Raw genomic sequence first — 117,758 nt, 5'->3', positions numbered from 1 at the left:
GACAAGTTTAGATTTCATTATAACAGCAGCACGGAGCATGCACTGATTCATGTGTCAAACAGAAATCAATCCGGCATTTTTGCTGTCATTCTTTTTTTGAATGGCGGGCGGGTAAACATATGAATAAAAATAATGAATCTTAACCGACACCTCCTTTGTCAGTCCTCCTCTCGTATTCTCCGTTTGCACTAACAAGACGGCCAAGACATTTCCATCCCTCTGACAAACTGAGAGATTGATTTTTTCGTGTTGGCATTAAATGCATCGCAGTTACCAGGGCTGATAAAATGATAACAAACACACTGTTGGTGCTTCCTTATAGGGCCGTGGGGGCTTGTACCGACTGCTGCTTTCCTGTGGTGTGAGCCTTGAGCAGCTTCTTCTGGTATTTATCACAACTGTCATCATTCATACTGGAGTCGTTCAGAAATTCTCTTTAATAAATCACCGGGCATTTAAATCAAAGAAATGCCAGTGACGGCAACATGTGCCCCAGTGTGAATAACTGATGGCACGTGGCGACTAATTCAGTCGGAGTCAGCGTGCATCTGTTTGGTTTGCAGATGTTCTGCTGCCAAGGTCGATGTGAATCAAGCACCACCGAGGTAACAGAAGCAGCAGGAAGTCAGTGAGAAGTCGCCATTGTGAACTGACCTGGGCGAGACAAGGGAGAAGAGCAGCGGTTAAAGCTGGTTCAACACTGTCTGTCTCCGGCTCCACTCTATCTGATTTGGGTATAGTGACAGAGCTGCCGCGGAGAAGAGGCCTCTCAGCTGAGGGATGAGAGCACCGGAAAAATATCAGCCGCTCCCCGAAACATTCACTCACTGCTATCTCAGAGCAGGACAACAAATGTGGCTCGGCAGCAGCTATCAGGGAGCTCGATCAGCCATAGGGGCCATGCAAGCCTCTAATCAGCCAATACATCGGCCGCTGGCACTTGAGGCCTTTCCCCCGCACAGCCCCGGCCGGCTGCCCATCAGCGTTCTGCCTCCAAAATGTTATCCTGAAAGGTAGCGAGGGAGAAATGTCATGGTGAGTTTGACTCTAGCCACAGTGCAAACTTGTTGGTACACAGTGTGTGTAACATCGTCAGACTTGGCAGCGTCTGCACCTCGTTCGCAGCTCATCTGCTCAGTTTCACTTGCATCTAATTATCGTCTTTGTCACTTCTTATTTTTAGATATTACCGCATATATCTCTAGCTTCATCTCAACCCTGCAGAAAGCTTTATTTTGCCCTTTCAGGCAACTGGAGTATTGATTTTTTTTCTGCACGTATGAGTATATTCATATATTTATATATATGAAACTCTGGGGTGCACATTTAATATAGATGTGATCTTTTTTTCACTGTACTTAAGCCTTCATATAGTCAACGATAGCTCAAAAGAACGTGAACGGAAAATAAATTAATTTCAGTTGCCGCCGCTGCCACGGTGAACTACAGTATTTGTCTGCGTACCCAAACCTCACAGCTACACATATTCAGACACATCCATCAAACAAACAGAGCGCAGCTGAAATGTGCTGTTTTCTTTACTTTACTTCTGCACATGTGGCCAGCTGTGCAGTGTCACCCGGACACCAGCGTCCCCACTGGAGTGAGATAATTGTTCACAAATTATTCTCCGGTCCCCGGCGTGTGTACGTCTGACAGCTCTTACGCACCGTCTGAGCAATTTATTCAAGCCGTAATGTCACATTTGACGTCTGTTTCTCCCGACGTGACTAAGATAGCCCCTGTTTGCTGTAGAGAGCTGATGTCTTCATTAGCAGTGGCTTATGTGCACCCCACTACACACACACATACACACACACACACACACACACACATACACACACACACTTTTTTTGTCTTCATTCACCAGTGACAACGCTCTGCTGCGCCCATCAGCTCCCATCAGCTTTTCTCTGCATGTGAGGCGCTCCCCAAACTGCTGCTGCTCTAATTCATGTTGCTAATTAGCTGACAAACACCGTCGACTTCGACCAAGGAGATTGCACATTTACAACACTCCTGTTTGTATAACACATCAACACACACACACAGTAACATGCACTTCCAGCTGACACACACGTGCACAGCGGCGTCCTTGTCATAAAAGTTAAACACTTCTATATACGGCAAACATTTCCACTCATTGTGTCATATCTTTTACACAGTGAACACAAATTAAGTTGGAACATTAATCAAAATGTACTTTATATTGGACTGCAACTTGAAATAATCAATTCATGTTGTAATCATTTACGATCTCTCCTCTAATAAAATACTCACTGCAGCATACACGGTATAGATTGTGAATGTGTACATCATCATTCCAACTCAAATAGAGGATCTGATTACCATCCCCCTTTCATATCACACATACTAACGTGGCTACCATGGTAACGGACTCCTTGAGAACATTATCTGATTATCTGAACAGTAAATCTTTCTCTAATGTTAATGAAGCACTTATGACTGACATTAATCTGTATTGTATTGAACTGATGATCCCTCTTAGTGCGTTTTCTGTGAATCTTGTATCTGTTTCGGTCACATCAGGTGAGTACACAGAGAGATATGAAGCTTAAAGACTCACTCCGGGCTCTCTCTTCCTCTGCAGCTTCTCTCGTTCTCCCTCTTTTCCGTAGAAGCTGGTTGATGTGACACTGAGGCAGGCAGGCCTGTCACAAATCATCAGGGTCTCACACTGTGACACCGAGGGCCTTTAAGGCAGAGAGATGGTCTGGTCTTCGTTCCACACATACGTATATCATTTTTGTTTTACTTCTAGTCCAGGGCACAGCTAGACTGAAAGTCATAATGGAAGTAAAGAGACATCCCATGATACTTTTATAACACGTTTTCTTTTATTCATCCTCTGCCACTATCTGCCTAATTACACATGGTGCAGACGTAGGCATCACAGACGCTCTTTAATTATTTGTATTTCATTTATAGCATGCAACCTTGGATTAGAAAATGACCCCTGCAGGCACAAGCACAATATGCACGATATATTTGGTGCTGCAGCCTTTGAGCTACAAATGCAGTCCTGGCAGAGTGGCTGTTACACTTTCTAGCAAACGCAGAAAGTGTGGAAATAAAACCTTTTTCCTTTATTTTGCTTTCAAAGGAAAAATCGACACCGATTAAACTAGGGCAGAAAATTGATGGTGCTGGTAAAGTTGGAATCACTTTGCACCTCGAGCTACGCTGCAATCAGAGATGTGAAAGCATGTGATTTTCCTTTTTCTGTTCTTTTCAGCAGCCGAATGAAAACACCACTGATTAGGGTGTGGTCCGCGAAGCTGTACAGTTTCACCCATGTGGAGCAATTCTCGGCTGTAATTCAGGGTCTGCCCACCTTTGGAGTTTTATTCATCAGATCACAAAGGAAGCGTGCTCAGACATTTTCCTACTAAACTCATCATCTTTCACATCTTTTACATTCACGTCGTGGGGCGTCTGTGGCTCAGGCGGTAGAGCGGGTTCTCCTCTAAGCAGAGGAGACAATCCCATTCTCCCTCAATTCCCGTGCCAAAATGCCCTTGGGCAAGATACTGAGCACAAAACGGCCCCTGACGAAAGAAGGGTAATAGGACCTGATATGTTTTTACTTCTACCTACTTCTTTTTAGACGCTTGTTTTTAACTTGTTTGCTGTGTCTCTTTCTTAATTGCTTATATATATTATTTTTATTTTATACATGTACAAAGCACACAGATGCACTGCATGAATGGGTGTGAATGGTTGAATGGCAAAAACTATACTTTGAGTGCTTTGACTGGTCATAGACAGTAGAGAAGCCTGTAAAATGATATAAACACACACCATGTCTTGAGGATTCCCAGGTTCAAATCCCGGTTTGGTGTCTTTCCGTGTTGAGTTGACATCTTCTCCTCGGGGCTTTGGTGTTCTCCAGATTCCTTCCACATTCCAAAGGGTTACAGGTTGGGTTTAGGTTGATTGAAGACTCCAAATTGTGAATGTTTGTGTATGTCGGGCCCTGCCATATTCTCGCCACCTATCCAGGGTGTTCCCCGCCTCTCGCCCAACATCAGCTGTGATTGGCTCCAGCATACGGATGGGTGTATTTACAAGTCACAACTCACTTGAGAAGCTTCTGTTTTTTTATTTACGCTTTTACTGACGCAAGTATATTCTTAGCGTTTAATAATCTCTTTACAACTAAATCTGCCGCCAACATGAAAGGCTACCCTCTGGCCAACCTCAAGTGTGCACCCCCGACAGCGTGTTTGTCATGCTCAGCCTCGCTCTTCTCTTCGACGGTCTACCGGGCGAGGGAGCTCCTGTGCGTTTGGATTTACGGTCACTTAAAAGCAGTTGTTGTCCTTTCAATGAACCACGTTCGGTGGAGTCTGTTCAGCACTGTAGGTGAGATGAAAACATTAGGTCATTCAGATTGGACAGGTAGGAGGAATAAAACAAGCTGCCGGTGTCTGAGGCCGGTTTGTCCTGTAAGAGAATGCACACGTTTTTTTTATCCTAAGCATCTCTATGCCACAGCAGGTCCATTAGGCGTTGTGATGCATTGTGCAGTAATTGGCGTTTCTGCTGGTATGCGGCTTCTTTATCCCGGAGCCTGTGCTGGAGACTGTCTGATATCTGAGCTGCCGAGAACACATGACTGAACCTGTGCACATCACTCGAGTAAACACCTCCAAGGACGAGCAAACTCCAAAACTGTACAGAGAGAATGCAGCCGTACGTCTTGCGGGGGGGGCTTCGGTTTGTTCTGAGCTGCAGTGAATAAATGTTTCCCTTCTACCTCTGTGGATAAGACATACGTTTAATAAGAATCCCTCCCCCAGAGGTATGCACATCCTGAGCATGTGCAATAAGATGACCCTGATACAGCTGAAGGCAAGCTCATATTATTAACATTTATTTTAAATTGCCCTCTGTCATCAAAACAGGCAGCTCCATTTACACAAATGGCAAAGGCTGGTTTGCCACTTTGATGTGGTAATAAGCTGTTTTGATTTCTGTGTGTCAAGCATGTTTTAATGGCGAGAGGCCTCCCCAACAGCTGCCTCTTCGAAATCAATTAAAACCTTTTTGCTAACAGCCCTGCCTGGTTCAGACGGAGTGAAAACTCATTTTCTCAGCCTCTCGCTCAAACGCAGTCAGTGGAAAAATGTGGTCCAAGCAGCGCCGAGATACGAGGTCCTGTGGGGGATTCAGAGTGTAAGTCCTGGATTCAGATAGATTCATAGCTCGACTGCAGCGTTATCTTCTCTGCATGTGTGCTGCTCACAGCGATGCATGCATGTACAGCAAGGACCAGCAGGGACCCTTTCTATTTCCCCAAGTTATACAGAATGCTTTTTTAACAGAATCCCCTTATCCACTGGTAAAGAAACCCACTAACACCAGCCAACATCTGTCTTTTGTCTGCAATGGGAATGGATACAATCGGCATTCTATCCCGGTTTGATCCGGCTTCGATTGCTTGGAAACCTGAATGCTCTATTTGGCGAGATAGCAAGATGAGAGGTTCCCAGTATTTTATGCAGTTTCGACAAAATAACGCAACAGGGCAGAAGACGGAAACTTGTCAAGTGGCAATGGGAAAAGAGTCAATCACCTTTTATAGCTGTTTACCCACATTTAAACAACCTGCACCTACCCGCACATTTTTTGCACAGTATATCTGCAATGTTGAGAATTGAATAGAAGAGTCTACGTCAGCTAGATTGGCAAAGGGATAAATGCCAATCTACAATATCATCCTCTGACAAAAACTCAAATAGTAAATAGATTTTATGAATAAATAGTACAGAGGCACTCAGCTGAGGCACAGTCCCCTCGTGAAAACCACACTTAAATTCACTAGATCCACATTTTTTATTTGGATCTGCACCAAATTGTAAGCTCTCATGAATACCTAAATAAATAAATGTGTATTTTTCAATCAAGATCCATGAATTATTCCCTGAGAAAACAACAAAATGGTTGAAAAATGCTGTATCTCACGATGTTAACAACCCTGATCCGACGCTTTATCCAGCCCACATCCCATCCTACCACCTCGTTTTCTGAAAACCCTTTCTGTTGTTTTTCGTATGAACTTTCTGACACAAACTCAAACCAACAGCAAACAAACATCTGATCCCAAGCAATTAAAACCCTTCATGACAGTAGAAACAACATCACAAACTCTAATTATTTCTTTTCACCAGCTTTTCCCTTGCAAAGGCTGTGCCTGAAAATCGATGTGGGCCCACACAAATTATTTCTGGCTTCACGCTGTAAAAATCAGAGTCAGAACTCACAAACTGCTGCATGTTATGATTCATAGAGTTCCCTGTTGCACAAGAGCTCACAGTTTGAAGGGCTCTGGAATTTTTTTTACCTGAGGTGCGGCAAAGTTTGCTCGGGCAAGATCGGATTTTTGCGCCGTCAACACATGCTTTGCACGAGCCTGTGTATGTGCATGTGCGACTGTCTGCAGGCCCACACATGTCAGCTCCATGTTGGTGTGTAGCCACAGGGAGGAAAGACACAGCAGTGAACCTCTGTTGAAGAACTTTGAAGGACATGTGAATATGAATATGAATGCAGGTGAGATGGAAAAGGTCCAAACAAGCTCAAAGGCACTTTAGACAAGTGTTATGCACGGGACTTCTCACAAGAGTGTTGACATCAGAGACAGTGTTTTTCAATGCAGGTGTGTGTTATTGTGTCCTAAACTGTGCATGCACGTGTGTCTTTAAGTGTATGTGTGTATGGATTTGCGAGTGTGTTTGTTTAAGAGACTAAAGTGCATGACTCAGCCCGAGGTAGGCAGGCGGCTCATGTTTGTTCTGCTTGGCAGACAGCAGAGATGAGATCGGATGAACCCGATCATTCAAGGAGCCCTGGGCTTTACCTCTGTCGGGGAAAAACACACTGAAAAAACTCTGAAAATCTTTATGTGTAACTCTCTACCCCCGTCTGGTTTGATTAAGAATCAAAGCACAGATCACCTTGATTTTAATCATAATAAGAGGATATTCTATCGTCAGTTTAAAGCCGAGCTAAAACCAAACAAGCATAAACAGACGAGGGATATTCTTTCTACGACATCACACCCACACAACTCTCATTACAGGTGAAAGGTAAATGATAATAGCGTTGACGTTGCCATGTCTCCGACAAGCTTACATGCCCTGTACGCCAAATATACTGTGAATTATTGTCAGTGTCATCAATACCTCAAGGTGACCTTTAACAGGATTTGATACTGGTGTCCCGGAGACCGTTGTCCCGTCTCAGATTTCACCATCACAGATGATGTCACAAAGATTCTCAGACACAAGCTCACAAGTGCGTGGCCTTGTCATTTTTTTTGTCTCGTCTGATTTTCAACGGTTTGGGAAATTGCAAGAGGACACTTGGACAGAAGGTCACGCCCAATTACAGAAACAATTACTCATTGCTGGGAACCGTGAGGTGTAACTCACATCCCGCATCGTGGTGTTTAGTTCCCATCATCCTGGTCGTAAATGTGTGTTTGTAGTGTAACTCATTTGATGTCTTCTTTGCATATTTTAAAATGTTGTGTGATTTTATTGAACTGTGGATCAGTCACCTAAAAGGAATTGTTCAACACATTGAGAAAATGTTTGCTAGCTGATAAGAAGAATTCCATCTTCATCTCATTTAACTAAATATTAAGCTAAATATGAATCAGAAGAGGATTAATTAATCTTAGAACAACAACTAGAAGAAGGGAGAAACAGTTGGATTATTAAACCTCACAATTTAGCTTATTTTACATCTTACCTTTGTATAAAGATTAAGCCATTTGTCAATTTGTTATATTCTGAATCACTTCTCTGAACACATCATTTGACAAATGCCTTCATGGTTTTGTTGCAAGCTCGTCTTATTCGTTTATAGTCATTTAGCATTTATTGTTGGGGAGCAGGGGGGGGGGGTATATTAATTATTTTTATTTAAATTGCTCTATTTTATTGAGTCCGTCTGTGTCTATCCCATTCCACATGTCTAAAGCACTTTGTTGGTTTGTTTTGCAAAGTCCCATAAGTACAAATCTTACATTTTTTTTATTATCATTATTATTATCACATGTTGGAAACAATTTTTCTTTTAAATGTCTGTTAGCATAATTCTCCAGCGAAAAAATACAGTAGGTCGTTATAGGTCCCACTGATACTACCCATATGGAGCATCTCCTGAAATAGCATTCTTGGGATTGTTGGTGTATCATCATGGTTATAGTCATAAACATGTGGTGAAACTTATGGAACGGTCCTAGTTTTCATAGATTTGGGTAAAGATGAAGGTTGAGTCCAAAATAAGCACCTTCATCCTCACGGTTACAGCAATCAACACTCATTCAAGATTGTGAAGAAGAGACAGAGTCACGGAAGGGACAGCGATCGTTGGTTTCAAATGAGAAAGGATGGTTGCGTCCTTTGCTAAAGTCAAACAGAGAGAAGACCCTCAGTGTTTTGTCGACTCATCCATCCATCACAACCCCTCTCCCAACCTAAGGCAGACTTTGTCTATCAAAGTCATCCTCCCCTTGCCCCTGTCGTAATTACTCCAGGCACTAGAGGGGGCTTGGAAATAAAAGGTAAGTGTGGATCATAATGAGACGCTGCACAGACGACCTCCGGGATCAAGAGCAATCTTGACAATCTCATCACATTAGCACCTGGAATCGGCTCCATCTCTTTATTTGGCTGGAAAGTCAAACGCCAAGTACACAGGGCCTATGTTTGCAAACCAGAGGAGTAAGATTTAATTTAGCCTTGATTGCTGTGATTCTGCAGTGGTTATTCAACAAGAGCAGCTGGTAGGAATAAAATGAGATGATTTCACTTGTATTTATTTATTCATTTACTTTTGTCTTGTGCAATTTTCTTTTGCCGAACAACCTATAATGACATTTGAGAAAGCAGCCGCACCAAACTCATCACTCGAGGTGGAGGTAATCCCATAATAAACACGTTCGGCAATCCTATAATTATTCTTCAATGCCTCTCGCACAGAGCCGAGCAGTGTCAGCCCAGCGCTCGACACTGGTCGGGTCAAGAGCAGGAACCCCGTGTTGGGTGATTCATGTTGTGTGGTTGAATTGTGTTGGTCTGACAAGGGACAAGCATTATACACACAACCACCCTGTGATTTATCCAGACGTCACCTCAGTACAATGAATTTGTTATGTGCAAAAAAAACACAATACTCCTCTGTTTATTCAATGAATCTTTTGAACTATGTAACAAACTTTTACATAGAAAGAAAACCAGTAGGTGAATACAGTACTGTGTTGGATCCATCTTGTGATACCAGCTTGGAGAATGTCATGATTCAGTAATCTGCTGGCGTGTTAACTGCACCTCCAAAAGCCCACGTACTTCCTCTTCCAGCCATGAGTCATATCAGATTTACATGGGTGTGTGGCCAGAGCGAGTTACCTTGTTCTGCATCAACAGAACCTAAGCTCCTTTTAAGTGTGACCATGAAAAAGCAAATGTTGTCTCACAGCCTGGAGTTGATAGATAGCATCTGCTTTGTTGTTGTTACCTAACAGCAAAAAGGACAAGCCTGTACCTGCCAGGGAAGATGATGAAATGTGTATGTGTGTGTGTTGTGTTATGTGGTTGGTGTTTTGGGGGCATAAAGTGGAAAATTTCCACAGGAGCTCATCTTGATGCCCTTGCCTTCATTCGTTGAGAATATAATATGTGTGTCCGTGCATGAATGCGCGTGTGTGTTCCCGCGTGCGTGTCAAGTAAACTACGAATGAATAATGGATGGCAATCAGCTGTGTAGGCACGTTGGGCAACACCCACATAATCAAGATGAGACCGAAAGAGTGAGAGAAAGACGGGATGAATGCCAAGTGAACACATGAACTTTTCGGGGGGGGGGGGAGAGAGAATGATATTGAATAAAAATCCCAGAAAAGAGAAAAAGGAAGAACAAGTGTTCACAGCTGTACTTTGTCGAGACAGCGGCGATTTTTCTCAATCCACGCTGCTGCCAGGAATTGTCATAACTGTGGCCGACGCTTTTGTGTTGGGAGCAGTCATGTGGCTCTGCTGCTGACAATGTGTGTACATGGACACCTGGTGTAACACAGTGTAATGATATATAGTGAAACCTCCCCTGGCAGGCTGAGGAATCTATTGTTACTCAGATGTTCAAGTATTTGTTCTCCTCATTCAAAATCCTTTAATTGGCACATACAGCCAGGGTAATCATTTGCACTAAAGCTAATTCAGGATGTTTCCCGCAACCACCTGTCAGATAATGATTATAAAATTACATGTGGTGATTTTACCTCATTTCATCATCAGCTCCGCTGTAATTTGAAGGTTAAGGGGATTGAGATAAACATATATTAATGTCGCGATAACCACCTGCAACTGAGGAAAGACGACTGCGTTTCACTTAAAGTCTTTGTTCAACGCTCAGTGTGCATGTGAACTGATGCAAAGTAGCATCTTCACAACTCTTAACAATGGGGAAAGAAATACAGGCATGGATGTAGAAAAAAGAACATGCACCCAGACACACAAAAGCACTGGTGTCAGCGAGTGTTATCAAGTAGATGTGGTAATCAGAGTTTTCAAGTAGGGCTGAAAAGAGAAAAAAAAAGAAAAAGAAAAATGACATGAAGTCCAGAGTAGCACGTTGGACAGAAATGGAAAAAGTGAGGGATGTGAAAAGGGCCATCAGAGCTCCGGGATGGAGCAGATAGGAGGTGAAAAAAAAATATGGTGGCTTGACAGTCATCTCATATTAATACTCCACATTAAGAGCTCCTGTGATGAATAATTGATCTGCTGGGAAATGTAGTGACTTGTGCTCCTGGCAGCTTAATGCATTGTAGAGTAAAGCCCGGTGAATGTTGCTGTGGAACTATACAGTTTGATGTGTGATATTATAAAGTTTGGAGTACGGAGCTTGTTTTTTTTTCTAGCTACCTGCACTGTGCCACGCTGGCTTCATGACATAAAGGTTTAATCACTCTTTTGATTGCACCAGCCTCAGCTGTATGCGTAATCACAGCTTATATGACGATGCGGTGTGTGTAATCATCCGAGCCGATGTGAAGCGAGGTGTCAGTAATGGGACTGTACTGCTTTGACTATGTTCTTTTGACTCAGCCCATATTGACTCTTGTATATGGAAGAGTGGCACTCTTGAATCTGGTTGGTCCCAGCTGGAGTGTTGTCGGCTGCCTGCTGTCTGTCAGTCTGCTGACTGTCGGGGGGGAAAAGATCGCATCATATACTGTCCTGGTGCCTGTCACGATGCATTCAGGGCCCACCAGCGAACACTATATATGATCGGGGGCATTTCACACATGCCTTGATGTTGGTTTTGATAGTTAACGAGCCCATTTCTACTCCTGCCGTTGCACAATGGTTTCTCTCCCGGATAGAAATGCCTGCTCCTCTCTCACCACATAACCTCACTTGTACTGATGTTCCTCTCAGAGAAGCCACATATTGCAGCATCGCTTCTGTTTGAGGAAGAAATCTCACACCCTCTCTGTTTATCCTCCCTTCATCTTCACCCATCTGGATTATTCCCCCGTCCCTCTCCGCCTTGCTCTCTGTCTCCGTCTCTGTTATGTCTCACTCCTCTTAGAGGCGTCTCTCAGAATAAATGTGGCCAGAAGTCGTTTCAAAAAGTTTCTTTCCCTTTGCTTTTTCGACTCCATCAAACACGATGGGCTTTTTGTTGAGTTATTTATCATTGCAGACATCCTTCATGTGACAGGGCTCGTAGATTGAGCAACAATCCTTTTACAGCCTGAGTTTATCAACAAAGCGAGTGCATGTGTGACTCCATGTTTGTGTTGAACATAATGCATGATTCCACATGTAACTTTCTTTAATTTGAAGTGACACTTGCGTCTCCGTGTGCACATTTGTGCTAATGTATCCATCCATGTGGAACTGTTTATATGTTAAATGGATCAACACCCCCCCCCCCACCACCGACATATTAATGTGAGAAAAGAGGGACAAAAGAAATCCAATAAATCATTCACATACTTTTGAATCACACTATGAAAATGTTTGTATGATGAAACCATTGTTCAAATCTGTCTCTTTCTCCACATGGAGATTCTCTCAGCTGACAACATCTCAACACAACACAACGCTGTGGGGACCCTGAATTATTAACATCTTGAATAAAAAGAAAGATGCTCGGCCACGTGCGAGTCTCGTACAGCGCTCAACAGTTATGAAGGACACCCCTAAGAAGGCTCTGGCAATCAAGTCTCATTTCGGAGATGGACCCTGTTATGAAGTGCATTCAATGCAGACTCCTCTGTTTCCATGGAGACCCTGTTGTGATCCCCCAGCATCCACTGCACTTGCAGACATTCCTCTGACACCCTTTGCTCTTTCTCAGAGCAAACGTACCCGAGGACGGATGCCAAAATTGACCCGCGGGGTCAAAGGTGATCTCATCTGTAGTGCTGACGTGATGCTCGGCTCTAACAATGCCACTGCTGCCTTCTCGCCGCCTGCCAGTGGGAACGGTGCCATAACTCGGCCATGCAACGGGGAGCCAGGCAGCGGAGAGCCGGGCTAAATTTAGGCGCAGCAATATGTAGACCAGGTGTAATGCACATGGCCTACCTAGCCAGCTTCGTTCCACTGTGTATTAATTCAGCAGCGTTGGACCTGGAGAAGCTGAGCCAATAGGCCACATACATCACAAGTGTCTAATCCAGTTCTGGTTTGCTTTTTTTATGGCAGGAACTTCTGCTAAACCTTTGTTTTTCCTACATAAACATGCTAAAGCTGTCTCTCTTCCTCCGTTAATACCACAGCACAGTTTTAGACAGAAGGAGGGACAAACAGAGACGATATATATATATATATATTTCTCCTCATTAAAGTGTTTGCTTAACTCTTATTCATATGTGAGGTTGTGATTGATAAACGAACAGTATTCTGTAAACATCTCTCGTGGTGCCTCAGGAACCCGACTCGTTGCAGCCGTTGTTCAGGAAGTTTTTTTTATCTTCGCTGAGATCTATGAACACAGCAAACGGGAGAAAACAAAAATCATTTCTACTGCTTCCAAAAATAAAAACAGTATTCATGTTGCAATCAGAGAGTGTTCGGAACTTGAAATTCCCGGTCGATTAAAAAATAGTATACCAGATGGGTCTATTGCAATTACTTTTTTGTGTGCACATGGCGACGGCCTGCTGATTTATTTATTCATGTATTACACAGGAGAGAGCTCCGGGTGCCTTTAAGTAGGAGCTTCCACATTTCTGTCCTCTCCCAAACGCCGTGCTCCTTTTTCACAGCTTCACACCAAAGCAGTATTATCTCACTGTGCTATTTTCTGTCTCCCAGCAAACTCCCATTCACCCTATGTCTATTTTGAGAGCCACCTAATAAGGCAATGAGAGTCGGGCGAAATCAATAAATCCCGTGCACGTGTCAAAGCGATGCTTATCGGAATCAAAGGGGGGTGAAATTTGCAACTTGCAACCTCTGAGAGGAGAACTTTAACGCATTGTCTCCGATGTCAGTGACAGTTCCCAAAACAGAGTGGCAGCTCATTATGTCGCCTGCCAGAGGTGTGTGTGTGTGTGTGTGTGGAAAGAGGAGCTGGGAGTGATATGAAATATTCTGCGACTGCTGGGTAAATTATGCATGAGAATGAGACTTTTTTTGTGATCAGCATGTGACAAGTAAACATCATTAATAAAAAAGACTTGAGATTTCAAAAGGATTTGTTTCTGTTTCCTCTCAAAAAGAATTACCCTCTCGCAAGACAATATGATTTTGTGCCAGCCACACAAGGTTGCTCAACTTCCCCCCTGCAAAATACGAACTGGTGTGAGCTTGAACGCCTTAATTACCCTCCACTTGACTTAACCCATTCAACGCACATGGCCTAGAATTTAAATCCAGACATGCAGATTTGTCCTCCAGTGGATGGTGTCCCACACTGCCGGCCGGGGCGTGGTCTCCTCTGATAGGAGGGTGGGTGGGGGCAGAAGTGCAGCAGCAGCAGCAGCACGCCGATAAGTTTTTCAAACTACCGGACGTACGGAGGTGGATCTCCGGGCAGGAAACCGGGAAGTAGAGAGAGGCTGGCAGGGATCTGTTATTTCAAAACCACTCATCGGACGGATCACAATTACGCAGCAAGTGTTTGAACGCACGAGTAAAATCTGCTGTTTTGTGTAGGGGGCTCTCGTCTTGGAGTCTTGCGCGTGAATTTAGTCCTTTTTAAATCGGGACACATTGGCTCAAGGGAGTTCAGTGAGAAGTCGGTGTTTTGGGAAGTAAAACGTGTTCATTGATTAATCAGATTTATTGTGTGCGCGCACAAAGCCTTGTCTGTTCATCTGGAGCGCCCGCCCACTGGGCTTTCTGCGGGAGCGATAGCAGGAGACTGATGATCGTCTCCGGGATTCGCCGTGGAGAGAGCTGGAGTCTGCTCGGACTGACGATCTGCTCTCCCATCACCAGCGAAGGAAGCGAGGGCTCGTTCCCAGTCTGACCACCGGGACTTTCGCATTCAGTGCACGGGGCTGCGTTGAATCCCAGCATCTCCCAGTACGCACAGGTTACTCTTTGACTTTTGCCATTGTCCCTTTTTTGGACCGAATCTTCTCCGCAGTCTCGGTGGATGCGTAAACGCGGAGTGGGTTGGGTCGCCCGGGCGCCTGGCGTACGCACACGTCGTCAGCGGTGAAGAAGCGAGATAGGTGAGGGTGAGAGAGGCAGAGAGATAGAGAGAGAGAGAGAGAGGGGGACGCTCCTGCTCCTGGCCAGCTGAGGGTTTTTTTATTTTCAGCAAAAGGAGGACACGGAGAGGTGAGTCGGACACTCGTTGGCAAACCGCCGGTGTCTCCGGCTCTGGGGCTCAGGACAGGCTTTCGTTTCGCCTGGGATTCGCAGAGCTTCCTCCTCTTCCTGATCCAGGGGGACCAGCGGTTGCACCACACTGTCAAACCCCGGCCAGACACCGTCTAAAGGGAATAGCTGCTGGAAGAGAATCTGCGGGGCAACACCACACAATGGCAACCGGTGCGCTCGTGCTGCTCGCCTGTGCGCTGCTCGGTAAGTCACCTGGAGGAGAGAGGAGCTGCTGTCAGATTAATACTCTGTTAGATTAATGAGGGGGGACCTGCGTGTACAGACACACACACACACACACACACACACACACACACACACACACACACGTGTTTGAGACTATCAGTGGGTAAGAGCAACTACCAGTCATCATGAGTCAGGTGGATGTAGTCTACATCGATAATCGCTGCAATAATAACAGATGCCTGTGGACAGCTGTGTGTCTGTGTGTGTGTGTTGAACTAGGTTAATGTCACGTTTGGACTTTAGTCAGATTAACCCTGCACAGTCTGACCTCCTGCGTTGTGAAGTGCTGCTTGTGGTAACCTGATATTGTATGTAATTAACCCACACACATGCATAGGTACACACCAAGATCAAACACACACACACACACACACACACACACACACACACACACACACACACACACACACACACACACACACACACACACACACACTCACACATGCATCATAGACACACCTGGATCACACTCACTAGCAACACCCCCGGGGTATGAAGTCATCCAGTGTGTGTGAAGACACCCAGTGCCGGCTTTGTTGTGCAGTTGGTACAGTTAGTCATGCCTCCAGGTGAAGAACACACACTACGTGTTCCAACGATGACACTCGGTGACGTTCAAACCTTCATACGGCCGTGATGGCTCACACACACACACACACACACACACACACACACACACACACACACACACACATAGATGCATAAGGTACATCCTGTCTGCGAACTGTCCCAAACAAACACCAGATGGCCCTTTCTGTTCCTGGATTGGGAGGCCTGTGGGTGCTGCTGGGGGACGGGGGAGGGAGGCGGGGGTGGGAGTGGAAGTCGGCCCACTGGAGGCCCCCACTTGGCCAAGAGGATTACGGGCCTGCGCCTTGATTCACGTTCCCTTTCCAGAAGTCACTTTCACCGGGTTGGGGTTTAGGGGGCTGGGGGGGCGCAAATGAGATTTACCATGAAGAACGTGAGAGGCATTGTGCGCCGTACAGTAGGGAAGACCACACACACACAATTCAGATCCTATCTACAGTGTGAGCTGAATAACGGAGTGGTTTTTTCCAATTATGTAATAACAATGAATCATATGGTTAAATGAAAAGCAGTTTGAGGCGGTCAGGGACAGCTCAGGTGTTGGATGAGAGCAGGTTTTTGTTCAACGTGAACGTCGGTGTAGATCTTGGCATGAATCACAAGTGGACTCGCGATATTTTTAATAACATTGTAATGTGTTTCCAGCATTATCGTTGACATGAGGCTCACAATTCTGCCAGTTGAGATATGCTGCAATCCTCTTAAACTTGAAAATCTGCAAGAAAACCTGAATCTAAAACCATCACATCATCCTCAGGGGGGGGAAAAAAGACCAGAGATCCCTCTCAAGGAAGAGAATAGAGCCATGCTCCGGTAGTACAGTAATGGAGCCTCAATTAAACTCTCCTAGAGGTATCTACAAACAAACACATCTGTGTTGAGGGAGATATGTGTGTGGGTCAGATTTGTGACACATCTCTTGTGTGTCAGCAGTCGCGCGTTTGCACTCTCATTTGCTTGTTGAAATAACAAAGAGATGGATGAAGGCTGTGTCATACGGCAACTGCACACGTCACTGCTAAACCCAGGGGTGCCACTTAGGCAGATCTTATATCTTGGTTGATTTATGTTGCTGAGTTTGCAACCAGGTGTGAGCGTGCATGCTTATGTGTGGCATATGATATAAGGCATATAAAGGAGTTGCCTGGAGGAGCGAATGTTTATTAGGTTTACAAACAGGATGCCGTCTTGTGCCCCCACAGAGAGTGAGAAAGTCTCGAGTGAGAGTCTTGTTGTGCACATTCTGGGTTTTGCTGCCATTTGTGTGAGAGTGCGCTTGACATAGAGGGAGCCGACGCAAAGTACCCAAGACATCCGGGTTTATATAACTAAATTGAATGTGTTATATGTGTGAGGCTGGCTGGTTTAACTGTGAAATGCCTGAGTGGTTTCCATTTACCGGGGCCTGACATGAGAGTGGCCTGCAGTCGCCCAGGTTGTGATGAGCTGCCACTGGTCCTGTTTATCAGCTGGTCTCAGAGCAGCTCTCGCATTATGCATGGGAAAAAAATCTTAAAGCTTATGTCTGTCAAGATGCACATTCTGCCACTTGCAGGTTACCCATGTGTCTGTCATAACGTGATGTTTTAATATACCTCGGTTAGCGCTGCCCCCTCGATGAGACAGGTGCTGTTTTCACTCTGTTGATACAGTTACTGAATATATTATGGACGGATTTGCACAAATCTACATGAGAGGGTTGGTGGTTGGGGAGAGGAAGAAGAAGGGTTGGATCATATTTGGGTGTGGCAGTGGGTGAGGCCTTTTGTTCAAGCATGCATCACATAACCAACACACATAAAGAAACAGCTGCCTCTTTGTGTCAGTCCTATGCTACCAGCGATTAGCTTGTTTTGCTAATTTGCTACAAACCATTAGCACTCTAAATAGCATGCCCTGCAGTTGCATTAAAAAAAAGTGCATGCTTTATTTTTACTTGCATCCTCTGGTTTCATTTACATATCTAGGAAATGAAAATATTCTTGCAGACTTGCCTCATGTCTGCATTCTTTGTCATGATATATCATTATTTAAAATCAAGGCGCAACAGCAGAGCTTCAGTAAAACTGGAGTTTTGAATTATGCTGCCGACTCGATGTTCCCTGCGATGGAATAAACACAACTCAGGACTCCATAAAGAAGTGCATGAAAAGCAGGGACCACCTTACCTCCTCCCTCATCCACCTCCATTTGATTCTACTCCTTTGCCAGGAAGGCGAATGAATAACCTGTTATCCCGGTTCATTACAGCTCACTATGGATTAACAGAAGTTTTAAGTGGTTGTTGTAACGCTGTCAAACTTTGTGCTTATTGGCAAACAGATTATAAAGTGGAGCTCTGCATAATTACCCCAATCAAACGGCAGAAAGGTACTTAAGAGCTCATTTCCATTTTAGGCATAAATGCTGTGCCAGGTTTTTTATTTTTTTCCCCAAAAAACATTTGCACAAAGTAGGAATGGCAGCACTTATAGCCACTCTGATTTGATTGTACGTGTGGTGCTGTGACAATTGCCACAGATGCTCTAAAGTAGTTTGGATGTAAATCATTTTGTTTTCCATTTTGGACAAACTAATTAAAATGCATCCTCTGAATTATGTGAAACAACTTCCAATATAATTAATGGCGAAATAAATTAATAATCGTGCGTATGGAATGGACTCATTTGGATAATTGTGTGTAGCTTTGACATCTAGTATTTAGATGGAAAATGCTGCCACTAAAGCGCCTGAAATACTTTGTCAGTTTTCCCGCCGATACTTCTGAGGTATTGTGATGTCATCATGTTACATCATTCGCATAAATCTCACTTAGCGGCTAGTCAAAGTAGCATTGTTCCCTGTTTTATGACATAGATATATGAAGGGGAAATAATCTAGATTGAGGTCAATTAGAGATCAAGGCGATGTTAAAAGATTGAAGATACACGAATCATAGTTATTTCTTTTGTCTTTTCAGCCTTCAATGGTCATGGGAATGTTGAGGTCAACTCAGAGGCATTTGTCAGAATTCCGAGTTTGCAGTGCCACTCCCGGATGCACACCCCCCAGCCTCTCCTCTGTCCCAAATAAGAATGACAGCTGAAAAGCCCCCCACCCACCTCAGAATGACATGGAGTTTTTTCTTGTGTGTGTGGTCAAGCCCAATGCGTCTTCCGGCTGCACATCTTGACTCAGCTGTTACCACAGTAGGAATGGTTTCCATGTGTTTGTCGGCCTCAGCTGATACAGGAGAGAGGGCTGTCTAGACAGAGAGGCAAAATGCAATAACTCACCGTCACGCTGTTTGTGTAGCTGTTCCGTGTACATGATGCTGAAAAAAATTTGTCGTGTTCGCGACGGGATTGTCCCAGGTTTTGTTTCTCATTATTTGTGTCTGTTATTGTCACCAGGAACAGGGGACCCGCTTCTTTCTGTTGGGGGGAAATATGGACTCGTGCAGCTGTCTGACATTGCTCCTGTTTGCTCCCCTTGTTATTTTCTGTGCCTGCTATAATCTGAAGTTGTATGCGGGCTTGTTTGCATTAGACCCATGTCGTTGTGTATACCGATGACAAGACGCCCTTTTTTTTGTATTTTGTTTTTTAAAACCATAACAGTTGTCGACTCAACTGACAAAATGACTTAACTGTGTGGTAAGTTTCCAGTAAATAGCCACTCTAGTCGGGAGGGATATTGACAAAGCAGCCAGACGTAGGTCAGTGTTCTATTGGACTGAGACCTCTTGTTAGTCATGATCAATAGGACTGGGTGAGGAGTGGGTCATAGTGCTCACACTGGTGTGTCATGTGCTTGAGCATGAGTCAAATGCTGGTTATCAGTGTGTAATGCCAATAGGCAAAGTAAGTCCCCCAAATACAGACTTCACAGTCTGCTACTGAAAGTCACACCCAACTACCACATCAGCTTTACTACTACTGCCTTCAATTCTCCCTCCTCTCTCTCAGGACAGATGTTCAGACCAGGTCTGAACATCTGTCCTGAGAGATCCGATCACCAGTGGTCAGCACAAAGAGTGTTCACATCATTATGTTAGAAGCCGTCTCTTCTTTCTTTCTTAATGTGATCTGTAACCCGCAGCATCTGTTGCACGTCTGTCCTGTGACCATTTGTGAGTGGATCCTACTTCCCTGCGCAAGATGCAAAAAAATCACGTTCGTTATTTGTGTTCAAGAAGACCAAATAATGTGGTTTTACCCAGTCTGAGTTTACAGGTGTGTCTAATAACCATGTTTGTGCGTGTGAGAATCAGACGGAGCGGAGTCTGGAGGGACTGAATGAATGATTGATTGTGAAGCGGTGAAGAAAGATTTGACCAATTTAAGTAAAAGTATCTGTCATCATTTGGTGATCGGTGGTTGATGCCACAAACAAATCAAAATATAGACTGAGAAATGCAAAGATACATTTACATTGTCATGGATTTGAGACATTCAGCTGAGTAGGGGGTCCTTCATGTGGCCCAGGACGGATTTGCATTCACACACAGAAAAGAATGTGAGCCGATGGAAGTCAGACCACCTCTGAATGTGGTTGACCGCTCAAAACGCTTCTCAGGATCATTTAGGTGCTTTCACTCCTGTACCACTTGTGATCTGATCACTCAGGATGGATGTTAACCGCAGGTCTATACGGGGTCTCCGTCCTCTCGCAGATAAAACATCTTAAAAGGAATAAAAGTGCTTTTCCTCGAGCGGAGCCTTGAAGAGATCAAGGGAGTGTCTGGAAACTATTTGCGATCGAACCGACTGACCTTTATTGGTACTAGAGCAGTAGATCAAAAGTTAGTTGTGGGATAATCTCAGCCGTTCTTCTCCTGCAGTGTCTGTGTGAGTTTTTTTTTAGTTTTAATGACGATCCTCCCCCGTGACCCAGATCAGAGCTGTAGCCTCTCTGCACTTCGCATGTGAAGATGAGTGACTGTGTGAAGTGTAACAAAGTTCTTGAGGGAGACTTCCTGCCTGCCACAGTGAATCAGTGAAGTGGCTGTAGCCGGAGACAGAGCAGAGGCAGCGTCTGCTTTGTGTTAGATTTTTTTCTCCGCAGCAGCACCTCTGGGTTTAACCGTCGGGACTGTCCCACGTCACGATAGCAGCGCCTGATCACCTCCTCACACCCGACACCCTTATCTCATGTTTTGTGATAACAATGCCACAACTGACCTTTAGGTGCTCAGTTTGTAAACCGTTAAGTGTTCTTAAGGTGAGATTTGCATGGATCTCTGCCTCTTCTCACTCTCGCACTCAAAAGGTACTTCAGCTGCCTCCTCCTCCTCCTCCTCCTCCTCCTCCTCTTGTGAATAGCCCCTGACCTCCCTCCCCCCCTCCTTTTCCAAACAATACCAGGCCCAGCTTCCTTTTCAAAGAATACTAATTAAAAACGGCCCTCAAGGGATTCAAGCCAGATATTTTCTCCTCCCGTACAGCGTTGGAGGAAGAATCTGGGTTTTAACGGCCCCATTTACCTTGGACTTTTTTTATGAGCAGCACCTTCCTTGACCAATTAAAAGTCCAAACCAGCCCCCTTCCCTCGGGGGAGTTGGTCTGTTCCTCGCACCTCCTGCGGTTGTGTGATGGGAATGATGATGGCTTACGAGAGGACTGCACTTAACTCCCCCCCCGTCCCCCCCAATAGATACACACACAGAGCTGCTGTCCTTCACCGCAGCCACACGCTCCCCCGTCCCTGCTCGATCCCCAGCCCGAGCAGATCCCACTGACAAGCTCCCCACCTGCACACGGCTGACGATCCATATTTGTGATGGTGTTTATGTTGAAAAATACTTGCATGAGCAAAAGTCTATATTTATGCACCCCCCCCCCCCCCCCCCCCCCCCCCCCCCGGCATTATTTTTAGTTAATGTGATCGTTTCCCACTTTAAACCTAAAACCAGAAAAGGCATGTGTGCATGATGGTTGTGTGCGTCGTTGCTGCTTATACATAAATGCATGAATATACAAGTCTGTGCATTTTACTGCCTGAAAGACAAAATGACTGACAATGGAAGGGGAAAGGTCTATTTGAAGTACAATAATTAATCGTTAATTAGTTTTCTTTCCAATCTGCAGCTTAATGTGCACACGTGGGAAGTGATAGCAAGCTGCCAGTCATACACAAACTAACCACTGTACATGAAGTAGATACAGCTGTCGGGCTTAATTGTGCACAAGCACAAGATGGATAATGACTGAAGATAGTGGAATGTTTTTTATTGCCTCCGTTTCCCTTTTCTTTTCTTTTTAACGACAACTTCCACAAAAATTCAGCAAAGTTTCTTGTCTGGATGAAAGTTCTGTTGGGTTGAGATTCAAGACCACAGCTCTTTGTCATTCAGAGAGAGAGTGTGAGTGGGGGATGTGTCTGGTAGTGGGGGGAGGCCTGGAGGGGGTCAGATAGCTTAGGGCTGGGGGTTGGGGAGATGAGGTTAGTGGGGTAGCAGGTGTCCATATATAGAGTTAATGGATCTGGCGAAGGGCGTGGATGGAGGCGCTTAATGTACTTGAAGTGTGTGTGTTTGTGTGTGTGTGTTTGTGTATGCATGGACAAGCACTCTGTTAATTTTGTCTTTGTTCCTCATTATTCTTACCTTTCTGCCTCACCCACTCTTCTAATAAGCAGAAATAAACAGTCAATGAGATAACGTCCATATTTTCAATTAAAATATTGTTAAGTTTAATCACAAACCTAAGCACTTCAGTTTGGCACAGACAGTCCTGTTAGTATCCATCACACACACACACTAACTGTAACCATCTGTCACTCATGTAATTGTTTACCAATATAGATTTGGCAAAAATCAATTTACTCTTGGCAGAAGCCATTTTGCATATATATATATATATGTGTGTATATACTCTGTAAATAATTATATTTGATATGGTGCTATTGTCCAGATGATGATGAGTGTAGAGGGGTTCAGTGTTGTTTGGAAAATTGGTTCCTTTTTTATTCCAGTGATCTATGAAGCGGAGTTTAAAAGCACGTTGACAGCAGCATTCATGGGGAAATGATGGAGAGTGTAATTACTTCCTATATTCAGCTCGTGGATTTCTTTCTCTTAATTGATTGCTCACATTGTACTACTGGGTTTAGTTCTTGTTTCCCATTAAGAACAATACACACTATTTTTGAATGCGTGATATAGTGCTTCTTTCTTTGTGAGGTCATGTTGAGCATAGACGTTACGGCATGGAGACATTTTGGGGAAAGTGAGGACCGACCAAAATGCCCTCACCTTCCCCAAAATGTTTTTTCAAAGGGTTGTTTGAGGATTGAGTTACTTTTGGTGTTATAATCGGGTTCAGATCGGAGTAAAGGTGATTTATAGTCTGTGTGACGTTAACTTCATCGCCCAACCATGTCCGCAAGGGTACACATGGACCCCTATACGAACCTCTACGTGCAGCTCAAAATGTGTGACTGCCATGACTGTACACATCAACTGCGCATGCTCCAGGTACAATATATCCTGTTGTTTGATACCTTCCAGTCCAGCTGGTGGCGTGCTCTTGATTTGGTTGCAAAAAAGAGGAGAAGATGATGATGATGATGAGGATGAAGAACATACACGCTGGTTTTGAAGAAAGGCTGTGTGAGGAGATCTGCTGGGACTCTCGTTTGTACAAGCCATCTTTGAAGGAGAAGAAGGAGACACAAATAGCAGCTACGCTTGGTCATGATGCAATGGAATGTGGGATCTGGTACACGTGCTTGGAACACCAGGCCGATGCAGACCTAGGTTTGAGAAACGCGGAAAGTATGGCCGACCCTTTAGGGTTTGGATTTTACTTGTTATGGTAGGGGCTTAGTGATCTCATTATATGTCCAACAATGTGTGTGTAGAATGGCCTGTGTGGAAGAATGACAGTGCTACCCAGCCGCAATATTTAGTCTTTACTTAAGATTTATCCGACGATATGTTGCTGCAGCTTTGCCATATGTGATGATGATGGTGTAGTGACTGCACGAGCTCACTTTGTTGACTATAGCTGCAGGCTGGAAAACAAGGGTCATCTAATGATTGTCTAACAAATCTCAAAACTGATCATGATTGCCCTCAAGTCGAGGGGACTGAGCGTTAAAGCAACATGTAGCATTCGAGAACCAGCTTTGCCAGATAAGGAGGAGGAGGAGGAGGAGGAGGAGGAGGAAAACAATTTCTGACATCGGTAATGAGAATTATGATCGAAAAATGTTTGAGGAAAATGTTATTTAAAAGGATGAGGAGAAATCCCTGTTGGGCTGATTATCTCCCCGTTTGAAACGATCACCCAGGATCAAACAATGACAATTCAAAAGCTGTTTCACGTCGCGGTCCAGCAGGAAGAAGCGAAGCAGCTGAGGGCGTAGGAGGGAGTGTGAAGAGGCAGCTGTTCAGCGGGGAAGGATAGATTAATATCTGCTCTTTGCTGTTGACACTCTCAAAAATACTACATGCACCGGAAATGGAATGGAGAAAATATGAATCAGACCGCGCAGACCAATCACATTTGTGCTCAGCATGCACAGCCCCTACACTTGCACGGTAACATTTATAGCTTGGAGGCCACGGACTCCTACTGCGTACTGTATCACACTGGCACAGAAGAATGAATTGGCCTCGGAAACCCCCCACCGCGTCCATCCTGGTCTCACCAGCTGTTATGCGCAACAGCACAGGTGGGGTCATGACTGTTGTAGCCCAGGGGGCCCATAAATTAGAACCAGTTAGCACGGAAGGAGCAGAGGACAACATGGCCCAGGTGTGGCACGGAGCACGAGCCCCTAGAATTGAGACCTCGATTTGAATCAAAAAAATTGGAGGCTTGACTCGGACTTGACTGCTGAGAGACTTGAAAGCAGAAGGAGTCATGTCCTGTGTTTTTAAAGCCGTTGCAAAAATCCTTCTCTTATCATCTGAATCTGGTTATGAGGCCGCAGCGAGCACCCGCTCAGCTTATCATAATCACAAAACTGGAGACAGACGGAACCTGTTCTGTTCAACAGCTTGAAAGCCTATTGAATAAAGTAACTTCTTGAAGTCCTGCTGTGACCCACACACATAACCCTCTGTAAGAACTTGTTGTTTTTATGTGTCAATTTTAGTACGGATTAGACAAACAAGACATCATGTTTTAATGAGTGAGAGACGGAGGTGCTCGTAGGTGGATCTCCTTGCCAACCAGGTTATGCTTTCCTGGAAATAAAGTGAATAAGCCATATCACTTCCCCCCCCGAAATGTAAAAACTATTTCAGCTCTGTCCCAGTTCTGGCAAAAAGAAGAACTACGCAAGATATTTGGTCGTGAACTCTTTGTTCTCTAGCACAAGCTGGAGTGAGCCTCAGAGGAGGGACGATAGTGCAGTATAATCATGCACTATACATGTGTGTGTCTGTTTGTTTATGTGTGGTTCTCTTTCTCTTCCCCCTGGCCGAGTTTCCTGTTTCTGCAACACTCAGAAGTGCGATCGCCTTTCTCACGTCATGTTCGATGTCACAAATATGCAAATGAGAAAAACATGAAGTCTATAAACCGTCATGGCTGTTCATGCTCGCCAATGCTTGGAAGTTCAATGGATGTTGTAACGTTGTGCCAGTGAAGGTGCAGCATCAGTTTATAGACAGAAGAAGAAGAATTCGTGGTCGATTAATAACCTGAGTCGAGTGACTGCCGATTGCCTGCATTCCCATTTCAGACCACAGCCAGATATTGGTGTGTTTTTTTGACCAGTGTGAAAAGGGCTTTAGTGAAATGTTCCCTCTATGTAACATCTCGTAATCTTTGCCTCTTAACCATTAGAATTGCATGATAACACACAGCGTGCCGGCTTCGTCTTCCCACTCTGTGAACACGCCTGCACTCGCTTGTCCTCCCTCTGATTAAAACTGCGTGGGTGTAATGGTCAGTTGCTCTTAGTGTGTGTCAGCTGTTAAAGCAGCCTGCTAGCCTGTCGAACTGGCCCTCTAATGGAAGTGAGAGCACTTTGTCTCTCTTTTATGCTTTATGAAACATAGACTGTGTGTCGCACCTGTTTCCCCCGTTGACTGCCTTCTAGCAGCTAGGTCCTTCTTCCTGTAAACACTGGAAATCATGATTATTATTCTCACAGAGAGAGCTGCATTCATTTGTATGTTGGCATGGATTTCAAGGTGACACGAGGATTCGGTGCCGAGTAAAAAGACATAGAATCCAAATATTCTCTGTGTGTGTGTGAACACTTTTACAGTTTCTCAAACCAGGATATTGTGTTGCTTTCAGACATGTACTGATCTCGGGACATTCTCCTGAGTTTTTCTCACCAGCCCTGTGGTAAAATTTCCATCGAATGTCAGAGTGAGACCATGTGAGAATACAGCAGGTGGGCGTGTTGATGCACACGTCGGACGCAAAACTAAAAAAGAGAAAAAGACCATGAATATTTTAGGATGAAAATAAGGTGCGTGTCAGAAGATGCAGGCAAAGATGAGATTTGAAGGCTTTTGGTGATTTTGAATTGACGCCTGTGTCGATGTCAACGCATTATATCTGCAGCAGAATTTATACGTCTTGTCCTGCCTCCGTGTTTTATCTGGACGCTGCCCCTCGCCTGAAGGCTTTCCTGTTGTTGTAAGAGATGTAACTGGTCTCCTGGATAAACTCCGGCTGAGTTATTCATATGTGAAACTTTGCCTGAAAACAGCTCATGCACAAATTCACATGATGCACAGCGGCGTCCAAACATAATTTGGGCAATTATGATTTTGTAGGCCAAAATATAATTAAACTGGTGGAGGTTTATTTCATTTCAGTAGTCATGGTATCATGACCACATCCTGTTAAATGCCAGTGTCTCCTCTTTCTATCGCTTTCATCTTTCTCCCTCCTCTCTTCCCGCATCTTGCTCTCTCTCTGGTAATGATGTTAACGGGGTCAAATGCTTTTCGGGGCCTAAAGGGAGAAAGGCACCGAGAGATTTTTTGGAGAATGGTTAAACCAGCTTTGAGGAGTGTGCAGAGGAAAACACTGTTCTTCCTTTCTCTCTAGCGTTTAATTCTCTCTGTAATATACTGCGTTTATATGTTGCACACAAGTGAGTGGCACATATATTCACTTAACTCTGAGCATTTTTTTTTTTGGTGTTCGGCACCCCGGAGGCAGCTGTCGTTTTCTCTCTAGCTTCTCCCTCTTCTCTCTCTTTTTCCTCTCTCCGCTCGCCATGCATGCAATCCTTTCCTCGCCTCAGCGCTACCTCGCTGTCTGAGAATCTTCACAAGATTTCAGATCTGTGGGATGAGTCTGAACTTCCCTTGGGGAGCTGGGACATTGACTGGGTCCGAGATGGCTCATAATTAATTCATCTCTCACTGGCTGTAGCTGCTGTCGTTCCACTGCTCTTTAACTTCCCCCTGAAAGTGTGTGCAGAGAAGTTTTGAGTTGAAGGGTTATTGTCCATTCATGCCTTTCTCCAAAAAAGTAAAAACTCCCCAGAATAAACAATATAGAGTTACCGATATCTACCAACCAGTCCAGACCGTGGCTGCTCTGGTTGGGGCCATTCCCATTGCTGAGGGCCCAGTTGGTTACCGATTTGCTGTTGCCACTGGTACAGCGCGCCGGACGCCTGTGTATTCTAATTTTACTAAATGTTTACATTTTTACCGTTTACCAGCTTCTGTGGCATTTCCAGACAGGAATTGCAGAGCAGCTGGACGAACAACTCATTCAATCAGAAGAGCACTTTGGGAGCCAGAGGAGAAATGGATCGTAAACACATAGATGAGGGGAATCAAAGATATATATTCTTCAGCTGGATCGTAGTCAGACACAGATGTGAGAGGAGAAGCATTTGCAAGCGCTGCATTTTAATCTACTGCAGGAATGTATGTGAGCATCAGTTTATTACTGTAAACTCACGTATTGACAGTACCTCATCATATTCCTGCTCAACCTTTCAAGTCAAGTTAAAGGTTATTGATCGATTGCAGGATTCATGGCAGAGCTTGAGGCCCACAGCGTCGAAAATAAAATCTGTAAAATCTATAAATAAATTCACAGTTCAGCTCAATGTTAAAGTACTGAAAAAATACTGTATCAAGTGTCCAAATTTTTCCGAATTGGACACTACAGACCCCTAGGCCCTTAACAATACACATGCCAAGTGTGAGCCCGGTAAAATAAACGTTTCTGGAGAGACGGATATTTCTGGAATTAGCAGATAGATTAGTGGATAGCTGGAAGGGAGAGAGGCTCAGGTGATCATCTTCGCCGTGCTCGCTGATCGCTCTATAAGGTCTGAGTCGGAGGCCTTGCTGCTCCCAAAGCAGACAGAGGCGCAGGTGGTGAGGGTGCTCTCAGTGGTATGTCTGTAGAGCCTGCTGAGGGAGGCTCGTCTGGCTGAGCCCTGCTCACTTAAACCATTTTTAGACTTGACCTGCGGGTCAAGACCGGAGGATTGGGTCTGGAGTTTACCCATTTTGCTTTTCACACATTGGCAACGCAGTGCAGACGTGTTCGCAAACAGCATCAAATCCACAGAATTATTCAGGCGAGAGGTGAAGCGAACTCTCTTGACTCCTTCATCTGTGTCTTTAACGTGTGAAACCGCTTTTTCACCGGTAGATTTTCATTTTCTGTCTTGTTTTTTCATTTTTGCACATGTTGCATGTTAGAAGCATCAATTATATATATCCAGAAATATGAGGGCAAATGTTTGCTCGTGAATATTATTAAGACATGAAAGCAAAGCGTGAGGAAATGATGGACAGCTGGAATTCTTACATTAGCACATTTCAGCACTGCTGGATGCCCTCTGTGTCACGCTCCAGACTTTTTATTATACACCTGCCTAGGTGTGTAATTACCATGTGTCATAGCAGAGTGATGGTGACTCGCAGGAATGGAAGCTTGTGGCCTTGCTGCTGTTTCCTTTGAGAATAAGACACTGGCCACAAATGATTGGATTAGTGTTTAACCCCCCTTCCACTTAGCTTAATCCTCTTTGCAGCTTTTTTCTGTGCGTGTGTTTTTGGTCATACACTCCCATTGCTATGCATGCTCCAGCTGAAGAACACCGAGGTCAGTTCGAGAGCTTCTCCGTGATCGTTCCCCATCATCTGACACTAGACAAATGTTTCCTGCGTCCAGTCAACAAGCTGAGGGAAGCATCCGGCAGCCAAGACGAGTGATGAGACACATGGGAAGGAAAGCTAAACAGAGTGAGCGCAGGAGGAGGAGAAGGGTAGCAAATCATCCACGGTATGCAGAGATGGAGACGAGTGTTAATAATAGAAAAGTCGGAGGCCTTCTTGAGCATATCTGGGAACTCTGGGTGATCGAGGCAGCGCAGCCAGAGGTGAAGAAACGGGGGGGGAGGTTGCGGGGCGCGGGATTATTGCGTAAGGGGGGGCGGAATGGTGCAATCAGTTGAAGGTCTGCAGGGTTTGGTATGTCATTGTCAGCCTTTCTAAACAGCCTGCGGAGCGATGGGCACTTTGAAGTTTCGCAGAGCTGCTTAAATCCTGCCTGAAAAGACGCAGAGAACCGCAAGGCCCCGGAGAACAGACAGGAATATACAGAGAGAGAGAGAGAGGGAGGGAGAGAGACCGGAGGGGCAGGACGGAGGGAAGGATTGATGGTGAGACAGGGTGGATGGCATTGAGACTAATCGGAAGTAAGGAGGCAACTTGTTTCAGAGGGATGACAGCAGGACGGGTCTTAGTTCAGCAATGTATATTTTTTTGAGGGGGTGAGTAATGTGTTTCCAGCAGCTCTAGATGAGTCGCTGCAACATGAGACACGGGAGAAGAAGACTTGGCGCCGCCAGATTAGCACTCTGACATCACAGTGAGGAAAAGCAGGGAACCAGGGGTCTGAGTCAGAATTAGACGGTTGCTCCTCTTACCTAATGCATCTCTTACCGCACTCTGTCCGACTCAGTCAGTACGCCTGTCTGCTGACTCTCGGTCAATCTGTATGTAAACTCACTTTTTAAACGTCCGTGTGATGTTTCACAGGTTGTGACCTCTGGGGATGAAGCAGCTCGATATGCAGGCACAGCCGGGAAGAGATGTGCAAAGTAGCTGCTGATATCATGAACCTCATCACGGCTTAACAGAACCCTGAACAATTCATAATATTAAATTAGAAATCATTGCACGGGGTGAAATTATTTTCAGAAATCCATTCGCTTCTCCTGCAGAAGTTGCATGCAGAAGGTTGGGGTCTCTCATCTCCCTCGTATCAAGATACGATATTGTTGATGTTTCTATTGTGTATTCAGGGTCGTTACACATCCGGCAGAATAACAAATCTACCTCTCCATTTTTACCAACAGAAATCTTAGGGGAAATATGCAGGGCTTTTTTTGTTAAGAACCCCTTACTATTTGGTGTGGATCCTGATCAGGGGGAGTATCCTGAAAGGTTTTCATAAATTTTTTATAACATTTCAGGATATATCTATTTTGGTTGGCATTATACCTGATTACTCAGAGAGTAATTCATGGTTCTTGATGAAAAAAGTATACAATTATTTATTGGACTGAATTGAAGACGACTTTGGCCCTTGGTGGCGGTTCTCGTCCTTAATTTTTTTTATTCATGTCTTTTTCCAAATACAAACAGAAACCCCAGTAAAATGGCCTAACTCTTTTTAATCATAGTTAAAAAGTAGTTACATCTGTGTAAAGGAAGCGTTGGGACATATGTTGCATGATTCAATAGAACTGCATAAAAAATGCATGTGATGTGCATGTTGGAAAATGACATTTACATGTACATTATTAAAAAGCACATTCGCATTATTTTTTCACACTATTTTCCTTTCTTTTTGCTCCTTAGTTACCGAGTTAAATATTTGAATTAGAGGCATTCGTGGGTAAATCTGAGAGAATTTACATCTTGATGAGTTGTGTGGGGGTCTTTTACTGGAGATCAAGCCATAAGGAATGATTAGTTTAATCAGTGTTCATTTATATTATGCCACTGTGACTGAATTCAAATCCCATCTAAGCGAGGGACTGTAAATCAGAGGTTTGTGAAGATTGTATCAGCTCATCAGTGGGATGAGTTTCAAAAGGCAAGCGATAGACAGAAGACCTGATGCTCCGAGCTCAGGAAGGAAACGCAAGACTTGTGATCGACACAGGCAGTATCTCATGTTTGCAAACATGTGCAGTAACTCAAACCAGTTACGCCAGTCTGCAAAGGTGACAACAAGATAACCGTTTATTGTACTACAGACACACACGCCCGTGCATGTTTGTGCACACACGTACAGTACAGGAGTGTAAATGGTCTGGAGCTAATAAAGGTGAATGAAAGGTGGCGGTGTAGTGGAAGTGTGAGGGAAAAGCTACAATGAGAGGAAAGAGGATGTTGAAGTTAAAAAGCTGTTCTGGTGAATTATTAATGATGAGCATTGTGCCCACAGACACAGCCTTTTACAGCCTCCTTTTTTCTCACACTTACACACATGTGCGCACCCCCCACACACACACAAACCCAGCTGCAGTCCCCAGTTGCTTGTGCAGACAGGAAACAGCGTGCTTGTCACTCTGTCTGGATTTGGGGGGTTATGTGTAAGTGCTCTGTTGTACAAACTGGAATACAAGTTTGTACAACAGTGCTCTGTTGTACAAACTGGAATACAAACATCCCCGCTGCAATGAGAGGGATGTTTGTATTTGTTCCCTGAATGGTGAATGTTATGTGTGTGTGGTGTGTTTGTGTCTGTGTGAATGCATGCAAGGGATTGAGGCAGGATTTACATACAATATGTCGCTTGTCATAAATACAGGCTATGAAGCAACAAACAGACTAGTAACAGTCAGCCTTCGTGACAAGTCAATTACTCCCAATAGTCAACACATTATCTCACCAAACTTGTGTTTGTTGTGTTTGAACATTTTTTTTTTAATGAACATTCAACAGCGTTCATAGAAACGTCTTGATAGAACTGAGTGAGAAGATGTTCAAACTGAATTAGTAATTCTGACCTTGAACATAATGAAGCCTTTTCAGGAAGCAGTTTTTTTAAATTGAGGTAATTCCATTTAACCTTCTGGTATTTCATTCAAATGTACAGACCTAGGTTTCCATTTGAACATCTGATTTGTATCATTATATATCTTAACCTCCATTATGTGGCAAGTTGAGCACGACTGACTTATGGCTGATATAAACTGTTCACAAACACATCAGTATATGTTTATATTTATTGATATGCACAGGGGTTTTATTTTACAGAATAAACAAGGAAAACATTTGTTCATGTATCTAAAAGCGTGTGTGTATAGGTGTACATTTATATATATATATATGAATGTGTATGTCGCTATCTGAAAATGTTTACACCCCAAAATGGGTATCTGCATCAGCCCCCAGAAATCTGCATCAGTTGGGCTCTAGTGGTTAGTGACATATTGAGAGTTTAAAATATTGTACTTGTACATAAGCATACTTCTAAGCATTTTTCATTACGATACCTGTAAAGAACTGTGATATTCAATGAGTAGGGGAAAATGACTGTGAAAAATGAGTGTCACACTCTCTGGATGATATGACAACACCTCTTAATGACCAGAACATACCTACTGGATGTTTGGCTCCTCTGTCCTGTTATCTCCTGTCACCTTTGAGCCACCAGAGCAATGAGCAGTGATTATTATTGGCCAATATATTCGCCGGGCTAATTTATCATTTGAGCTCTAATGAGTAGTCCATGCACATCCTGGCTGAGGAATCTCGATGGGCACTAAAAAGTAATGATGCGTCAGGCAAGAAAGTATTTATTATCCATTTCGAAAACACCTGTACTCCGTGCAGCTTGACACACTTAACATGCTCTGCTGGCTTTTTGCTGTTTAACCAGCTCACACTGACCTCTGTCCTAACTCCCAGATGGCTTCCTCACACCTCAGTGTAGTGCAGCTGCAGTGCCGTCCCTGTGGCGAGGGTTTAACATGCGAGTGTGTGAAGCAGCAGTGAGCGTGATTGGATCACGGGTCTTGAAAAGAGTCGTGACTGTGTGAATGTTTCAGGTTGTTGGGGTTCGAAAACCGTGTGTGCTTTGTGTGAATGTGTGTGTATATGAACACCTCCACCTCAGTGTGTGAACATCGTGCTGTCTCTGAAGATGTCAGATGCATAAACTCTGCCAATGGTTTATATTTAAACTACAGTTTGTAACTCATATTTTTCTTATCTCTCTCTCTCTCTCTCTCTCTCTCTCTCCCCACACCATCCTTTGTCTCCCCTCCTTCGTCTGTAGCCGGTGTTGCCGTGGCTCAGAGAGTCGTGACGGTGGAGAGTGGCCCGCTGATACGAACCGAGGGCTCCCACGTGACCATCTGGTGCAACGTGACGGGCTACAAAGACGGGGTGGAGCAGGACTTTGAGTGGTCCATGTACCTGGCAGCGGCACAGGACCGGGAGATCCGCATCGTGAGCACAGCTCAGCCAAACTATGCCTACACTGTGTACGCCCAGAGGGTGAACAGCAAAGAAATCTTTGTGGAGAGGCTGAGCCGCGACTCAGCTGTGCTGCACATCACCAAAGTGCAGGCCGGGGACCAGGGCCTGTTTGAGTGTTACACACCCAACACAGACGGGAGGTACCTTGGATCGTACAGTGCACGCACCAACGTCACGGGTGAGTCTCTAAGAACATACAAATACTCACAAACATGTACAGATAAACCGCAGTTGTAGTTTATCAAACCTTTAGTCATAGTTTGCATCAATCAGTAACCAATCTCTTCACCAGCTAATGACCTCTCCAACTACCTATAATCATCTTTGATGACTGGTGGAGCTTTGGAGCCATGCTTAAATTAAAAGACCCCCACTTTCTTGTATTTTGTGCTCTACTAATGACATTTTGTACCTCGTTATTCAGATGATGTGATACAATTATTCAACTATTTCTCCAATTTTATCTATTGAATTGAAATCCAGTTTCGGTGATGAAAGTTTACTCCTTTATCCTCTTTTAATACACAAAGTGCTAATGGAATGCTAACGTAGCGCGCCCCTCTGTTGTGGCAGTGTAACTGTGATTATTCTTCAGAGATTAAGTTGTGTTGCATTATTTTTCAAGGCTGGATTAACATGTTTTGAGTCCGAGGGCAAAGTTGAGCTGCGAGTCTTTGCTGATCCCTCAGTTTCACACACACATAAAGTGCTCATATATCCTTAAAGGGTAGCTTACAAGTACCCATTACGTATTGTGCACAGGGTCGATAAGCTGTACCATTATAGTTTGTCAAGGGCTCCTAACCCGATATCCTATTCGAGAATATTATCCAGGTTTGCTCCGTTAGTTTGAGGTAATTTTATAAGTATGTATAAAATGTAGGTATACAAATACACAAAAATGCAGGACACACCACTGTGTGCTGTTATCTTGAATTTGATGTGTTGTTGTTTTTACTTTTGGAAGTCCAACTAAATCGGAAACAGGATTTTTGTTGAAATCCGAGCAGCCAGACGGATCACGTATATAAAGTATTAATAAGAAGTAGCCTCGATGTGATGTGTGTATCCTATGGAAGGAGTGCGAGAGGAAGTGTTGCCCTCCAGAGTCACACAGAGTCCCACCTGTTCTGACGGGGGGGAAAAACAATCTCTCCGCCCTCTCTCTCTCTCTGACTCGCTCTCTGTCTCTCTCCACTCATTCACTCTGTTGTTCTCTCTCTCTCTATCTCTATCTCTCCGCCTCACTCATAAACCCTCACTCACAGCTCACGTACTTCCTTCCCACACCTTTTCATTGACCTGAGCCTTTTCAATAACGCACCCGGTGTGTTGGCGTGATGTGAGGATGGTACGAACGGTACACAAGCCTCCTCCTCCCACTCTTTCCTGAGACGCAAGCACCCACAGATCCATCCAATAGGCTCACAGCTGCTGGAGTTGGGCATTCCATTCCCTTCATAACTTCATAACTTCATGCCTTCATGCCCAGGCGTGGCTGACCTTTTTCTCAGGGTCAGATTGCAACCCAAAAGGTTACTGGGTGAAACTTTGGGTTGAACTTTTAAGGGCCTAGTTCAACCATTGTGTGGAACTGAGAGATATTGATATTTATAAAAAAATGTGGTCACTATCGGGTCAGACTGCAAAAACAAAGGCTACTGTGTGCTTAACACATCTATAGGCTTGAATTTTCAGTTGAAGAAGTGTTATTCTATGGACCTCAGCATTTGTATTTTCTAGTATGTAGGGCAGGGCTCATCAAACTGCACTGCTGATGGCTCACAGTATTTATAGATCTGCGTGTGAGTGGGAGCTTGCCATGGTATGCAAGCAGAGGTGTTGAGGGACTTTGTAATCTCTTTCTGTGTCTGTAACCTCTTAACCCAGTTTTGGAGGTCAAGGGTACACGGCAGGTTCTCTCCCGTCTTCCTCTCTGCTTTTCTTTTTGATACCCTCTCTGATCCCTGGCAGCTGCACGCCTCCGTGGGACCTTTGTGTGCAAACACCTCCCCCTCTTCCTCATCCTCCTGTTTTTCCTCCCTCTGTAATCTGTCTGTGTCCATTCATCAGCCGTGGCCTCTTTCTTTTAATTTGCTCTCGCTCTCTTGTTGTGAAAAAAAGGCCTTTGCAGATTCTGCCCTTGCAGAGATGTGTTTCAAGGGTGATGTCAAACGGCAACCACTAGCAGGAGAGTATTACAGAGGAAATATGAGGAGAAGGGATATGACATAGAAGGGCAGACAGGAGCAATGTTTCTGTGTGAGGCTGCGTGTCTGGCGGTGGGGTGGTTGGGTTAATTGTAGGGGTGGAAGGCCACACAGTCATTTGTACCCTGAGTGCTGCATTAAGGATTAGTCCCAGGGCTGCATTTCATCCACTGTCACCCTTCTGTACAAAGAGCAGGTGAGGGGTTTTAACATGGAACTGGTTCCCTGCCGCTGGAGAAAGAAAACCGTCTCAGTGGTGCACCTGGACACCTGCTCTCCCTGATAGGATGACACAGTGTTTTCATGTGTTGTATTGTCTGTCACACAGAATGAGGAACCCCAGCTGTAAATGTGGTTGATTGACTGGAAAACGATCCCTGCTACTCCTTGTTTAAGAAGATGCTTAACTGAGACTTTTCTCCTTTTCTTTAAAGGGAGTGAGCAGTCAGAAAGGTTCCGTCTCATACACTCTGATGCCAGATTGATCAAATGGGAACGGGCCAACATTGCCTCAGGCAGTGTGGGAGTATTACACACATATGTGAGGCTGTGACTCAGGAGGTAGAGCAGGTCGGCTAACCAGAAGATCTGAGGTTCAATCCCTGGCTTCTGTAGTCAGCGTGCGGAAATGTCACTGAAATGTCACTGAACCCTGACTGCCGACGATGTGTGATTGAAAAGTTAAAATAGTAGCACTGTATGTATTTAAGTGGTTGGAGCTAAGAAACGTGCTACATAAATACAGTCCTTTACATTGACCATATGAAAAAAAATAAAAATAATTGGCCATCATGACACAAATCCCTGTTGTGTAGGAAAAAGTTTGAGTGACATTTGGAGTGGGTGGGTAGGTTCATGGATCAATCAGAAATCTCTGTGAAATGAAATATTGGCCTAAATTCTTCAAACACCAATACCATACCTACAGATGAATTGCCTTGTACGTGCAATCTCATTGTGTCAACTTATCTAGATGCTGTTAGCTCCCAGCAGCACTAAACAACATAAACACAGTTGGCAACAAGCTGGTGGACAAACTGGAATATGAAGCTACTGAACGCCTTGTATTTCCTGAAGGAGGTGGTGGAGACCAAAACAAAGTTATAAGTGTAGTAGAGTTGAGTCCATATCCTCTATATATTTAAATACTAATGTGTGAGCCATTTCAACTTTGTAAAGAGTTAAGATGTCAGTGTCTTATACCAAGTTTTGTTGCGTCCAACTGACCAAAAGTAAAGTAAAGCACGATTTTAGAAAAACTCAAATTGGATTCTCTAAACTGCCTTTTCCATTTCTTACATTTTCGATTGCTACAGAGCAACTGTGGTTCAGGTAAACATAGTTATACTTCAAAGATGTGGATCGACAATAAATGGGTCCAATAAATGTCACACAAATGCATTAGTAAAAAGTGGAGTTCTGATGCATCAAGGTTTGAGCTGCACTGTGGTTAGAGACAACATTTCTGTTTTTAAAGTCAATTCTTTCTTGTAATTTCTCTAAAACCCTTATTTATCTTTCGGAGGAGCTGTCTTTTTTTCTTTACCACATAAGTTGTTTCTGCTGCGCTGCCTGTGATTAAGAGTGCGCTGAAGCTCTTTGAGGTCAAAGGCCACGTGTAGTTTCTTCGTACACACCCCCACTCTCTGATCTTTGAGAGATTGACTAAGCTTGGTCCGTTGCATGCGAGAGTGTGTTTCTGTGCTCTTGTGTGTTGGCTGTGCATGTGCGCGTGCTAGGATTTCCTCCTACACATCAGATTGTAGGAGAAACGGACAACAGCCTGACACGGCCGTCGTGGTTGTCCTTATCCTACGCACCAGCCTGTGTGCGAGCGAGTCCAACAGCCAGCAGAACAACAAGCCCTGGCTGGGACGAGTGTCACACTGCTCCTGCTTCTGAAGCTGCCGTATAGCCTCACTGTCATAGACGGCACCATAGGAGTCACTGCGCTGGCTGAGATACAGATTCAAGCCTCCACGTTTGGCAGTCAACCTCCATCCTCAGTCCTGTAGTGATGGAGCTGGAGACCCTAAGCCTTGATACATTAAAAAACAAAAGCCCCCTCGGTGGACAACAGAAAGGAGGAAGACGTCCATCTTCAGATGTGTGATTAGAAAAAAATCCAAGTCTGGCAGTGAGCGGTTCTGAAGAAAAGAAAATGAGATGGACGGCGCAAAAAAAGGCAGCAATGAGGAAATTGGAAAAGAGAGGAATGGAGACAGAAGCGACGTTATTTGAAATGGGTAGCGGGGTGATGCTGAATAGTGTGTGACCAATAAATGATGAGGGTCTTCCACTCCACTCCTATGTGATTGGTTACACCTCCCCGGGGCATTACCCACAATACAACTGGCGCTATAGGGATGCACTTTAAATAGTCTCTGCCTGATGTGACTCCTAGGGTTAATGCAGTCACTAACCGCCAAACCAGTTCTAAACGCAATTAGCCTGCACAAATCGAGGAAGCCGGGAAAGAAAAGGAAAGAAGGGGAAAGGGTCTAGAGATGAGAAGCCGGAATTTCAATTAGGCAGGACGAGAGCTTTTGGGCGACTCATTTTCAGAACAAGCTGCGGTAAAATACCACATTTCTCCCGTCACAGTTTCCATTTTCATTACCGTTATGGCCTACTTTTTTTTTTTTTTTTTTTTTTTCAGTGGAGAAAAAGGATCCTTTCACCTGCTAAAACAGTGGCCCTACAGTAAGCGAGTAATCTGTAAAACGTTTGTGTGTTTCCTGCACACGTGCAACCTTTTAAGCGTTTGCGGAGAGGGCAAAGAACAGAGGTGTTGGTTTCTCTGTGCTTAGCAGAGGCTGTGCGCTGTTAAACACACACGCGGAGTAAAAGTGGCTGAATCATGCTTGTGCTGAGCTCAGCGTTGTGTGTGGTTTGTGTGTGTGTGTGTGCGTGTGTGTATCTGATTTGTATGTCTCCCTTGATTTTTCTTTCCTTTCTCAAGGGAGTCAGCCAAGTTGCACTCCTGTACTTCACTTAATGAGAGACTGCACGGGGAGATGTCGTCTCACATTCTGTCTTCTACCCTGGGAGACACGGAGACACCCCCACCTCCCCTTTCCGCTCGGTTCCATCTTCTCTCCCCCCCCCCATCAATCCGGGAGCTCCAGATTCGATTTAAGTCTGGTCCACGCCTCAGCCCCCCCAGTCGGCGTTGGTCATGCAGGCTTATGGTTACGTCAATACGGCTGTTCGTCGAGCTCCATCACGGGAGAAGGGGCACACGGGTGATTGAAGCACACAGCGTACGATTGCAGAGGGAAGAAGTGATCGAATTAAGATGGAGCTGCAAAAATGGGAAGGGGAAAATATGAAGATAGGAATCTCTTTTAGTGAAGACAAATGGTTGAATGGTACGGACAAAGAAAGTTAGAGTAAGATGTATTGGAGGGAAAGGTGAGCAGTCAGGAGAACGTGCCGATAAATAGACAAGGGAAGTTATATCTCTGTGTCTCTTGGTATTGATTGGGAGCAGAGGCCTGTTTGTGACGGGAGCATTTCATCTCCCTCATCTCTCCTTGCACTGACACTTCTGCCTTTTTTTCGGCTCTCCTCCCCCCCCTTCTCTAGCCTCGCCATCACCTCTCACTTTCATTTACAATTACATTCCCTTCTCTGCGTCTGGCCTGTGTGTGTGTGTGTCGTGTTTATGCACATCCTGGCTCTAAGCTGCGGACCAGGCAGGACTCCAGATGGAAAGAGATTTTATCACTGCGTCTGGCTTGCTATTTTCTCGCACATCTCATCTACTTTAGCGGACAGGGCTCCCCGCTCCATAATATTACCGGCATTCAGACTCACCATAAACACACACACACACACATGTATATATATATATATACAAATACACAGGAAACAAACAGAGTCACAGTCACCCGCTGAAGTGAGCCGTCAGTCAGGACAGATGTCGCACACGTAATTGAGCCTGAGAGGTACGGTGCTGTAGTGCTCCCGACGGAACACATGCTTTCTACTGAACATCGCTGAAGAGGGCTTTAACAACCCGGCGGATCACTGTGGTAGACAATACAACTGCTGAATACAGTAGAACATTGTTGCACCGTGAATAAAACAACGCTGCTACACAGAGCCACTGACAGCTCAGTACTTGTAGGGCAATCTGTGATGCAGCCCGATTATGGTGCTGTGCAAAAAGTTTATCAGCACTTAAGATTACTTTTGATTCTCCTTCACGTAATACCACCAGACGTAGAGCGGGTTTAAAAAATATATATTATTCATAAAGTGTCTAAAAACGATTGGAGCCACGTTTCTTATTTTATTGGCTTGTGTACTAATGTTATCCAAAATGTTTCCAACAATGTTCCAATACAGATTTTAGACAAATTTGTCGAAATGTGTTTCATTTTGTTCGCTTCTAAATGAGTCATACCCTCTTTACGGCCCGTTGGCAGTCCTCACTCAGAGTGGATCACGATTATTCATTGCCATTAGCTACATAACGTTCACAAATAAAACTTGAATACATTACCTCATCCCTGAACTTTAGTCGTGTCAGGTAGACTTTCATCAGCAATGGTAGTGATGACAACAACAACTCCCATGATCCCGAGCTGCCTCATGATATCATCAAACAAGGTCTTCTGTTTTTTATTGAAAGCCCACAAGTGTCTGAAGCTGCATATTGTACGTTTAAAGGAGAAAGATATTCGTAAAGACACTGATTTGATTTTTCCCCCTCTTACTGCGCTGAATGTGAAATTAACTAATAAAGAAACACTGCGGTATTATTTCTGAGAGTGCCCTCGATTTACTTTTAGTGCTAGGAACAGAAGCGTGATTCGGGGACAGCGAGAGAGTGGGTGGCAAAGAATGAAGTTGAATCCAAGTTTGAAATTGTTACACAAATCCCAGGGCATCGTGAAAAGTGCTGCTCTCGAAGCTGGGGCCGAGAATCAAATAAGTAACTGCAATCACATTAGACGGGGAGCAACTGCATTTTAACTTTGTCTTGAGCTTGTTACAAAAAGGGTCCAAATCAAATCTGGCTGCCTGACACGAGATACTCTGATAGTCTGGGGTGGCTCTTAGGTCTTGTCAACTGCCTGTCACTCGCTGTGAGTCAGAAACACTGAATAGAGACAGTTAGGCAGAGGGCTTGTTGGGTAGAGGATAAAGTGGCAGAAGCAAAGTCAAAGAGGACTAGAGCGATACTACGTGTCTTCAAGGGTCCGAAGTTTGAGTCCTGCTCCGACCTGTCAAAAATTGGACATGCATCTTTTAATAAATGGTTCAAGCCCAGTCGCAGAGACGCCGCAGACATTTTGACATGTCATAGCAGGAGAAGCACAGGTGTTACTGAATAACGATGACTCTGTGCGGTCCAAGTATCCCAGTAAAACATGTCAGCATGTCAGGGAGCCAGCGTGCCAAAGAGCAGGACCCTGAAACTGAAACACCTAATTGGAATTGAGCCATCATTCATTTTACACCCGAGCTTTCACACCGTGTCATGTCAAAAAGCTCTGCCGTGAAAAACGCCGGTAATCCCGAGGAGAATTCGACCCGATCCAAAAGCGGTTTATTCCAAATAGAGGAATAAAAAAAATTGTCTGTGAGAGAACGCCGGTGCTGACAGCAGGATGGTGTGCCACTATGATAATTGCACTGTGTTTTCCAGGCATTTCACGCCCTTTGTTATTGAAAACATTCATTTCGAAGATAGCTAGGATTCGCTGGCATTTACACACAGAGACTCAAGACCCATGGTGTCACAGTGGGATCCTGGACTGCTCAGATAGGACCCAGCTACATCCACGTTACCATGTAGTCGGCCCTGTGTTTTCAGTTTGCATTTAAGTCCGAAAGGGCGAAAACATAGATATTACAACCTAGATTGACAATCACTAGCAGGCAGATCTTCATTAAGGCCCATACTGGACTCCTCGCACACATCTGAATATTACATTTGCAGAATTCTCCAAGATTTATCACTTCAATTAAAAAAAATACTTCAAATTCTGTTAGCACATTACTGATCAAAACCGTTGATGCATAACTGAATCCCTATTATGCCAGCTACACATTGGTAGTAGTTGGATGTTTCTAGCCATATGTTTAAGACAGTGCGTGCCCCCCCCCACATTTAAATCAGTTTAATCTGGATTTTTATTCTGATCTGCACCAAATTGTCACACTGACATTTGCCTAATTTCCATGACTCATTCCCTGAGAAAAAGGTTTTATGTTGCATTGTTAACAAAAGTGATCAAAATTCCTGTATCTGCCCATTTTTCTGGATTGGCGCTAAATTTGGACTTCTTGGCCGATGTCTTATCCTTCCATCAAGTTTCGTGGCATTCCTTTTCAAAGTTTTTGTGTAATCTTGCTCACAAACAAATGTACAAATCAACCAAACAAACACATGGAAATCCCTGCTCTTTCTCTCACCATTGGTTTTACAGTTTTTACTGAACACTGTTTTAAAAGGACAACATAGTAGTTCTAGATCTAGCCTCGGCCCAAATCAGGTCCCAGGTCAGCTCTATGACACTATGAAGCCAGCAGACATAGAGACGAGGCTGGATTGTGTTTTAGCACCACATGCCTCTGGCTCTACATATTTGTGCTGAGGAGTGTGGTGGGCCAATTAAGAAGCTTTTGCCATTAAACATGAACCTAAATGCTCTCGTAGCCTACAGACACACTTTCATGCAAATACTCTGCTTTGCAAATTTTGGCTGTTACCCTTATGAACACATAAATGATGTCAGAGATGCTCCTCTGCATTTAGCTTGTCGCCCACATTATAGCTGGGCTAATGAGAAAGGATTTAGTGTGATAATAAATGCTTATGTACGTGTGTGTGTGTGTGTTTTCAGAGTATATGTTTGTTAACGTTTATATAATGGGCTAAAGATGTGCTAGTGTTCCTCTTGTTGATTTGATTAACTTAGCAAAGCGCTAAACCTCAGGGGCCCCGCTGCCTCCTCTCCGGCAGATTAACAGAGCACAGCCCCGGTTTGAATATGAATTCCGCATGAATATGGATGTGAATGGATGTGCTAATGAGTGTTTGTGTTCACGTCGTAAAAAATGTGTGTTAGTAGAGAGGGGAGCTTGCCGTATTGTTGCCTGCAGGACTCGTACGGTTGTAAGTGTGGTCCAGGAAACACTCGGGCCGGCTGCTGCTGCATTGTTTGATGGCGGCAGCTGCTTTGAAGGCTTATCTGAGCACGAGAGGGGCAGGAGGTTTTTCCTGGTTCCAGCGATAACCCTTTTTGACACGGACACGTATGCACACACAGGCATCGGAATCCATTTGCACACATTCGGATGGAATGGAACGTGCACAGATTTGGGCTCTTGCGTCCTCGGGCAGGTTATTCAGTCACTGGCAGACACGGTTAAGATGCTGAGACAGTAATTCTTTTCGGTGATGTATCCTGTGCACGGCGAAGTAGACGAGCGAGGATTATTAGAGAGCAACTGCACTCAGACAAATGATTTTTCCTGCACTACCAACTCTTGGGTGGCGGTGATGTAGATGTTTGTGCAACACAGCTGGCCGTGCTGCAGTCGATTTGGCTGTGCCAGCATGCAGATTGTACAGAGCAGAAAAGGAGAGGGAACCACTATGAAGAGCAGGCGTCACATCAGACAGAGGGCCTGATGTTAAACATCAGTCCACCGGAAATCAAAGATAGGGTTGTAGCTGTATTGGCTTTAGACGGGATTCCACGTCATGAAAATTGATGGTTATCATCCCGTGCACGTTTGCTCACTGCGCATCTCTCCTCCTCAGCTGTCTGTTAGATTTACTCCACAAACACATGCAGAGAAAAAGGCAGAGAGAAGAGAGACTGCCGATATCCCGGGAAAAGAATCCAATGCATCATTTTGGATCCCAAAAATGAACTTGGCTGCAGATTGGCAGTCAAAGGAGGAGACACTTCAAACATGTTTGCCCATCTTGAGGAACACCACCCCTCTGTGCGGATCACAGTATGTGTCCCATTTAGAACTTTAATCCCAAAACGAAAAGACGTGAATATTTAAATGGCAATGAAAGTATTTTCCACATCACTGATCCTGGCCACGCCTTCGTCGTCTATGTGACGATACTTCTCGCTATTTTCACAAACTGAATATTATATCAATGAATGGAGGAATTCAGCAGCACATTCATTCATTATGAAAATAATCATTATTTGCACTTTGATAACCAAAAAGTTTAAACGTGCTCCACCACAAACAACCACAACAGTAAAACCCTGCTTTTGATTATGGTTTAATAGATAATAAGACCATCACATGACTTTTTTTCTGCAGTAAATATTTGAATACTTCATTTACATGTTACAACACTGACCTTTTATTAACATTCTCATTGCAGGAGTTTTATGTGTAGCAGTACTTTTACAGTATTTTAAATGTAAAACTGTGAATAATCAAAATTGAAACTCAAAAACAGCCTTCATTGATTTTAACTTTAATAATAATATTAACTGTGAAATACTATGCAACTTTAGTTTTCTCTGGAAAATGCCACACTAAACTGGAATATAAACAACTTATTCTTTGCACTGGCAAGGATAGGAAACCATTTAGATTCAGCCACAAGCCATGATGACGCATTGAACTGGTGGAGAAAACCAGGCCGATAAAACCACCACCACTGCTGCTGTGATCGTAAGTTGTTTACTTTTCCCTGCATACAAAATCCAGTTTGGAGTAACCATCGGAGAAGTCCCCACCTCCGTGTCCTTTCCTTGGCCTGTGAATAAGCCCTGTTGATACAAGTTTAAAGATTAACATCACATCCACCTCATTAAAATCCTAATCACATGCTTCATTTTTTCTTTCTGCAACGGGAAACTGAGGATTAGTTTAAACATCTTACGCAATGATATTTAAGTGTGGGCCGTGGAGCCGGCTGCAGGCTGTTGTTGCTGTAGTAGAAGTGGAAAAGTGAAAGTGGGAGAAGCCTCGGAGGCCTCAGGCGCATTCTGGTGAAGCGGCACGATGGCGAGCAAGCTGATGACCCTCAAGCTCCGTCTCAGGGACACGCCGCTATCTAGTATCTGCAGTGCAGAGTCGGGTGCTCTCACAAATATCTAAAAGCTTTAGCAAGGACTTTCGACTTTGTGTAAAGACACACAAACACACACACACACACACATTTACACTTGACGGCGAGCTGAACAATAGTCCTTCATGAGTCCATTGTTGCAAACATGCTCCGGCAAATCTCCGTGCCAGAATCCCTTCCCAGCATTCATTCCAAAGTCATATTTGGACCTGTTAACGTGTCCCACGATCAAACACACATGCTTCAAACACAGTCACTCAAATCCAATGAAGGCCCCCTCGTCCCCCCCCCCCTTGTCATGGTGGCTGAGGTGTGTTCTTGGAAAAGTGTCCGTCGATTGTCGCGGGACTTGTGCTCCTGCAGCTGTCAATGTGTTTCCTCAGCGACGCCCTGCCCAGCTTATTGTGGCTCTCAGTAGCTTATACCATTTGTCATTCTTTACAAGCAGCAAAGCCTCTGAGAACACACTCACCACCGGCTATTTTTGTCTTCATCTGATCAATTTGGCTGGTATTTGAGCAGAAGTGAAGGGGTCAAAGGTGGCGTCCTAGGCTTTCACAATAAAATAAATCCTTGCGCCTCACTAGGCTGAATATAAGCTGATTTGGATGTTTAAAAATACAGCGCAATCATTTAAATGTCAGCTTTCTCCAGCCCGACCCGGTGCAGGACTCAGGAGCTGAACCCTCAAACCAAACGTAGCTCTCAAATATCAGTCGTCACCTTACAGAGAACTGCATTTTTGTCCCCACAGTGGTTACAGAGTCCCCGTGGACTCAGTGTGCATTCAGGTTTAAGTCCCCACGGGATGTTTACACGAGCCCACGAGCGCACAGCCAAACTGACAGAGCCACGACCGGTGCCTTCCTCACGATTGACCGCGAGGTAGACAACAGGCATCTGCTGCCACCTGTGCCCTTTTCGCCTTTGTGCAGAATGTTGTAGAGAGATGGGTTTTTGCATGCGTGTATGAGGGGGGTGGTGTGGGGGGGTGGGACTGGCATATGCCTGATTCCCCTCAGCGCTGGCAGCTCAGACAGACAGTTGCTCCCTCATCTGCTGCCCTGCTGGACGTGTGCCTGGCGACTGAGCGCTGCCCACCTCCCCTCGCTGCACTCCACTTGTCTTTTTCTCCCCCCTCTCTCCCTCCCTGGGTCTCGTACGCCAACACAACACATGCAACCCCTCGCTAATACGGTGCACATCTGGCCAGGCGCCACACGCTGCTCCACTCACCCCGTTGCCCCGCCCGCTGGCTGTAACAGTGTAAGCGATCCTCTCGATCTCGTTATTGTGTGTTTATGCACGATTCAAAAGGCTTTAGGTAGGACGGTATTTTTTAGATTCGTGTGCCAACGTACCTTTTTAGTGAAGATGGCTTTGTAGCCTGATTAAAAACACAGTATGTCCTGTGCACACGTTTACATGCACACACACACACTCTCACACTCACACATGGTCAGATGGCTGGGGTTATAACGGACTCTATCCTCGGGGAAGTCTTTAATTGGTCACAGTGCTTCACCATCTGGGGCTGGAGTGACGGAGGGAGGGAGGGATGAAGGGAGATTTTTAGGCGCTCCTGTAAGGGGGTAAGCAGAGATGGAAAGAGGCGGAGAGACTGACTCTAAGTGCAGAACAGGGACGGAGCTTATTAGTTTTAATACTTGCACCTCCAGTAATTCTGGAATGGTAATATACTTCATAGCTGCTTTTTATAGTGCACAAGTGGGAGGGTGCACAAAATGCGATTGATTGCACGTGATGTGTTCATGTGCCCGCAGGTAGACGGGTTATTGCGTGGCATCTGTGTGTTTGTGTTGAGAAGTGGCGATGACTCTGGGGTGTGTGTTTTTGCTGGTGTTGGCAGATGGAGCAATGCCCTGCACATTTGCGAACAACCTCCAGGACAGCATTAAAGGACAAGACAAACAGATACACAGTCGGTAATCGTGGTTATCTCTCTCCTCCCGAGTGTTTGCTGTAATTTACAGTGTTTGGATACACGGGAAGAGGGAAGGGAGGAAGAAGTGCACGGCAGATAAAGCGATGGAGAGAGTGGGTCTGAAGTTGGGAAGTGTGGGGACAGGGAGAGGAGCGTGATGCTGAATTGGGGGAAGGAATATTTCACGTGTTTAGGCATGATGAGTAAATCTTTGATGCTCCAAAGGATTTCAGTCAACGATAGCTTTGCACACAGCTCTCCTCAAACACTCTTAGGAAGATTTGTCTTTCATACTCCCACCTCTCCTCAGACTGCCCCTCCTCTCACGCTTTGCCTTTTAATCTGCCGCTTACTCTCCATCTTCCCAACACACTCACTCAGGCTCATTTCCTGGCTGGGCCTCAGCGAGAGGTATAGTGTCATATGTGTGTCTGTGTGTGTGTGCCTGTGTGTGTTTGCGTCTTAGTTAGTGTTAAATCCCCCTCTACTGTCTTTGTGTGAACAGCGTCTCATATCTGAAAGCTTCTTCTCACCATGGATCCCTCTCTTATCGCCACATTCAGCCTTTTAACTCAACGTCACCATTCTTCTGCTACAATAACAAAGCCCACTAATGCCCATCTCTCTCTCTTCTCTTTTCCTCTCCCACTTTCTCCTTTTGTTGTACGTCTTCCTCTGTGCTTGCGCTGTCACGGGCAGTAAACATGGGGAAGTGTTCACAAGTTCACTAAAACAAACTTGAGCAAATTGAAGGTAAAAGTTCTTCAGATATAGGCCTTTTTCCATAAATTTCATTTCCATTCATTATCATATATTATATTGGTTATGCTTTATTTTAAATGTCTTTTAAGCGACTCTTAAAGAAAGAGCTGGCATGTGGATGTGGCTATTAATTCCTTTGAACATTTCCTGAAAAAAGGCTGTAATATTTATAATCTTCACTTGGTAGAGAGAATAAAACCAGCATTTTATTTTATTATATTAGATTCTATGTCTACCCGGGGAGATTTGTAAACACAACATTAGCAAACAGTTGCCAATTTACACATGCAGTAGACAGCATTTAACAGTTAGCATTCATTTAGAGTGTTTCAAGCTAACTAGATAATTTACGTTCAAAATATTTATATTTGTCTTTTCACTGTAGAATCTATTGTTATTATGAACATATATATATATCGCAGTAGCTGAACATGCTCACTTAAATGTTAATGTTCATCATTGAAGTTGATTCATAATTTTCCAGCCATCATTTCTCTTCTAAGAGAAGTTATAATGTTGGATAATATCCTATAACACTATGTCTGTGGGTCAACTGCTCTCTGTTAAATGAACCAAATGGATGCATCTAATTCTTTTTACTTCAATGTTGAAATGATAAAATAGACTCAACTATTCAGTCATTCTCTCTGCGTCTTAAATCCTCCTCCGCTCTCATTGGAGGTTCAGCCTGCAATGTAATGTAGGGTACACATAATTGAAATGCTATGATGGAATGAGTGGCCTTCTAACTTCATGCATTTTGCACTTTCAGCAAAAGCAAGTAAAAAAACAAAAACATGCTGTGCCAGTAAGTTCTGTTGTTAACTCGCTGTATACTCGTCTTAGAAATAATTTTAATAAGCAGCCCACCCCTGAGGACTGTTTGTAATGCAGTGACCCAGTATGGCTGAGTCACATCTCTGGAGGAAATGTCTGGGTGAACATGGGGGGGGCAACTTCATTCCGTTATCCCGAGCCCCCTCTTTATACAGAGACTCTGACATAAAGCCGTCAGGAAGACCCCCTCATTGTGCCGCCTTGGGTTGTTTACACTGAACCAAACAAACTGCTACATGACGCCCCCCCCCCTGTGTGGTTTTTAGAAAGCATGCCAGTGTTCCAGAATCAGAGGCGTGACATGTAAGACAACAATATCCGGATTTCTCCCACCATGCCGGCGCTCCGTCTTATACTCTGCTGCCGGGATAAAGGTGGAACAGCCATGTCTTCTTCGTCTATGTTTTATACAGAAAGGAGGTGGAAGAAACGCACAATTCCCTCTTTGAACAGGCTGTGGAAGACTGTGTGTGTGTGTGTGTGTGTGTGTGTGTGTGTCTGTGTGTCGGAGAGCAGCTGTTCCCACAGGATTGACAGTGCATGTGTGTTTGGGTGTGAGAGAGAGGGGGAGAGAGAGAGAAAGAGGGAGAGGCTGCCAGATTATGATGTGCTTCTCCTGCTACCTTTAGGTATAATGAGCTGTATTAGCCACAGGGGCCTAGCTCTGTTTCTGTCTCTCTCTCTCAAACTCACACACGCACACAGACCAGATGTTACACCCTTTACTAGTTTTTATGACCCCCACCCCCAGGACATAAACCTTCACCTATTTCCATGTTCATTGTCTGACTGACATGTACAGTGTAATCCAGTTACAGAGGAATCGGCACTCAATAAAACAAAACGAGCAGGAGGACGAAGTACTCTGAGAAAAAGTGAATGAGTGATAATTGGGTGCTGACGAGCAACTTGCATGTCGAGAGGGAAACTCGCCAGATACTGTGGCACCGGCGAGAGGGGGCGTGGACGGTGGCGGTGATGGCAGTGGAGGGGAGGGGGCTGCGTAGACGGAATAGGGCTGGAGCGAGGAGAAAACTGCGAGGAGAGAAAATGGGACAGAGCCTGGAGAAGCGTGGCGGTGTAAGGAGACATGAAAGATCGCTTCCTCTTTATTAAATGAAGAGGCCATTTTTCCTTTCAGTTATTGTGACCCGAGTGTTGGGGCACGAGGTGCACAGTTGCACTCTCACACCCACTGAGAGTGATTTTCCAGTAGTGGGGGACCTCGTTCGTTCCGAAACTGGAAATCTCATAACAGCATCTGAGAGATCTTTTATATCCTCTCACCCTTTTTCTATTTCATTCCCCTCTTTCTTTCTATTTAATCTCTCTTCGTGTTTTTAGAAGATTGGAGGTGGTGTGTTAGGATAGGGCCAAGTGGAAGCCTCTTTGATCAGACTGGATAATGGGAGATGGTCTCCTCTTCTCAGTGGCTCATTTAAAAAGCAAATTATTGAAAACATTTCATTTTTCAGTTTTACAACCTTCAAAATATCAAAACAAAGCTTGTTTTGAATCTCATATTCATGCTGGTATTATGAATGGAGTTAATTCTCAATTTCTGATCGAGATAATAAACTAGAATTGCACTTAGAAGAACGCATATGGCCACCAAGGCCCAACAATCCCCTTCCGACACCTTATGTAATCTGAATTTTTATTTGAATCTGCACCAAATTTCCGTCACTCATAGCTATCGTTTCCTTCTCGGATATTTTCTAAAATCATGATCCATGAATTCCCCCCAAAAATATTCCAGGATTCTTCCCATTGATCCTTCCATCCAGTTTCATGGAAATCTGTTCAGCATTTTTTACATAATTCTGCGAACAAACAAACAAATGCTGACGAAAATGTCCTTGATGGAGTAACAATTGTGTATTCACTCATAATATACCTAGAGCCATTTTATTCTATGCACACTTTTAGACATGCATTGAAATCCCTGACACGTTTCGCTCTAAGGGAGAATGCTTCGGACATTTCCCAGACCTTTTCCTGCCAGTGCCCTACTAAAGTGTTCCGAGAAGTGAGCCCACATGAGAATACAGCAGGAAAAATCCACAGTGAGCAAGTGCACGTGTTGATAACGTTTCCAACATGTGACGAAGGCGAAGAGTTGATCAATACAAATATTGGTGGACCCATGCACATAGAAGACGCCGACGGAATTATCAGTTTGGAACACAGCTATAGGTTAGAAAGAACCATCCTTTCTCCCCCGCTCATGATCATTCTGTTAATGATTCGCAGTAAATGTAGAAAACTGTAGTTTATCATATTTAAAATATCAAGGGAAAGACGGGTTGGGCTTGACGTGCAACATGAGGCCGAAATCAAAACTGCTTCTGCTCTAGTACACACAATTTGACTGCACGGCTGCTTTCATCTGCAGGGAGAAAAAAAAATATTGAGAAAAGAGACTGACTCATTTTTAGGATAAGTGCTTGGAAAAAAAACAAACATCTATGGCTGCTGATGAGCCATGAATTCATGTGATCAAAGTCCTGCAGTTTGCAGATACTTGAGTTTTGTTGCTCTTGTTATGCGATGTCATCGATGTGGTGCGATGGAAGCATTTAGTCAGTATGCCAAAATGTTTTCAGCAATGTGAGAAATCCTTCACGCCTTTGACCAAGACCTTAGCTCTGTCAGAGTAAATGTTTGACAGTTTTCCAATCCGTTAACTAATTGCAAATAATTTGTGTGACTCCACAGAAATGCCACATAAAGACTAATGAATTTGCTGTCACTTTGCTCATTGTGTGTCCTTATTGAAGAGTCCTGTTGCAAGGCATCGTCAACAGCCTGTCATCACACCGTGGCCATATGGACTACAATTTAAAACATTTGAGTAATTATCTGAGTTTTTGAGTCTGATGAATTTAAGTATTTACTTTTATGAAAGGACTCACTTAAATTATTACTTCTGCCAAGGAGATTCTTTGTTCACCTCTCTCTCTCTCTCTCTCTATTGTTTGGTTTAGTTAGTTTGAGATATAAACAAACGTGACAGAATGGAAACGGAACCATCACGTTTTAGTGTGGATCTGCACAAAGGGGCGTATCCAGGAATTTCTTTCACTTTTTCTATAACATCGTGAGATCGGGCATTTTTCAAATTAGTTTTTACATTTTTCACTGAATGTTGGTTTATGAAACTAAGATCTAAAATCCATGAGTTTTTGCAATATGGTACAGCTTGAGTGAATTTAAGGAAACTGTTGAGCCTTGTTGGAGGTATGTGGTCTACAGAGGGCCATTCCAGTTTGAATTTATTTTTTACATAAAAAATAAGTTACATATAAATAATCACGAAAAACCGCTAGCTAACCTGGTAGTTGGGCACCATGCAGGCTTGCGTCCCTCTGCTGAAGCTTCAGGTTTGGTTCCGACCTGGCCCTTTGCTACATGTCTTCCCTATTCTCTCCCTCTCTCTCTCTCCATATCTTACTCTACCTTAACTCTATCCCTGTAATACATTTACATTTTTTGCTTTGCTTTATGCTGCCCCTGTTTTGTCTTCTGATTTTTTTTTATATATCCTGAACTACATTGTTCACAGCTTCCTTCAGTATTTATTTTGACAACTAAATAAATACACAATTTTTTCCCCGGGTCAATACGATGCACAACATCTTTTATGCCTGTATTACAAGACAGTATTACAATGTGTGAACGCACAGAAACACACATATGAAGTGAGTGCTGTTCTGCATCTTCGACTCAATTAGTTGCACGGCTCATCTGATCATGTGTGTGTTGTATTATTGATTCACCCCCTGCTGTGGACCTAGATCTCACACTTCAACCCCCTCTGGCTGTTTTCCCCCGCACCCCTTTCTTCTCCTTTTAAAGAGTGCGCCCACAAGTCAGTTGCTTTAGCTCTGGGGTAGGATCCTTAGCCTGCCCTCTTTTTACTGGTTTTACTTCACATCCTGTCCATATTATCAGCACAAGCTCCTGAGGACAGTGTGCAGACCCTTACATTGTCAGTTGGCTCCACTGGTTGCTCAGGGTGTTGCGTTTGAAGACGTGTGTGTGTGTGTGTGTGTGTGTGTGTGTGTGTGTGTGTGTGTGTGTGTGTGTGTGTGTGTGTGTGTGTGTGTGTGTGTGTGTGTGTGTGTGTGTGTGTGTGTGTGTGTGTGTGTGTGTGTGTGTGTGTGTGTGTCGTCAAATTAGTGTTTAGGGAAGTGAAGTGTGAGTGACAAGTACACCATCTATATATAAGCAACAAGAAAATAATGATCTATCTGAAGTAGATTTTCCACTTCCTGCTCAGGAATCACAAACTGTGTGTCTGTGTGCTGGGGGGGTATGCAGCCAGCAAAAGAATACTATACCTCTTTGTTATTCATCCTCTTCCTTCTCCTTTTGTCTTCATCTTTACCTTCTCTCCTCTTCCTCCCACTTTACCATCGTCACTACCCGTTTGCCAATTGAACCACTCCATCCCTCAGGTTGAGTCATCGACAGCTCTCAGTGAGAAGAACAAAGGAGCGGGGGATGTGAATGGGCAGGGTAATGGATGAGAAGGACAGGTGTAGGCACACGGTTGCTGTTTATTTCTCCCTCTCTTACTTCCTGACCCGGGATACGCCTGCATGCATTGCCGGCATCCTGGGCCAGAATGTGACGTCTGCAGGGTGATGAGGCTGGACTCAAATGAAGTGAAGCTAAGGATCGCCCACTCAATCTGCTTTCCTCTCAGCAGTCCTCTCAGTTTCACAGGGTAATTAACAATAATTACCCTAGTAGCTTTGCCAAATCGCCATTTGCTTTGCAGCAGTACACACACACAGAAACACTCACAGAAACACAGACACTTAAAGGCTGTTACACACTTGAATGCTGTAACCCCTTCAGCAGTGGATGAACATCTGCATTTAGAGGCAGCAGTCTTATGAATGTAAAACACAATCGGCCAAAGTCTGTTGACTATCCTATCCATACCTACTGTCCATATAGTTGCAAGAACTGGGCCGGAGAGAGCTCTGACCTCAGCCCCCTCACTTGTGGGATGAATTGTTGCACTGGTTGTGTCACCAAACATGGGTGCCCAACTTCAGTTGTGCCTTCGTGGCTGAAACATGAGAAGACGCCTGCAGCCAGTTTCAGAAATCTTGTGGGACACCTTCCCAGAAAGGTATGGCAGGAGATTTAGAGTAAAGCCGTTTCTGCATAAAACGTACAACAACCACATAGACTGGTTTATTGTTCAATGTGCTTGGGAGGGCGTACATTCACCATGGTAGGTTGTCATAAATTTGTACCATTGTAATCAACTCCAAAAGGTTAGCGCTGTAGGTAGTCATCTACTCAGGTGGAAGACTGTTTGGTACAGATGTGGGCACAGATTGAGGCGAACTGTTTCTACCTTGACTCATGAAGAGACATTTTTTTATTTTGAAAGAGATGGTTTATTGTCTCAAAATAAATACAGTGACATATCCAATGTTTAAGTTTAGTCTTTTTTACAATATTATGGGGACAACAAAGTATACAAAGAAACCTGGAATGGACACATGTCATCAACACTAACAACACCAACAAAACACATGGATCATAGAGGGGGTCACCAATTTGCAATCTGTGAAGCAGTGCACATTGGGGCTGAATTTCAATGCGGCACATCTCCTTGCATTATTTACCTTTTTTCAGTCACACGTCACTTTTGATAAACACTTCAACTCTCGACGGCAACATATTCCGCGCTGATGCTACCTGAGTCTTTTCAATGATAGCTCCAGAGGAAGAGAGACATCTGTGCGTGTCCAAAAACATCAACTGACAGCACGGTTTAAACATTAAAGCACAACTTTGGCATAAAAAAAGTAATGTTGTCATGCTTCTCGCCTGCTGCACAAGTTGAGAGCACCGGTGCATTGACAAGTCTGGAAATTCTCCTCCTTCCTCATAATATACCTGGAACTGGGTGCATGCCAGCCGGGGCAAATTTATGCAAACATCTCATTTCGGAGACGACTGAAGTGTAAACAGGCAGAGCAATGTTGATCATCCACACAGGATCCTAAGTAGAGACTTTGCACCTAGCCACAGCAACATGACACAGTTTCCATCTAAAGCCATCAGTCTTCTGCGATCAGCTGTCACAGATTCCCAAACCGAACTGCAGAACAATCATTAATCAGCCTTAAACACACAGTCACAGCCATCTTACCTTAAAACTGCTGTTTGTTTCTGCAGTTTCAGTGTAAAATCCAGACCCCCGACTGGATCATTCAAGCTAATGGCTAAATGTGCTCCCTGAACTAACAGGCAAGTTTCCTTCTTGGGATAATAAACATGTCCCCCCTCTTTTGTTGCAATTCACATTATTTTAGCCACCAAAATACCATTTCATGTTCATCTCTTCATAAGCTCTCAGTCATTTTTAGTTGTTTTCTGCCGGTGCCTGCCTCTCACTAATGATGCCGCTCAAAAAACACATCTATGCAAATGTCCAGATACTTTGTTCTAATGTCCACAGGCTATGTAGAGTAGAAATTAGGCCCATTTGGAGTTTCTGTTGACTGCCTCATCATATAGTTGGCACTATTTCCAAGCAGGAATAAATTCAAATATATGTGATAGGAAATCTTCCTCATGGATATTATCATGGTTACACACCTTTTGATATCTTCTTCTTTATTTGGATTGGTCGGCACCCAGTGGCAAAAGTATGACATTTCCAAATTGAGGCTAAGCTACCAACCGCGGATCTTTCCATTCCCATATGAAGAACGCAGCAGGAGGTTGTCCGAGTCAGACACATTAACAGGATTGAGAAACAGTATGGAAGCTTCAGGCAAGGAGGCAGCTCGGTGAAGCGCACAGAAGTCAGGACATGACGTATAAATTCCACTGTGGGAAAGTGTCGGCACGGAGGTCGACACTCCAAGTTTACATCTTCTTCTACGTGTTGGGAACCTCATTTTCCTCCTGAGATATCTGTATCCCAGTTTTAAAATGCCATTAAAGCATCATCAACACGACCACTCGCTCACTGGAATATTCTCATTCTACTGCTCTATTCTCACATGGGCTCACTTCAGACATTACTAGGGGGCTGGCAGTAAAAGTTTTAGAAGAAACGAGAAGAAACTGAATTGTACATTTGCGTTTTCATATACAGCCCCTCAGGAAAATGTTCCTTCTGAAAGCAGCATACGGGGAATAGCCAAAGCCACAAACTTGCCTTTTACAGTAAAATAGGCAAAAACAAAAACACTAATACATGCAAAGAAAAACACAATTAAGTGGCAACTGTTTGGGTGCGTCCATGTGTGATTTGTGTTGCTGACACGGAGCGAGCACAGGCTTATTCCAGTATTAACATTTGCAGCAGTGGTAACATCCGGAGTGAACAGCAGATCTCTAGTTCCTCATGTAATCATCTTCTCCCAAGACCACACCACAACTATCAGCACACAACAGTGAGTGCACAAAGTGTTGCGTGGTTGTGTCTTCACTCTGTGCTGTTTTGCTTCCACCTTTTTTTTAAATCTGTGTTCAAACAATCACTCAGATGAGAAACACTGAACACAAACACCGCTGTTTGATTCCCTTTTGCTTATTATGTCTGTGAGGAGTCTTTTTCTGCCTCTGCAGCTTCAATAGCCCCCTCAAACACTGCAGAGAGATGTCATAATTTTGGGCACATGCAAAATGTAACGGATGAGACTTGAATTATCTTCTTTTTCTCTCACGGTGTCATCTTTGCGAAATCTCTCTTCCATCCATTTTTGTGTCCTCGTGTCCCCCACTCTTCTATCCCTGTGTGACTGGACTTAAAAGGCCGGCTTGAGGGACGACAACCGTCGCTCACTTCACAGCGCTGTGCAAGTGGAGGGGAAGATCACGAGTGGAGGAGAGATGAAAGAGAAAATTGCAGATGAGGTAGAGCAGGAAGAGAGTAGTTTTAAAGATTTATGAAGGATTGACGTCTCCTGTGTCAGTCAAAAGAAGTGAAATAACACAGACATGTTTCTTTTCTTCACATCTACACCGGAGATCTTACGATATGAAAGATTTCCTGATCTTTCTGTTAAAAATGTTTGAAATTCAAATTTTCAGAGATACCAGCACATAGGGAAGTGATACAAATAAGGAAACCAACATTAAATTCTCAATAAAGTCCTTAAGAAATGTATGTCATGCTATCAAATTTAACTTATTTAATTACTGTAGATACAATATTTGTGGTGAAATTACTAAATATTTTGAATATGTATCACATTCCTATCCTCTTCAGAACTTTTATTTTGACACTTGTTAGTGGGAGAAATTCAATAAATTTAGATTGGGATTGACAGACATTTGCTGTGTTGGTTAATGAGGACACAAAATAGAAAGCTAACCTAAAATGAACTTATTTGGAAATGTTCATCGTAGTGAAGAAAACATGCAGTGGAATGTTGGTAATAGTTTCTCAATATCAGTTGTCTTTAAGTAGATCAGGTTTTTGGCTTCACTTAATAGTAAAATGTTCATTGAGTTGTTACCGCTGCCAAGGACGATACGTCTTTACCCTTATCTGTTTACGTAAAAACAACAGATTACCACAAAACTTATTTGAAAGATTCAGTCTGGGTCATGAAAAGACCTATTCAATGTTGGTCTGGCTCCAGATCAGGGGGCGGATCAAGGACATTTTTATCCAGTGCAAAGTAGTGGGTTTTTTTTACATTTCTGTAGATTTTAAGGGAATATTTAGTAGACTGATATAAGAGTTTATGAAATATTGTGCAGAAACTACTGGACGGATTACCACGAAATTTGGTGGAGGGATCTGGTATGGGTCAGAAAATAAACCAATTTAATTTGAGCGTGGATCTAGATCAGAGTGCAGATCCAAGATTTTATTTTTCATCACTTTCTTTAACCTGGTGTCTTTGGGAATGATTCATGTATCTTGATGAATAGTATCAGGCTTGTTTAGAAGACTGATATCTATGAAGCACTGAAATGTGGCATTTAGTGCAGCTTAATTTAATTAATGGGGACTGTTTGGCCTAGCCCTTCTACTAAGTGCCATTCGAGTTGTTGATCTTTATCTGATTTTGGGATTGGTTGTCTACAAAAGAAACAGACTACTGTCAGATTTGTCTTTTAAGGCCATCGCAATACTTTTCAGTTGACACAGCATTTATTATTTAAGCTAAACAAGTCAACGTGATGTCCTCACATGATGGAAGTGAGAACACACTCTCCCACTCTCTAAATTTTTGTGTGCATGTCCGAGAAAGCCATCTCATGGTGATCTTAATCCTCCCCAGATTGAGGTCACCGGAGCTGTTAGGCGATCTTGTTGTGTTTACAACCTCAGCCTAACCCTCAGAGATGCTGAGAGTGTCTGATTGGTTCTGTCTTCCAGCAGATCTCTGCCTGCAGGGATATGATTGGCCCAGAGGATTTCATGTGTTGAGTATCTCCATATGAAGTGGGCTAAGGGGCGTGAAGAATCAGTTTGCGGTTTTCACCCTGTGTTCCCTAGGTGAAGTCCACACTGGACGGCAGTCAGATTTAAAATTGGGTTGGTGTAGAGGGAGGAGGGGGGGGTTGTTTTGTTGCAGCTCCCGGGTGTTCTCAGAGGCCCGCAGCATCATGTGGGAACGTTGCTATGGCAATGGCAGGTTGTAGCGTAGGTGTGTTGTTGTGGCAACAGTGTGTCTGTGTGAGGCACCCGTCCAGTCGGTGTTGAATGGAGAGTCACAATGAGAGGACGTGGCAACACCAGTGTCGAATAAGACGTCAGTGATGCTTTTTAAATGAGCACGATCTTTCATTTGATTATGTCGTTTCCACACAGAACGTCTGACGGTATAAAAGAGATTTTAGGAGTCTTCAGCAAAGCACTTTGACATACAGTTGCAATGAGGTGACCTTGTAAGAATCCGGTTTTGCCGAGAGGTCTTTCTCCCCATTAACGTACATGAGGAGTGCAGAATTTCTGAATATAGCCAAGTATGCTATAGTGGCAATATATAGACAAAATCAAACAAAACTTTTTTTTTACTCACTTTAAATCTTTTATTTACGGGTTTGTATGAAAAAAAAATGTCATCACACTATAATTTCAGTGGAAACTAGAAACTTTTTATTTTGATCTGCACCAAATTGCACAAACTCAAAGCCATCAGTCCCTTAAATATTCCTGTTTTTCTTTCTTCATTAAGATTCATGAATTATTCAATCGGAAATCTGCGAAAATGTCGAAACATTTCATCTGGGGGGTCCGTTTCTTTGTCTGGGTCCATTCCAAAATGTCATAGGTTTTGTGGAAATCCATTCAGAAGTTTTTGCCTCATCCTGCTGACAAACAAACAACCAAACCAACAGCCCTTTGAAAAGGCAGACTATTATAACCTTTCATCTGAATATAAGCACAGATTAAGGTCTAGTGCTATTCCCAAATATGTAATTTCCTCATATGTCAAACAGCCAAATAAATTGGCAGACGTGTTTTTATTGATGTCAATGCCTGCTGTCAGCATTGAAGAAAATGTAGAAGTGGATTAGATGACATATTCGGTCCGACCTCATCAGTATTTTAAAACTGCCGTAGGAGCTGTTTATTCTTATGATGGCGTGTATAAATATCTGCAGAGCGGCATCTCATCTGAGTGTCATTGTGTCTGACCCACCTGATTACTCACTTTATTTTCCTGCCACTACTGTTTTAGCCCCGGTTCTTTCTTTTGAGTGTCTTGTTAAACTCCGGTAACCAGATGTCAAGCGTCTTTTTTCCTCCGCCCCCTCCATCTTTCTTTCTCTGATCTTTTCTGCCTTTGTTCGCGCCCCCCCTTCCGTCTCCCCCACACCCACCACGGTTTATTTCATCAGTGTCGTCTGTTTCTCTGTTCTTCCTATCTTGGTCCCTCATCTCGTGTTTTTGCACACAGATGCAAGAGGACACACGAGGAGCACCTTGTTTAAAGTTGGTGCGTGTGTAGTGTGTATTTGAATAAATCCCAAACAATGTGGGAGTAATGCTTCTCCCTGAATCCGTGTGTAGTCATAGCAGGTGAGTTGAGGAGAAGCACAGGCCTGAAATGATTTGTATTCGTCCCAATGACAATCCCCTTCAGAGCCTGATTAGCCAAACATCTTGACAAAGCACTCAACAAGAATATACCCACTTCCAATTTCTGCCTTCTGAGAGGAGTCACCATGAGGCAACGCAAGAAAGATTCTTTTGGAATTGCTCACTCAACTCAGTGGATCACACTTGAGCTTAAATGGTTGAAGGCTGTCTGTTAAACACTCAACACTTATGAGTCCGTATCTTCTTCTCAGGCATCAGGTGCAAGTGCAAATACACATAATGTGCATCTGAGCATGTCTGCAGCCTCAGGTCATGCAGTGTAGTGCAGTGGCCCTTGTTAACATGGCTGTTTGGACTGGGGCTGATTGCTTGGCCTGTGTCGGTGCGGGTTGCAGTTTTCTTTCTGAAACTGTAAAAGTGACTCGCAGTAATTGAGTCGTGGAAAGTAAACACAAACTGCAAAACCCTGAAGCATCCCCTGCTGCACAACGAGCTGTTTATTCAAAGTTTGTTGAAGCTGGACTAAGAACGTAGGACACAGAACTTGAAAAACAGTCGTTGATGCCCTTGTCTTTGAATAGGTCTTTCGGCCGTCGCTGCGACAGAGCACTGGTCATTTATTGATTTCAAGTATATTGAACATGTCCAAATCTGCACTCTCTTGGTACTAACAATAGACATGTGAGGTGTGAGGCAGACGAGATGAACGCTCTCAAGGTCTGCGAACTGGAGATAGACGGAGATTTTTGGAATTGTTAGATTGATGATGATCTGTTGTGAGAGAGCTCTCACTCAGCACACTGGCACTACCTTTTCTGACTTTAAGTTCTCTTCTTTTCAGTTGTCATTAATGTGAGATGATTTTGTACTCTTATGACCATTGGTAGTCTCTCTTCTCTCTCTCTTCTCTCTCTCTCCCTCTCTCTCTCTCTCTCTCTCTCTCTCTCTCTCTCTCTCTCTCTCTCTCTCTCTCTCACATATACAGCAGTGTCCTGGTACACATCCAAAAATACTTCTGTGGCAACACAAGCTCCTTTTTTTTCAAAGCTATACCTGTTTATTTTTGTCAGAGTTCCGAGCGTTTCCAGACTGCTTCCTGAAACGATCACATCTTGAAGCCTTGATGTTGCTTCCTTGCTCTTGACTGTCCCCCGCTCTCATCTCCTCTGTTTGCAGCCATCTGGCTTGAAGTCGGTCCTGTGTTCTCAGTTGTGTTGTAGATAGAAGAGCTGGGATGAATTTATTACAGCAATTTAACTTGCAGTTTGTAAATTTAGTATGTGTGATCAAAGGACTGTATGAAAGTTTATTGGGAGGGTGCGTGGCTGCAAGCTGAGCTGAGCTGAGCTGTGTGTGTGTGTGTGTGTGTGTGTGTGTGTGTGTGTGTGTGTGTGTGCTATGGAAAAGCACTTAGGATATAGTGAGCCCGGGGGGTGGTCTGGGGTGGGTGATTTGAGATCGACAATCACATGTCAGTGCCGTGATCATGTATGATAAAAGGAACTAGAGAGCAGACGCTTCAGAACTAAGAGCTTGCTTGCATTAACACCTTGTCCTCACGATGGGGGAGTAAATTAGATTTTGAACCACTTCATAGCAGCCTGTTTATTTCCACTTCCATAATAGTGTAAACCAGTTGTTTTCCATCTTTAACAACAGAATTACACGGTATCTCAGGATTTTTTTAAGATGAGACAATAATCCTCTATTAGTCCCAATCTTGGGAAATTTGCCAAATGAATAAGTATATGGTGGGGGTCTAAATCTGATCTTACATCCCCAGCGACCTCCGCATATGCTAATTTCCCCTCTTCCACCTTTCTTTCTTCTACAGTCATTGCTGACTCATTGACAGTGACGGCTCCGGTCCAGACTCTGTCCAAGGTGGAGGGCGACACGCTACAGCTGACCTGCGAGGTGTCCCGGACCACGATGCAGCACACTCACTTGTCGGTGGGTTGGTACCTGCGGTCTCCGGAGGAAGCCACCGCCCCGCCTCAGGAGCTGGTCACGTTGTCCAGGGACTTTGTTCTCCGCTCTGGTGGACCGTACCGGCAGAGGATGGCAGCGGGGGACCTCCGACTGGATAAAACCAGCGCCACGTCCTACAGGCTGACCATTCACAAGCTGCAGCCCATGGACCAGGGCCTTCTCTACTGCCAGGCTGCAGAGTGGATTCAGGATGCGGACGGGAGCTGGTTCGCCATGACCCGCAAGCAGAGCGACAAGACCCAGCTCCGCATTCAGCCCACTGGTAAGTAAAGGGAATCAATCCTGTGTAAAAGACGATAGAAAGAGAGGAAAGTCTGGTCGGCTTCTAGGTCCCCATCCCTTCGACAAGAACACTTGCATGCATGTGGGCCGGCTTCCTCTGATTGCTGATCAGTATCTCCCACTAAGCTCATTAGCTCGCTAAAAAGGGCTTAACGAAACCCCCACAGACTCCCCACTTTTGTATTTGTGTCTGTTTGATGGACAACATTACAAATGTATCCAAGACTAATTTAACCGGCTGCAAACAGCGTGGGTGTTTGCCACCGGGGGCCCTATGGCTTCCACATATGTAATATCTCTCTAGGCAACCAGCGGCCCGGAGGTCAGAAGCCAGAAATGTTTTTTTCAATCGCCCCTCCCCTACAATAGACATTTGTCTAGTTAGTGCGTGAGTGCATTTCCAGTGCTAGTATATCTGAAGGAGGAGATTGTCTAATGGAAGGGAGTAACCAAGATGGGGAGGAAGACGGTGGGGGAGGGAAGGGCGGCACCGTGACATGTGGCTCAGTAAGTAACAAGGGCTTCATGATGGAAGTACAAGGGAGAGACAAAGAGTCCATTGAGGTGCCTGATGGAGGAATATGCCTCGTATGATAATGATCTAATAAGCCCTCTACATCTAGACTTAATGGACCGGAAGCAAAGGCAACTTTACGACTGCTCGCATCCTCGTCACCTCTCACCCGACTTGACCCCATCACTTCCACCGCTGCTGTGTCCACACCCATAAAGATTGTCTCTGTGTGCCTCCAAGAAGGGGTCGTGGAGATGGGCGATAAACCGTTCTGACATTAGCTCAATTACCAAGGCCGTGCGCACAGTGGCGAGTGTGTCTCCTGTCAGTAAATCACTTCAAAGTGGAATCGTTTTGCCTTTCTCCATTAGGCGTCAGATCCGCTCCGGACCAATACAACTTGATGGTGCCCCAGATAGCGCTGCGAGAATGAGAGGGAGAATGGTAACCCTCGAATGTTAAAAGCAAGTTTGTCAGATGAGTTCCCGTTACTATAGGGAGCAGACAAAAGGCACAAAGAGCTCCCCCAGCAGCACCCTTCGTCCCTCTTTGTCTTCTCTCTAATCTATAATGGATGGAGGTGTTGTTGCGTGACAAAAAGAATACAGCAGAATTGTGCTAAGGGGCGATGCGCTGGATGCGGGTCCTCAAACTCAAGTTTGTGACTTTACTTGGAGTTCTGCCTGCACACGATGAGAGCACAGCTTGCATACCTCTGAGCCCAAATTGTGTGTTTGATGTGTGCCCCTGTCCAATTGCATTTCTGACAGAGAAAAGTTAGAGAGGGCGCATCTCCTCTATTAGACTCCTATTATAAAAGATGGAGTGTATCTCAAGACAGCCCCATCACAAGGTAATCAGCCACAGCCGGCATCAAGAGAGAGCAGCAGCAGACAGAATCCTAATGTACCTTTCACACTCTGTTTTTACTATCTCTCTCTTCTCTTTCACCTCCTCCTTTGTTCATCCCCACTCTCACATCACTTCTTATTTCCTGCAGTCGTGTCTCGCTGCTGCGTCTTTCTTTTTTCGTGCTCCCTCGGTTTTTCTGCATCAGCCACTTTCTCCCTCCCTCCGCCATCTATCCCGAGTCCCTCAAGAGCTCTCGTTTGAACTCTTCCTGTAAAACACTGGCCCAACAGAGCTCCATGCTGAACACTTAAGCAGTGACCAGTTTTTGACCATGTAGTTGGTCACCAGGCAGTTAATGTTTTTTTTAGTTTTGCTCCCCTTCCTTAACATTTAATGACATTCAGGTGTCATGATACAGTGTGTTCCTTTGCTTCTGCTTTGCTGTAAGAATATGTTTCCTTTGCTTTGCCCTCTGTGGGCTGTTCTCTTCAAACATGGGCCATTATGTGCATGAATCAGTGATTCGTGGTTGCATACACTCAGAAATATCAGTTCCTCAAACATGCCAGATTTTTATTTCATCAGGATCCATGAATTATTCTCTAGGATATCGGTCAAAATTTTAAAAATCTTGCATACAAAAAAACATGACGTAAATAATAAATCTAGTGATGTTTTTCACGATCACTAGAGGGTTATGTTTCGCTGTTCATGTATGTGTGCGTCAGCATGATCACGCAAAAAACTACTCGACAGATTTCTTTGAAATTTAGGGGGAACTTGGTGGACGGTCTGGAGAGAACCAATTTCGGCATGGACCTGAACAAAGACATTTCGTTATCCCTGTCTTGAAAATAGCTAGAAACGATATTTTCACAGATTTACAGGAAGTTATTCATAGATCTTGATTAAAAAAAAATATTGAGAGGACTGATATGTGTTAGCTTGATTCAATTTAAGGAGAGTGTTGGGCCTTGGCGGAGGTTTACGCGCTACAGAATGCCATTTTAGTTTTTTTGTTTTTAAAATGTCAAAAATAGAAACAACTAATGCTCTAAGGAGATACACTGTCATTAAGGTAACAATCAAATTAATTTAATATCCAATTTATATTATGCATTCATTATGTATAATGTATAACAGAGAAAAGCCTTATTAATTTATTAATGACCAACAAAATATTTGCCATCAGAAGTGTCAACAGTTAATTTCCACGTTTATTCGAAGATGATAATTGTTTCTGCACCAGTAAACACACCCTGTGTTTGTATGTCAATATTCAGCATCTGCGCGCATCTGTGTGTTTGTACTTGTCCAAAAAGCCCCCCCCCCCACCCACCCACAACCCACCCATCATAATGTTCTCCTTCGTAACGAGCTCTGTACCGACGGCAGACTTTGAACTTTTTTCCGAGAGTGTGTTTCTGAGGAAGTCAGTTTAAAGTCTTTGTAATTACAGCTCGGGGCTACCACCTCACTGAGAGGCAAACCGTCTCTGATCCACACTGTGCTCATCATCTGGAAATTAATACAGCAAATAAAACTGAATTCACACACACACACACACGTGCAAACGAAACAGCACATACACAGAAAACCGTGTGGAGGGGCGAGCACCAGCAGCGTTTGCTCTGGCTGCTCTGTCGTAGGCCGGTGCAGGAGGAGAAAGACAACGCGCTGCCTGACTCTGGTTCAGATTGCCGGCGAGAATTTTAATTAGATGTGCTTTTTATTGCAGAGGTGAAATCAAGGGGGCGAGATAGCGAGTAGAGCCCCATGAATGATTAGCGTTTTACCAGAGTGATGCATCGTGTGACCTCAGCCTATGTTACTGCATCCACCCATCTCCGCTCAACCCCCACTTGTATCACCCCCCCCCACACCCCCCCCCACACACACTCACACACACTCACACTCACACACACATACTCTGTCTCTTTTAGCTGTGAGCTTCAGAATCCCAGATTGTGTTTATATTTCTCCTGCCTCCTGACCACATTTATGATTGTTATATACGAAACACCCCTCTAACCTTGATGTTCCCTCTTTCACTTAGATCGGGACTTCAGCATCCAGGTGAACACGGAGCGACGGTCCTTCACGGCCGGTGAGCCGCTGGAGCTCCGCTGCACAATTGAGGCCCAGAATGTCCCCGAGCGTTTCTTCTCGGTGTCGTGGGTCTTCAGCAGCTCACCGGTGGCCGTGGTGGGTCCCAGTGCCGTGCCTGTCCTGGGCCCCGATTACGTCGCCCGCGAGGCCGCCGGACACATCACCGTGCGCAAGGAGAGCCCCAACGTGCACCTGCTCAAGCTGCAGCACCTGCGGCCCGACGACGCCGGCAAATACATCTGCCGCGTGACCGAGCGGGAGAAGACGCCCACGGGAGACTTCATCGACCGCAGCAAGAGGTCTCGCAACGTCCAGATCACAGTCCTGCCTCTCAGTGAGTAATAATCTGTTCATGAGGCCAATGGCTTACTTGTCCTGTCCTTAGTTGTCAGTCAGACTAAGATTGAAGAGCTCTTCATCATAAAGAGTTTTATCTTCATAAAGGCAGTGGAGAACACGGTCATACTGTGCTTTTCTCCAGCCTCTCTCTCTCTCTCTTCCTCCCTCCCCCTCTCTTCCCTCGCTCTCTACAAGGTGGCCTATAACAGATAGCTGTGCAGCCTCTATTGTTAGCTGTGAGTAAGAGGGAAAAGGATAATGGTGCTCTTACTCCTGATGTATTTTCTGTTTGAGTGGATTGCTAAGGATTGGTAATGCAGCATTATGGTCCTTCCCATTTCCTTGGTTTAGCTGTGTGTGTGTGTGTGTCTGTGTGTGTGCGTGTGCGTGTGTGTTTGGGGAGGTGGCACCACTATAGTTGGGTAATGGAGAGCAGAGGAGGCCAGACTCGAGGAGGCTGAGCTAACAGCCATGAAATGAAACCGTAGAAAGAGAAAAGAAGCAGAAAAAGGGTCTTGGCTCTCCAGGGCCCTCTAAGTGGTTCCCCAGGCTTAAATGAATGTGTTCTCGCGAGGCATCTCCTTCAGCTGGATTAAGCAGGGCGGCCTGGTGGGCTTGTGTCAGTGATTACAGTCAAACCTTGCAAACAGTCCTCTCGTTAGTCCCCGAGACCCCATTCAGACCTGGTTTTAACATCCGTCCTTAGTGATCGGATCACAAGTGGACAGCGCAAAATTCACGTCTGAATGCGTCCAAAGATCTGATCTCTTAGACCACATTCTGAAATGGTCTGGGACACGTCTGGTCTCATTCTATTTGCTGGGTGAGCACAAACGTCCTGGGCCACATATGACAAAGCATTAACGTCCTCTGACCCGCTACATATTTCATCTTATTTTTACCCTTCTCAGTGTCCATACATTGATCATTTTGTTGCCTCCGTCACAGTATCAGCACTAACCACTACATAATGACTGTTTGATTACTTAAACTGGTTTATTGCACAGCTGTGCGGAGTCCATTCAGCACCTTCCTGATTTCACCTGCTCTCTTTTGCTAGTGCCGACATACATAGATTGTCGTCATTGTCATTTGGTCTTCATGGACACAAACAGCTTAAATGTTTATTTGCATATAGAGCAGAAGAAGTGAGATCCGATCAACAACTTTTACTGCAAAAAGCAAACAGACAACACTGTCCCCTTGTGAACAGATCTCTCAGGATGTTGATTCCAGGTCTGACCAGGGTCTGTGGTGTATCTTAAACCCTTCAATCAGTTGGAGACATGCCCCCCTTTTCTATTTCTACCTTCACTTCTCTCTGAAGTGCACGGAGGCAGCAGCTGTATAATACAGCATGATGATATTTCCTCCCAAGCAGCAAAATGCTCCCCTCACCCTAACTACTCTGCTACCCCTGCTAAATCAGCCCAAAAACAATGGGCCCCAAGCCTGCAGCAATCTCCCGAGAAGCTCTCTGTATGGGAGGTTTTGTTTTCCCAACAAAAGACCGTAATGCCCTATAAAAGATGTTTATAGTGTTTACACAGGATAATAGCCATGGTTATTGGAGGAGAAACTCCCATGAAACACAGCAGTAGCGGTCCGGCAGCGTTTATTTCATGCACAAACTGCCCTCCCATGTCTGCTTTCTCTCACCTGCACACACACACAAACACACACACACACAGTTTTGAGATGTGCTTCATAACTCTGATTGTGGGAGTTGGCTGAGTGCTGGTGTAATAGGGTTCGACAGGGGTTAAAGTTGAGTCAGAGGTGACAGCAGAGATCAAACAGGGCCAAACGCTTCTGACAAGATCAGCATTGATGGATGAGTTTAACTCTGCAGAAGGAGAGAGAGAGCTCTCATGCAACAGTGAAAATCGGTCCTATGGATAGAAGTGACAAGGGTAAGATATCGGGGATATACTGAGGAACAAGAAAAGGATTGAAGGGTTTTACTTTTGTCTGTCCTAGTTTGTTCGAATGAAGGAGTTTATTCCATATTCGCAGACAGCTTATGCTTATTAGGACGGCCGGCGAGCAGAGAGGGAGGCAGCAGAGCTTGGCCTTAGGGGAGGAAGGGAAAAAAATCTTGAGCTACAGCCCCCCAAGAGGCGTGCAGCGTCGGTCCCACAGGACGAGGAGAGCTTTGGGTCAACGGCGGCTCCATGATGTTTGATGCACGCTGAAGTGATGAGAGTAGAGATAAAGCAGAGAAACAGAGCAGAGGAGCCAGTAAAGACTTTTATCCATCTCTGCTTCTGAAGTGTTGCTGAGCCCTGTGATCTCGCTCTTCTTCCCTGTGCCCGGGTGGACTTGGTCAACAAGCTACACAGGGTTCAGAAGGAGAGTCTCAACCCACACGTGCAAATTCACCCGGGCCTCTTCTCTGGCTGTCGCTCTGATGCGCCCGAGGCCGGTTACAAACTGCACTGCACTATCGTCCTCCCACACACACACACACACACACACACACACACACACGTCCGTACGCTTGTGGAGACACACATGCACAACACAGTATTGTGTTCCACTCGCGGCAACATGCTCAACAATTTGTTGTATCGCCTCTGGCCTCCTGTACTCTCTGAATGTTTTAACACAGAGTGTGTGATTTTTATATTATTTATTGATTTTGGATTCAACGTGAGGAGAATTTTGAAGAATTTCTTCTTCTCACTTCTCATGCTCACCCGTTTTTCTCTCTTTCTTTACCCCTCCCTCTCAGAGAGCAACATCACCATCGCGCTGTCCATCAACTCCTCGGAGGTCCTGGAGGGCGACGCCGTCCAGTTAACCTGCTCTGTCCAGTCCACTACAGGCCCCCTGTCCGTCGTCTGGCATCGGACAGACAAGCAGGCGATTGTGCCGCCCGAGGAGTTGGCCTCTGTGGACAGGGACGGCACCGTGTGGCACAGCCCCGCCTACAGGGAGCGCTCTAGCTATGGGGAGATACGTGTGGAGAAGATGCGAGCAGACACGTTCTTGCTCTCCCTGTACAACGCCTTACCTGGGGATGAGGGCCAGTACCGCTGTGTTGCCACTGAATGGTTTCAGACCGGCACCGAACCGGAACTGACCTGGGAGAAGATAGGAGAGAAGTCCGCCACCAAGACGGTCACCGTTAAGACTGTTGGTAAGTTATTTCAGCCTCACTTAGCCACGATATTGTGTGTGTTTTATCAACTCCGAGTCAGTAAAACACGGAAACAGTGAAGACAAGTCAGAGTGTAGTAGGGTGCCACATTTTGCCGTCTGAGCTCTTAACTGAAATCATTTCACTGCTCTTTGGCAAAATAAACATCACTGCACATGTCTAGTTAATATTACACACTCTCCACACGTCCCTGGCAGCACCTAACCTTCACCTATATTTAGCTCGTAACTACCTCACACTCCAGTCGGCATAGCAATGAAATAACTAAAAGCTCAAAAAGTGTTGCTGTATTTCACACGATTACGACACTGGGACGAGCAGCAAATGTTCGAGAACAATTCTGTCCAAAGGGAGGAACACAACAAACGCATCGAAGCGCCTGGCGATGCACGGGATACATTTGAAAGCAGAGGGCAGTGTGGGCGTCCCTGACCCCGTCGATGTGGAAGAAAGGGATGAAGAGTTTGGAGCATTTTACTGTATTTAGCACTGAAACTGTTATTTTATTTATAAAATTACTGTAGTTCAGTTGGATTCATCATCAGTATCAGGAAAAACCCAAACGACACCCAAACCTAGTGTATTTAAATGCATACTAAATGAGAGACAGGCATATGGTTTGCAATTTTCTTATGACTGATGAACGGCTCAGGCAGAACATGCAGTGCACATATTGGAATAGTCAATGGTTTATTCATATACTGCCGGGGGAGAAAAAGTCTTATCACACACACACACACAAACACACATATACACACCCAGACCACCTGCCACACGTCAAGAGTGGTGCGTCCGTGACACCCATCATAGACACACACACACACCACCCTTATGGATTAGTCAGAATTATTAGAATGGAAATGCTGGGGCGATGTGTTTCACAGTCTGTGGGAATTAAGCTGAACGTCCTCGGCACAGGCTGAGGAAGCCACTGGAGCGGAGCAGTGAGGGGCTGGCAGACCAGGAGCACTGGACTCAATAACACACACACACACACACACACACACACTCACACAAAAGCAACGGATTAGCTCCCGGCAGCAACACACTGCGGTGCAGCAGCAAAGGGATGTCAGTTTTTAAGTGGCCATTTGTTAAGTTCAGGCAACAACAGAACATTACTCCGAGGAACAAGGGACAAATTATGCAAATCGGGGGAATAGAAGTCCAAAGCTGCTCGTCTGTCCTCAGTTGCACCTCTCGACGTCTCATCTCCCTCTCCTCCACACGTTGATCAAGGGTTTTGCAAATGTGCACTGTTGTGTGATGGTCAGTGTGTGGGGGGTTTTCTTACTTTGTATCATGATTTGTTTTGGGAGTCATTTTTCTCACTTTAGCCTCCGAATGAGGAATAATTGGACCTAAACTTGCTGTGTAGAAAGAGCACTATGTCAACTTTATTCATGCCTCAGTGTTGGCAACAGCCAGTGGCCCGAGTGATTGTGTCCTTTGGTTGTCTGTCCATCCTTCTGTGAACACGATATCTCAAGAACGCCTTTCGGGAATTTCTTACAATTTGGTACAAACTTTCAAGGATAAACTAATTAGATTTTGGTGGTCCGAAGTCAAGGTCACTGTGGTCCTTTTTATCTTTTGGACGCATCATCTTAAGAACACCTCGAGAAAATCCTCCCTAATTTGGCACAAATGTTCGTTTCGACACAGATTACCTGATTAGATTTGGGTGGTGAAAGGTTAAAGGTCACTGTGGCCTCAAAACAAAACAGTCTGACTGTCAGGAAAGTTTTGAAAGGTCTTGGTGACCTCAGATGAGTCTGTAAAAAACTGAAAAGGAACTGGTTGGCAGAGACATACGGCTACAGGGTGGTATTTCTAGTCTCCCTGTGTTTCAGCTCCTCTACAAGATCTTGTCTTTCCTCTTAAGTCTTTGCACCTAATAAATAAAAAAGGAGAAACTCGAGCTCCAGTTTCCTTCTGATCTGGGATTTGGCTTCACGCTGACCTCTCCTCTAAGTGAACCTGACAACAGGCTGAAGTTAAAGATATTATTCATGATCATTGTAGCATAATGTAGTTCATATAATCTTCCTTTATGGATTCCCTCTGGTGGTTTACGTGACCTTGGGGGGGAGGTGTCCTCTGGGAATCTTCGTGTTTTTGTTGCCACTGTGAAGACAAAGGTGCTCTGTAGTCTTCTTTCCAGCTGATTGGCTGAAGGGGCCCTCAGGATGCCGGTTGGAACACTCCATGTACACAGACACTAATATACACAGACACACATTCTCCTGCACTCACCACACACTTTGTATTGTGCAGGAAACAAACGCATTCATGTTTATTCACGAAAAAAAAAAGGGAAAAAAGACAGAGTTGTATGGGAAAACGGATCGGCATGAAATCCTCTTTACTGTCACAGAGGCAGGCAGACAGTGAGGCAAATGGATGGACGGAAGAGCGGTGCAGGGAGATGAGAGATAGAGCGAGAGCGGGGAGTTATTGTCTATTAGAGAATTATGGCCCCGGGCAGCTGTCCCAGCAGTAGCCAAGTCTGGACAGAAAGCCATTGATTACACACCCTGAAGGACACCGGGGGATGATGGCTGTCAGAGGAAGACAGAGGGCGAGGGGCCGAGGGAAAGCGATGGGCGCTGTTGACAAGAGCATAATGGAGGAATCTGCAAAGTCTCAAGGAAATAAATTGTCTTATCTGGCAAAAATCACACTTCATCAACATCTCTCCATTACACCTCCCGCTCTCTTGTTTTTATCCTTGTATGAGCGTCTTTCTCGTATTCAGGCTCCATCATTCACATCCATTGAAATGCCCCAAAACTAGGTGCCACAGGGCCCCGGTTTATTAAAGGGCGACGGATAAAAGGGATTTTTCTTTATCCAGTCTATATCTGGCTCTCTCTTCCTGTCTCCCTTGCTTTCCAGTGTAGGTGTAGCTTGGAAATAATTTATGGAGCTGGGTGAATGTTTTGAGCCTAATGAGGAAAGTTTAGACTTGGCAAAGAGCTCGGTGCAGATCGAACATCAGCGCTTAGAGGAAATCTCTCCCCTGGGTTTTCTCTGTTGCATCACCATTCATTTTGAGGCACACTCTAACAGTGAAGTGACAACCTCATACTTACACACAAGCCCAAAGTGGTGTGTATATATATATACTGGACATGCACGGTATAAGCTAAATGGCTTTCTTTAGGCGCTCAGGCTGTACTGCTTTTCCAATAAAGAAGTCAATGCACTTGAGAAAGCTACGCTCTGTATTTCTTCCAGCAGAGGGGTTTGTTCTGTTGGTGACCTTGCTTACTGTAATGAAGATGAACCCCTCCATCGTTTACTGAGCTTAACGCTTTTTGGAGAACAGATTCAATCACTCTCTCAAGCCATGTTGTACAGCTATTATGCAATCAGCTGTTCTCCACAGGGTTTGTCATTCTGTGTTATCCTAATCCTCTCCCCATTTCTTCTCCCATCCAGAGTCCTCCTTCAGCGTGTCCGCCTCCTCACGGACACCATCAGTGACCTTTGGAGACTCCTTTGACCTCCTGTGCCTGGTCAAGCCACGTCACAACCCTCGCGTCCCCACCTCCGTGACCTGGCGCTTCATGCCTGCTGGCTCTGAGGCCGAAGACGAGGAGCAGGGAGAGTTCAAAGATCTGGTGACTTTCACCCGCGAGGGCACGCTGCAGTGGGGGGAGCAGCTGCTGGGGCTGGGCACCCGCACTACCGTGGACCGCTCCCACTCCAATACCAACTTCCGCCTGTCGGTGACCCGCGCAGGGCGGCGCGAGGCGGGCAAGTACCAGTGCAGCGCCATCCTTTGGAGGAGAAACTACGACAACAGCTGGAGCAGAGTGGCCAACCGCACCTCCAACCTGCTTGGCATCAGTGTCCTGCAGCCAGGTAAAGATGCATGGCTGCTAGCCAGGCAGACACACACTTAATTAGAACTGACACAGACCGGCACACAAACAGGGATAAAAACAAATTCAGACACACAAACACACACTAACACACAGAGACACACACACCCAGTCTTCCACAGACACACGGAGTGAATTCAGCAGAGCTTAGAGGATTTCTGCCTGCTCTAATTGCTCTTAGTCTCTGGTTTAACCACTAATTGGAGTTTGTGTGCGGACATTGGTGCTGTGTGTGTCTGTGTGTAGGGCAGGGTGGAGTGTCCTAATGGTGAACAGTGAAACGATTGCTAAATATCCCACAGGAAGAGAACAGTGACTGAACGAGGTAGAGGAGAGAGGGGAGCGAAGGACGGAGACGGCGAGAGTGAGAAAGTGCGATAAAGAGAGTGAGCGATATGTCCTTGAACTTTTTTCCTCAGTGGAGGCATTAAACTGTCTACACTGCCCCATTGGTCCTCTGTGCCACACACACACAAACACACATACACCAAACACATACACACACACAAAGGGAGACAGCGAGAGAGGGAGGGATAGAAAAAGAAAAACTCATTCAGTCACAGCCCAATTAGTGGCTTAACACAAACAACAAACACACACAGTCATCTACGAACACACACCGGACCAATTTACCTCAGTGTGGTTTCCTCAATAGTACGATATTTTATTTATTCAGGTGAATGTGCCCGCAGCACAGACTCCTCTTGCTCATAAAACCCCACTGCTTTAGTCTGGCTCTCAAAGCCGCCCAGCAAAGCATTGTGGTACGTGAAGTACCAGCGGGGCCATGAATTGTTGGATTTTGTGATAACATTTTATTTTTATTTTGTTATGCTCATATTCAGGTTCATAATTTTTATTTGGCAAATTACTTATTGATACAGTCCATTGCTGCGGCTCTTCTTTTGGAACCTCTGTCGGAAACGTTTGGTTTTAGCTCCTGTCTCTCCATTGAATTAGTCGGCTCTGAATGCCATCTGGCCCACTCTTCACTGGGCTTTGTTAGGGGTCATACCAGACTAGCTGAAATGCGTGCATTCTGCTATGCTTGGCATGCAAAGTCCTTGTATTGGAATCAGAGGGAACCCAAAGGGAAAAGTGGTATTGAACATCTCTAAATACAGGTGTAGTGTTGTGTTTTTCCACTGCCGGTGATCCCCTCCATGTTCAGCCGAGGGAAAGTCAGATGCTCTATTTAGTTCAGATGTAGACTGCGGTGGTCAATAACACTTGTGAGCCAGTTAAATACAGTCACGTGTAGAGTACAGACAGTATCTCTTCTCCCCGCCCCTATCGATTCAGGTACACACCAATACAAATTGATGTAAACAGACTCTCTCTCTCTCTCTCTCTCTCTCTCTCTCTCTCTCTCTCTCTCTCTCTCTCTCTCACAAACACACACACACACACAGGTGAACCACCGTGCAGAGACAGTGCTTTACCTGCTTGACTGACTCTGCCCTGACCCTAACCATTCACGCAGAACACATGGTGTCCCCGGGCCCTTCAGAAGTGATTTGGCGATCGACTTATCATCCTGTATGCTCATTTACCTTCCTCCCAAGTGCACTTCACTTTGTTTATTTTACACCAGAAAAACCTGAGCACACAAAGAAACACAGAAACAATCGGAGACATGTTGTGGGGGAGTAAATACACGGCCCACCTCCCACTTGCTTCTCTGGCAGCGTCTCCATGACAAAGTGATCAGTCACCTCGGTAATTCCATCCGTAACCGTGACGACATGATCAGCAGCGGACTGAAGACCAATCGGTTACGAGAGCCGTTCTATCATCCTGCGTGTAAGGGCACTTACTCACAGGGTGGGGGGGATGAGTTATTATTTTTATCTCACTGGCTGCCGAGGCCTGGTTCATCCCTCGTCATGCCGTGTTCATCTCCCCTCCACCTCGTTTGTGTGTGTGTGTGTGTGTGTGTTTGTGTGTGTGTGTGTGTTTGTGTTTGTGTGTGTGAGACCTTCATTTAGACTGGTGATTCATTTGTCAGAATGTAGGACGTCTCTCTCTCTCTGCCTCGCACCTCTCCTTCCCATCTGCTTTTCTCCCCTCTGTTTTCTTAAATGTTAACCACTCTCGCTAAAAAGAGCGGCTGGCATTATCCCGTCCTCTCTCAAAGAAGTGGGATGACGGGGAGTGTGTGTAATGAGGTGTGAGAAAACACAGCATCTGACCAGATGCATAATTGAGAGACGTTAAATCGAGCTTCCAGGGGTACCTGCATGCTCAATACGTATAGAACTGCCTCACCAGCATTATGTGTGCACATAGATACAGTACGTGTGAGCGAGTCTCAAGTTCTTGCATGACTGCCCCTGCAACTGTGTTACTTGCGAGGGGCCTCTGAGAGCATTCATATGCTTACTATGCATAATATACGAAAGCCTGCCTCGCACCCCCGACACCCGGCAACACAGCCGTCTCTCGCAGCTTCCCGATGCTCCATTTCTCCACCATCTTATATTCAGAAGAGAGACATGTTTGGCCCCGGCATGAGGAGGCTTTGCAAATGCAGGATGACACTTCTCATTAAATTATTGTAGAACTTCAAAAGTGAAAAAGTGGAGAACTAGCTCTTGATCCAACCTCCGTGCCTCTTAGGACGGGCAGAAGGGAAAAAGTTGGAATCAGAAGAAAGCTGGATGGAACAGAAGCAGACAGCCGGTGATGTTTCGTCAGAAGGAGTGAGGTGACTGCTGCCCTGCCCAGCCCAGGCCTACTTCCTGCTTCAGATTGCATTAGCGGCTCGTTGCCTGAGTCCAAGTCCCTCGGGTCATTAGAGATGAGTTCACTGCTCTATATGCACACACATATATAATTTTTGCTGTATGTTCTACTGTCCTGTGCAGTAGCTGTGATCGAACTGTGTCCACTATAGTTTCCCTGCAGAGACCCATTGCACAAACAGGAGTACAAACAACATCATGCTCATGTCTAAACATGCACTACATGCATACACACTGGGGGTGCACAATATCATCCATCGGTGTAGAGGATCTCCACAAACACACACACAAAGACAACATAAACAAACAGAATGCAGCGGCAGTATAATATTAGATTTCACCTGATTGAGTTTTCTCTTTGTCTCTTTCTGAAATGCAATAATGGCAAACACATGTTCAGCATGGCAGATCGCCAGGGAGGCCTCCGTCTCTACAACACAATCTAATATCATCTGCTCCCATCTAAAACTACACACACACACACACACACACACACACACACTGTACACTCTTCTTCTCACCGATATACACACACACACTGAAAACACACAAAACTAATTATGCCGAATCTTCCCTAATGGAACTGGAGTTTAGATTAATGATGGTTTGGGGAGCTCAATACATTTTTCTCATCATATCAGTGTGTGCACGTGCACTGTTGTGCGCGCGTGTATCTGGCATGAGGAGCGGGATATTAAGACCGTCTGGTTATTGGCTCAGCTGGAATTAAGATGGTGATGATGGAGGGGTTGTCCCACTTAGAGTTTGTCCTCATCTCTCCTCGCACACCTACGCTCGCCCGGCTGCCTCGCTGCCACCCCCCCCCCCCACCCCCCCCCCACATGATCAAACATGACGCAGGAGTGGATCTCCTCTGGTTTCTTTTAGTTTTTTAGTTTGTTGCTCATCCGTATCCTCCTCCTCTTGTTTTCCCCTGCTGTGGTTGTGCTTTGAGTTAGAGGAGACAAACCTCCCACTGTCTCTCACTTTATCTTGTCCTGCCTTTCTCTCGCTCTGAGATTGTACTTGAGGGTGTCTTCCCGTTTAATATGGGCTGGCACCAGCAGATGCCACATGTGCTCTCGTTTCATGCCAGTGAAGTACTTGCCACACAGCTGTTATTGATAGCGTTGGCATTGCCGCAGCGATTGGAGACTCCTGCTTATCAGGCATTGATGTGAGATGTCTCTCTTCATTAAGGCTCGGCCCATCGGCGCGCCGCTCCATGTCTGTCTTTCCACATTTTGTTTTTCCCTTCTCCCCATATGTCTCTTTTAATGTCTTCTTTCCCCTCACCCTCACTTAGCTGCATGTTTCCCACTACGCACGCCCCCAGCTCCTTTCTCACGCTTTTGATTTTTCAATATTTTATAATTCCCTGCTTCCCTCCTCCTCCTCCTCCTCCTCGTCATCATTCTCCCTGTGATGTTTACATATTTCTTCAAATAGCTTTCCCACCATTGTCTGTATTTCATGAATAATAAGGATACGGCGACTGTGCTTGTTTTGCGCACAATAGCAGCTTTATCACAGTATAATTGTTGGTGACAAGGTTGTAAATCTATTGTGTGCCCTGTTTTTTCAGCAGCCCTGTATATAGTGTTGTTTTTGCTCCCCTCAGGTAGATCTCTGCATATGGATTGTCTGCAACTCATCACCTGCCTCAGACAGTTGATATGTTGCATGCAAAAAAAAATCTGAGGGCACTCACAGTGTGTCTGTCTGTTGCACACGCATGAGCACACAGGGTCATAATGGGTGATAAATGAAGAGGCTTTGAGGGGTGCGCTGAAACAGAAAATAATTTCATAAAAGGTTTTTGATTAATCACATCTGCCTCAGACATTCAAGGTCAGGCTCCTTCCAGTCGACTTCCCCACAAGAGCAAACCCCTTATATGCGAGCGCAGGCACATTTCTTCTGTCAAATCCAATCCAATCTAGGCCTTATTCCCCCCCGTTCGGCCCGGTCTGCAGACACAATGAGATTCTCCGTGTTGTGTCTCTTAAGCACCTTTCTGTGTGTGTGTGTGTGTGTGTGTGTGTGTGTGTGTGTGTGTGTGTGTGTGTGTGTGTGTGTGTGTGTGTGTGTGTGTGTGTGTGTGTGTGTGTGTGTGTGTGTGTGTGTGTGTGTGTGTGTGTGTGTGTGTGTGTGTGTGTGTGTGTGTGTGTGCACGCACATTTGTGGTTGTGTTTGCACATGCGCGCTTGTGTGTCCTGCTGCTGATGTAATTGAAGTCATAACTCAGAGCTAGCCACAGTGCTGCTGCTCTCCATGTAAATCAGTGGCTAATAGTAGGAGAGGCTCAGCAATGCCGCCTCCTGAATACACACACATATCCACATAAGCCATTCTGCAGACGGCACTAACGGAATAACCGCTGCCTCCTTTGCTTTAATGAGCATAATGTGTTTTATGCTCATTGGCAGACCCCTTCCAAAACACACAGACATCGATACACATGCACGCTGCTTAATCTGATAAGTCTGTATGCTTTCCCCTCTTGTGCGTCCATTTTCCTATCGGACCATCCTGCGACCAGCAATCACTCTATGAGATGGGCGGGAAGGAAGAGGGAAGTGCACCGTCAGTGCATCTGCTCATCATATTTCCGGAGCATAGAAATCATATTCCGTGCGTGTGCACAGGGCTCCAACTGGGTGTGTTCAAACCGCCCTTTGACGTGCGCAAGATCCCCATAATTAGCCCAGTCTTAATGATATTGTAGGGGGAGTTGGAAAGGGGAGGGATGAGGAGGGGTAATATCCCTCTGACACAATGGGATCACAGATACATAGCCGTCATTAGCATAGAAATTTGGCTCCCAGTTTGGGAGAGGAGGAGTCGATCTTCAGTCAGGAAAACTCCATCCCTCATCGCTTCAGACAAGCAGCCCGCTCTGATCTGAGCCCCATGGGGCGGAGGTCCAGACGGACGGGCTGCGTGTGTCATGTCTTGTGTTTTATGTGCCTGAGCGTGTGGCGCTGCAGAGGCCGACGAGGAGCGGCCCCAGGGAGTTGTTCTGCAGGGGATCAGGGCGTGTCGAAAGCCCTCGCTCCTGACATGCTCGGGGTCCCGGCTGCGGATTAGCCCAGGGCCGTGCTAATGCTAATGCTAAAGGCGGAGCAGGCAGCCATTAAGACTGTAAGTCCTCTGGAGTGGAGCTGGAGCGACTGCCTGCTGCTTTCCCAAATCCCCCCAGGAGCATGTTCTCACTTTCTGTCTTCTACATCTCTCTCATCTTCTCCAGGCTCTCTCACTCCCTCTTTAAACTGGCTCTCACTCCTCCGCTCTTTGTTAGTGGGTGCCTCTGAATATCTGGACAAGTTTTCTTGATACATCCCTTAACGCTTGCCTCTCATCCCGTCTTTACAAACCTCATCCCTCTGTCTGTGTCTGCCACCTCGCTTTCATTCATCCCGCTTTTCTCCTCATGTCTCGTCCTCCCCGGCTTTTGTCCACGCTGCCCTCCCTCCGTTAAGTGGAAGCATTACCTCCGTGGCCCAGTGGATGGGCTGTCAGCTCAGCGGTCATTAAGCGTTTATTAGACTATATCTAAAAAGAGCAGAAAAATGTCAGGCAGACACCCCACCAGCACTTCTGGTGTTCGCACTTCATTTATGCCTCATTAATATTCATCACGCCACAGTCGAGGCCGCTGAATATTCATGCCGGCGTCAGGTGATTAGGCAGAATGTGATCAGGCCCAGATCACAGTAGCACCGAGGGTGGGAACGAAGCGACGAGAGGTCAACACAACAACCGTGATGAAAGAGGAATCAGAGGGGGTGAAGCCGACATTTCAACCCAGGCGTTTAGATCCTCTCTCGTGTAAAAAAGAGAAAGGAAAAAAAGACTTCACCTGGAGCGGCAGCAGCATAAAACAGAGATGGGAAATGAATTGAATTTCCTTTGTAGCCGAAGAATAAAGGCTCACAGTCTTTCATTTACAATCTCGGGCTGTGCTCTCGCCTCTGAACAATCGGCCAGGAAGTTTCCAAGCTCTTTTGAAGTTATCCGAATTTTTTTTTTTGTCTTTCTTTTCTACAAGCCGTGGTTAGCGTGTGCTGACGTGCCACAGTGGCATCCTTAGCTGTACACTTCTCGTTCCCCCCGGACTCAAACTTGTTTTCGTCTCCTCGGCTTCATAAACAACAGTTGTGCGGAGCAGCTTTTGGGGTTTGGGGTCCACTTTGCTATCGTTCTTCCATATGAAAGCCGAGCGGTTTTGCGGCATCTGTGTACTTACCTCCACTGATAAATAAAAGGGATGGAGACGGCTTTGTCTCAACTCTGCTATGCCCCTGCAGCTATTAAACAGACAAACTGCACACATGGGAAACGGTTGAGGCGAGGGTTCAATGAGCCAATTAGTGTGTGTGCTGTGCAGTTTCTATGCGCGTTTCACTGCTCTGTGATGACAGTATAGCCGACATGCCCCACTAACTGCTGAAGCTCGAGTATCTCCACCGGAGCTGAGATATAGTTGTGAGGTCGGGACACAAGCTGGGATCTTTGCCCTGTAAAACATTATTTACACACACTGCAGAGTGAGAGTCCGACATTTGCAATTACATTTTATTGAATCGTGGGTGGTGTTGTCAGCAAGAGGAGGATACTGATTACTGCTAGATGAGGCCAGTGAGGTCCTTTAAGGTGTCCAAAGGGATAGTTTACTGAAAAATGGAAATTCACTCATTATCTACTCGCCACTATGCCGATGGAGCGGGGAGTGAATTGTTTGAGTCCACAAAGCCCTTTCGGAGTTTCAGGGGTAAACAGAGTTGTAGCCAAATCCAATACAATTGAATTAAGTGGTCGACCAGGTCTTCCAACGTGAAAAACCAACAGGAAAGAAAAGATAAGAAGACTCCATACTGCTCCTGTGGTGTCATCAAAGTGTTCGTAAACCCCGACATTCAAATTAGACTCAAACAGCGTAATTTACACCATGTAACAAAAGCCTCGCACCCCCGACACCCGGCAACACAGCCGTCTCTCGCAGCTTCCCGATGCTCCATTTCTCCACCATCTTATATTCAGAAGAGAGACGCGTTTGGCCCCGGCATGAGGAGGCTTTGCAAATGCAGGATGACACTTCTCATTAAATTATTGTAGAACTTCAAAGGTGAAAAAGTGGAGAACAATTTCTTGATCCAACCTCCGTGCCTCTTAGAACGGGCAGAAGGGAAAAAGTTGGAATCAGAAGATTGCATTAGCGATCTAATATCTTTCTAAAAGACAGACAAACAATGAAACTACCTGATCCAGATTGTTATTTGGATCAGCATCAAATGGAATCCCTGGACCCCACCCACTGATCCAGATACAGTGTTGCGTGTTTAGCGTAATACCTTTTACAAATAAACAAACAAACGCAGACCAAAAATGAACCTCCTTGGCATAGTGGATAACACTGGCTTGCAGACTTTTACTCATAATCAAGTTAACCCGCATCAGAAAAATGTTCTCACATGCAATAACAGTTTCCATACAGCGCATGTACAGAGGGATCCGTGCAAGATACCTGACCTCAGTACGGCTGAAGCTGAATCAGGGTCAGCTTGACATGCACACTCTACCAACAGCTAGTCACCCATCACAGATCTCAGGGTTTATGAAATTAATGCACGTATGCCAAAAGTCCAAACATGCTGCTCCTCCCTCATCTTGACAAACTCCTAAGTGAAAAGTATATATTCAGGCAGAACCACCCTGAGGGAAACGATAGTTTTATTTCTTTTATTTCATCACATATAAAATGATTGTTGTCATGGGATTTTTTTTTGCATGTATGCATCATCTCCTGGGTAAGATCAAACTGTCTTGTGTACTTTATTGGCCCGGAGGCGGGATTGTTCACCACTCGGGGCTAAAGGAGAAATATGCCCTTCTCATCGGGCTGGGACCAGGTGTGACCGGCACACGCCGTAATGCAGAGCTGTGGGAACATGTGTTTCCCATAATGGATTTGGCTGTTGATGTTCCCCCGAGGCTCATTAAAGAAATACAGTAGCAAAGAAAATGTGATCACAACTAAAAATAGACCTTGACAGCCTTCGCACACAAGAGCACGCAACTGCGCTCGCTGTTGAGGGATCGCACGTAACATGATGAGCAGCCTTGTTTTCTGATGTTTGATTGATCCCAGCTCCTTATGCTGGGTCTCCTCCCACGACATAATTAATCTGCCCTAATCAGAACCACGTACACAGAAACATTGCACTTACTGCACAAACGTCATGTGGAATTTTTAGCCTGTTTACTTCTTGCTCATGCAGCCGTCACATCGTGGCTGCACGACTGAAGGCAGAAACCTCTCTCTGTGGGAACGGACAGGTGTCGGAGGATGTGACAGGCTCATCTGTGAAGTCGCTGTGAGACATTTTTGGATTTTGGAGGGAGTCGTGACTTAAAGCTTGTTTGAAGACAAAAACAAACAATATTTCCCTTGTCATTTCTCTTCTATATCTCTGCTCATTGCTCCCTCGATGTAATTGTCCCCCTGTCTCTCCTTCAGCGAGCACTCAGTCAAAATAGCTCCTAATAGCTCATGATGCTACTTAATAAGGCTTGAATAATTAGCCTATTTTAGCTTTGTAAAAAAAAAAAATTGCATTTCTGTAAACACTAATGTATTGCAACAGGCTTTCAGCCCTCGATGTTTTCCCCCCCTGCTGGCTGCAGATTCAAACTTCAAATGGGAACGGCAGAGAATTGCTTTGTCCTGTGCCAATCCAATCCTGCATGGTTCCACTTCAGGAGGTTCGGAGGTAATTCTCCTGGAAAAAAGGAGAAAAAAGAGTGCCAGGATTCTGCAGAGCTCGGCAGTAATTCCGGATGGGGGGGGATTGTCAGGCTTCTAGCAAGTCTCCAGTGGGTAGTGAGGCAACGATGATGACTAATTTGAGATGCCAGCTTGAACTGCCGTTGAAAGACAGGGTGGTCCAGCAATGCCATGTGGCATCTCCTTTGAATGCATCCAATTATTTACATACTGTAGCTACAGTTTAATGCAATCTACAAAAGTGATTATTTGAGCACCCTCTGCCAATCTGTAGATATAGGGGTGAGATTTTTCGGGGCAGATGGCTGTGACCCTAGGCAGTCTGTCAGTCTGTCAGTCTTGGCACAGCTCAGCTCGAGATAGGACGGTGAGATGGAAGATGAGAGGTTGAGTGTTTGTATGAGTACAGATTTGTGTCAGTAAACAGAAAACAACATTATCACAAATGTATATTCCTGATTAATGTTGATGTGGATCAGGGGGAAGGTCCAGGAACTGTCTTTCAGATTTATTTATTTTTATTGATTATTGATGAAAGACATGTTTAATGGACAGATTTTGAGTGCAATTTGGTGTAGAGCGAAATACTCATCTAAATGTAGTGATTTTAAATGTGGTTTCATGAAGGGACTGTTGGGCCTTGGTGGAGGCATGAAGCCGCTGAGCGTCTACTTGTCTTCATGCAACTATAATCAGTAGGCGAGTTTCGTGGTTGAGGGGAGATGCTATCCCCTTTAAACCGAAATGACCTCTTATTAACCTGCCAATTCTGCCGGCTCCCCTCAGCCATCTCACCATCGCCTCTGTGTGAGATAACCCTACATGTGCAGACAGAGAATGTGTGTGCATTGGTAAATATCTTGTTGCGAGTGCTGTTAATTCAATCCTGGGTTCCATAGTTTATTTTGACAGTTGCAAGTTGGACAGCCCCTTTTCTTGTACTTTCTGCTCCCGGTGGAGAGATTTCATTCTCTCCACTTGCATATCTGCCTGTGAGATCCGTCGAGGGAATCTGTTTCCCAAATCCCGCTCAGCCAGCAAACAACTCTTGGATTACTGTCTGTGTGCCAACACTGGAAAGTGTTACTAATCAGATAGTCATGGTGTCTGTGGTGGTAGCTGGTGATAGAGATGATCTGCGGTGAATCAGAGAAAACACTGTGACACAGGCTAGAAAATACACATTAGAAATGAATATGTACATGAAACTATGTGACGATTATCAGATGGATGGTATTTGTTTGAGCGCAGTGATTATGATTGTTTGAGATAAATTTCCAGTATAAATATATTATTTCAAGATCTCAAGGTGATGTCACAGTCCTTGTTTATTGTGTACTATAATGTCACTTTTGTTTTTTTTGCCTGAGAATACAAGGGTGTACAAGTTTTTCCACTTGGATGTGTGTGCGTCTGTGTGTGCGTCTGTGTGTGTGCGTCTGTGTGTGCATGCGTGTTTTCTACATGGTCTCTCCTGTAATAATCCTTACCCCCCCCCCAAGCATTTGACAGCAGGGCTCTGGTACCGGTCACACCTGATGTTCCTGCAGCTAATCCTACCCACAACCAATGTCACTGAACCAATCCCGTCACAGCCCTCAGTGCAGCCTCGGCTCCTTCCTGACATCTCAGTCACACCTCTCTGTCGTCTCCTCCCTCTCCTATCTGCTCTCTCCCTGTCCTCCCCTGACAAATGCATTCCTTGTCCTGTCTCCCTCCTTCTCACAATGACAAACCCATTGCCCTTCTTTTTGTCTTGTAGCTCACCTAATAACACCCTCCTTCTCCTTCCCCCCGTCTCCGCTGCACTTTATCTTACATTTCTACCTTAATACCAGCAAACCTGCAATCCCCTCAGCTTTGATTTGCCTGACATTTCCACCTCCTTTCTCTCATATTTCTTTCTTTCTCCCTGTCTCCTGCTGCACCCACCCACTCACCACTATCTTTTGCCGGCTGCCAACAGAAAATAAACCCAGCAACAGGTCGTCTGTCGCAAAACAGAAATTGCACTGTGTACCTGTCACCGACGCTCACATTCCCCTGCACCCAGAGGAATGACTGTCTGCTCTTTCTCTTTCCTTCCCCTCTCCCTTCATTCTTTGCAGAGAGTAAGCTGCGGGTGCAAAAGACCAATCAGTCTCAGGTGTACCCGGAGGACAGCCGCGTCAGGATCAATTGCACCATCGCCTCCCAAACCAGCCATGACTCCCAGCATGCCGTGCTGTGGTACGTGAGGCGCGCGACGGGGTCAGAGGCCGACGAGCTCCTGCTGAGGATCGAGCGCTCGGGGGCCTTCGAGTACGGCGCCTACGCCGATGAGGAGAGGCTGCGGCGTCGCGTGCAGGCCGAGAGGCTGTCGCCGCGCTCCTACGTGCTGACGCTGAACCGGGCCGAGAGCAGCGACTCCGGGACGTACTACTGCCTGGTGGAGGAGTGGCTGAGTGACCCAGATGGAGCCTGGTATCGACTCTCCCGGGAGGCCTCGGGGCTCACGCAGGTCCTGGTCAGACAGCCAGGTGAGCACGCGGTCAAACTCTCTTTTAACAAATCGCTCACTTGTTTATTCTGTTTTCACCGAACCTTTTGCCTCCAGCACCGTCTTGAGGCCTCTCGCTCTGATGACCCTACACGTACCCCGGGCAGAGCTCAGGTGGCATAAAAAATAAAAAAAGCCAGCTATCATGTTTCGTGCCAGAGGGCGCAGCCTGGCTCAGACGGACGACCTAATTCTCATGTCCAGTACTCAAAAACTTCCCAAGTGCTCAAAGCCATCATGTACCTATTGCCATCTCAAGTACACTCAGCCTCATATCTTCTTCTCTCCGCCACTGAATTTGCAACAAACAAATAATTACCCCACCCACTCTATCCGTGACGAGCCCCTGTTTTCCTTTGTCTGGCTCTGTTCCACACACCAGCTGAAGGTGACCTTTCTCTAACATCTCCTAGAGCAGTGTTCTTCTGCCAGGTGTCCTGTTTATTAATGCAGAATGAAATCCTCGTCCTGGCGTCTGTCCAAATAGAACGCAAGGATCCAAGCGTCTGGTCCCGGGCCAGTAAAGCGAGGAAGAAGCCTTTATTTAATGTAGATAGTGAGGCTATGGTGCACATACAAATACAGAAATACAAATATTAATACAGACTTTCCTTTCGTTCTATTGTTTAGTTTCAGCTTTAATTCAAAAAGAGAACTCGCGGTTGTTTGTGGAAGTTTACCAGCATCTTGCGTTATTATTAAGCAATCAGAAGGCTACAGTATATTATTCACAATAATATAGATTTGAACTTGTGAAGGATATGTCCGTAAGAAAGGTGGAATAGAGGTAATAAACTACATGGATATTCATTAAGGTGCTAAAAAATGCATTCGCAGAGGAAGTGGTCCAGAAATCTGCCCGTCGAGAGGAAAGATTAGTGGAGACGTGTGCCAGCTCCGGCCTTTTTTTCTGCTCTCCTGCTGTCCCGGCCGCTTCTCTTTTGCTTTAAAGTCGACTGTTCCAAACTGTGTGCAAGAGAACGCCAAGCAAGCCAGGTCCGTGCTGCCATTTTTTTTTTTGTTACTGTAGTGGAACTGGGTCACCCCCGAAGGGCTGTCACATACCTACAGACAGACACTGTAGCCTCGGGGTAGGATCTAACCTTGCTGAATTGCTTTGGGCAGCACTGTGGGATTCACTTTTTTTTGTGATGGTGTGAAGTTTTGTGAATAATCCCGATCAGATTTTTTTGTGGTGGTATTTGAAGTTCATTTAGGCTGCAGCTGATATTTGATTATTAAACGCCTTGTCTGTGTAAAATACCCAACACGATTTCACAAGCGGACACCTTAAAATAACCCTAACCCTCCTATTAGGGTTTTTCTTTAACCTGATCACGGATCACTAGAAGCAGGGTCAGCCAATACTGACCCCAGATTCTCTACAGAAAAAATCTAATCCTGAATCATTAATACTTTATTGATCCCTGAGGGAGAATTGGATGCTTGGATACAGATGCTGCATCAAAAGTTTAAGCTCTGATGTTGTCCCTGCATGTGGCTGTCGACATGTGTAAACACTGCTTGGTGTAACTTCGGCGGGGACACGTCCGTGAAATATTAACGCCCTGGCAGAGTGGAGCGTGGATTCAAGTGGAACATGAGCAAGGAGATCAAGGCATTTGAATTCAATTATTTTTGACTCGTATACTTTTGGGGTTCTTGTCGTACTTTTAGTAGAATCGTCGGCTCACTTTAGAAGATTGTCGTTTTTTGTACTTTGTTGCGAGGCTCTAACTAACGCTACGTTTTTCTCTCTCTTTCTTATCTTCACGGACGTGTGCAGAAGTCAGACTGCAGGTCGAGGAGCTGGAGTCCAACGTGACAGTGGAAGAGTCCGATTCAATCCGATTGGGCTGCAGCATTCCCTCCCAGTCGTCTCGAGACTCCCGCTTCTCCGTGTCCTGGTACGTGGAGCACTCCCTGGACGTGGACGTGGACGAGGACGAGGATGAGGACGGCCAGCTGGGCGAGGACGAGGGGAAGCAGGAGTGCGTGTTCTCGATCGGCCACGATGCCGTTTTTGGAAACGGAAACTGCAGCCCCCGAGAGGAGGCGGGGCCTACCTCCCGCCTGCAGTTTGAGAGGATGGCGTCCGACCAGTACAGCCTGACCATTCAAGGGGCCCGACCGACAGACGCAGGGCGATACTACTGCCACGTGGAGGAGTGGCTGCTCAACCCCCGCAACGCGTGGTACCGCCTGGCCACCAACAACTCTGGGTTCACCATTGTTAATGTGCTGCAACAAGGTGAGGCCTTATTTAAACAACTGTTTTGAATGTAGATTAATGCAATACTTAAATCAAAGGCTGTCTTCTTATGCTATTATGGTGATTAAAGACTGTAGAATAGATGTTCCTCCGATTGCAGGACAGGGTTAGATTTTTCTGCTGCTCCTTCGACTGTTTAGTCTAGAGCTGTATTCTGTCATATTGCCCAGTCCTAATATGTCCTCTTTACAGTGCCTGTAACAAGAGAATACTAATAGTCCAATTACGGAGCGCTCAGATAGTCTGTGTGTCACCCCTGCTTCGGATGATCAGGCTTCCCCAGTCACAACATTTATTTTGAAGAAGGGAACACCGCAGTTAAAAGCAAAGCCGGCGATGGCCACCCACTGTTCAGCATTAAAGAAAAGTAATTAACGGCGTCGAAAAGCAGTGCCGGGATCCGAGGAATTCAAATTGATTTATTCACCAGTGTCAACGGCTAGATGAAGATCATTCATAGCTGTTACAAATTGCATTACACACGCTTGAACAGTCATAAAATCCAGAGCAAAATTCAGTCAATTAATTTTTCAGTGACCATTTTTCTCAGGACTACACCAAGAAGGTTTTGTTGAAGTGGGGCAGAGACGTCTCACACAGGCACATTTATGTAAACATGAATGCAAATGCCTCAGCCCGACTGCAAACGCCCCATAACGAGAACACAACCGCTACGGAAGTGAGTGAGAGCGGATGAAATCCAGTGAGCTGTCGTTTGTGATGGTGATCTGTTTGAGGTGTGGTCGTACAGGTGCATTCCTGTACTTTCCTTTTTTGGCTGCTCCAAGCACACGTCAATGAGACGAGCTTCACATTTTATGCATCTTGACCACAATAAGAAACTCTGCGTGTTTCATTACCAACATCTGTTGTTGCTAAATTCTGTTGTGATTGTGTGTCTGTTGTGTTTTAGTTTTGTGCCTTTTGCATGTTCGTTTTCCGTTAATGTTTGTGTTGTTGTTGTTTTTGGTGCATCTATAAAAACTTTGCTTCGTTGTTCTTTCTCAACAGTGTCCACCATGCATACGGTGGTGTGCTCCAACGAGTCCCTCTTCTACTTCGTCTTCTTCTACCCCTTCCCCATCTTCGGCATCCTCCTCATCGCCCTGCTGCTCGTGCGCTACAAGGGCCGCAGCAGCAGCAAGAGCCAGGAGGGCAAAAACGGCGCCCCCCTCCTGTGGATTAAAGAACCTCACCTGAGTTACTCGCCCACCTGTTTGGACCCACCTGCGCTCAGCCTGCACCCTGGCTCTGTTGACTAAGCGAGGGTCCCCGCCCCCCCCCTCCTGTTCCGCTCTCGCCGCGGATCCAGCCAACACAATGCCAGGGAGCAGATGTGGACTCCACTTTCAGAACTTACTGTCGTTCACTGCTGTGTTGAATTAGTCAGTTGATCAGTTTTAAGATTCCTACCCTAATTGCTGCCTGTTTTATTTTAACAACTGTGTGTTTTTGTGTGTGAGTGTGTGTGTGTGTGTGTGTGTGTGTATGGACGAGAATGTGTGTGCCATGTTAGCACAATTAAGTGTGTGAGTGCAATCTGAAGGATGAGGGAGATTCACAAGCCTCTCTCGCTCTCTGTTGTTTTGTTTTCTGCAAAATCTAATCTCATAGCTGCATTTTGAGTTTTTTATTATTCTGAATATGTGTCTATTTTTCAAGAAGAGAAGAGAACTGCGCACATGAGATCACTGGCCAGTCCGGGAAGAAGATTTAAGAGAGGGAACTCTATAATGGACTCTGGCGCTGAGCGGATGCCAAAAAAAAAAAGAGAAAAACATCTACACACTGATCCAAGAGCAGCCACAGCCTGGCCCACTATGTTGGTTGCCATAGTGATGCTCTGCGCCCACTGACTCCGATGACTTGGTTTCCAGCCTGCATAGAGACAAAGGCAAGGACACACAAGTCTGTGTCCTAAGTGAGGACGTGTGTATGTGTGTTGGCCCACCTGCCTCCACAATGAATTTGCCTTGGCAGACAGAAACAGGCCCTGGTGCGCCACTTAAACACTGCCAGACACTCTGGCCTTAGAGAGAGACTGCTCGGCTCTTCTCCTCCATCCTCCTCCTCCTCCTCCTCTCCCAAAAGAGACAGCGAGGGAACGCTAGGGAGGTCAGAAAGGATGGAGAATAAATGAACAGCTCTCTCCTGCTGAGGATCTATGTACTTCAATACATGGGAATTTTTTTTTTGTTCAGTGCCAAGTCCCCCTTATTTCCAATGCTGTCCTCTGCAGCTATTATTTGAAGTTCTAAAGAAAGGGGAGGAAGCTGATTGGTTCCGAGGCAGATCGCGAACATGACTGCTTACCTCCTGCTGTGGGTTTATGGGGCCTCGTGGGCAAAAGGGCAGTATCTACACCCGTGTAAAATCAGTTGAATTGTCCTTTTTAAATTGCACAGTGGGGGTCGATGACTGAAATTGAATTCTTGCACATTTCTTTAAGTTGCCCAATATGACCACTCTGTTGTCCTGTCTTTAAAAGATACCAGAAGCTCAGATAATGCATATTAAGTTAAACAACTCTGACGACCCACCCATCAGATGACTAATGTGTAGATGTGTAGTCAAACACTCTAAAATGTATTCTGCACATTATAAGCAAACCTAGATTTGTGTTTATTTTAAAGATTTTTTCTATTTATTGTTTTATACTACTTTGCATAGCTTTGGAAGATTTTTTCTTTTTTTTGTTTTTTTTGTGCTTTGAAATTCTCTAAAACCTGTGCTGCTTGCGTTGCCAGGCAACTGCACCAAAGCAGATTATGTCAATAGCCTGTGTGTTGGCGACGTGGTAGATGTAGAGATGCTAGATTCGTCCTGCGCACGGCAGTCGGTAGCATTTCACTCCAGATCGTCAAGTTTGGTCGGTGTCACAACACTGTATATCTATATCTATAATGGAATTTACTGTGGCTTCTACATGTACAGTAGTCCAACAGACGAGTCACTGGAATGGATCCACTTAATGCTTCTTCGCTCGCTCATCTAGTGAAATGTGATGTAACACCTTGGTAGGATGTTTGATCAAAGCCGACAATGAACTGCTGCGACATCGTCTTCTTCTTCTTGTGGATTCTCGCTGAAGGTGTATCTCTTCAGTTCCCCCTGACAAAACAGGCAGAAGGGTTGAAAATCGCTTTTTCCGCTCGAACTTGACAGCCGGGAGACACGAGGAATCCTCCTGCCCCAGCCGGGCCCGAACCCTCTCACTGCCAGAGACTGGACCTGAAAATGAAAAAACTCTCGAAAAAACTTGACATCGTTGTCTCAAGTGTGTCGACATGTATATTGCATGAGTATTGCAGGAGGAATTTTGATGTTTTGTAAACTTTGAACCCTTTGAGCATTGTGTTTGTGTGACAGAGCAGTGCCCAATCCCCCCCCCCCCCCCTCCCTCCTTGACCCTGACTTCCTGAGCCAACACAAAGCCCAGCCCTCTCATCATTCTATCATAATTTACTATATTCGACTGCCAACGATGCCCATCAACCATATAAAGTTCTCTCTGGAGATCGTGTTTGATGTTACTGCTCATATTTTTTCTTTTAAACGCTTTGCTTTTATGCACAACAGATTTATGTCATTAATTAATCCCCTCCAAAAAGGTAGCCGATACTGACAAAAGCTTACGAATACTATGATATCAACTTGCTTTGCTGTTTTTCAAGTTAGCATTTCAAGTGGAGAAGAGCTGGTGCTGTAGAGTCAGGGGAGTCAGACATGTCATGTTTGTGCAGCCGCAAGAACCGTCACTGCCTGTCCACTCATTATCAAACACGTGTTTTCAGTTTTGTTCTCGTGAACGAGACATTAGCCACGAATAATTAAGCCAAGAACAGTTAGGTTTTAGGGTCGGGACAAAATCCACTTACAAAGGAAAAATAGATGAGTAGTCCACAACGAACATGTAGTTGATGAGGTGACATTTCATCTAGAAAAGTCAAACGAATGAAAGAAAAGGGCAGGTGATGCAAAAGAACACGAGCGGCTGTACAGCATATCGAGGGTGTGTGTGCTATTTCAAATGCACAATGGCAGAAATCTGGACAATGACGTGTTTATGCATGAGAAAGTTACATCTGTAAATATTCAAGTTTGTTTTCTTCATCACGTGATCTCATCGTCAGCCTGGTTTTCTGTTTGTGTGTATATACTGCAAATGTCACCTTGTCAAATCACAATATTCAGAGTGTGAATAGTACAGCCTCCTGTTGCTGTTTGATGCAATGCTACTACAAGTCAGAAGTATATATATGTATATGTTTATGCATATGGATATATAATAAATGAACAGCAGGAAAGTCATTCTGTGCATTCCCAGGCATCACCAGGAAGAATTGATGCAACTTTGACGTAATGGTGGTATATCTGATTGACTTGCATCATATGAAGCCGGTTTTTATTTTTTTTATAAGCAAATCAGGAGCTGGTTTGCTGGATTGTTTCTTTTTTATAAATATGGAACAATCCTGGAGCTTGAGTCACTGTATAAATCACATTAATCCCAGACGGAATTCATTTTAAATTCAATTCATTTCATCTCTGTAGACCTGAGCCAGGAAGTATAGGGCACGGTTGTTGTCACAGCGCTGCCGCCATCGCCAGAGCTGCACACGAGCTCTGAATAGTGTATTTTTGGTTGTTATAATAATGATAATAATAATATTAATAAAAGCATCCATCGCTGCCTCCCCAGATTCCTCCCGACATTCTGACAGTGTTGTAGCTGCATTTCGAGGGCTGCATGTATCGGCTGTGTGCTGGCTCCAGATTTAGGTGTAAAATAGTTTGTGGTGATGTTTTCAGTTCAGCCGGTGATGCTTTATTTTCAGTGATGTATTTTTATATGACCATGGTTTGTTTATTTTCTTTTTTTCTTAATAGTTGCCATCGTGAACATTAAAAAGGCACTTTGCTATTGTCAGTTTATTGCAATAAAATACATTCGGTGCATCCTCCTGTTGTTCGTTTCAATCGTATATGCACTGTTCAGATGAGTTGTTAAAACAACATATTGATCCAGTTTTTCTCACAACAGACGCACTAACACACCACCAGCTCCCTTCCCAATTATCTGGCTCTGCTTTAATGGTAAACTCAAGGTTAGCGCCCTGCAGCCAGCGGGGTCTTGTCGAGTCGGCGTGGGATTTTAACCTCTGAGCCCCTCGACAACACCAGGCTTTATTTACTCTGCATGCTCCTTTCGCTCGCCCCGTGTATGTGTCTTTATTCGAGTGGAGGAGAGAGAAGGATTGTGTCAGCACGATAAGAGGATAAATGATGCTTCGAGGGCCTGCTGCGAGTCAACCAGGCACTTTTTCTTTCGACAGCCTCAGCAAATCACACCTCACCATTCATAACTCATAACCAATGCAGACGGACTCGCTGGCTCTCCCACACATGCCTCCCATTAGAAGCTGCAATCTTCCACAAGTCCGTGTCATTCATAAACTTCTCCCCAACTCCTTCTCCCATGAATCCATATTAACCCGTATTGATTCACACAGACCCGACGAAGCCAAGAACAAACGTAGGCGCAGGTTCCATGAGTCAACTGGGATGTGAATGGAAAACTGCAACTCGTGTAAGAGACAATCATAGTTTGGCTTCTGCTCGGCGTGTTAACTTGATTGTTTTTAGGATTCTGTGATGCACCCCCCCCCCCCCCCTGGATCTTTTGGTCAAACATCTATTGCAACCCAGTCTCATCAGAAAATGTTCAATGGTAACGTTGGTCCACTTGGACCGACGTTACCATCTTACAATCTGGCCTCTCAGATTGTGAGATGGTAACATTTAGTCCTCCCATTGTTTTGCATTGGCGTGTTCTCACGTCACGTGACTCTCAAGCTCTCGTCTGCGGAGAGGAAAACATGGCGGAGATTCCTTGTTTTTTCAGATAAAAATATAATTTTGTAACTTAGTTTGGGCATAAAAATACATTCTGACACCATTTCTAGCGAGAAATGTGGTCTTTGCTTCCACAGTCTTCAGCCAGTTCGTGCTTATGATAAATATTTTAATAGTTATCACGCATGTTTTTATCGTTGCTATGATGGTTGCCATGGCACCACGGGCGCAGCTTGGTGTTTAAATCACAGTCCCTGCGTAGTGTCCTTCAGTGATCGTGAATGTTATTCATGTTATATAATAGTAATATTTGAGGCTAGATTACATCTCTAATGAGAAGGATCATGCGAGTCTGTTTATACCGAGGCCGGCCCGAGTGCGCGACCGGCCCGAGTCCGCGAGCCGAGCGGCCCGAGCGGCGCGAGCCGAGCGGCCCGAGTGCGCGAGCGGACCGAGTGCGCGAGCGGACATGACGTGTGGCTGTCGTAAAAACCCTATTTGTAAACAACCAGCCCTTTAACTCGGGGCTGCGTCATAAACACGGCGCGCTTGGAAGACCACGATGTCATCTTCCTTCTGTCAGGTAAGTAGTTTATTGTTTTTAAAGATCGTTACGATCTAGGTTTACAGTCCGAGTGCGGAGAGAGTCCGTCAATCCACACTATGGACGCTGTTCATCAGCTAATACGCCATTGTTAGCCACATGCTTCAGCCCACGGTAGCCTGTGCTACCTGGGAGGTGAATACATGGTTGTTGAAAGCAGTTCAAGACGCTTAGCTCATCATTGAGGGACGCTACAATATAAATATAAACATGAATTTGATTTATGAATGCTTTAGATTAATAAGGAGTGTATTTGTCTACCATTACTCCACACTATCAGGTCAATTTGGTTTAATGTATAGTATGCACTATGACAATAATGTTTCCATGTTATGGAGTTGCGATTCATTTTATAAAACAATTGCTATGTTCTGTTTTTTAATCAAGGAGGATCCAAGTGAAGCTACAGGAGTTTCATTAACGTCAACAACTTGGACCAAACAGTTTGTTTTGCTTGATGAAGAGCAGGAAGGGCAGCCTGGAGAGAAAGAGAAGCCGGGTTGAGCCCACTACCATCATCCACGTACCACGAGGAAGATGAGGGAGAGAAATGATCCTACCATTAAAGAGGTACTTTTAAGTTACATACCAGAAAAAACATTTTATATAATTTGCCAAATATACATTTTTATTAAATCCCCAAAGTACACTTGCTGAAATACAAGTTAATATCACACTGAAAGAATTTTGATCAATCATGCTTCCCTGCTGTGATTGTTTAACTAGGAAAACAACTTTTTCCACAGGAAGGCAAGTAAATTGAATGAATACATGTGCAAAGTTTTCCTCTGTTATGTATAATGATGACCCCCATCAAACATAATGTTAGCAATATTTACACCTTTTAATTTATACTGTTTATTTCTGTCTACATGTGTGAATTTGCCTTCATTAGTTTCAGAAAAGAGCGATGATGTATCGGTCAGTGGGCGGCAGCACGAGACTCCGCAAACTAGTCTGTAAGCAAAGCAGACGAAGGCATCGAGGTTGCGGCCTGCCATCATTGTTATTTTGCTTAAGGGACTGAATATGTTTCATGTAGAAATATTAGCATTTCCCTTATATCTACCAAAACTGCTTGTTTCACAGACTGCAGTTTTGTTTTGATCCGATGTGGTGTGCAAATACAACCGTATCTGCAATGGGTTGTGGGGCATTAACATTTGTAACTCTAATTTTGTTTTGACAGACTGTGAAAAGAACGTTGAGAACATCACCACTCTACAGGAAGACACAGTCCAGTAATGGGTGTCAGAAGTTCAGTAGTGAACGACAGGTACTGTGGAAAAATATGTGTCATTGTTGTACAATGTCCTTTGACTCTGTTTAAACAAGGTTAACACAAAAAGGTTTGATTGTAAACTGATATCGGTATGAATTCATGTTATTCTCCTCGTCAAAAGAAACAAACAATCCAAATTACCTGCAGAAAGCCCTTGATGGACGCTTCAGCTGCATCGTCAGACTGGTGAGACAGCAAGATGCCAACTTTAATGCCAATTTATTTGTGTAACATTCTGTGACCAAATGTATAGATAACTTTTTGTAGATTGTAAAAATAGATAACCCATTTATTACAAAAAAACTACACTAGAATTATCGCACTGCGTTGTATGACTCCGCTAACCAGAGCAGTGTCCGTCTACATATTTCTACATATTTTCTCTCATATAAATGACACTGTATCTCTTGACAACTGAAACCATAAGATGAGGTCAGTGTGGCCTTGACCTTTTTACTTTAAGACAAATACAAAGTTAGACAATCCGAAAACATGCAGTTATGCCTCCGGCGACTCGCTATTGCAGAGGCATTAAAACCGTAGTGTAGTAGATTGGATTTTATTGGTGTTACATTGGACATCTTGTATGGGTACACCAAAAAATATATTTGGTTTCACATTCTAGATGGCAATAAGCAGAGTCATCAACTCAGGAAAAATATTTCTGTAGAAAAGAAAGCCTTGTATGTGTGTATGTATACATACACACAAACGCACAATTGAGACGTTTTTGTCTTTTATCATATATTCTCAGGCAGTACTGATGCATTTACTGAGACGGGACGTGAGGGCCTACTCTGCGTGCTCAGAGTTCAAGCCCAGCAGGCTGCAGCGGGCCTGACATATTCTGGAACAGCAGCACAGTCTTTAGATGACTCCTCTGAAGATGAAAACATGGCGAGGTACTTCTCCACTGATGAAGAACTGTGAGGGCTGTGATTAGCTACACTCTCTTGCTACAAGGCTAATCATGCTGCTCCCTGGCAGCCTTAGGAAGGCATTAGCTTGCTGTGTGGTAGCTGTTAGCTTCAGCATTTTTAGTTTTTAGTGGCCTGTCTGACGTTTATGTTAAAAAAAAATCAGAGGGAACCATCTTCATAATTTAACACTATGGTTTGTTTGTGTCCTTCAGTTCTTCTCAAGAGAAGCAGTACAGGTGTGCCTCAGCTCCACGGTCCCTCCTGCAGCCTCCGCTCCTGATGCTAACCTCATGTCTCCATCACACCAAGCAGCAGACCTGGATTGACAGACCTTTCTCCAGAGCTGCCCCCTCCCTCTGAAACCCCCCTCTCCAAAACACTATTTGTGTAGTTTTTAAAGTATTTTTTGCATGAGAATTGTTGATCATAACATTTCCAGCAGATGCCTTAATATAATGTTTGTGCACAATAAATGACATTGATCATAACATAATGGTATTTCCTTGCACTTCTACACCATGATATTGTCAGATAAGATGCTGATTACATTAAAGCAGTGAATGCTCTGCTTTAAGCAACATAAACACACAATGATTCAATGGATCTGAAGTAGAATGGGCACATTACATTCTGTAGAGAATGCCTCAGTTATGGAAGTCAGAAAATAACTTTCTTTATCTGAGGTTCCAGTCATTTATAGTCACAGCAAAGCACACAGGTCTGGTTGTCTAAGTGGCGCCCATATCATATTGTTTAAGATGTGTAACATCAAGTTTGTGTTTCAGTGCAAAATTAGTCATTAGTCAAGAGTTCACCTTCTTCTTTACACTAAAATTAGGTGACCCAGATGTTTCACAATGCAATCTGATAAGGTCTTATGAGAAACATTCTTAACATTAAAGAAATCAACACAGAGGATAGCAATATCTGTTTGACTTTAATCCGTAGCTGATAATCAGCGGCCTGACTTATTCAAACACATTAATACTACAATGAATAAGGCAGGGGTTTTCCATCAGAAATCATTTCTGGGACATTAATTTAAAAGATCTCCAGTATAAGCAAATGTATTCTAAAATTGGTTTATATCCAAGTGTGAGGCTGTCCTGGCACATGGAAATAAGATATATATATATTGTTTGTATTAGCTTTCCCTCAGTTTAGTACTTGCACTTCTTGAAAAGCTCTATATAAATAAGATGTATTAATGTTTATACATTGCCCTCTAGTATATGTTTTCCTAAAAGTCACTGTAGATACAGAAATAACAGTATGGTTCAGGGGACAGTAAGTGGAAGCTGAAGGTAATTTCCATGTGCTCAAGAGAAACATAACGTGACGATATAGTTGATTTCTGATAGAAGGCCCTGCCTCATTCATTGTAGTATTAATGTGTTTGAATAAGTCAGGCTGCCGATTACCAGCTACTGATTAAAGTCAAACAGATATTGCTATCCTCTGTGTTGATTTCTTTAATGTTAAGAATGTTTCTCATAAGACCTTATCAGATTGCATTGTGAAACATCTGGGTCACCTAATTTTAGTGTAAACAAGATGGTGAACTCTTGACTAATGACTAATTTTGCACTGAAACACAAACTTGATGTTACACATCTTAAACAATGATATGGGCGCCACTTAGACAACCAGACCTGTGTGCTTTGCTGTGACTATAAATGACTGGAACCTCAGATAAAGAAAGTTATTTTCTGACTTCCATAACTGAGGCATTCTCTACAGAATGTAATGTGCCCATTCTTCTTCAGATCCATTGAATCATTGTGTGTTTATGTTGCTTAAAGCAGAGCATTCACTGCTTTAATGTAATCAGCATCTTATCTGACAATATCATGGTGTAGAAGTGCAAGGAAATACCATTATGTTATGATCAATGTCATTTATTGTGCACAAACATTATATTAAGGCATCTGCTGGAAATGTTATGATCAACAATTCTCATGCAAAAAATACTTTAAAAACTACACAAATAGTGTTTTGGAGAGGGGGGTTTCAGAGGGAGGGGGCAGCTCTGGAGAAAGGTCTGTCAATCCAGGTCTGCTGCTTGGTGTGATGGAGACATGAGGTTAGCATCAGGAGCGGAGGCTGCAGGAGGGACCGTGGAGCTGAGGCACACCTGTACTGCTTCTCTTGAGAAGAACTGAAGGACACAAACAAACCATAGTGTTAAATTATGAAGATGGTTCCCTCTGATTTTTTTTTAACATAAACGTCAGACAGGCCACTAAAAACTAAAAATGCTGAAGCTAACAGCTACCACACAGCAAGCTAATGCCTTCCTAAGGCTGCCAGGGAGTAGCATGAGTAGCATTGTAGCAAGAGAGTGTAGCTAATCACAGCCCTCACAGTTCTTCATCAGTGGAGAAGTACCTCGCCATGTTTTCATCTTCAGAGGAGTCATCCAAAGACTGTGCTGCTGTTCCAGAATATGTCAGGCCCGCTGCAGCCTGCTGGGCTTGAACTCTGAGCACGCAGAGTAGGCCCTCACGTCCCCTCTCAGTAAATGCATCAGTACTGCCTGAGAATATATGATAAAAGACAAAAACGTCTCAATTGTGCGTTTGTGTGTATGTATACATACACACATACAAGGCTTTCTTTTCTACAGAAATATTTTTCCTGAGTTGATGACTCTGCTTATTGCCATCTAGAATGTGAAACCAAATATATTTTTTGGTGTACCCATACAAGATGTCCAATGTAACACCAATAAAATCCAATCTACTACACTACGGTTTTAATGCCTCTGCAATAGCGAGTCGCCGGAGGCATAACTGCATGTTTTCGGATTGTCTAACTTTGTATTTGTCTTAAAGTAAAAAGGTCAAGGCCACACTGACCTCATCTTATGGTTTCAGTTGTCAAGAGATACAGTGTCATTTATATGAGAGAAAATATGTAGAAATATGTAGACGGACACTGCTCTGGTTAGCGGAGTCATACAACGCAGTGCGATAATTCTAGTGTAGTTTTTTTGTAATAAATGGGTTATCTATTTTTACAATCTACAAAAAGTTATCTATACATTTGGTCACAGAATGTTACACAAATAAATTGGCATTAAAGTTGGCATCTTGCTGTCTCACCAGTCTGACGATGCAGCTGAAGCATCCATCAAGGGCTTTCTGCAGGTAATTTGGATTGTTTGTTTCTTTTGACGAGGAGAATAACATGAATTCATACCGATATCAGTTTACAATCAAACCTTTTTGTGTTGACCTTGTTTAAACAGAGTCAAAGGACATTGTACAACAATGACACATATTTTTCCACAGTACCTGTCGTTCACTACTGAACTTCTGACACCCATTACTGGACTGTGTCTTCCTGTAGAGTGGTGATGTTCTCAACGTTCTTTTCACAGTCTGTCAAAACAAAATTAGAGTTACAAATGTTAATGCCCCACAACCCATTGCAGATACGGTTGTATTTGCACACCACATCGGATCAAAACAAAACTGCAGTCTGTGAAACAAGCAGTTTTGGTAGATATAAGGGAAATGCTAATATTTCTACATGAAACATATTCAGTCCCTTAAGCAAAATAACAATGATGGCAGGCCGCAACCTCGATGCCTTCGTCTGCTTTGCTTACAGACTAGTTTGCGGAGTCTCGTGCTGCCGCCCACTGACCGATACATCATCGCTCTTTTCTGAAACTAATGAAGGCAAATTCACACATGTAGACAGAAATAAACAGTATAAATTAAAAGGTGTAAATATTGCTAACATTATGTTTGATGGGGGTCATCATTATACATAACAGAGGAAAACTCTGCACATGTATTCCTTCAATTTACTTGCCTTCCTGTGGAAAAAGTTGTTTTCCTAGTTAAACAATCACAGCAGGGAAGCATGATTGATCAAAATTCTTTCAGTGTGATATTAACTTGTATTTCAGCAAGTGTACTTTGGGGATTTAATAAAAATGTATATTTGGCAAATTATATAAAATGTTTTTTCTGGTATGTAACTTAAAAGTACCTCTTTAATGGTAGGATCATTTCTCTCCCTCATCTTCCTCGTGGTACGTGGATGATGGTAGTGGGCTCAACCCGGCTTCTCTTTCTCTCCAGGCTGCCCTTCCTGCTCTTCATCAAGCAAAACAAACTGTTTGGTCCAAGTTGTTGACGTTAATGAAACTCCTGTAGCTTCACTTGGATCCTCCTTGATTAAAAAACAGAACATAGCAATTGTTTTATAAAATGAATCGCAACTCCATAACATGGAAACATTATTGTCATAGTGCATACTATACATTAAACCAAATTGACCTGATATTGTGGAGTAATGGTAGACAAATACACTCCTTATTAATCTAAAGCATTCATAAATCAAATTCATGTTTATATTTATATTGTAGCGTCCCTCAATGATGAGCTAAGCGTCTTGAACTGCTTTCAACAACCACGTATTCACCTCCCAGGTAGCACAGGCTACCGTGGGCTGAAGCATGTGGCTAACAATGGCGTATTAGCTGATGAACAGCGTCCATAGTGTGGATTGACGGACTCTCTCCGCACTCGGACTGTAAACCTAGATCGTAACGATCTTTAAAAACAATAAACTACTTACCTGACAGAAGGAAGATGACATCGTGGTCTTCCAAGCGCGCCGTGTTTATGACGCAGCCCCGAGTTAAAGGGCTGGTTGTTTACAAATAGGGTTTTTACGACAGCCACACGTCATGTCCGCTCGCGCACTCGGGCCGCTCGCGCACTCGCGCCGCTCGGGCCGCTCGGCTCGCGCCGCTCGGGCCGCTCGGCTCGCGGACTCGGGCCGGTCGCGCACTCGGGCCGGCCTCGGTATAAACAGACTCGCATGATCCTTCTCATTAGAGATGTAATCTAGCCTCAAATATTACTATTATATAACATGAATAACATTCACGATCACTGAAGGACACCACGCAGGGACTGTGATTTAAACACCAAGCTGCGCCCGTGGTGCCATGGCAACCATCATAGCAACGATAAAAACATGCGTGATAACTATTAAAATATTTATCATAAGCACGAACTGGCTGAAGACTGTGGAAGCAAAGACCACATTTCTCGCTAGAAATGGTGTCAGAATGTATTTTTATGCCCAAACTAAGTTACAAAATTATATTTTTATCTGAAAAAACAAGGAATCTCCGCCATGTTTTCCTCTCCGCAGACGGGAGCTTGAGAGTCACGTGACGTGAGAACACGCCAATGCAAAACAATGGGAGGACTAAATGTTACCTATATCTCACAATCTGAGAGGCCAGATTGTGAGATGGTAACATCGGTCCAAGTGGACCAACGTTGCCATTGAACATTTTCTGATGAGACTGGGTTGTCTATTGACGCTGCTGGCGCTGATAGGAAAGGCATCACTGATACTGCTGCTGTTATTGTCAGCGGCTCCATCTCAACTCCACAGGATGCAGGAACACCCAATCCTCCCGCTTTGAGCACCGTCTCCCTGTCCCACTTTCTCCCTGATTTTCATCCTGTTGCCATTTTGTCAAGGGCACATCCGGTGAGGAAAGATCTGTTTAGCATAAAACTAAGTAATACTCACAAATCCATAAAGTCCTCGCTGAGGGTGCCGACACCGGAGGGACACACATGGGCAGGTGGCACTTGCACAGTGACGTGTAAGGCAAATAAGAATGTGATTTAATACCAGTGAGAAAGGGAGCAGGGAAGAGAGGGAAAAGATAAACATGCGTCTGTTTTAATTTCATTTCACTGGGGTGAGCTCAGATGCATCGTTACAAGGACGGAGAGAGAAAAATCAAGATCGATAGGGATCAATAGCACACAAGTGCAAATTGCAAAAGGATTATTGGCTTTCATAGAAAATCATGTTAACACACAAGGCTCGGGAAAACACTAAAAATACACAGCACATGTTGTTCTGTTCTTCGAGGTGACGACACGAGGGAGGCAGAGCTACCGATGGAACAGCTTGTGGTGCGAGTGGACTGCTGAGGCTCGTGCGCCGCTCGCTGCGCTCACCTTTGTCACTCACACTTACATCACTTAGTGAGTCAGGGACAAAGAAATAATCCTGTTATCTCACAAATTGTAGCGTTGGCATTTAGAAAGGGCTGCGCTGCTTTCTCCCCTCTCAAAGTTCAAACGCAGGGGTGAGCGATAGTGGTGGGAGGAGAACAGATGTTCCACCTGTACAGCGGAAAATTGCTCTACAAATTGCTGTTGATGTATCAGCAGCTGCAGGACGGTGCGGTGATTCTGCAGTGGGGGTGGGGGGGGGGGGGGGGAGAAGAGATCAATAGTCGTATTAAGGGCCTGATGGTTTGAGCTGTTATCTGGAAATAAGAAATGAGTTTGTAGATGATTATCACTGCAGCCACAGAAAACTCACACCAACCACATGCAGCTCAAAATACACAAGACACCTACTGAAATCCAAACAACGAAAACACTGATGGTCCCACAGCATTCATTATGGATTCAAAACATGCACATATTTACAAACACACATTGGAATATTCTCATCTCATCCATAATTGATCGGCACTAAAATCGTTTGTGTACTTCCACCGGCTCCGTCTAAGGCAGAGTAAACTAGTTCTAAGGTTGCTACTACGGCGGCGGCGACGCCACCCCCACCCCCCCCCCCCCCCCCCCCCCCCTCTGGGACTTCTGCATTTAGTCTCTCCGGTCTCCAGGGGCCCCTGCGAAAGCCGGCAGATTCAGATGAGAAGCTAATTGCTCGTTCCAGGCTTTTGTTGTGATGTTTGTTTTATAAACATTTAATACCTGATAGGTGGATCGACCTTGCATGGTTCAGTCCTCAGGAGATTTTAGGCGAGGCCATTTTGCTTGACCTCTCCTATCGCAGCTTATCTCCAGATATGTCAAAGCATGCAGGACTTTTAACAATCCAAGGCTGTGAAGGTTTCAAATGTATTTTCTGTGGATAAGCGTGAATACCAGTCCTGGGGCATTTTCAAACAAGAGTAGTCTGCAGCCATATTCGCAGCTTTGTAAGGTTTTTCAGACACTTTTGGGTTTTGGGCTAAAGCCAGTGGGTTATCATGCTCAGGATTATTATGTTAAAGCAACACTTACAACTTTAAAATAGCAGCTTCTATATAAGTTTAATGGTTCACTTTCTTTGGTACTGCATCAATGCCAACTCCTCACCCTGAAGGTCTTTGAACATTTTTTAGGAGATCTTTTGTCATATCATTCCAAACAAGTTGTTTTTTTTAATTAGGGCCCGAGCACTGACAGGCACTGACAGACAGTGAGGCCCTATGAAATTGTAAGGATTATTATTATAATTTTTCAGGCAAATGAATTGGCTTTTGAGGGCTTTAACATGCTCAAATTCTAAAATAAATTTGCAGAAAATTAGAAAGTGGAGAAACTTTACGTTTCATTTATTATCTGTAAATTTTTCTATAATAAATAATATAATAATTTTGTTTGTTTTTAATTTAATAAAAACAAATTGAAAACAATTAATTAGTTTAATTTAGTTATTTGTTTTTAAATTTAAATAGTGTAAGATGTTGTGCAATTAATTGGCAGTACTGGTTGAAGTCCTGCCAATTTTAGGGATTCCGTATATGCAGATGGGGAAGAGTGGGAATTGAACTGGCAACCTTCTCGTTAGAGACACGGCCACTCTACCCCCGAGGCCACACCGCCTGCTCATTCCCATGAGAAACTAAGCACAACAAGAAGATGGACAAATGATTGTGTGTCGGTGTCAGTCTATGCTGCTTTTGATACACGTTTAAGAGAAAGCCATTGTATTTTCTACTTTACTACATATATTTGACAGCCCTACTTAAAAGTTACTTTTATATTTTTGGATTTTAAATACCGGATGATTTAACATGCTTTTAAAACCTACTGTTAGAGAATAACCCAGTAGTTTTCAGCCTTGGCTTCTGACGCCTTACAAGAATCACAGTGTGGGACACATTTAATTTAATACAATTCTGAAAATTCATGCAAAACCTTCCAGTTTATATTCGGTGATCAAATAAATGACATATTGTTCCCATCCACTAGCACAAGGAGTAAGGATCACTCATTACTCATTAATCAAATCAAACCTCCGGCCTCCTGAACTTTTACTTTGAAGGTGAGCTGTCTCTCTGTCCCCCTCTGGATGTCCTCGTTCAAGCTTAGCTTCTCAGGTTGACTTCCACTTCATGCACAGACCAGGTGAGGCCTCACTACTGCACGAATCTACAACAACAACAAATCCCTGGTTGTTAATAAGACCATACAGACTCAATCAGACAAGGCCTCTATGCATAAGTAAAAGTGGCAACAACAGCGAGCTAATCAGCGATGTGCATGTTGTCCTCCTGTGGGATGCCGAGTAATTATGAATGAGCAGGAGCAGGCAAAGCGAGTTCACTAATGTGCTTTTAGTGCCGAAGATGAGGGGAGAGAGGCGGAAAGATATAATTCCACTATATAATGATTCCAGAGATGGGGAAGGGTGAATCATGAAAGCAAAGACAATGCATCAGGGAATAGATGGAACCAACTAAATGGCAACAGAAAGTGCAAGAGGAGGAGGAGGAGAGAGAGAGAAGAAGAAGAAGAAGAAAAAAACTTAGACCAAATGTAAAAAACCACGTTCCCCTGGGACAGCTACTTCAAACAGGGTCGTTGGATGAGCCCAATGAATATTTGACGGCACGGTTCCTCATCCAGTGTTTCATCTCTCATGGTCATGAATATGGTTGTGGGTACTGGTATCATATCCCTTTCTGAGACCCTGGTGTAAAATTTGTACATGTGTTTTTTTTTTCTTTTACACCTATTCAAACTGGGTGTAGTTGCTCCCAGTGGTGGCGGTGTGTGTTTCTGCGGCCTGTGAAGAGGGCCTCTGGAGGAACCGGCTGTTTGGTGATCCATGTACTGTGGTTCACTCTGCTGATGTCGGCACACACCTCTGCCAGGCACCCAGACATTCCCTCAAGGCATCGCTTTAAAGCTCAACATGATGGCTGTCTGACTCAATTTTGGTGTCAAATATTTTCTGGACTTTCAATATCCTCTCTCTCCCCCACCTTTCTCTCTCCCTCGCTATGTGTGTGTGTGTGTGTGTGTGTGTGTGTTGTTTTCTTATGTACACACCCGGAGACAGGTTGTGAAAGATGCCCGTGATTCAAACACATGATTGCTGATGGACCTCTGACCATTCGTCACTGCCATCACCCCCCCACCCCCACCCCCCCCCCCCCCCCCCCATCTATTTCTGCTTTTAACCACAGATGACTGTACCAGCAGATGTGGTTGTCATGGCATCAAAGTCTCTCATGAGTGGCTTTGATGTATAAGTTAGGGCCCAGCATATGAGGTACGTGTGTGTGTGTGTGTGTGTGTGTGTGTATATATATAAGCACCATCCCTACTCCAATTGTTTCATTGTCACGAATACTGCTGCTCCCATCAGTCTGCACGTTCAACAAATGGAGTGTAAACCGTGTGCGATGATCCCGAGAGCCACTCAGCTGTCGATTACCTGACGATGGGACTGCAACATGACTTTAAGGAGCTCGGTGCATGTGGAGTCACTGACTTGTGTCCCCTGTCTGTGATCGGCGCCACTGACACGGTGCAGACAAAATGCCTGTCATCCTCTATTAGAGCCCAGATCGGTCACAGGAGGTTTCCACATGATACACAAATGCAACGTATCACACACACAAACTTTGTTGCCCCCATGCACACACTCTAACGCACTTCGAATGATCCGAAAGAGCAACAAACGATGGCATTATGTGCCATTATATGTCACATTGAAATGAAAATACAGATTTTTAGTCATCAATATTTCAACGCTCTGTGAATTGCCTCCAAGACATGTGCTGCATTATTGAGAGCGAGCTGCTTGCAGTTTGAAGTATGTCATGGGTGATTCGCATTGACACGAGGGGAATCTGTCAGCCGACAAGGAGATGAGAGACACTGTAGTCGTGTCTTTGGTCTTCCTGGGTGTCCTCCTCGGGAAGAGGGCTCCACATCCCAGAATGCCTCAGCCAGTGCAGGATTACACACCGGTTCCTCAAACTGCAACCCGCTCATTAACCGGCACTTCTCCCTGTTCCAAAATCCTCAGTGGCACCACCGCAGCTCCTGATCTACTTACCTAATATCAACACAACGTTTTATACTGTAAGTGTTGATACAAAATTGTCTGGGTGGAAAAAGCTCTAGAGAAAAAGGGGCCAAAAAAGGTGTTTTAATCACGCACTACTAGCAGGTCACTTAAGTTTTCATTACTTCAGCAAAATCGTTTTTTATCAGCAGAGAACTATTCTCTAAAGTCCCACTCGTTCTGCAGCCAACTCTCTGCAGCGCTGTTAGTGGAACCGTTCATCCCGTGGAGGCTAAATGCATTATACATTAAGCCACTGTGTTTCTCAATTCCAGAGCTGTGTAGAATATTTGTTCATGCTTACAGGTTAATAATATATGCTTACAATTGCATTACATGAATTCTTACTCAGGGAATCCTCCTACTCCGGGGGTTTTTGAACAAATTCGCCATCTAGTGTACAGAAGAGGAAAACGAGAACCGGCATAATCAGTGCAGGAAGCAGCCAAATCCAAATGTAGACAAATATCCAGTTGATAGTAAGAGCACGACATTCAAAATCTTACTCACATACAGAATTGTTTATATTGAATTGAGATGAATGCAATTTAAACGTATTCTCAGCTGTAGTTTAATCTACAACTATGCGTCACATATTAAAAGATTATCATATGTTTCCCTTAATAAAACCTTAATCTGCAAAGTGGTAACAATAAAACAACCTTCGCCAAGGATGTTATGTGTTTGGGCAACGTGGTGCAGATACAAATATAAATCAGGATCTAGTGAATGTAGATGTGGTGTCATAAGGACAATACTCAGATTTCTATTCTAGTTACCATACGGGTTAGCTGCAACACCAGAAAACCACATCAGCTTCCACTTGTCTCATAAATCCAAGGCTGCAGAGACTCTGACATTTGATGGAGAAAAAAAATGAAACTGATGAAACTGGAGAGGTTGAGAGCATGAACCCATGGACCCAAACTGCCTCATGTCAACAGTCCAGCCTGCTGCTGATGGTGTAATAGTGCAGAGAGTGTTTACTTTGGGCTCCTCAATACCCATCAATCATGGTTTGAAAGCCCCAGCCTCTCTGAGTATAGCCGCTGCCCATGTTATTCCCTTCACAGACTCAGTTTACCATCTTCTAATGGCTGCTCCCTCACCAAGCGGTCGTCGTCTCAGGCTGAATTCATGCTCATGAAAGTGAGTACAGTCAATTTCAGAAGCCTCCCGTGCCACCGTAGAAAAAACGTTGGCATGTGGCGGAACAGGAGATTCACAGCATGAGTGTGCATTTTGACAAATCTGCAGAAATGACGTGACGCAATCATGTCAACAGGGAACAGAATTTCAAATGTTTCCAGCAGCTTGTTGAATCCCTGCCAACCAGAATGGACAAAGCTGTTTTGTGAGTGTACGTGCAGATAACATATTAATCATCTTCACGTTTTTTGTTTTTTTTTTTAATTCTTTTTTCCTTGTAGTTACACAACTAAATTAATGGTCGATTAAATGTGAGAAAGAAATTTGTTTTTATGTCACTTATTAAATGGCGTCCACCTTCTTTTCAAACACGCATCCTTACCCTGGATTATATTATCAAGATTATTAAATATCAGTGGATAATCGGCTTTTCTCCAGAACCCGCAGCAGCTTGTAACCCTGACGCACTGCCATTAAGCAACCTGAAGGGAAATGATGTCTGGGTGTAACTCACTCATATTTATTCAAACTGCAAATAATCCACACATGACTTGAGTCTTTTTAATCTGCAAAACCAAATCTCATGGATTTCAGACGAGTAGAATATCTTTGCTCAGTAGCAAAGCAGAGAATGGTCCATTTCAACGAGACAGCAAAAGAGCACAGCAGTTATATGAAACGTTATTTCAGATGTGAAATAGCAGATAATGTCCTTGGGTTATGTTAGTTCCATAATTTATACTTAAGACTTATATTCAGGAACGTTGACAGAAGTGAAATCAGCGTAACCTCAGCTCCAGTCTGGAAAAGACGAGACTCACTTTGACTAAACCGCTCAGAGGCTGTGTCAGGACAGGATTTAGTTTTGTGGAGGCGCGATGCAGCTTCACTCGCACCACAGTGATTTAGAGTTCACCATCAGCTCACGCCTCCACAGAGGCTCCCCTTTGCCCTGACTGTGAACCCCCCCCCCCCCCCCGCCCCTGACCTCTGACCCCAAGAAATGTCCGTAATGAGTCTGTTCCTCTGGCTGTTGTGGGTGTTGTGGGCTTGGATTGGGTAGAGTGTCACCATGGGGTTCTCCAGAGGACACAGGGACACAGCTCAGCGGTCCAGCGAGCGTTTCTGGATGGCCTCGGCCACCACCGTGCGAAGGAGAGCGATGACAGAGCGCGGGTCGCCGTTGCCAATCACAGCGCTGCCTGACACAATCATGTTGGCCCCTGCCTGGAGCAAACATGAGAACACACACGGTGAAGGAAAACTTTATCGCGAGTTGTTTTTGGTGGTTGAATTAATCGGCTGTACTGGTTGTGCTCATTACCTCTGCACACTTGTGAATGGTGTCAGGGCCGACTCCTCCATCGACTTCAATGTCCAACGAAGGGAACTGACTCCGCAGCCAGCTCACCTGGTCACAAGACACAGAGATTAGAATCTGCTGAGTACCGTTTCTACTACACAATTTTCAGATACCAGAAGGATTTTAGAGAGACACAGGGCAGCAGGTTAAAGTACAAACACCCTCCTCCACCCAAACACTAGTCAGACAGAGTCCTGTGATCTGATGTGGACAGATCGAGTTAGGATACGCGAATTTGATCTGGTTCTATAACTGTTTCTGTGTGGTTGAGCAGAAATGTTTGTGGACCTCGAGTCTCACATCATTGTGACACTTTACACGAGACTCTTGAAACTTCAATCTTTAACTTTAGAGTTTTAGTAGATGTGTAAGAAACAGACACATAATAATACTTCTGATGCAGATATGATTGTTTATGCAACTTGTCTGATCTGTTCCACGTTATTTTGACTCTGTAAAGCATCTTTCATCTTGATTACTTATCACAGACCAGGTCTAAACTCTTCATCCTCCTCTAACAGAAACGGTTTTCAATGCACTAAATAGAAGATGAGCCTGTAAATACAATCTATAATTTCAGTTTTGTCCTAATGTTCATTTGCTTGTTTTCTCTTTTGTTGCCAGTTAAGGTGCTTAACTGTGCAAACTGTGGTATTTTTATCAATGCACTGCAAATGGGATACATCCTTTAGCCAGCACATGTAATGTTATGGTACACTTCTGTGAAAAGCTAAATATCGGCCAAATAGATGATTTAAATGATACAAATGAGCAGCTGGTTATGTCCAATGTTTGATAATGCTGTTATCCAAGAGGAGCTGATTTACTGTTTTGTTCGATTGGAAGTTTAGTTTGTGTCATTACCTTCGGCATCATGTCCTCCATGAACTTCTGTCCTCCGAAGCCAGGTTCAACAGTCATGACCAGAGCCATGTCGATTTGGTTTGCCCAGGGAGCCAGTTCCTCCACCGCTGTACCGGGTTTTATGGCCACACCCACCTGCAATAACAATCACACGTCAATAAGAGTTGTCGTGATAACAATTTGAGCCAGAAAGATCAATTTGCTGATGTGAGCCTTGCACAGACAGATTGGTATCAGTGTGTATGTTTGGCGATATGAAAACTTTTACTGTCCCGGATTAGACAATTCTTAACTATCTTACTTAGTGACCTTTTACATGACACACTCTGTTCAATTCTGCCTGTCGGGGGAGCAGAATCGCTTCTCACCTTCATGCCGCTCTCTCTTATCTCCTTGATGAGGTTTCCAGCGTTGCTCGTGGCCTCTAAGTGGAAAGTGTACTGGTTGGCTCCTGCTGCAGCCATGGGCTTCACCCACTGCTCGGGCCGGGACACCATCATGTGCATGTCTGCAACATCAACACTGTCACAGTTACTGCACGCCAACAAACAGCAGAGGCATTCATTATTCAATCCAAACAGGATAACTGGGTTACAATGTAAAGTCAATTATACGTGAGGGTGTTTGGTTTCTTGCTCTCACCAAAGAAGGCTTCCTGAACGCTTGACTTCCTCAGGCTCTCCACCATGGGATGACCAAATGTGATATTAGGGACAAAATGCCTTGAAAGGGAAACAAGACCGGACATTTAACACAACGCAGGTGTTGGGACATTCTCACAACTTGCTCAACAGTTGCAAAGTGACGGAAGCTCATCACTGCCTGTGAAAGAAAAGGAAGATGAAGGCTAAGTCTAAATTTTGAAATGGAATAGTCAAGACAGAAAGTTGTTATGAGAGAGCAACTCATAGTTATGAGTTAATCAAAAATTTGAGATAGTAAGTCATTACTTTGAGTTGATTAGTATTGTTTTGAGGTGCTACGTCAGTATTTTTAGACACCAAGTCTCATTATTTTGAATAATTCAGTTACTTTGAGATATTTAGTCACTGTTTTCAGAAACTAATCCATTATTTTGAGTCTGTTACTTGTTATTTTGTGATACTAAGTCAAAGTATTTGGAGATACTAAATTATTTCTATATCATGATTTTATGATATCAAGGTGAGATACTATATAATCATTTATATATAACCAAGTTATCAATTACTTATTTTGAGAAACTAAGTTATTATTCTGAGTTAGTAATTCATTATTCTGAAATATTAAATTATAATTTTGAGAAACTAAGTAATTATTTAGAGATAGTAGCGCAAGTTATTTTAGTTATCAGTCATTATTTAGTTAGTTAGTAAGTCACTCTTTTTTAAACCAACTCATTATTTAGAGTAACTGAGTTATAACTTTAAACTATCAAGTTGTATTTCGTCACTGAGTCATTATTCTAAGATGCCAAGTTATTTTTAAATAACTGAGTCATTGTTTTGAGAAACCTTCTCATTATGGTGACTCGTCGTGTTGGATCTTTAATAACAATGTGGTGGGCTTCAACACGTGACGCCTGGAGTAAGAGCAGAGGAAGAGGAGTGAGTCTGGCGGCAGGAGGAAGAGGTCAGTGAGTCTCTCGTGAGCTCAGTCTCATGTTTGACATGTTTGTAAAGACTCACTGACAAACACGTCAACCAAAGACATCCGCTTATAAACACCAGCTCCCCCAGATTAACCTCTCACATGCTAACTTAGCCTAGCCAACTTTAGCTCTCTCTGTCTCTGGAGTGCTGAACTTAGACCGCTAGTCGTTAGCATGCTAGCTTCTGTGGTGGCACTCACCCGTCCATGACGTCCAGGTGCAGGTAGTCCGCTCCGCACTCCATCATCCGCACGCACTCGCTGCCCAGACAGGACAGGTCGCTGCTCAGGATGGACGGACCGATCTTCGCACTGTACGCCATGCTGTCTGTCTCTGTGTGTGTGTGTGTGTGCGTGCGTGTGAGGAGGCTAACACCAGGTACAGCTAGCCATGTCACGACTCACCACTTCCGCTGGAGACCTTCAAAGTAAAACCCACAGGTAGCCACAGAGAGTCATCCAAAAGAAAATGTGAATTCGTTCAAAATACAAAAAAGTTCTCCTCCTCTACCCAGAGGAGGATTGTTTCACGTGAGCTACATTTGAAGCTGAATAAAATAAATAAATCTTTGAAAAAAGGCTGTGACAGATCATCTACAGTTTATGGGATAGATTTGTTTATGTGTTTGTGTTGTTATATGCAAGAACGCTACTATGGGAAGCATTTGTAGCCATTAATAATAAGTATTAATTCATAAATGTTCTGACATAATCTATATCATATGATATTCTAGTTTTTATTTCCAAGCATTTATATTACAAGTATGCAATTGTATGGTAAAACATTTCACAAGTAAATGATCATGTTATTTATTCCTGTTTTACTTTGACCATATAATCTTCCACCATTTATATCCAAAAAGTTATCTAATTTAATAGTTTTAATATTAACATTGCTAATATGAATTACAAAATGTTAAAGTATACAATTGACACATTCTATGTCTTAATTTTCTGTATTCACACTCTTCAACCTAATTTTTCCTGTGGGCTCAAGATGTTTTACTTTGAGGGTCATTTTAAAAAGCACCAGGTAACAGTGGGTAACTTCACAGTTTCACACGCTTCCTTCCTCAAACTGAGACAATGCTTACATTTCAACACCAGATGGCGCACATAGGTCATACCGTCTGTTTAGTACGGTAGATTGGAGCAATAAGGTCCTCTGACAGCATGTGGGGTAAAAACTGTGAATAATGCTTTCAAGTCTTTTGCATAAGAATATTTCTCTGCAGAACTGTAGGCTAAGACATTTTCTGTGAAATTATAAATCTGCGATCACAACCCTAAACATGTCACCTGGGTTAGATCTAGTATTAATAGGACCATTTGTTGGACTACATATGACGCGGTTTTGTAATTGGCATATTGTGTTTAGTAGGACAAACCTCTAGAGATGTAGGTCACTCTGGAGAAGACATTGTTTTCTCTCTGTGTTTTGCGCATTGATTGAGATTTCACAGACTAATTCTCATCCGTCCCTTCTCTCCATCTGTCGCTTTCGTTCTTTGACGTATTTATATGAAAATGTATGTTTGATAGATCAATGGACTCCGAGGAAAATCTTTTTTTCACAGATGGTATGTGAGGACACACGCAGACTGTTATAATATGAAGTTTAGATAAAAAAGGGGTTATTGATAACAGCCGTTTGCTCAATCTGGATGGAGAGCAGGTCAGGCCGCAGGCTTATTAGTGTTCGCCAGAGACCTGTGATTCATATATTCCTCTAAAGAAAGAAACAGAAATGTGGAAAAAATTATTAGTTGCACACTTACCATGTGTAACCTGACATCAACCTAACAACAAACCAATGACAAAACAGACCAAACAAAACACAAAATAGTTATTAACAAACATGTTTTTTTAAATCACCTATGACTGTAATTTATGAATTAATTTTTACGGTTAGTTGAATCAAGGTTGTGTGGATAGACAAAATGAAATATGCTTAAGTTTTAATCAGTCCCAGATGTCTCTGTATGTCTGCAGGATTTATTCGTTACGATATTTTAGCTCCCACAGTTTGGTGTCATCATTACTCCTCAGAGAGATAATGTTTCAGGTGCCTTTACGACACGTTTGCAATTCTCCCTCCTATGATTTGTTCGTCAGCACCTTGGAAGCAGTCCACTGAGATGTTGTTATTTCATACAAGTGTGTGAGTTAGTTTCAGTGATTTATCAGGAGCAGAAGGCCGAGGTTTTCAAACAGAGTGTGTGCAGCGCCCGGTCTGCTGAGCCCCGGCTCCCACAAAGACCCTCACTCATATCTCCAGATTGGCTAAACAGAACCTGGCATTTATGAGTTTTTGCCCACGTCCTCCATTACTGAGGCAATGATGTAAACGCTGGTGGCACGATGCACAAGAAGATATGATATATGCAATCTTTGAGTGGGGTTGAAGCAAAGTAAGTTGGCGTTGCAGAGAAGTGGGGCCTCATGAGTCTCTGGGGACGGTAGTAACAAAAAATCAAGCTTCAGGCTTTGACAGTCGTTTTGTGGAGCGGTGCCATAGCTGCGAGGGGCCGAGTTTGATTCATCCGTCTGTACTGTACCAGCTCTGCATGCTCCCTCTCTGTACAAAGCGTCTCTCTGATTCCTGTGGGTTGATAAGAAGATCCCTGCAGCTCGTTCAATAATGAGTCACTTACTGGGACTATATTTAGAAATTTAAATGCGGGCCGAGAGTCCACGTCCACTGGACCGATGCCCTGCCCGACCTGATTGACGTGTTTGTGTTTAGTCTTTAATTGGCCTCATTCTTTTTCCTGCAGACGCCACCAGGACGCATTCATCACCTTTACTGTAAACAGCTTAAGTGCTGCTCCCATTATTTCAGTCAAGCCCAGGCTCCTGTTTACTGGAGGTCCCCATTAAAGACACCTTTTTTGGGTTCGGTGAAGGGGGACCAACTACGGAATGTGACTAGCAATCATTTTTAAGATGCTATCAAGCTGCTCTCTATAGCTCATTGTTGGCATATTTTCAATTTAAACAAACTCCAGAATAGACCTATAGCAGCGCTGTGCTGTCAAATATAATCAGTTAGTTTCCTGATGACACTGACGTGTATAGAAACAGAATGAGAGGGGTTTTCCGAAAGCACTATAATATGAAATGTAAACAAGAACTTAAATGTGTTTTAAATACATATAACACAGTTCTCACGCACTGTCAAATTTCCCATTATTCTGAGTTGTATGCATTTATTCTTTATAGATACTGTGCATTGAAAAGCAGCCTTTAATCCTTATTTGCATTTTAAGCCTCGCCACTTTTAATTTGAATGCCAGAGGACGAAAACCTTTCGAGGATTTAATGGCAGAAGTTAAAGAAATTGTTTGGTTGATCAAGATACAAAAGTGTGTGGGTGTGTGTGCTTGTCTTTCTATAGTTTGTGTGTGTCTGTGAGGACATTTTGACTTTGTGAGGACATTTTGACTGGTCCTCACAAATTTGAATGGTTGTTTGAGAGTGAAGTGTTTCATGATACTACATTGTTAGGTGTAGTTGGGATGGTTAAGGTGGTTAAAGTTAGGGTAAGGGGCTAGGGAATGCATTATGTAAATGAGTGTCCTCACAACTATAGAAAGACAAGTGTGTGCGTGTGCGTACGTGTGTCTACTTCGTCACGGCTTGTGAAATCCACTGTTTGCAGCTTGATCCTAGTGAACTTGTGGATAGAAGATTTATTGTTACATGCGTTCCTGCATCTCAGTCATCTGTGGAGACAATCAAAAAGCGTCTTTTCATCTGCTCTGTGGGACGCTCAGAAGCTGATGCTGATAAAGGCTGAAGCTTAATCAATTCCATTCCCAGTCGACTGAATCAATCTGTGTTCATTTTTCATACATATACAGGGTATGACTACATATGTTTGTAGTTTCAAGTTGCTAAACTGCTAAAGTAGATTGATGTCCTTGTGTGATTGTTCTTCTTTTGAGGCAACACTATGTAAGTTTTATTTAAACCTTAAGTTAAAAGTGCTGCTTTCGTTCCCGCTCCTCACCTATTTTTGCTCTTTGATCAGATATGATTAAACACTGCCATCTTGTGCATTTGGAGCCAGAGTCTTCACAGTAGGGATCGGGGGATCCTCGGGGGATCCTCACGAGGTCTCATCATTACACCCACTCCACCAGTCAGTCTCAGTTGTCAATCTGTTTGACAGCTGAGCCATGTAATTGAAACTGCAGCCAGCCACCAGGGGGCAATCGAGATGCTTCACTTTATGTGAGCTGTCATGAAGCCCATCTTCATGTACAGTCTATGGATATGATCTCCTTTGAGAAGTGTTTAACTGACTTATAGTCACAGCTTAAATTACCACAAGTTTAAGAGTAATGCTGAACTAAAGCTTACTTAAGAAATCTAAAATGAGGAGTCCCTTAAAAACAGTATTTATCTCCAAAATTCAGAAGGACAGTACAAATATTCTAACTATCCAGTTTGGTGTATTTGTGACAGCACAGCTCTTCTGGTTCAGGGGATCATGGGTAGCATCCATGGTTCACGTGTATTTCAGCTCAGTGAGTGGGACGACACACGTCAGCGCTCGAGTCAACAGCTTGATACTTTGTTTTTTCTCTGCACGAAAACCACTGACTGGCTGTTGCTCAGTAGAAGTTACATAGCGCTGCATTAAACTAATATTTGTTGCCTCACCTCGGTGTTGCCACAGGGGTTCAGGCCTTTTTCTTTTCACTGAGTTAGCAGTGACTTCACCGGCGCTTTCACTCGTGTCCCTGGAGCTTTAGATTTAAACATTTCATAATGAACTGCTACACAGCAGTGTGTTTTCAACATGTTTGAACTCGTCTAACAGTTTTTTGCAGTGCATCATTCGCCAAGTATGAGTTAATTATCCTGTAAAAAACATTCCAAGCTCTGTTTCAATTAAGAACTTCTACGTACCAAAAAAACAGCTACATCCCATGTTAGAATTGGTAATCTACAGAGGAAATTCTGTGTTGATTTCATATGGGAAGGAATTCCTGTGTGCGCTAAGTGATCTTCAAGATGTGTACATTTGTATTCAGAAGTATATGAGCTGTAACGTTGGGTAAGTTGGGGTCATCTGACCTTTAACCTCTACAGCAGAAGACAGGAACAGGAAAGGAGACGACGTGCTGCTGCTCTTTTCCCTTTTTTTCTTTCTTCCTGTTCAGTTGTTGATTATTAAGAATTTGGTTCAAATCCAAACTTTTCATGTATTATCTTGATTGAAACCTTCCGCCTGCTTCCTGCCTGCAGCTGACTCCGGCCTCCTGAGCAAATAGATAGCGATAAACCAGGCGTCCTTTGATGGTCGGAAGGAGAGTGCGGAACGTGTCCTTGCAGCCTCTCCCTTCCTGGGCTTTATGTCACCGTGGTCGGGGTCCATACGTGGGGAGGAAAGGGTGGGACGCGTGTGCTACCCTTTTCTGTTTTCATGTTTCTCCTCCTGCCAAAGTGGGGTCAAGAAGAGAATGTTTGTGTACCTTTAAGATGCTCGACGGGAAACAGGTGAGTATCTAACAGTGGGATGTGTGTACAGATGGAGGATTAAACAAGTATGGCAGATCTTTACATCCTTTACATCCTGTAAACTGGGACTTTATAGGCTGATGGAGCAGAGGGAGGTAGAGAAAGTAAGACAAGGAGAAAAAGGATAGAAATCCGAACATTAGAACAATTCAGAATAAACTTTTACTTTGAAAGGCCTCTTTTCTGAGCTTTTTGTCTGTAAGTGTTATGCTTGTCAATCTGCAGCTGGACATTATTAAACTGTTCACATCACAACTCAAAACACATCTGTTTGTATCACGCTACCACATAACATCGTGTTCGTCCCTCACTGATCGGATTTAACATTTGTTTTCCCTTCTGGTCTCTTATGTTCACATTTGTTGAACTATCAGCTTTCTATGAGCTCTTAACAATGTTTAGAACCCTGATTTTACTTTTTAAACTATTCTTGTGTCACATAGGATGTATTGATTGGTGTTTGTGTCTCCTAATCTCATTCTAACGCTTGATTTTATATCAATTATTTGTGTTTATTTATTGTAAGGTTTCCAAGACCCATCGCCTGCAATGATTAACCACGTAAAACTGAAACGTTGGACCCTGGAAAACTAAAGCTGAAGTCTTTGTTTGTGCTGCTTGACCTGTGTTTGCAGCTGCAGATTTATTTTAGTGTGTATTTGGATATCTTGTGTCAGATCATTAAAAGCACATAGAAATAATGTCGGAAATCAGTCGACATATTCCCGCTGTCACATGTTTTCTTGCACCATGACAAATCTGCAAGTGTCATCAGCTTTACGTCCGGTATTTAAACAGCGTTAAATCGATTTGTCCTGTGGCTCGTATTCTTTGACTTGACCTCCACCTAACTGCTCTGACCACAACACACTTCAGAGCACTATAGTGGCTGGCGATTAACAGTAATAGCCTGTGCCCTCTGGGGAGAAGTGGACCCTTCCAAAAGTCATAAATTAGTGCTTTACGACGGACAAAGTGTCACTTCAAAAGACCACTCATTGGACCACAGGGGTGCTGGTTCCATTTCTAAATGACAAGATGAAGTGATTAAAAAAACCACAAGGATTTATTCAGAATTGTTATTTATTTAAGACCTGTAGCCCACGGAGTCAGTTTACCTGAGGAAAGCTTACCTCCAGATGGATTTAATATTTAATATGTGAAGATTGTGGATACTGAAAGAACCCGGGTTTAATACTTTCTCACAACGTGTGCTCGCAGAGTGTAGAGTTATTTTTATGATAAGAGGAAATCCATTTCTAATAAAACAGCCTTTTGAGCTCAGACAGTCTGAGATTTATTTATATGTTATGTATTATATTTATTCATTCATATTCAAGCTGGTATAATCCTCTATCTGGCATCATTTCCTTTGTGCTGAACTCCATGTTATGTTCAAATAAATAATGAAATAATGATTCCACTATATCCTTTTATAACTTTTTATCCTTTACTTAAAAGAGAGTAAAGGATAAAAAGGTTGCCCTGACAACTTTTAAAAACATGCATTTGATGCCTGTTTAATCTTATCTGGCAACAAATGTGAAAGTAAGAGGTTATTTCTCTTATGTGCAGGTTGAACTTTACGGAGCATTTCTCTGCAATAAAGACACACACACATGTGCACAGACTCTTTGGCACAGAGGGTCCATCTCTTTTTTGAGAAAATAAACCAGTTGCAAGAAAAAGAGTGAGAACAAAACTGCTGTATCACATGATCCCAGTAGGAGCATGAACCTTTACCCCATCTGGTGTCTCCAACAGCTGTTGGACCCACTGCGGAGAGCGCTAAGGAGGCGAGCAGCATCAATAATATTTTCTCGAAATCCTCGTCCTCGCATTAAGAGTCATTCGGGGATTTCAACACCGCGAGAAAAGTAACACAGATGGAGTCACATGAACTACAAAGTCC

At 44.2% G+C, this 117,758-nt stretch overlaps 2 protein-coding genes and 1 long non-coding RNA gene across 3 annotated transcripts; 2 read left to right on the top strand and 1 right to left on the bottom strand.

The window, feature by feature from the left end:
- Positions 1-14,030: 14,030 nt before the first annotated feature.
- igsf3 (immunoglobulin superfamily, member 3) lies at positions 14,031-91,462 on the top strand. Its single transcript, XM_053439256.1, has 9 exons — positions 14,031-15,083; positions 32,945-33,325; positions 60,853-61,272; positions 64,715-65,101; positions 67,841-68,248; positions 71,714-72,139; positions 83,799-84,209; positions 86,016-86,480; positions 87,513-91,462. The coding sequence occupies exons 1-9, from the start codon at positions 15,041-15,043 to the stop codon at positions 87,761-87,763; spliced, it is 3,192 nt and encodes a 1,063-aa protein (XP_053295231.1). The 5' UTR covers positions 14,031-15,040; the 3' UTR covers positions 87,764-91,462.
- A 1,344-nt stretch (positions 91,463-92,806) lies between these two features.
- LOC128455584 (uncharacterized) lies at positions 92,807-95,623 on the top strand. Its single transcript, XR_008341740.1, has 4 exons — positions 92,807-92,940; positions 93,349-93,531; positions 94,151-95,145; positions 95,376-95,623. It is a non-coding gene; the product is annotated as an uncharacterized LOC128455584 (long non-coding RNA).
- An 11,385-nt stretch (positions 95,624-107,008) lies between these two features.
- On the bottom strand, positions 107,009-110,712 carry rpe (ribulose-5-phosphate-3-epimerase). The gene is made up of 6 exons (XM_053439253.1): positions 110,519-110,712; positions 109,331-109,410; positions 109,057-109,196; positions 108,689-108,823; positions 107,786-107,872; positions 107,009-107,688 (listed from the first exon to the last, which is right to left on the bottom strand). The coding sequence occupies exons 1-6, from the start codon at positions 110,638-110,640 to the stop codon at positions 107,566-107,568; spliced, it is 687 nt and encodes a 228-aa protein (XP_053295228.1). The 5' UTR covers positions 110,641-110,712; the 3' UTR covers positions 107,009-107,565.
- Between the last annotated feature and the right edge of the window lie 7,046 nt (positions 110,713-117,758).

Source organism: Pleuronectes platessa, chromosome 14 (assembly GCF_947347685.1).
Source record: "Pleuronectes platessa chromosome 14, fPlePla1.1, whole genome shotgun sequence".
In the NCBI taxonomy this organism is placed as follows: domain Eukaryota; kingdom Metazoa; phylum Chordata; class Actinopteri; order Pleuronectiformes; family Pleuronectidae; genus Pleuronectes; species Pleuronectes platessa.
The sequence above is the reverse complement of the archived record's forward strand: the minus strand, read 5'-3'. Positions and strand labels throughout refer to the sequence as shown.

Coding starts and splice junctions, on each gene's coding strand:
- igsf3 (XM_053439256.1), top strand. CDS start 15,041: ATGGCAACCGGTGCGCTCGTGCTGCTCGCCTGTGCGCTGCTCG. Junction 15,084..32,944: donor GCTCGCCTGTGCGCTGCTCG/GTAAGTCACCTG, acceptor CTTCGTCTGTAG/CCGGTGTTGCCGTGGCTCAG. Junction 84,210..86,015: donor GGTCCTGGTCAGACAGCCAG/GTGAGCACGCGG, acceptor GGACGTGTGCAG/AAGTCAGACTGCAGGTCGAG.
- rpe (XM_053439253.1), bottom strand. CDS start 110,640: ATGGCGTACAGTGCGAAGATCGGTCCGTCCATCCTGAGCAGCGACCTG. Junction 109,411..110,518: donor CACCTGGACGTCATGGACGG/GTGAGTGCCACC, acceptor TTCCCTTTCAAG/GCATTTTGTCCCTAATATCA. Junction 109,197..109,330: donor CGTTCAGGAAGCCTTCTTTG/GTGAGAGCAAGA, acceptor TTGATGTTGCAG/ACATGCACATGATGGTGTCC.